This window comes from Oryzias latipes, chromosome 15, assembly GCF_002234675.1.
Source record: "Oryzias latipes chromosome 15, ASM223467v1".
In the NCBI taxonomy this organism is placed as follows: domain Eukaryota; kingdom Metazoa; phylum Chordata; class Actinopteri; order Beloniformes; family Adrianichthyidae; genus Oryzias; species Oryzias latipes.
In genome coordinates, this window is record NC_019873.2 from 14558539 (window position 1) to 14690644 (window position 132106).

The 132106-nt window shown below is 38.6% G+C and overlaps 3 protein-coding genes across 5 annotated transcripts; 1 reads left to right on the plus strand and 2 right to left on the minus strand.

Moving 5' to 3' along the window:
- Positions 1–38603: 38603 nt before the first annotated feature.
- kif20b (kinesin family member 20B) lies at positions 38604–74994 on the minus strand. 2 transcript variants are annotated; one of them, XM_011484255.3, is made up of 35 exons: positions 74897–74994; positions 74255–74366; positions 72054–72143; positions 71590–71715; positions 71323–71461; positions 69977–70161; positions 69481–69529; positions 69085–69291; positions 68578–68689; positions 68003–68074; positions 67730–67876; positions 67256–67418; positions 66615–66764; positions 66423–66527; positions 65944–66083; positions 65581–65701; positions 65278–65449; positions 64520–64686; positions 63874–64350; positions 62613–63727; positions 62292–62430; positions 61988–62110; positions 61808–61865; positions 61034–61159; positions 60616–60746; positions 60297–60452; positions 59916–60083; positions 57285–57398; positions 55969–56067; positions 53788–53997; positions 47584–47625; positions 43392–43466; positions 42873–42990; positions 40747–40892; positions 38604–39773 (listed from the first exon to the last, which is right to left on the minus strand). In XM_011484255.3, exons 2-35 carry the CDS (start codon positions 74357–74359, stop codon positions 39693–39695), a joined length of 5628 nt encoding a protein of 1875 aa, XP_011482557.1. In that variant the 5' UTR covers positions 74360–74366; positions 74897–74994; the 3' UTR covers positions 38604–39692. The 2 variants fall into 2 exon arrangements, with proteins under 2 accessions (XP_011482557.1, XP_020565070.1); XM_020709411.2 differs by lacking the exon at positions 47584–47625.
- A 530-nt stretch (positions 74995–75524) lies between these two features.
- On the minus strand, positions 75525–81844 carry ankrd1 (ankyrin repeat domain 1). Its single transcript, XM_004077274.4, has 9 exons — positions 81671–81844; positions 80450–80614; positions 79305–79433; positions 79064–79171; positions 78704–78802; positions 78536–78634; positions 78257–78355; positions 78074–78172; positions 75525–76692 (listed from the first exon to the last, which is right to left on the minus strand). The coding sequence occupies exons 1-9, from the start codon at positions 81695–81697 to the stop codon at positions 76594–76596; spliced, it is 924 nt and encodes a 307-aa protein (XP_004077322.1). The 5' UTR covers positions 81698–81844; the 3' UTR covers positions 75525–76593.
- Positions 81845–92878: 11034 nt separating this feature from the next.
- On the plus strand, positions 92879–107949 carry pcgf5 (polycomb group ring finger 5). Of its 2 annotated transcripts, XM_011484258.3 has the most exons (10): positions 92879–93082; positions 93155–93255; positions 95582–96310; positions 97259–97355; positions 97666–97721; positions 100306–100365; positions 101235–101413; positions 101615–101713; positions 103023–103112; positions 107548–107949. In XM_011484258.3, the coding sequence occupies exons 3-10, from the start codon at positions 96196–96198 to the stop codon at positions 107593–107595; spliced, it is 744 nt and encodes a 247-aa protein (XP_011482560.1). In that variant the 5' UTR covers positions 92879–93082; positions 93155–93255; positions 95582–96195; the 3' UTR covers positions 107596–107949. The 2 variants fall into 2 exon arrangements, with proteins under 2 accessions (XP_011482560.1, XP_004077323.1); XM_004077275.4 differs by lacking the exon at positions 93155–93255.
- The last annotated feature ends 24157 nt before the right edge of the window (positions 107950–132106 follow it).

The window sequence follows — 132106 nt, forward strand, 5'->3', positions numbered from 1 at the left end:
TGCATCACATGACTAATGTAAAGTGTTGAGGAACAGGGCCGAGATGCTTCTCTCTGCAACAGACCGATAGAATGACATATGTTTCGTACATGGTTGAAGACTTAATGTTGTTAAAAGAACGTCAAAATTTGGGGGTTAATGTAATTGATTTTTAATAATGTGCCATATTAAAAAAGACTGATTTAGAAACCTTAAACTGGCAAATGTGACTTTAATCTGTCTTTTTGGAAGAAACTAAAACCAAATCAAGATATATCCTTAGAATTTGACTGCTGGTTTTGACAATATTTTATTTGCAAATAGTTTTGGATTCTATTAAACTGCAAGCAGTTTGGTTTCAATATGACACCAAATGTAAAAAACACAGGACAGTGGAACTCCATTCAGGTTAAAAAAGGTCTTCCAATATTGTAAACAAAAAATCATATAAGAAAAAAAAAACAACTCCAAAATAATGTCAAAGGAATCTTCCTGTAGTCGTAAAGTAAAAAAAAAAAACTTTAAGTATTTTACTTAAAAGGATTGTAACCTCTGTAGTTTAAAAAGTTTAATATTACAGCTGTCAGCTCATTGAGCTGAAATGGATCAGAGCAAATGCATGCTAGATCTAGATTTTTACCCATAGACTTCAGATAGTTTTTCATTAATCCTTTTCCAAAAATAAGAACAAGTTGAAAAAAATACATTACAGTTTATCAAAATTCACTGAAGAAATATTTGCTTTACTATTCATACAATGAATCCCAGGGCTCAAGATAGTTCTAATTTGTCTCCTTAAATTAACTTTTATTTAATGTTAATTACGTTTTCCAGTGCCCAGCATTCCTCAGTTCATTCAGGGTTTTTTTTTCCTTTTTTCTACTGCCTTTTGCTTTTCCTTTGGTAAAAGACACATGTAGCCTATTCTACCTTTGCTGGTCGAAAGGGATGTAGTAAAGACCTCCTTTGCTGGAAATATGGTGTTTACATTCTTTTTGTCCAGTCAGAAAAACCTGTGAAGAGCAGCAAAGTGGTAATAAAAACCAACTTGTTCATCAATAGCAGTCAGTAATGTCATCAGGTGTCTAACTTAGACTTTTGTCTCCAGTATGATCACTCAATAAACTTTCACACAACCTTAATTCTTTACATATTTTTCATTTAGAGGAAATAAGATGTAAGTTTGGGGGGGGGGGGGACGTTTCATTTTTCAGAAAGAATTTATTACTGTCAAATATCAAAACTGTTGTGAACAGTCTGCAATCAAAAGAATATATGTTTTATTCTTTAGTTTAAAGAGGATTTTATATTTGAAAATTAAAATATGCAAAGAAACTGTCAGATGAATATAAAGTAAAACATAAACAAATACAGATTTCCATTACTTCTTGCTCTGAGTATAAAAAAAAGTTTCCAATCAGATCTTTGTTATTTTACATTATTAAACCAATGCAAGAAATTAAGTAAACTCTTTTTGACAAACTTCCTATTTAATGGATTCAATGTTTCATGAATTGTATGTACAAGTATAAAAAATGTTGGCATCATTTACATGTGTTTATGGAGACGTATCTTCTTCTACTATTAATAACTTATTTTTCCCATCAACTCATGATTAATTATCCAAAGTTGGATATATGTATGCATAGATATATAATTATTTGGTTTTCTTTAGTTCACTGCTTACCCTTTGAACAGAATCTTCCATGGTAGCAAACAGAATGACATACTGTCATCTCCATGTCTTTAAAATGGCCTTTGCTTTATTCATGTACTGCAGGTGGAATTGGTATATATGGGGAAAGTAAATATTAGTAAATAATAAAGTAATTTGGATGTACTTAAATATTTCCAAACATGCAACTTAGAGTTTGTGTAGACTCCCTGTGGACGACCCCACACATTTAAAACACCCAATGAAAGGTAACTCTAAAATAAAAGCACTTTCGTACAAACATAACTGAAACACATCACAGAATCAAAACATAAAAAGAACTTTCTGCAGCTGCTCACTTCAGGAATGAGCTGGCCTTTGGGTCACTGGGAATTTGTTCCTACAAAAAAACAATTTTATGCCTCCATCTGCCAGCTGGCAAGCTTCCCCAAAATACATAAAATACTCAGATTACCACTACAGAGGAAGCCCGTCCCACTGCACCAAAACAAAACACACGAAAACCTGCCAGCCCACTGAAGAAAAGAACTCACTTTGATCACCTAAATGTGTCCAGGTGATTAATCTAATCAGATCCCCACCAAAATAGATGTAACAGAACCTGTACAACAGAGGAAAAACACTGAAAGAATGTTGAAGCAAAACACCTTTCAATCACACATTTAAACATTAATTTTATTTATGGCAGATGCCCAAGTCCTCTTTCCAGACCATTAAGTTTATTAAAATAAAGGCATTTTGTTCATGCAACTTAAATCTTTGACAACTATGCGTAGTTAAATTAAATTGAGCATTTGTTCATGTAAATTGCAGGGACAGAAAGACGGATAGATAGATGTAGATTTATGGATAAAGAGAATTAGACAGCAAGGTTTTGTGTTTGTGCAATTTGTGTAAATCTGGGCAAAATAATAAAGTTCTCTGGACATCAAACTGTGATGAAGATTTTTGTTAAGCCTCCACAGTTTATGCTGTGGTTGCAGGAGTCTGTGGCACTGTTGCTGCTTTTCAAGAAAAGTAAGAACATAGCATGCTACAAGTGGAAGTTACCAAAAGCTCCCGTTAACAACAGAAAAAAAAGACAGGTTTTTCCCCAGATGCTTTTTTTTTGCAGGAAATCGGGCAACTCAGTAAAGCTGTAGAGCTTTAGCTCTAAAATCAAGTGTTGTTTGCTCCATATGATTGTCTTTATTCCTGATGGTGAAGGCCAAACTTGGACCATATGTGTGCATTGCTCCATTGAAATGCTTACAGTGCTCTATGGGCAAGAAAGTAACGTAGATTTATTCCAGATGGAGCTCACACTTGTTAGAAGTACTCCTAATGGTGAGGGGGCCATTTCTTCCCTGTTAATATGCTCAACGCTGCATTTGACAGCCATTAATTCACAAGAGCAGCCTGCACTTTTCATGGTCACAGAGAGAGAAAAGATAAAAACGAATCAGGACCAGAGATCAAATGAAATTGCAGTGATTGAGCGTTCTGAATTACATTAACATTTAGCTCTCCAAGCAAGGGGTTTTTGTTGATCGTCTTCAGAACCCTTAATTACTTTGATGGAGCTACTTAGAGCCCAAAGTACATATAACAAAAAGTAGAATATGTGCTACATCGAGTCATTTTTGGCTTTTTGAAGGATGAATGAAGCAAGAGCCCCGGAAATGAGCCTTGACCTTGTTTGGAGAAATTATGCTTACAGATTGTTCACGCCACATTGGATCATACAACATCAAGCAGAACGTGGAAAATGTGACCATTCAGCATGCCATAATCATGTTCAACAAATGATTACATGTTCTGCAGACCCATAGAGAGCCTAGATGGAAACTGAGACCTGTGCCAAAACCTTATACTCACCTGCCTCATTATAAATGTGCTTGTGCCACAGTCCTGACATAAATGAAAAGTACATCAAATATCAGAACAAAAGTTTTTTTTTTTTTTAATATACATTAAAAGGAGATTTTGTATCTCTGTATTTGATGTATTTGTATTTAACTTTTCATCAGGTCTTCTGAAATTCTCACCTGGCTTCACTGTTGTATTCTGCCAAATGGGGGGGCCGTGGTGCAGCGGTAGGGCGGTCGACCCATGATCGCAAGATTGCAGGTTAGATTCCCGCCTTGCACGCCCATGTGTCGAAGTGTCCTTGGGCAAGACACTGAACCCCACCTTGCCTCTGGTGGGAGGCTGGTGCCAGTGTTCGGCAGCGGAGCTGCCATCAGTGTGTGAATGTGTGTGTGAATGTGTGTGTGACTGGGTGAATGGGACTGTGACTGTAAAGTGCTTTGGGCCTTCGTAAGAAAGTAGAAAGCGCTGTATAAGTATACGCAATCGACCATTTACCAAATGTACAAAGAGCAGATATAGGAAATTACCTTGACACCAATTTGATGGAAAATCTGTCAGCAGAATTGAATAATTTCCCACTTCTTTGCCTGTTGGCTGCTTTCTTTGGGGGTCGCTACAGCAACTCATCCACATCCATCCTTTTGGTTGGTAGCTTCAACCTCAGCATCCTTTTACCAACATCATCACTGTTCCTCCTCTCAAAGTGTCCAATCCATTTACATCTGCTTCCCTGCGATTATTTCCATAACATCTTGCATCATCTGTAGCTGATGGGTCAGCACCACTATCCTCATCACTCCCAAAGGGAACCTCAACATTTTCAACTCTGCCTCCCGTTTCTTCCTCAGATGCACCGTCTCCAAACCAACAACATGCTCTCAATACAGTCTTCGACACTTTTTCTCTCATTCCTGCTGACACTCTTTTGTCACACATCATACATGAAACCTTCCTTCCCCAATCCCAAACCATTGACATTAAGTCCTCAACCTTCTTCGACTCTTTCCCACATGCTATGCTGACTTAGAGTGTCAACCCCTAAATCCTTGAGGTCCTCCACCTTCATCACGTCTGCTCCCTGTAACCTCGCCATTCTACTTGATCCCTCTCATTTACACAAAGAAACCCCACCTTGCTGCAGTTGACCTTCATTCCTCTCCTTTCCAAAACAAACCTCCACCTCTCTAGATGTTCCTCCTCCTGCTCCATACATTCACTATAGATCACAGTGTCATCTGCAAACATAATGGTCCACACAGAATAAATGAATCAGTTATATAAGTGTAAACACTTAGAAATAAAGTAAGCTGACCTTTTCTTTTCTTTTTGGTAAATGGTGTATACTTATATAGTGCTTTCTACCCTCTTTCAAAGGCCAAAAGCACTTTACAGTCACAGACCCATTCCCCCATGCACACACATTCACACACTGATGGCGGCTCCGCTGCCGAACACTGGTGCCAACCTCCCACCAGAAGCAAGTTGGGTTTCAGTGTCTTGCCCAAGGACACTTTGACACATGGGCGTGCAAGGTGGGAATTGAACCTGCAATATTATGATCATGGGTCGACCACCCTACCGCAGCCCGTTTTTATGTTTATGCTTATCCAAAAACATATAATCATGTCTGTCAGCTTAACAGAAATCAGGAGAGTAAACCGTAACTTCGGATCAAACAAGCTGTTTGGCTGTGTTATACCCAGACTCCGTTACTCTGGTTTTTCGATTCAGACCAACAGAACAGCCATTTCTACATTTTGATTGACTGAACGCACATGACCCAGGTAATCAGTAGCAAGCAGAGTAGGGAGAGCATTTCTGGAAGACCAGGGTTTGTATAGCATTGATGTTGAAAACTTTCCAAATGAACATGAATTATTACATTTCTGTAGGATTTAAAATTTACTTTGTCAAAAAAAAGGAAGAAAACTGGTTGTCACCCTCATGCCCCCCTGCATGTTCCTGCAAATACACCTGCATGAGTCATTTCCCAGACATGAAGGACCTTTTTATTATTCAGTCTGGCAAATGTGTCCAACCATAGGCTTCACTTTGAATCTACTGGGACTCACATCATTACATGACAATCTGCCAAACCTCACCAGCTGGAACACACCCTCTACACACTCACACAACTTCCACCCACCAGTGGAGCACTTCAGGGGAATATTGGATGGCATGATGAGAGCCTGTTTACAGAGCTTTGATCCAGAGGGAGAGATGAATGACACCTGGGGGAAATTTCTGAGGCGACAGAGGTTTTCTTACCAACTTCATTCCAGTAGAGCGGTAGCAGATTTAGTTGAGATAAATTCAAACACTTGTAGCTTAAATCAATGTACACGTCTCAGAAGGAATTTATTTAACCCAGTTTCAGCTGCTTATCTCTGACAGATTTGTGCCTAAGTCAGACAAATTCATAATTGAAGTTCTCCAAAGTTTAATTGCAAAAGGAGTATTGTTTACATAAAAAATCATGCAGCTGAAAATTATTTTTGAATTAATTTTTTGTTATACCAAGGCCTAATACAAAATCTTTATCCAGGATTTCTTCAAGAACAGCTGTGCCATACAGGAAGTTCTAGAGTCTAGTCTTTGTTATTGTGGATGACAGGTTTTACTATAAATATTTCAAAAAAAGTCCCATTTCATTCTGGCGACCTGCTTAGAGAGTACCATATCTTTACCCTTCAGTAGCTTGGATAGGCTACAGCAACCCCAGGGACGCTGCACAGGACAAAGCAGAACCTGAAAATGGATGAATGGCAAAAACCCATAATAAAAAAATAAATTGTTTACACTGTGATGAAATAATGAGTTCCATAGGTTTCATGTCTCACTGTCACAGTCTGACTGCACATTCACAGAAAGAAATAAATAAAAACAATGCTCACAATTTCTTCAAGGAGAAATTAGACTATTTTAATGAAATTTGACAGTGTCCATAAAACAGCTTAGCAAGCTCACACCATTGCACTACCACCACCATGTATGAGGGCTGCTTGATATTCATTTTTTTGATGAAATTCTGTTAGCTTTACCGTAACCCTTGTGCTATCCTAGGCACTTTAACATTGGGAGTTGGGTCATCGAGACCCACTAGACAGTGCTCTGAACCTTTTTTCTTCAATGATTTGTGAACCTCACTGGTGTCCATGGATTACATGAAATCTTTCCACCTTTATCCACTTTTGTCATGGTAGGAAGAACACATCAATGTAACGGTGGGGTCATCTAAGATGGCACAAGGGATAAATACACCTTCCGGAAAAATGAACTCTGTCTCATCAGTCCAATGGTTTGGGGGATTTTTTCAGATGTTTTTTTGTCAAATGTCTGACATACAATATTCTTTTTTGTGTTTTTCTCTTAGAACTTTTTCCTGGACCCTTTTTTTCTCTTCGTTTGTAGTGTTGATTTCTAATTTTAACTCAAGGTCTTTTCAGTTGTTAGTATTATAATTACTCTACCTTTCAGAAGTCAGCTTGAAAGAATGAGGATAGAGGAGTTCACTGGCTGTCATAAGAACAGAACAGCTGCTGCAGCTACTGAAGCAGGGCTGTTTATTGGTAAAATGGCTAAAATCAGCCCTCATTTCCCTTAGATAATTATTCACAGGATCGGGATTTGCACAATGGCTACCTTGTATCAATTCAAACCTCTGAATTTGCTTAGTCTAAAGCTCACATCCAAATATTTCACTAAAAGGTGTTTAGGTCAGAGAGAGAAGAGATGAGTTTGTGTCTTTCATGCATGTTCACCATTCTGCATGCAGATTATTATTGCTCCAAACAAGTTACGAGTTCGCACTCTGTTGTCCTTATCTTCTCTGATAAAATGGAAACCAACACTTTCTAACATAAAAAGAAAAATCGTTGTATTTTACTGGCTAGCATTGCTTCTCCCTCATTAATGCAGTTGGCTTTGTACTTTTATTTCACATAGCAGTAAAAAAAACAAAAGAATTTGCGTGTGAAAGTGCTACTTTGGATTCCTTTCAGACTATGCTCCTAAAAACACTCCCTAAAACACATGTTGTGAAACTGCTCATGAAGTGGCATTAATCATCCCTGTTTCAGCACACTTTTGCAGTGCAGATGTATCTTGGCAACAGAAACACTCAAATATATGCAGTAAAACATATAAGGGTGGATCTGAGCTTTTCCAATTCGGGGACATCCTGAACTTGCACGACTGTAGATCATTTATTTCGACTTTCTATAGGGTGCTGTGTTGATCAGCATGTGAAGTTTGTTAATGAGTGACTTCTAAGAAATAAGAAATAAAAAAAGGTGTTCATCAGCTCAATTAAAAAAGGATGAGAGAGACGCTGTAATGCTAATTAGAAGACATTTTTTGCACCTGTGTATTGATCATACTTTATTCTGCAACAATAAGTGCTAAAGACACGTATGTGTTTCAGATCAGCAATTTCTCTATCTAATGCTACAATCACACTGGTCTTGGCAAGGCGCATTCAAGCAACTGCTTTCAATGAAAAGGCGCACGCTTCCTACATCCTTGAACCTTCTCTGGTCTTCCTCTGGGCCTCCTTGTTTATGGCTCCAACCATCCCTCTACCAAAATAATCACTGTTCATCCTCTCAAAGTGTCCAAACCATCGTAACCCTTGTGCTATCTTAGATGACCCCACCCTTACTTTGACGTGTTCTCCCTACCATGACAAAGGTGGATAAAGGTGGAAAGATTTCATGTAATCCATGGACACCAGTGAAGATCACAAATCATTGAAGAAAAAAGGTTCAGAGCACTGTCTAGTGGGTTTAGATGAGCCAAATCCCAATGTTAAAGTGCCTAGGATAGCACAAGGGTTAATCTGGCTTCTCTGCATTCTCTCCAAAACATCTGATATTGATCTGTTCCTCTAATGCACTCATTCCTGATCCTATCTATCCTCGTCACTCCCAAAGAGAACCTAGTAGGAGTAGTAAGCTTTTTATTTTGGACAAGTGAAAACAAGTGTAAAATAACAAAAGACAAAACGAGACAAAATTATTTTTAAAAAAAACAAGAAAATTATATAAAACAAGACAAGACAAAATTATATAAACAGAGGTCCAAAAGGGAGTGAGAAGAAGACAAATCTTATAAACTCTCACACCCTTTACCTTAAGTCCTTACTTTCTTAACTAAACCCAGTACTCCCACCTAAATATCTTCAGCTCTGCTACCTCCAGCTCTGCCTCCTGTCTCTCTCACTGAGCAACTGTCTCTAAACCAACAACATGGCTGGTCTCACTGAAGATCCCATACATCTCTTTATTTGTTATCTGTAAATATGGCCCACTGAGATTGCTGAGATTGCTAATCTCATTATTCCATCACCACAGCAAACAAGAAGGAACTCAGCAAAGCCTCACTTCTGACTTCAGCCTAGCTTCCAAAACTCTTTCCCATAAATTTCATTGTTGGACTCATGAGCTCTATTTTTGTTGTTCTTACAAACAGGCACCAGGAAACGTTTCCTCCATTCCAGAGGATTCATCTGACTCTCCAAGGTCTTATTAAGCAGATCAGTCAGACATTCCACTGCCATCTTTCCTTAAAACCTCCACACAGATGGCTGTGTGATACCCAGACTACTTCATTCTGGTTTTTAGCTTTAAACCAACGGAGCAGCCATTTCTACATTCTTTTTGACTGAAAACACCTGACCCAGACAATCAGAGCAGGAAGAGCAGGAAGCCATGAGGCAGGGTGGTATTTCTCCAGGACCAGATTTGGTAGAGCCTGTCTGTTGAAAACTTTCCAAATAAACATCATAATTCATTAATTATCGCTTTTTTTTTTCAGGATTTACATTTTCGTTTTTCAAAAGAAGAAGAAAACTACCTTTCCAAACTGTTTCCTCTTAAGTGGCTTCCTCACTACATCCTAACAGATCTTTTTTACTTTCTGCTCCACCCTATAGATGTCCACCGATTGTGTTTAATATGATATTTTGCATAATTTCTCACAAGAACAGTTATTTTTAGGCAAGAAAGCTATAATTAAACATTATTGTTTTTGCTCCATTTTCTCATCCAACATGGAAACCATGGCTTTCAATCAGCACAATTCCCACAGCAGCCATTTGTTATTTTGACTTTGCAACTACATCTTTACATTATAAAATTATTTTCTGTGGGCTTGTATGTGACATACACACACTGGATACAAATTACATTCATAAATACAAAAAGCAATTCCAAAATGTGTGTGATCCAATGTGATTGAATCTATGGGGGCCTGGCTCGTGTTACAGCATTGAATGCTGACTAGTGAAAAAAAGCAATTCAAAAAAATAGGATAGCGTGGTTTTGTCAGGTTTTTACATCTCTTCAGTTTTTCTTTCGTCTTTGTTTTCCTCGTCTGAGCTGGTATCTGGCTTAAAATAGCTTCTATGTTGCTCTCCACCTTTGTTGCACTGGTAATGTTAGGTTGGGGTTGTGAAGGGCTGTAAGATAAAACTTACTCCTGCCACTTTGCAGAAACTATGTCCTTGAAAACGATAGTTATTTTTTATTTTAGGTAAAAGGCCATAATCATACTTAGAAGACCACTGAGAACACTTTTAACCCTTGTGCTATCATAGATGACCCCACTCTTACATTGACGTGTTATTCCTACCACGGCAAAGGTGGATAAAGGTGGAAAGATTTCATGTAATCCATGGACACCAGTGAAGATCACAAATCATTGAAGAAAAAAGGTTCAGAGCACTGTCTAATGGGTCTTGATGACCCTACTCCCAACGTTAAAGTGCCTAGGATTGCACAAGGGTTAAAATAGATCAAAGGTGCTTAGAGAGGGAATTTAAATACAACTCATTTAATCTCCTTATTTCAACACTTCTTTTAATTTGTTATTTGAGGTCAAATTAAAGAAAACTGCTTTCATGCTCCTTCGTACCCTGGCTGGGTGTGGTCCTTCATGTATCCTGGTTTAAAAAAAAGTGTTGTTTGCTTTCCTTTCGCAACTGTGAAATTAACATGCAAGCTTCTTCCGTAGAGAAACTTGGATTCCCAAAGCCTTCAACCTCGTAAGTAAATTAGGACAGGGATAAACAACACAGACATGTCGATATTTCCAGGTATTGCAGCTAAAGAAGATTTAGCAGGTTAATGAACTGAGTGTTTCTGCACATGGTTATCCTTGATTCTTTTTAAATAAAAAAATAAACTTTGCCATCTTTACTTATTTCGTTTAAAATCCCTCTTAGATTCGCTTGATTTATTTATTTTATGTGAAAACCAGAGGCCTGTAAAGAGGTTATCTTCCTTTCTAACAACTGTGGACCACATCTAATGAGCTCTAAATGAATGTTTGTGAATGGATGAATAACAGAAATGTTCTAAAGTTTTGCAAAACCTAATTAAAAGGTGTTACAGAAGTATTAAAAATGTACCATTTGTGCTGTTGGTTCATCAATACTACATTGCTCATTAGTGGTTCTGCAGCCTATCAGCTCGCATTGATCAGCTTTTTTAGAAATTGTGGACTCTCAGACCAACAACAGAGGATCCATGTCAGCTCCTGCTATTTAAACAGGATACTATATGCTGTCTAAATAGGTACAACCAAATTCCTTGGATCCCATGTGAAGTTTTCAGGAAATTATTTAGAAAAAAATCAATATTTTGCATCAATTTTTCCAGTATCAATAGATGTTGTGTCCATTTTTCTAAATTTCTTTGATGAATGGGAATAATTTTGAGATGTGTTCCACTGACTAATTTAACATATTTGAAATGCATTATTGTTCAACAGCTCCAAAGGAATCAAGCTTGATTTGTTTGATTAAAAGATTTCTGAGCATAGTTTAAAAATGTTTAAAAGGACCTTTTTTAACAACACAGCCTTACTTCATTATTATATGTTTAAGTCATGGAGAAAGTGAAAGGCTGCACAGTTTTTGTGTAAATGCAGATTGAGAATCTATTGCAACATGCAAACCAGGTATTTGAGGCACGTTGAAGAACACAATGAACACGGGTTCTTGGACTGTCGCTACTAGCGCATGTACTCAAGAGGCTGGGCGCAAAATGATGAAGCGCTGCAAATCTCGCAAATCTTGCTCCAGGTTTTTTCTTCCACAGCTCTATTCTGATATACAAAAGTCTTGGTGTTGTATAATTCTGGCCGGGCACAAAGCACAATTATTAATTTCTCCTCCGTGATCCGTTTACAAATGGTTATAACTCTGGTGAATTAAAAAGGACGCTACCCATAAGTCACTACAAAATCCGAGTCCCTGATTGAAACTTTCAATACTTGTCCACTTCCGCTATTTTGGGTGTGGAGCCCAAAAATGGACTTAAAAACATGCATAGTGATGCATGACCGCGGGAGTTTTAAATGAGGAAGCCCGAAATTCATGTTCGTCTATGTTTTACATAGACCTTTCATTGCTAGTGGTTGGTTAAAGACGTGTTTCCGAGCCCAGTTTGAACGGAGCATTAAGTCGCATTTACATCGGCCGTGTGTTGCGTGTTCATGAACGCACATTCAGCTGGTGGTGTTCACAGCGGACAAGCACGGAGCGGCAGGGAGGAGCTTCTTCTTTGTTTTTGTTTTATATTAAAATTCTGATAAAGTAGACTAACAGAAAAAAATACTGCGTGCTTGTGCAAATATACTTTTATGTGTCAAAGGAGAAGAGGATGCTTTAGGTAGGATTTTTTATTTTGTTGCCTCTTCCCTTTGTTGTCCGGCATGCGTGATTGATAGCATAATTTGTTTTTCAGTGTTGAGAGGTCCAGGATGTTGTCTCTTCTACTTAAATGACAGCTGATAATGCACTCAATCCAGAAAAAACAAACCACTGACAATCTTTTTTTTAAATGTCAAAACAGATTGGATTATGGTCTGATTTTCAAGCACCTGTCCCTGCATGTAAATGCACACAAACGGGAGGCTGCTCATTTGCAAGCGCAGCACATATACACCCGGTTGGTGCGCACTGGCGTTATGATGTGATCTAAGCAGTCAGCTCAAACTCTAAAAATCAAGATGGAGATAATTGGGTAACAAGCTGTAAAAGCTTCCTCAAATCCATTTAGAAACTGTATCAGTCTGGTTTGACCCCCCCATCGTCCTCTGTCTCCTCTCGGATTTATACACATTAGAAAGGATCACATTTGTTTTTAGGTCAATGCCAGCCATTTCAATTGGTTTGAGGACGTTTAGATCAAAGTTCAGATTTGTCTTTCCAGGTGGTAACCTTGTCAGACAACGTGGTTTCCTCTCATGATTTGATTACTGGAGAGACGGGCTGCATCCTTACCCCCCGACCCATCCATAAGCTGAGCTTTGATGAGACTTGCATTGCAAGCAGAAGTGGTGAAGCTGCAGGAGCACAGTTCAGAGCGGAGGAATGTCAGCGACAATTATCAACAGAGTATTGCAACACAAAAGACTGTCTGTTGTCGGACAAGGTGAAAGCCCAAAGTCTGCGATCCCCTAAAAGCAGAATCATGTTTAATCTGTCACAAAGAGGCTAAGAGTGTGTTTTTGGGGCGACACGTCATCCGTCTGAGGGTTTCAAGTGCTGCTCTGTCAGAGCTCCAGGTGCCTTTCAGGAATGAGCAAAGTGGACTTTGGTGCCTTGAAGCATCAACTCAGAAAATCTTCGGCTTCAAGGGCAGCATCATTGTGTAGCCTTTACTTGCTGTCAAGAGTGTGAACAGAGGACCAACAGAGCCTTCATATTCTCCAACTAAGCATAACCATCCGTAATGAATTAACTGTGGACCATTTCTCTGGAGCGCCACACGGTCTACGCATGACATGCAGTAATGACCCACAATCGGCATAAATCGTTTACATGCCCCACCATCAGATCAACAATCGGCATTACCCACCTATCTCGATCGGAAGCAAATTTTGATCCGAATGAGCCTGATCGGGCATTGTATTCCAAACGCTGTGTTTACATGACGCATTTGTAGTCTGATCAGGCATTTATCCTGATTACTTCTGTCCATGAACCGCAGCTAGTGTGCAGGTTTAACTCATTTGACTTAACAAAGATGAGAACTAAAGGCTGTTATATTTTTGTATGCAATCAAATTTCAGTTTACATTGAAAGCCTCAATTCGTTATAAATGTGGTGTTAGGGCATTTTAGAGAACAGGGACGTCTAAAAAATTGCTGTCCATTTTAAATGCTGTAAAGCCCACCACATCAAAAAAATGAAAATAATTTGAACTTCAGATTTTTTTTAAAATCTTAGAAGAAATCCACTAAAATAATCTTGCAATATCAAAATTTCAAAAAGATATAGATGATCAGTTATGATGCTGTGAAGAATATTTAGAAACTGCCATCCATCCATCCATCTTCCTCCGCTTATCCGGGACCGGGTCGCGGGGGCAGCAGACTGAGCAGAGATGCCCAGACTTCCCTCACCCCAGCCACTTCCTCCAGCTCCTCTGGGGGGACCCCGAGACGTTCCCAGGCCAGCCGAGAGACGTAGTCTCTCCAGCGTGTCCTGGGTCTTCCCCGGGGCCTCCGCCCAGTGGGACATGCCCATGAAATTACAATGAATAAATTCAAAGTTTAGGTTCTGGTTTTGACAGAAGACTGACGACTGAGCTCAAATGAAGTGAATTAGAACCTAGGATGAACTGAAATATAGCCCACTTGTATCCTGATGGCAGCTGCATTAAGATGCATTCCTTCACTACCCAGAAAAAAGGATGGATTAACCCTATAAAACCATTAGTATTATACTTTATTCACAGAATTCTGAGAGCCCTATCTTATTATCATGATCCAAACTTTCCTTAAAATGCTATTTTTTTAACTAGGTCCACGTTTTCTTCTCTGCAATGGATTTTCATTCCACTAGAGGCAGTAGGACTTTTTCTGCTCATTTCAAAATAACGTTTTTTAAGACTTTATAGTGAGAAAGACTGATCTCTCTCCATCTCCCTCTCTCCCTATATATATAGGCTACTTGCCATACTAATAGGGAATGCAACATCTGTAGACAATTGATTTTATATAACACAGTTACACCGTTTTTAAAATGTTTGGATCACATTTGAGGCAATAGTTAAATAAAATGCTTTTTTTTCTAAACACTCCTGTCAAAATCTTTGCTTCTTAAATTAACATTAGTGTAAAAAAATCACTCAATGCATCTGTGAAGAATATTTAGAAACTGCCATCCATCCATCCATCTTCCTCCGCTTATCCGGGACCGGGTCGCGGGGGCAGCAGACTGAGCAGAGATGCCCAGACTTCCCTCACCCCAGCCACTTCCTCCAGCTCCTCTGGGGGGACCCCGAGACGTTCCCAGGCCAGCCGAGAGACGTAGTCTCTCCAGCGTGTCCTGGGTCTTCCCCGGGGCCTCCGCCCAGTGGGACATGCCCATGAAATTACAATGAATAAATTCAAAGTTTAGGTTCTGGTTTTGACAGAAGACTGACGACTGAGCTCAAATGAAGTGAATTAGAACCTAGGATGAACTGAAATATAGCCCACTTGTATCCTGATGGCAGCTGCATTAAGATGCATTCCTTCACTACCCAGAAAAAAGGATGGATTAACCCTATAAAACCATTAGTATTATACTTTATTCACAGAATTCTGAGAGCCCTATCTTATTATCATGATCCAAACTTTCCTTAAAATGCTATTTTTTTAACTAGGTCCACGTTTTCTTCTCTGCAATGGATTTTCATTCCACTAGAGGCAGTAGGACTTTTTCTGCTCATTTCAAAATAACGTTTTTTAAGACTTTATAGTGAGAAAGACTGATCTCTCTCCATCTCCCTCTCTCCCTATATATATAGGCTACTTGCCATACTAATAGGGAATGCAACATCTGTAGACAATTGATTTTATATAACACAGTTACACCGTTTTTAAAATGTTTGGATCACATTTGAGGCAATAGTTAAATAAAATGCTTTTTTTTCTAAACACTCCTGTCAAAATCTTTGCTTCTTAAATTAACATTAGTGTAAAAAAATCACTCAATGCATCTGTGAAGAATATTTAGAAACTGCCATCCATCCATCCATCTTCCTCCGCTTATCCGGGACCGGGTCGCGGGGGCAGCAGACTGAGCAGAGATGCCCAGACTTCCCTCACCCCAGCCACTTCCTCCAGCTCCTCTGGGGGGACCCCGAGACGTTCCCAGGCCAGCCGAGAGACGTAGTCTCTCCAGCGTGTCCTGGGTCTTCCCCGGGGCCTCCGCCCAGTGGGACATGCCCGGAACACCTCTCCAGGGAGGCGTCCAGGAGGCATCCGAACTAGATGCCCGAGCCACCTCAACTGGCTCCTTTCGATGTGGAGGAGAAGCGGTTCTACTCCGAGCTCTCCGCGGGTGACCGAGCTTCTCACCCTATCTCTAAGGGAGCGCCCAGCCACCCTGCGGAGGAAGCTCATTTCAGCCGCTTGTATTCGGGACCTCGTTCTTTCGGTCATGACCCATAGCTCATGACCATAGGTGAGTACTGGAACGTAGATCGACCGGTAAATTGAGAGCTTTGCTTTTCGGCTCAGCTCTCTCTTCACCACGACGGACCGATAGAGCGACTGCATAACTACGGACGCTGCTCCGATCCGCCTGTCAATCTCACGCTCCGATCTTCCCTCACTCGTGAACAAGACCCCAAGGTATTTAAACTCCTCCACCTGGGGCAAGGACACTCCACCGACCGAGAGATGGCAAACTACCTTTCTCCGGTCAAGGACCATGGCCTCAGATTTAGCGGTGCTGACCCTCATCCCAGCCGCTTCACACTCGGCCGCAAACCGCCCCAATGCACGCTGGAGGTCCCGGTTCGATGAAGCCAACAGGACAACATCATCTGCAAAAAGCAGAGAGGAAATCCTGTGGTCCCCAAACCAGATCCCTTCCGGCCCCTGGCTGCGCCTAGAAATTCTGTCCATAAAAACTATGAACAGAACCGGTGATAGAGGGCAGCCCTGCCGGAGTCCAACGTGGACCGGGAACAGGTCTGACTTACTGCAGGCTATGCGGACCAAGCTCCTACTCCGGTCATACAGAGACCGGACAGCCCTCAGTAAGGCTCCCCGGACCCCATACTCCCAGAGCACCCCCCACAGGATGCCACGGGGGACGCGGTCGAACGCCTTCTCCAAATCCACAAAACACATATGGACTGGATGAGCGAACTCCCACAAACCCTCCAGCACCCTAGATAGGGTGTAGAGCTGGTCCACTGTTCCACGACCAGGACGGAAACCGCACTGTTGTTCCTGAATCCGAGGTTCGACTATCGGAAACTGCCTTTAACCTTTATTACACTAATGGTTTAAACTTAATTCACTGAGCATGTATTGTCATCTCAAAATTATATTACATTTGAAGAAAGCACAGCCAAGCTATTGTTCTAACAGTTTCTTCTCATCCTCCCTTTTTCTGTGCATGTTTTCTGCTGAGCAGGCCTCAGACCTATCTTCACTTTAGCCTTGGAGGTTCTCTCCAGCAGTAACCTGTGGGCGTGTTTTTCACACGAGGCCCATCGGACGATCTTCTGAATATGCAAATGCAGGGTTTTTATACCAAAGCCCATCCCTGAGCTCGTTGGTTCGACTTTGAATGTACCATGTTCATCTGTCTGTCCCCTTCGTGTTTGGGCGAAGTAAAACCTCCACAAAAGCTAAGTTTTGTCTCTGAGTCGTTATTCATTATTTCTGTGTGTAAGAAACTGACGGGGTTACGAACTAAAATTTAATACAGTCCTTTCTAGAAAATCCAGTTTCTTCACATTTGGTCCTTCGAGCTGACCGGCGCGCCTTGGACATCGCTGGAGCCCCTGGGGGGGGTTGCCTGAAAACCGAGCTCGGTCTGAGATCACAGCCTCAGCATTGAAACATCCGCCTTCAGGATCGGCGGCCCTCGCCCTTGGATCCAGTTGTGCCCTCGGCGTCGTCGGACCCTCATCAAATAACGGGGTTCATTGCTTGAAGTGAGTACGCCACACAGAAAGTCTGTCCTCTCTTTACTTGTTAGGGCTTTATGTTGATTGTGTCTGTGTCTTTGTGTGTGCGTGCATCAATGTTGGGGGAAGAATAGAGAAACGGCTGCAGTCCGCTGCGCGAGCACGCTGAACAGAGCACCGCTTGCAGGCTCCGCTTGCAGGCAAGGTGCTGCGCGTGCACGAGTCATCTTGCGCAGACGGGACAAGTGTGGTTCGGCACGCGAGGCCGTCATTGTAGCCGCCTTCCTTCCGCGGAGGAATGGCAGAATAGGGATGGAAGTGTAGGCATAAGTGCAGGGAAATATGTCCTCCAGGGAAGGAGAAGAAGTGTAGGGACGTCAGTGTAAGCTGGAAGTGTAGGCATAAGTGTAGGTGCAGCCGCGGCGAGTGAAGCCGAAGAAATAGAGCCTTGGGATGGCTGAGTATGATTTTTGAGACGAAACGGAGCTCCGGGGAAAATGTATGTGTGTAACGCTTTTATGTCTCTCTGTCTGTGTCTGAGTTTGCCCTTTTTTTTCGACAGCCCCTGTGGTGTGTGCTCGCTTTGATTAATGCCTCGTTCTAAAACAAACTAGTGACTCAGTTGACAAATAATTAGGTTTCTTTTCTGATTCTCCAAGCTTTTTCTGCTGATTAGATTCAGTGCTGGAGAATCCATAAAACGGGTTACTTGGGTGGGAACTCTGGTTTGTGATTGAAATTGAGAAGCTGGTTCTCAGGACAGCTACGTCCGCAAAGACTATCTTTGTAGAAGCCTGACGTAGTCTATGATTTCCTGAGAGCGTTTGTGGCTGATCGTCGATCAAAAACCTCAAAAAGATGGGTGGGACTCATTCACAAAATCTAACAAACACAGTAAGAAAGAACATTGATCAGGTCCAGAAAACTTTTCATAAAGTTTGGAAGTATGTGGAAAGTCAGGATCAGACATTAATAAAGTATAGTTTTTATGGACAGAATTTCTAGGCGCAGCCAGGGGCCGGAAGGGATCTGGTTTGGGGACCACAGGATTTCCTCTCTGCTTTTTGCAGATGATGTTGTCCTGTTGGCTTCATCGAACCGGGACCTCCAGCGTGCATTGGGGCGGTTTGCGGCCGAGTGTGAAGCGGCTGGGATGAGGGTCAGCACCGCTAAATCTGAGGCCATGGTCCTTGACCGGAGAAAGGTAGTTTGCCATCTCTCGGTCGGTGGAGTGTCCTTGCCCCAGGTGGAGGAGTTTAAATACCTTGGGGTCTTGTTCACGAGTGAGGGAAGATCGGAGCGTGAGATTGACAGGCGGATCGGAGCAGCGTCCGTAGTTATGCGGTCGCTCTATCGGTCCGTCGTGGTGAAGAGAGAGCTGAGCCGAAAAGCAAAGCTCTCAATTTACCGGTCGATCTACGTTCCAGTACTCACCTATGGTCATGAGCTATGGGTCATGACCGAAAGAACGAGGTCCCGAATACAAGCGGCTGAAATGAGCTTCCTCCGCAGGGTGGCTGGGCGCTCCCTTAGAGATAGGGTGAGAAGCTCGGTCACCCGCGGAGAGCTCGGAGTAGAACCGCTTCTCCTCCACATCGAAAGGAGCCAGTTGAGGTGGCTCGGGCATCTAGTTCGGATGCCTCCTGGACGCCTCCCTGGAGAGGTGTTCCGGGCATGTCCCACTGGGCGGAGGCCCCGGGGAAGACCCAGGACACGCTGGAGAGACTACGTCTCTCGGCTGGCCTGGGAACGTCTCGGGGTCCCCCCAGAGGAGCTGGAGGAAGTGGCTGGGGTGAGGGAAGTCTGGGCATCTCTGCTCAGTCTGCTGCCCCCGCGACCCGGTCCCGGATAAGCGGAGGAAGATGGATGGATGGATGGCAGTTTCTAAATATTCTTCACAGATGCATTGAGTGATTTTTTTACACTAATGTTAATTTAAGAAGCAAAGATTTTGACAGGAGTGTTTAGAAAAAAAAGCATTTTATTTAACTATTGCCTCAAATGTGATCCAAACATTTTTAAAACGGTGTAACTGTGTTATATAAAATCAATTGTCTACAGATGTTGCATTCCCTATTAGTATGGCAAGTAGCCTATATATATAGGGAGAGAGGGAGATGGAGAGAGATCAGTCTTTCTCACTATAAAGTCTTAAAAAACGTTATTTTGAAATGAGCAGAAAAAGTCCTACTGCCTCTAGTGGAATGAAAATCCATTGCAGAGAAGAAAACGTGGACCTAGTTAAAAAAATAGCATTTTAAGGAAAGTTTGGATCATGATAATAAGATAGGGCTCTCAGAATTCTGTGAATAAAGTATAATACTAATGGTTTTATAGGGTTAATCCATCCTTTTTTCTGGGTAGTGAAGGAATGCATCTTAATGCAGCTGCCATCAGGATACAAGTGGGCTATATTTCAGTTCATCCTAGGTTCTAATTCACTTCATTTGAGCTCAGTCGTCAGTCTTCTGTCAAAACCAGAACCTAAACTTTGAATTTATTCATTGTAATTTCATGAACTGAACGTCACTCCTGCCTTGTCATTCAATGTGGCACCTCATCCGTCTAGATCTTTCACCAACAGCTTTGACTGATTCATTCCTCATGTTTGCAATAAAATTTGGGACAGAAAATGTCAGTTTATTGCATGCAAACTGCTTGTTCTGTTTTCACAGCAATGCTTTGAATTGTGAATTATATTCCTTTCTTCAGCTTGACATGGTGATTAGGGGGTGGGAACATTTGTCACTGTTGATTGTCTAAGAGTCCAGCCATCACACTGGATAAAGAGAAGGAGGTGTCGGTCACTATAATGAAGTGAAAAACATTCCAGGTCATTAAAATTCCTGGCATGCAGCATTTCTTGGATTCATCTATTTTGGCATTGGGATGGTGGCAGAAGGCTCAACCCAGTTTGAGCTCATCGCAACAAAGACTAAATTTAAAGTGAAGCAATGAAATGGCTAAACGGCAGATAAATTATGCAGGAATGCAAGCTTTAGTCTGCAAATGACGCGACGTGATGCTACAAATGAGAAGAATGGGGAGCTGCAAGAGCCACAATGGAGAGAAAAGCTTCCTAAAGTATGTCTTTCCATTTTGTTGCTTTTTTTGACTTTCAGTATCCAGTTGCTGCTTTAGGAGTCTGAGCTCCCCCCCCCATAGGGTTCACTTCCCCTGTCTGAGGATGAAATATTTTTGCAGGACGTTGAGGCTTTGAGGCTGTTTGGGCCACATGAAAGTTTTTGGTCGCCCAAATCCAACCTCCATCCATCTATGCTGACATGTGTGTATTTTTTGCTTCATGTATTTCAGGTGTCAAAAACCTAAAAAACCAAAACCCCACTGGCAGGATCTGACAGTTTTATCAGACCGCTCTGATATGGATCTTTGAGGCTTAAAGTCACATTATTTTATCTAAAGAAAAAGACTAGGATTTAAAATTTCTGAGTTTTAAAAACAGGACAAATTGTATTTGTGTTTGCTCCTGAGTTAAGCAGACTGACAGTGTGCTGGTTCTCAAGACTATATTTAATAAACCAATCATACACAAAAGACAGGACTTGACACAGCTGGTCTAATGTGTGGGTTAGGTGTTTAAGAGTTTGAAAGCTGCCTGTAACATTTATGGAGGCAATTTTTATCAATACATGTTGTTTAATAAAGCCCCACTCTGATTAAAACAGCGTTTTTGGTGTTTTTAAGGTGTTATTGTGGCATTTTTCGGATGATGGACAAAAATTAATCTAATTTTGAGTTTAACTAATCCCATTATTGGATTTCTGTTTTTGTTAAACACCAAAATGTATCTGCTTTGTAACTATGAGACTGAATGTCTGAACTAAGGAAAACAAAAACGCCTCTTTTTGTTTTCATTTTTTTTAATTAATTGTACGAGTCACTGATGATCTGCTGAAAGCTGGATCGTACAGAACCTTAAAGAACATGTTTCCCTTATCTGAGAGAAAGTGAAACTTCACATTTTGAACAGCTGTTTCATGATAAAAGCTCATCTTTCAAGCATTTTCAACAGTGTGCAGGTCTAACTCATTTGACTTCACAAAGATGAGAACTATAGGCTATTATGTTTTTGTATGCAATTAAATTTCAGTTTACTTTGAAAGCATCAATTCATTATGAATGTTGCCTCTGGGTGTTGTAGAGAACAATGTCTAAATAATTGCGGTCCACCACAACCCCACTACATCAAAGAATTAAGAGAAAATTCAGAAAGATGCCTTACTAACAGTAAAAAGTTAAAGTTCCACTCCAGTCATATTTTGATCTATTTCAAAACCATTCCCAGTGGTCTTTCAATCATGAAAATGTTGTTTTAGGCAAAATTTAAAAAACTGTTGTTTTCTGGAACACAGTTTGTGCAGAGCTGCAGGAGTTCATCAGAAATTTTCCTCTGAGTTGTGGCCGACTGTTGGCATGGAAGTAAGACTCCACTGATATCCCATCATGCCTTTGTGTACACTCTTTCCCGCTGGCTTACAGCAAACTAGCATTAGCTGCACAATAAAAATGGCGAACAAAATCTGAGCAGTCCAGCAGTACAGTTTTAAGTCAGATGCTGGGTCAGATGAGGAAAATTGAGACATAGATGGATCTGTTTGTCTGCAAGTGGATGCATCAGAATGGAGTGGAGCAGCCTTTTCACTTGTTGCATCACAATTGAGAGGTTTTTCAAACTCAATTTTTTCATCTGCTCCTTAATCCTCCTAATTTGAATAAATAACTACTCTGAAATGCAGTTTCAATCTAAATTTCCACCATCATGAGAAAAATACTACATGAGCATGTGAAAAACACCAAAAACACCATTTTTTATTGAAGATGGTCTTAAACAGTTGTACAAGTATTGAGTCAAACCTAATTTAAAGCCTCAAAATATGAGGATCTTTGGACTGCTGAAGCAGAAACCGAAACAAAGTTCCTTCACACTCTTGTTTCAAAAGATCCATACTAACAAATGAGCCTGAACGTCACCTCATTTGCACTCTCTTTGGCGGGACTAATGAGACGACTGGAAACAGGTGAGAAAAAGCATTTCGAACCACAAAATGTATAGATGGATGCATTGTGTTTGTCATTACCCAGTACTGTTTCTCCCAGTGCCATGGGTATAAAGATCGGAACTGAAGCCAATTAACATGGAAGTAATATGGTAAAGCAACAGTGCAGTCAAAACTATTCTTGACTTTTTTCAACCTCAGAGGTCAGAGGGAGTCACTGCATATTCGTTCAAATGCCAGGCAGATCTGATACGTGAATGGAAAGAGTTTTTATGAGAAGTCATCTGAACTACGACTCTTGTGAACTAATAACAAAAACATTGTTCTTCGTAAGAAAGCCTATTTCTGTTTTGCAGGATATCTTCTGAACAATCTATTAGAGAAACGTAGACTCGCAGCTCTTCAAAAGCTTTGTTTTTAACAAAGTTTTGTCTGCTTTTTGTGTAGTCCATGTAACATGAAAGTAGCTGCAGGAGGAGCATCATTAAGATTCCGATTCCCTTGGTTTGGTTCTTTGGTTCAGACAAAAGTTACCTTCTTGACAAGGTCAAAATGAAAATGCTAAACTTCTGGAGTCAGATGTCTGTGGTGTCCGCATTTGCAGGAACCAGATAAGACGCAGGTTGCTTGGATGATGATGAGCCAGACATTCAGATCACAGCATTACAAATACAAAGATATTGTTGTACTTAAACTTTTAACACAGAGTCAACTGCAAATGTTTTCCTTTGAGACAAATTCCAAAAAATTTAGAATAAAAATAATTATCTGTACAATCAGATTTCCATTTTATCAAAGTGAGATGTCCTCTGTAGAGGACAAACTCGTGTGCAGCCAGCTGTTGGATGACTGCACAGGGAGCATCTACAAAGTGCATAGGCGGAAGGAGCAGCATCTCTGCCATATCTCATGTTTAATAAAGCAGGAATCACTGGAGTTAATTTTACATCAGATGTATATTGAATGAAGTCAAGTATCTGGTTTCTGTGGAAAGCTTTCATCAAAATACTTCATGATACATCTTAGAGAAATGTGTTAGTTCAATCTTTATGGCGATGATGTGAATTGAGAAGAGGAGCAGCTGCCTATGTCATGGTGCCTCTGTCAGTTCTCCTCCCCCTCCCCTCTCTGCTCTGCTCCTGACTCTACTAGCTGTGACTAGTCTGGTCTTTGGACTCATGTCTGGTTCCTATGTTTTGGTTCCTCACTGATTTTGTTCTCCTGCCTCAGGACTTCAAGCCACGAGTGTCACCTGAGTCAGATGTTCCCACGAGCAGCCGCTACGTTCCTGAAACTCCTGAGAAAACTAAATCCACGTCAAGATCTCCAGCCACGCCGTGCATCCTGAAAACAGCTGAACTCCAGTCACGCCACGAATCCTGAACTCGTCAAGATCTCCAGCTACGCCTAGAATCCAAACAACGCCAGAGCCTCCAGCCACGCCACGACTCCTTACCACGACAGGTCAAAATAAATCGTATTACTTACCCACTCACTTACCTGTGTCTTCCTTCCGGGTTCCAGCATCTGGGTCTGCCACGTCCACTAGTCATGACAGCCTACAAACATAACCGAGCACCAAATACATGAGAATCGGAGGTGCTTTAAGGAGTCGATCTTAGAGTCTTTTGAACATATTTTTGCAGCTCTCCACTACTTACAAATCAACAAGTTTTGCATCTTCTGAGCAATCCACTTACTTCAATGTATATTTTATTTTGCTCCATACCACAGAAGGGCAAATGAAGGTGCTTTCATATCCTCTCTTAAAGACCAACTCCCGAAAAAAAAATTTTTTTTTCATGTTTTTGTAGCATTTTTCTCGTTAAGGAAGACATGTATGAAGAAAATTAGTATTGAAACTGCATTTCTGGGTATTTCTTTATTCACTTTGTGAATCATGAGCTCACGAAAAAAATGCAGTTTCATGCAGTGACGCGGGTGCTATAGTCACCAGACCACAAGCTTCTTAGCTGCTCCGCATCATTCTGATGCATCCACTTTTAGAAAAATATATCCATCCATCCATCTTCATTTTCCTTATCTGAGCCGGCATCTGGTTAAAACTGTAGAGTTGGACAGCTCCAATATTGCTCGCCATTAATGTTGCACCGGCAATGCTAGATTGGAGTTGTCAGGGGCTGTAAATAGCAGAAGAAAGTGTAAACAAGGGAATTATGGAAGTGAAAAAAGGAGGACAGGTTTAGGCTGGGTGGGCCACAAGCTCCCTCCTTGAGGGTCTCAGCAAAGGGGGGTTGCACCACCCCAACAGTCCTCCCCACAACTCAGAGGTGAATTTCTGATGAACTACTGCTGCTCTGCAAAAACTATGTTCTAGAAAACAACACAGGCATTTTGATTTTTTTTTAAAACTGCATTATCATTATTAAAAGACAACTGGGAACAATTTTAAAATGGATCAAAAGAGGATTGGAGTGGGACTTTAAAGAGCAAATGCTCCAGCTGACTGGAGGAACAGCTCTTCCCCATCACAATTCAAGCTGCCCAAAGGATTCTGGGCCTCACCAAACGGCTGTATATGAAGACGAACAGTCTTATTACTGTCACAGAGTCCCAGCTCTGCCACAACTTGCCTACTGTTCTGAAGCAATGAAATCCATCTCCCCCTGAGGCAAAGCAAAACTATCAATCACCATCACCACTAAACACTTTGATCTGGCAGTTCCAAAACGGCTTTTGATTACACTGAAGATATTCCACTTTGGTGGGGACAGAAATAATGACTGTATGTCTGTGATTTCTGCTGTCATTGCAACTAATCCTGCTGTCAAACTCATATAAACTCACAAGCATGCACAATGTTCAAAGTGAAAAAGAAAGAAATTGTGTTTGACTGAAGTAAATAAAGCAGTAAGTCAGTTTAAGCAACTAAAACTGCCTCAGTTTTTTCTTTTACAGTTCACTGTAATTACTACAGTATAATTTAAAGTCCCACTCTGATCATGTGTTGATCTATTGTAAAAAACATTCCCAGTGGTCCTTTTATTATGATTAGGCCAGTTTTAGCCAAAATCTAAAAGTCTGTGTTGTTTTCTAGGACATAGTTTCTATAGGGCTGCAGTAGTTCATTATTAATTCACCTCTGAATTATGTGCTGGACCTTTGCGGTGGACCAACTCCACCCCCAATCTTGTTCCCCTCCCTGTTGCTGAGAGCTTGGAGCAGGGAGCTTGTGGCTCCACATCACAAATAAGCTCTTTTTTAAAAGGCTTTTTTTTTGCGTCTGCTTCTGATTCACTACAATTTGAATAAAGAAATACTCGGAAATTAAATTCTAAACTTAATATTCTACATATATCTTCTCCATCATCAGAAAAATGCCTCAAGAACAAGTTAAAAACATCAAAACACAATTATCACAGTAATAAAATAAAAACTAAATAAAATCTAACAATATGCAAAACTGGGAGAAAACAATGGAAGTCAGTGTTGCTATGGAAGAGGATTAGAGCCACGGAGAAAGAAAAATATATGGCATAGAAAATTCTGACTCTTCTTCTATATTTGGCAATTTGCTATCTGTTTTTTTTTTTTTGGCATCTTTTTTGCATTTTGGGCTCTTTATGACACACTATAAAATGTATCTTAAAGAAATTGAAAAATCTGTGTAAAATATGGAAAATTTAAACTATTAATTTAAATAAAAAATACAAATATTCAACATTATAGTGATGTTTTAAGGTGACAAATTAAACTTTGACATAAGGCACACTCAAAAACCTTGTTTGTTTTTTTTTAAATACCACAGTGCGCCTTATTATCCAGAGCATTTCTATTTTTACTTGTTGAACCGTTTTGAGAGGTAAACAACGCTCTGTCAAAATGTTTGGCTTGATGTTATTGTGAATCCTCTAACACGACTAACATGTAGCGGTCTCAGTCTGTGTTTTCTTTACGCATTACTGACAAGGTTGGGAGTTAGTGTAGTCACAGTAATATTCATTTTAGTGTTATCAGTTTTATCGTGTCGCCATCAAGGTTGGGAGTTACAGGTATTGTAAATATGCTAAGGCAGCAAACAAGGCTAACGTGCATAAAGTGTAACATGTTAAAAACAAATAAAATTAGTCTCAATTCAATTAATAAAGTCTGACTGACTGACAGACTTATCTCTGACTCTTTTGTCTCGCTAAATGCACCTTGTAGTTCAGTGCGCCTTATAACTTCAAAAATAGACCATTTATATTTGGTGCACTTTAAAATCTGCAAATGATATGGTAGGTTGGGGCTAAATACCAGGAAATGTTGATATTCATGCAATACTGTAAAAAAGGAATCAACCCAAACCTCAAATGTACATTTTTATATTATTAAGAGTAAACATTCCCTGCTAACTTTGAAAAAGGACACAACTTATCAAAAGCAAAGACTCAAGTTGTACTATTAGATAAAGTAGACTGCAATGCTCGCATTTTTTTGGAATAAAATAACGTTGAAAGCCACTTCCTCGTATTTATATGCACACACAGCGTGAGCAGGAAGGCAGAGCTGCTCAGACAGCACAAAAGGGCCAGCTGTGTGGGAAGAGACTGCTAAAATTGCATCATGGCAGCATTTCCATCATTCACAGAACACATGACTGCTCCTCTTTCCTCTCGTCTCCCTGAAAGACTTCCAGCACTGAACAAAAAAACTGCAGTTGCAAAAGAATATGCCCTTATCTGGGTTCTCACCTTTGATGCCACCCATGGTCACATGCTTTGAATGTGTAAATGTGATAACAGATAGCTCTGTAAGCTATCTGTCATCACATTTCTCCACCCTACTGCCTCCTTTTTTTTTAACCATTGTTCATATCAGCTGATTTCTCTCTCACATGGACAGCTTTGGTAGAAGTGGGTGGTCAAGGCTGCCCCCACCTATAGGAGAATTTTTCCTCCCTCTGGCATTTTGTAGTAAATCTGAGTTAGTTATTTTACAAAATGTCACCGCCTTTCAGAGTTCACACAATCACAACAAAAATGCATCATCACTGTATCAGCGTGCGCTCATGAGCTGCAGAGGGGTCCGGCCACAGCGTTCCGCCCTGTGGCTGTCGGCTCAAATCAACCTCTGCCCTGATGCCCAAACATTAAGGCAATACAAGGTCACACAAGGTGAGGCAAGCTGAGAAAAGCTAGTGTTTTCTCTACGTGCAGACCAAGCGTGGGCCGACAGCAGGGATACCTTGTGACTGTGACATACAGGAAAAGTCTAAGCTGTGATCAGAGTTGAATGGCCTTCACTCTCGCCAATGCTTGTAATCGCTCTTAGCCATGCCTCCTGGAGCAGGTGTTTGGCACCCCTGTAACAGAAGAAGCACTGAAAGGGTTGTGAAGCTGTCTATTTTTTCAAAATAATAAATAAAAAATTTCAACAAATGCAGCTTTTTCCATGCCAACATACATTTTCAGATTTTTTTTTAAAAGTAAAAAAGCCCTTTTAGTGTGTTGGCACAGATTTTCATCAGTATGTGGTTTTTGTCGCCAGCTTATGAAGTCCAAACCTTTTGAAGCTCAAGGGAGAGGATGGTTCATTGATTTATGCACCAAAGCTGTGGAGTCTTTCCCTCCATCTTCCCTCTCCATTAAAAACAAACATACAACATAAAACCCATTTTTACACTAAAGCCTTTGACCCATAAGATTGACCTGCTGTTGTTTATTGTTGGTTTTTAATTGTCCCTCTTGTAATTTTTTTCATGTTAATTTTTTAATACATGGCGTTGTGCTCAGTTGTGGTTGTGTTAATTGCATATTTGCTTAAATCTAACTAAAGACAACTAAAACTCTACTTTCAACACAGAGGCTGATGTGCCCATTTACGAAATTAATGTTTAAAAATGAGATTTCTATATAAGCTGCAATGGCCTGAGTGTAGCCTGCCTGGCATGCTTATTTTATCATCTTCTGTTTTTTTTAAACTATTCTTAAAGATATATTTTTTGTAAATTTTTAAAAACTAAGTTCATCATTTAAAAAAAAGAAGAAGAAAAGGTAAGATAGCCTATTTAACCCTGAAAGACTTGATCCTGAGGATTTGATTATGTTTATATTTGTTGTTTATTTGAGAGGGGACATTATCAGGCGTTCTAGAGAATCATTCATATATCGTGATAAAAATAAATCCGTTTTTTTTCCCCTGATCATTTTATGATTAGAAAATAAAATGAGCAGATGAGGTTTTAGGGATTCACCCTGAGGAACTTCCTTCACTTCCAACACTTAGCTTTTTGATGTTATCTTATTGCAACACACCTAAGATCTGCTGGAAAGCTCATTTTTACATACCAAACCTGATGTTCGCACATTTCAGGACATGATGATCGTCTGTTGGAGAATAGCCATCTAAAAAAATCTGTGTTTTCATGTGCATGATTAACCATTTCAAACATTTATTGTCTGTCACTACCCTTTATAAAATATTTTGAACTTCATGTTGTATCAAAGATTTTCATTTCAGCTCTTTACAAAGTAAAATGCGTTTCCTGACAGATTTGTTCAAATTTTGATGACATGTGTCTGAAAACAAATGAACTCGGATGACCTAAATTTGATTTTTTTGGGAAGTTGTCAGTGTTTGGGGTCCTCAGAGACAAAGTTCATTGTCAGGCTAACCTAACCAAACAAGCTCACACCCTGGCTCAGACTAGTTCGACCTGTTGCCCCCTGGGAGGCACTACAGAGGCATCAGAATTAAAACAAACAGACTCAAAAATAGCTTCTTTCCCAAGGCATTAACCATGTTCAACTCCAAAATGCTTAGATAAAATCTACCACGTCAAAGAAATGTTTCTATATGTGTATATGGATCTATGCATATGTATGTCTGCTTAGTAGTATTTATCCCGTGTAAACTCATCAACACTCCCCACCTCCATGCTGTTTTTGCACTTCTGACATGTTTATATCTGTACATATCCATCTTTATCCATCCATCCATCTGAGATTTGACTCACAGTAACCCTCCATGTACACATATTTTGACCAGAAACTAATACAATGAAACAAGTAAAATCTGCAAAATAACCAAACCTATTAAAAAGTAACCTCTAATTAATCATGAAGTGAAACCTTGCTTTCTTTAAGGTGAAGCTATTTTGTTTGCAACTTTATGTTCTACCTTTTAGATTGGGATGTCTCCCAGTCATTTGGACTATTTAGGTGTCAAATGGGGTAATATTAAAATGTTTTAAGCCAAGTACAAAAATATTATATTACTTTTCAGTCGTAGGTTGCATTACAAAAGCTTTAAAAAATGGTTATTATCATTCTATTTTTGTCCATTGTTTTTCTGTTATAACTGTGCTGAGCTACAAATGGAAACCTTTTAAAATAAATTAAAACTTAAACAGCAATAATCATTCATTTCTTTTTTAACAATGATTGGTTTTGAATACAAGATTGTGAAAATGTCAGGACTTTTTTATATTTTTCTTATGTGAATAGAATATGTTATTATGAATGTTATAATTCCACACAAAATTTCCTTAGGCTGATTTATTTACCATAAAACCAAAGTGACGTAATGAAAAAACAAACGAGTAAAAGCCCTACAGCGGACAAATTTTTGGTCCTCTGTGAATATTTCAATGTTCAATACATGACATTTTGTGCCACCCATTAACAGTACATGCAAACATCAATGTTGCTATAAGAGCTTAATTCTTCAAGTCCTGGAAAGACGTGTACTTTGAGCTGTGGAAGCGGTCCTTGTCTTGTCCTCAGCTATCTGGGGTTTTAATGAGGCCTCATTTGTTCTCTGGCTGCGTTTGACCTTCACAGAGCTATATTTAAATACCTTCTCCGCCGCCGCAGTTCAGGCGTCAGGTACATCAACAATAAAACAAGAGAAAGTAAATTGCTTAGTGTTTTTTTTCTTCTGTTTTGGAGATGATCAAATGTAGCTTTGCTCATGAAAAGAAACGCTTTTTCTTTTTTTACTTTTAGAAGAGGGTGAGGAATATCATCCAATGCAACACAATTACAGTTTCATGAATATTTATGAATCTTTGCAGTTCTACGTTAGCACGTGTGTGTGCATGTGGACCTTAAAAAAGGGATTCTTTTATAATCTCATTTAGCAGCACAGATTTGATATTCTAGGTGTGTGAGCTTGTTCCATAAGTGGAAATAGAGTTGATTTATGATCATCTTTATTGCAACCTTGTTTGGTTTGGTTACTCAGGGAGTTCCTGGAAAACTATCCAGCTCCTAATAAACAGGACATCTATACTTCTAATCGGTTGCCACAATCTTTTTTATCCTAATCCATCATGAACATCTGTCAGCTGTTGACCTCGTTTATTTTTAGGTAGGTGACTTTGCTTTCATGGACTTATGAAATATACATCAACACTATGATCGTCATCAGTGGATCTGTCAGTGTGCATTTGTATTGCCTGCTTGAAATTGATGTTCCCTTTAAAAGAAAAATCAGCAAATGACTTGAATCTTTCTTTTTTTTTTTGTGGAAAATTTCCTGCAATTCTCTAATAATGATCAACAATAAAGCGTTTACATCCTAATACATGGTTTAAGTTATTCTTGTAAAGGAATGTCATATTTCCCACCTTATAGACTTTCATGGTGATGCTCATCTTACTGCACTGTGGGAACGTAAAATATATCCAAGTATTTTTTTTTTTAAATTCCTTTATTTAACTATAATTGGAATGAGCAAATTTAAATAGAAGAAAAAAAAACAAACAGAAAAATTCCTGGAGTTTTCTGTAACCCTCTCACGTTTCTTCTATTTCTGTCTGTATGTAGACTTTGGTCCCACTTTTTGCACATCATCTTTTTTTTTTTTTGCATGTGTTAACATTGCTTTCCCCATTTTGATGAGCTAAACTTGTTTACTGACCTTTGACATGTTTCTTAAACTGGTCTAAAGTGTCTGCAAGCTTCCATCCTATCGAGGAAACTTAAGTGTCTGGATTTCTAAATTTGGATTGTGACTTTTGTTATCTCTTTGGCTCACTAAATACATTTTGAGCGTTATGAAGAAGAAGTTGCTAATTTAGAGATAAAAAAGTGTCTTTGGATTTTAATTTCAAGAAAGAATTTACTTTGGATCAGTACATTTTTACTGAAGATGTAATAATAAAAAAAAAAGATTGGAATCAAGGATTACTCTGAGTGACCAGCAGAATTTCTGGTGATGTTACAGACTTTTGGTGTCTGACTTAAAACTGGCATTGTTTTAAATCTTTTGGATGATCAGTAATGGGGTGCCATAGATGCTGTGCTGCACTCACAAGCGATAGTAAGGGATCAATATTGGACCCAACTTCACTGTTTCATCACACCAAAGCCTCCCAGCTGCAGTCTGAGCAAGAGATGTTCACCTTTCTGAGAGATTATATCAAAAGAATCCCGCATGCAGGGTGCTGTCAATGACTGATGCCAAGTCCAGCTAACTGTTAAGGTGCACCGTTTTTATTTTTAAAGTGAGTACTTAATTCCAAATTGTTATTATGAAATAAAAAGCTTATGGAAGATAGAGGAGAAGGTCTGTTCTGCCACAGTCTTGTTTCTCTTTGCAACAGTATTTTTGATCACAAGCACTCTATTTCTAAAGTTATCTCAGTCGTAGAAAACTCCACTGCACTTTTAAGCCATTTGTGTTCTACTGTACCTTGAATTAAAGAATCTTTGTAAACGCTGGCATTTACAGAAAATCTGTTCAAAAGTTTATCAGTGGATCACGTTATCCTAAAATCAGAATTCTAAGGATTCAGGGGAAAATTAAGGTATTTAATATTTTACCATTAAAGTCAAGTTTGTGCTAAAAACCATCTCTCTACTCAGGGAGACTTCAGTTAAAGTCTTTCAAGCCTTAGCTCAAGTCAAATTACCTTTATTTATGAGATTATTTCTATTTAAAAAGGTTTTACAGGAAAAAAAACAACTACGGTAACTAAAATATTTGACAAACTTAAAATATATATTTTTATTTAATTATTTGCAATTTTCTTCAAAGCCTGGGAGCCACATTGGAAGGATTAGAGTCTCATGTAGGTTTGGAGCACATGTGTCCAACTTCAAATTCAGTGTTAGTGCTGCTGCTTAGTTAAAAAATAGCCAACAAAGGCTCCAGGTGTTTTTTTTCTTCCTGTTCCTGTTTTGGAGTTGTCATTCTTTAGACTGGAAACAACCAACACATTTGTGGTGCCTTTCTCTGGCCTCTCAAAGGCTTGGAATCTGGTACCAATGAACCACACTCTTAAGTCTTAGTCACATGCACAAGTGTGGGAGTTGACCCGTACAGGTGATGCAGGGCTGCAGGTGCTGTTTTTGGGTTGTAGAGAGGAGTGGCTGCATCTTAAAGGGAGTGCAGGTGTGTCCCTTAAGGCTGGTGCAGCCCCCTTAAAGGACGTCATGAAAATGGTTAGCGCGGTAGGTGTAGTGTGAAGTGTTTGAAAGGATTATGACATACGAGTGATGCTGTGTCAGTCGTTAATAAGCTGTGCGTGCTTTACCTTTTACTGAGTGCGCGCAAATACTGCACGCATGAGGTGTGCCGGTAATTCATACGTCCCTGTAGAGGACTCCCTTAAGATGCCCACTCAAACTAGGCTTTGATTGCCTCATTTCTAATCGTCAGGTGCATCCAAAGAGGAAGCAAGAAGTGCTCACTTATTACATGAACAGTACTAACGGGCACCTTGCGAAGGATATGGCGGGATTCAAAAAAATTAAACATTCCTAAGATATTCCTGCAGCGGCCGTCTGGTGTTGAAAAATGGGTAAATCTGAGGAAATTTTAACAGCCCAGAAGGTGGAAATGTTCTTCAACCCCCCTGAACCTGGTGCACTGTGCAGGGAGCCCATCACTGCTGTTTAAGTTCAGGAACATTTTCGCTCTACAAGCTCACCGAGTGGTCTACAGCTTTGATATTTGCTGGGGGCCGCAATATCCACCCGTAAGAGCAGTTGTGACCTTGGCCTTAAATATCTCAAAAGAATGGCACAGAACACAACGGCATGTAGTGGAAATACAATAAACCAGAACAGTGTAGCACTTATTAGAATAGCTTTGCAGACTCACCAGTTACTAAGTAGACTAAATGAACTACAGCAAGTAAATAAACAATGGTTTTCGACAGGTAAAAAAATAAAAACAGTTTACAGATATCAAAATGGAGGAAGGATGAAGAAGAAGATGCCTTTGAAAGGTCTGTCTTTGATCAGTATGTCTATCTAATCGTAGCCCCTCTTCCTCCGTTGACAGAGCTCACCTCTCCTTTGCCATCACATTCACTGTACATCTCCATTTAGAAACTGGGATGTCAGCTGCTGCTGATCAAAGTCTCCTCTGCCTTGTCAGACCCTGACATCAGCTGTCTGCGGCCGCCGTGCCAAAACTATCAGTTTGCAGTTAAATTTGAAATGAGTGTACTTTAATGCGAGACTGTTGGCATAGAGCAGCTTGCTCTACAGTCCACGCATTAATTTCTGCTTGTATCTGCACACTTCTGATCTCCGACTTGGAATTTTGAAGAATTGCAGATTTTTTGTGTTGAAGGAAGCTTGAAGGAAAAAATTAGATTAAAATTAAAAGTTAATGCCACTTTTTTTTTCTTCCTTATTTATAACTCACAGAAACACAAATCTCAGCATTTCTATTGTTCTCTGTCCTCTAAGGAAGAGGGGAATAAAATGGCAAGAAAAAGGGAAGATAATTGTAAACCTGAGAGAGAGCAGAAGTAAGCACAATTTTTGACCCTGACCTAGTTGATGGATTTTGTGCTGCTTGTTTGTGAAACTGAATGAAAAAAAAAGAAGTCTCGTCTGGGAGCACACAACCACTTTTCCCACTGATAATCTGTTCCTCGCCATCTCACCGCCGCCTGGAAGTGTGTGAGTTTGCATCACTGTCTGTTTCTGGACAAACGGTCTGCACATCTCTGACGTCAGGCGGCCAACTTTTGGGGTGTTTGCGAGAGCAGCACCTCCTGTTGCTTTCAGCCTTTTCAGTTCCTACGCTCCAGCAGTTCGACTCCAAATGATTGATTCCGGCATCACTTTTCGCCGCCGTCGATCTAGAGCTGATCCTCTAAATCATTCCCAGAGCTGACAGGCACGAAGTCGAATGGTTGTCCAGTCTGCACACACTCAGTGGGAGTGAGAAGGGCAGCATCATTCAAGCAGTAATACATGTAATTAGCTAACTGTGAAGCTGCCCTCATTCTTTGAACTGTGTGAAAATTACAGCTCACTCTGAAAGCGGCTGCACAGCGAGGGGTGTTCAAAAGTGACCCCAGCCACCACACGCAGACAGGAGATGCTAATGTTCTGAGCCCATTCAAAGACCTGGAGCCTGAATAAAGCCTGAATATGACTGAACAAGCTCAGTGTCATTCTTAATTATTTCGGTTTGTGCCGAGGGCTTTTTTCCTGCATGTTGCTTTTCAGATTGAAGTTAAAGCTCCACTATGTGATAAAAAAAAAAAAAAAGTTTTTCTCACCACAAAATGGATGAAGAAGCAACATTATATCATTTTGGAAATCTACCTGTACTTTATTTTAAACAGAACTGCTAAATAAATGGTTGTTTTAAAAATAATTTATAATCGATATTTCAACAACAAAAAAAAGTGACTTGGATATAACTTCCTGAAATTCCAAATTAAAAAAAAAAGGTGTATATTCTGACTGAAAACAAATCTGGAACCTAAAAGTTCCCCTCCAATCATCTTTTGATATATAATTGAAGCATTTCTAGTAGTCTTTGAATTATGTTTATGCCGTTTTTAGTTGTTTTCCAGGACATCGTTTTTGCAGAGTGGCAGGAGTTCATTGGAAATTCACCTTTGAGTTGTGGATGAGACTGTTGGCGAGGGGTAAGGATACAGTCCCTGACAACCCCCACCTAACCTTACCGGTGCAACAAAAACGGCGAGCATTATTGGAGATATCCAACCGTCCAGTTTGGAGCCAGATTCCAGCTCAGACAAGGAAAACGAAGACGTAAATAAATCTGTTCTTCTACAAGTGGATGCATCAGCTTGGAGGGAGCTTGTGGCTTGCCATAGTAACTTATATACGCAGCAAGTTTTTCCAGTGGCATTGTCTCTTCTCCTCCCGATTCACAACTATATAAATACAATTTTAATCATAATTTTCTTTATATATATATATATATATATCCTTCATAATGAGAAAAATGCTACAGGAACATGTTACAAACACCAAAAACAAGATTTTCGTGAAAGATGGACTTTAAAGATGTTGTGAGAGCTCCAGTCTCCATGGTGACATTAATAATCCAGTACAGAATAAGATAGACTTTTTTTTAGGAAAAAAAATATTTTCAGTCACAGTGGCAGTTTGACCTGAAGTCTAAACATTAAGTCCGAATAGTAACAGAAAAAAGAAAAGAAAAAAAAAAACGATGTTAGCTTTGTTGTGGCTCATAGTGGTGTTGCAGTTTGTTTTCAAGGGCTTTGCCTTTAATCAAAGTGTCAGAGTGTGGAGGATTTAATGAATACAATTAAGATAAGTAAAGTAAAGAGTGGTCGTCTTTTGGCTGCTCTCTCTAGGGGTCTCCACAGCAGATTTCTGCCTACATCTAACCCTCTCCTCTGCATCCTCCTCACCCCACCCACCCTTGTGTCGTCCTCTCTCACATTCATGACCCTCCTCCGTGATCTTTCTCTGGGCTTCTTTAGCCAGCCCCACTATGGGATGCAGGTAGAATATAGTGCTTTAGGTTGTGTTTGGAGGTCATATCCCTCCAAGGCCTTAAAGAAACCATGCGACCAGATCAGTACCTCTAATGCTCTTCCTGACACTACAACGTGCATTTGGCAGAATTGGGAAAGATAACAGCAGGACATTGGTTTGTGCCCTGTCGAGGCTGCATTTGTTTTTTCTTTTTATGACTATTATTATCACTTTGTCTTTTTTTTGTTGTTTTTAAGAGGTTTTCTTTGTTTGTTAGTAATTTTAGTTCTTGATGATCTGTTCCTCTGATGTTTTCATTCCTGATTCAGCCATTCTGGTCACTCCCAAAGAGAACCTTGGCATCTTCAGCTCAGCCGCCCTTCTTTTTCTCAGAGCTGCCGCTCTCACCAGGCTGGTACATCTTTTTTACCTTCTTGTCACACTTGTGGAGTATGAGGGAGCTGCACCCGCGCTCCTCTCCTCTCCTTTTTTCAGCTCCGTCCTCTCACACAGGCATGTGCAGTTCCCAACACACACGCACACACAGGACGGAGCGGAAAAAAGGAGAGGAGAGGAGCGCGCGTGCAGCGACAGAGGGGGGTGTCAGAGCGGAGGGAGGAGTGTGTGTTCATATTGTGTGTGTTTAGAGGAAGGAGAACCGTAGTAAAGACAAAGTTTCTGGCAACACTGCTGCTAGCTTCTCTTGTAGCAATAACATGCTCCCTCCACAGCTCACTGTGACATTACTTTCTGTTAGGTAGTTAGCTGCTCAGCCCAGTAGAAATTTCAGAATAAAAGCACTTCAATTGCTGCTTTACTTCCGTTGTGAGTTAATGTGTTGTGAGGTAAGTTAATGTGTTGTGTTGTGACCCTTCTGGGCCATGAGTTAATGTGTTGTGTTGTGAGTTAATGTGTTGTGAGTTATTGTGTTGTGAGTTAATGTGTTGTGAGTTATTGTGTTGTGTTGAGTTATTGTGTTGTGAGTTATTGTGTTGTGAGCTATTGTGTTGTGTTGAGTTAATGTGTTGTGTGTAAAGTTAATGTGTTGTGTATAAAGTTAATGTGTTGTGTGTAAAGTTAATGTGTTGTGTATAAAGTTAATGTGTTGAGTGTAAAGTTAATGTGTTGTGTGTAAAGTTAGTGTGTTGTGTATAAAGTTAATGTGTTGTGACCCTTCTGGGCCACCGTAGAAACTTAGCGAATTAGTGAATACTTTCTGTCAGTACACCCAAAAAACAAAAAAGAAAACTCCAACAATATTTTTTTGTTGGCATTATCTATCAAAGACTGATACACAGACACACAAGTGCTGTGAAAAACATTTGAGATGGAGCAACTGCTTAAAAAAATAAAGGTATTTATTGTTATAGTTTTTATTTTTTTGCAGAAATGATTAAAATTGATATTTGAACACAATAAAAAGATTATAGTAGTATACTACTATAGTAGTACAGTAGATTATAGTAGAATAGTAGTATTTTTTTACAGGAAAACTACTTTTACATCCTTCCTTCACAGCAAGCTGAGTGTGTGTGCAGATCTTCAATTCACTCCATGGTTCATCTCTTTTTTTGATCTCCTTCCAAGTGCAGAAATATAAACCTTTCATCTGGCATACAAAATATTTAACATCTTACATAACACATAGACAGTCCAGCATCTGTCTATAAAAGGTGTACCGGTAGTTCTTTTATATGTCTTGCTGAAAATGTCAACATACAGACGTTTTAGGGAAAGTAAAAGATTTAAACAGAGTCGAAAGCAAAAATGTGATTTTTTTTATATTGAATATTTCTTTGAAGAGATGTAAAACAATGTATTTATTTATTTGCATAGCCCAAAATCACAACAACAAAATAAGGAAACGTCAGGACGCTAAAATTCTAAATGTAAAATTGACCCTAAACACAGATAGTTGAAGCAGTTTTACCCTCAGGGTTCAGAGGTGGTTTTCTTTTCCAAAATAAATGTTAAAAAAGCCTCACAAATGCTACTGTGATTCTGGAGCAAATAAAAGTACCATTAAATCTTTCTACATCTTTGAAAAACTAATTTCCAACACAATTTGCAAATCTGAATCAAAATTCAGAACATTTATTTCAACAATAAAAAAACATTGAAGGAAATGCAAACAGATTTTATCACCTTGCCTGCAATAAACACTCTTCCAATGTTTTCAGGCTCATTTCCCTCGCCTTTGTGCAGTCTTTTTATTCTGAAGTGTTTTAGCAGCAGAATCAAAATCCTGTTTTCATGCATTCACTGCATCCTGCAGTGGAGGCGTACACGCCTGGGGTCGTGTGATTGATGAACATCGTCCGTTTGTCACACAGAGAGCGAGGTGAAAGTAGAACAGAGGGTTTTGGAGACCTTACAGAAACAAAATGTTCCTGCTTTGAATAGAAGAATTCGAGGGAAAATTGGGAAAAGATAGAACTGCGGCAACTTCAAAGAATTTTGAAAAAAGAAATTTCAAATAAACACCAAGTGTCAGTATTTGCTATAAGGTGCATCTTTATTTGGCAATTGAACGTGCCAAAAAAAGTCAAAGAAATACAATAAGAAACATAAAAGAGCAAGAAATAAACCTTTTTTCTTACAAAAGGCTCAAAAGAACCATCCTTCATCTTGAACAGAACATGACATGAAAAGTACTGTGTTTGCTCAACATGTGCCAAAAAAAAAAAGAAAAGGAACCAAACGACTGAAACATAACAGAACTAGTAGAAATTCCATTCCGCTTCCTGTTTTTCTTAAATACATGGGGTTTCCCATCCCGCATCTGCGTTTAGGATGAGATAAAGTGCATGTGGAGTTGTGACATGCATGTTCAAGCAAAAAGCTTCATAAATTGCATCTGCGTCACTGGAAACATTTAGATTCTGATTTAAGAAACCTAGCAAACATATCAATAAAAGCTCCAATTATTAAACCGGAAAAAAAAAAACATCTGTGATAAGGAATCTGGGAATTTTTGCACTGTTCAGTCTTTGTGTCTTTCACAAACAAGTTTTAAATAGTTTGACACAAACACCAGGTTAAAAGGTGGAATGAAAGACACACAGAAGTGTTTACGACTTGCAGTCTGGAATGGAAATTATTTTTAAAGAACTTTGCAAAGTTTCTCAGAGGTTTGTTGAATTTACATTTAACGATGGGAATGTTTCCAGTAGGCCATAAGCAGCATGTTTAGGAAGTGTCAGTGAGAAGTATGTTGATCACATTATAAAGTATTTAATTATTTAGCAGTAGCAGTAATAAAAAAGACAAAAAAAAATGAGAGTAACTTTCATTAAATGTAAGAGACTGTTAAGTGAGTATGCTGATGACAAATGTAGGTTATATTAAGCAGGAGGAGGCGGCTTCTACGTGTTTATGAACCGTGACGATTCTCTCCATCACCACTTACAGTACAAATCAGCATAATACTCAAATATTACAAAAGTAATCTTTTTTTAACTAAATCAGATTTTACAGCAAAATATTACAATCTAAGATAAACTAGTGTTTTAAGTGAAGAACATTCTTAATACTTTATTTCTGTAGTAACTGAAATTAAAATTTGTGCAGAGTTTACTTATTTAGCCACTCTGGAGCGAAGGCGGCGCTTGATGATCTGATGGTCGCTCTCTTTGCTTTCCGGCTCTCTGCAGAGGATCTAAAACAGGAGAAGAAGAGGCTTTGAGCTCTGCAACAACTAAAGTGGTTGGGCAGAACTTTAACATACACTAACATTGTATATTTTTACAGTAATTAGATCCATTGTTTATTGAAAAAGAAATCTGCTGCACAGACAACTGTTGTGATTCATCTCCACTGATATAGAATGAGGCGTTTTCACTCCTCCAGAGAGCTGAGCGACTCTGTGGAGTCTGAACACAAAACCAATTTTCTTCTCAAGTCTCATATCGCCACTCCATAAGAGCTGATAAACTTACTGAACATCATGGGACTGAAACAGAAGACATGAATCTAAACAAATAAAACATCTCAAATTGTTTTTCTGAAGGATTTCTACTTGTTGGATCGGTTATAAGATGGATCAATTTAACAACACGAATGACACCAGATTAGAAAAGTGTTGTTTGATCAAACTGGGCTGCAGTAATACAGACTGAACAGAGTTGAATAAAGAGCCATCAGCAAGTGTGGAAATATCTATAAAAAAAGATCAAGTAGGCTTCTCACTACACCAATCCTCAGGTCAACTGTAAAGCACAGAGGTGGAGGATTAATAATTTGGGTTTTAGCCAAATGTCGGGTAGACACCGTAGACGAACTAAAAGACTGTTTTAATATTGCTCGTCTTTCCGGACATTAGAATAATTTTTTCTAAAGTTTTGGAATTGAACTTTTTCTGTCCTGATAGACTGTCAACGATAAATCAAAATTTGCCATCACAAAAAAAAAAAAAAAAAAATATATATATATATATATATATATCAATACAGCAAACTAGCTGAGTTTTGACTAGTCTTTTCAGTCAGAATTTGAGTCCTGAATATTTGCATTTTAAATCCAACTATCTAAACAAAAACATTTGCTCATTTTGTAATTTTTCTAATGGAATAAAAAAGTTTTGTCAACAGCACAGAAACTCTTCTTTTGAACAAAATGTGTGTGAAACTTACAGGGTGGGAAGGCATTTCCATGGGAGAGGAGATTTCAGGTCTGTAGAGTTTTTTTCGATTCTTTTTGGCTCTCAGAGCTAGTGAGGAAGAGGAGGCTGCTGAGTCTGCTTCAGTTCGACCGCTCACCAGACTCATCATTTTCTTGGCTGCAGAGAAAAGCAGGACTTCAGTGGAGGGTTGTAGATCACTTTAGAGATCCATAAAACACAAGTGCAGAGCTTTTCGGTACTTTTAGAACTCTTTTGATATATTTTGGTATAGTCACAACTGAAGAAAGCAGAATCCCACCAAAAGTTACTTTAGCCAGTTATTTACTGAAATGATCATTAAAACTCTTATGCAATGTAAAATTTAAAGCAGCAGTCATGCAGAAAATGTATTTTTGTATACAATGTAAGCAGTATGATAAAGTGAAAGAAACAAATGGTCATTGTTACAGAAACACAAGGTAAACTGCAACAGTCAGGTAGGCCGCACTCCTTACTGGAAACCCCGGACAAGCCCCCAACTTGTCCCCAAAGAATTTTTAAGCAAAACATCAAGTAATGTAGTTTCAGGGTGCGCCATGAATGAATGGAATATTTTCCAACGTGTATCATATATAAGACACACTAAATTTAAGACTCATTAAGCGAGACAAAGAGCAAGAGAGAAGTCCATAAGTTAGAATGTATTAACTGTGTTCACAGTAACTCTTGAACTTGTTTGTAACGCGCTACACTTTAGCCACATTAGAAGTGTTGTCTGCCTTAGTGTATTCCCAATACTTGGAACTCCCAACCTTGTCGGAAACACAGAACAAGTAAAAATAGGAAAGAAAAAAAACAACAGTCTGACACAGTGACACTTTAGCATATTCACAATAACACCCAACCCTATTTGCAGCCAAATTAATCATAAGGTGCTCTAGTTATAAGGTACGCCTTCATTGTTTGGAAGAAAAAAAATAGTTTTTAAGTGTGCCTTAGTTTACAAAATACTCTACTAGTTTTTGCAGTTCCTCAAAAGACCACTTGAGTTTGGGGTAATAATATCAATCAAATTAATAGTTGATGATGTCAGACTTAGGGCTGGCCCAGATTTTCTACAAGGCTGATCTGGGCACATGTCCACTGCAAAGGATGGAGCAGTAAAGGTAGGAAATAAAATGGGGGGGGGGGCACAACAAAGAACAAGAGACAGCCAGACAACAACATCTATGTTTGAGAACACTGACAAAATAATTACCTGAATAAATCAAACTGTTTTCAAGGATAAAACAGACTTTTTTAACTCTTGAAGGTCTGCAGTCCTAACTTTCCTCTCAGACATCATTAAATGCCCCACGCTTATTTCCTTTTCCCAATGATGTTGTTATGTTTACCTAACAGCTACAAATGAACTCTTTGGGTTGTCCTTGTATGTTCTAACTCTGTCACTGCAAGCTGCTCATCTGCTGTGAAATTTAAAGATCCCACAAGCCCATCAGGACTATTAGCCTCTTAGAGCTAAATGAGTGCAGCAGGGAGCTTTTAGTGTATTTACAACACTTCAAAGCGCTTGTAAATGTGTTTGTATGAAGCTTGAAAAGCTTCGCTTTTTCATTGATCTACAAAAACAAGAGTCAGATTCAGACATTTAAATGTGCTTTCATTTCCAACTAATCCACTATAAAAGAAGGACATTTAGCTGGGACTCGTGCTGCTGAGAGGCGGCTTTACAAGAGCACAACACATTTTGAGTAAAAATAAGGATTACGCCCACAAGAAGAGAAAAGTAGTAAAAATTTACAGATTGAGAATTGAAAAACCACCATTTAAATTCTAATAAACCTAATGTTTGTTGAGATGTGAAAGACTATGAAAAAAGTATTTTTTCATGATTATAATCCTTTAAACGTGTTTTATTCTCAGAGAAAGCTTTTGATGGCTCCAGAATCTTTTCTGCCAGCCCATCATTTTGGTGTAACCCACAAAGACCTGGAACATCTGGACACTGCTATTTGATTAAAATAGGTCAACTAGTTGTTCCTATTCTGAGGTAAAGGACCTACAGGACCCGGTCTTTACTTTTCTTATTGTTCAATTTCTCTTTAACAAACGGAGCAGATTTATCACTTTTATCTGTGTAAATTGTTCCACACTGACCTTTAGAGCCCAGCAGCGTTGGGGAGCTTTGCAAGAAGTCTCCAATCTTCTGCAGCGTGCCCTCCTTCCTGCTGCGGACGCTGCTCTGGGAGTCATGGCAACCTGCTGGGGAGGAGCTCTGACCACAGAGCAGTGAAGCATGGTCAGTCTTTAGGCGTTTGTTTTACACGCCAGCCAAACACAAGTTACCCAAAATCAGACTGGATTCAAACAATGGACAGAAGAAGCAGAACAAAGAAAAATGTGTTTTTGTTTGTTGCTTCTTGATCTTGAACTGTGTAAAACAAAATTAACTTTAAGCCTCGGGTGAGATGAACATAACTTTATTGGATGCCGATTGTTTTTGATTCTGATTTGGTTTATAACACCCAGAGTGGGACTTTAAGTTGTTTTGACTTGGGGTTAGTTTGAATGAAATATGGGTATCAGTCAAAATAGGCTAAAACCTAAAATGCATCTTTTGTTATTGTGTTAAGCATGTCTCTGAGAGGGTTGCCCCTGTGTGTTTTCGGTTGTTACCTCTTCTTTTTGTGGGGTCAGCTTTGGCGTCAGTTTGCTTCTTGTATTCCTCCTGTTCTCTGCCTCCACCTCTTCCTGTTAACAAGCACGCCGCCGAAGAAGACAAACACACACAGACATGACATGAGGGTTCACAAACACGGAGTCATCTCTACCAGAGGACTGGTGAAGGACCAACAAACAGGCAGTGACAACATCTACTAAATGTTTCATAACAGTCAGTGTTGGGATGGGATGGAGATGACGTTGTGTGGATTTCAGGTGAAAACACACATGTTGCACAGCAGCCAGAATACACAGTAACTAACACCCAGAAAGCTTAAATACCTTTTAGTGTAAGAACATAATTTCCAGTAAAGGGCTGTTTAGATTTAATCATGTTTGTTGACGAAAAAAAATGAAACAAGACAAGAAAATGATGGATGGATGGAAATTCACAAGACTTTTGTTAAAAAAAATACTAAACCCAAAAAGATAAATGCACATAAGTGTTTCTCAAGAGTAAAATGAAAACAAAATCACTAACCAAATCTGTGCATAGGTGAAATTAAAACCTTAAATATTGTTTTAAGTGAGACAAAAGGGAAATTACCCAAACATGGTTGACAAAAATATGGCAAAAAAGGCAGACCATGTGACAAATCATGTTCAATAATAAAAAGAAAAAAAATGTCAAGATGACACCTTTTAAATTCTAGCCTCTACATTCAATAATGCTTCACAGGTTATTTTTTTGATATGATTAAGAACCTTTCATGCAAAAATACTGCAGTTTCATATGTCTTCTTAACATAAATGATGAATACAAAAATAAAACCAAATGAATAATTTTCTTTTATTATCTAAAATTTTAAAGAATAAGAATGCCTCTTGAAATTTCTGAAAGAGTGTTTTGTAACACAGAAGATAAAATGTTTTTATTTTCTAAAGAAAATTAAAACAGTGTGAAACGTACATCAAGAATAAATAAAGTTCTTCCAACCTAAAGAAAATGTATCTAAAAAAAGTAGAACTATGGTTTACAATTATATTGCAAAATTTGAATACATTTAAAGAATGCTTAGGAGTTACTACAGATTGGAATATGGCTTTAATAACCGCCTTTTTTCCATTCAGAGAAAGATATTGAAAACAGCAAAGTGATTTTGCAAATTGGGTCAGTGTAGGGGGGGGGGGGCCATAACTGAGAAAAAAGCTCTGGTCAGGTCTTAAAATGGCAGAAAAAAGTGCAGCAGAACCATCAATATATATCATGCTCCTGTAACTTAGGCCCACAATAGCCATCCAGGATTAAGACTAAAAATGTTCTGCTTTTCCTAATAAAAGCTACAATAATCTGATGTGATTTGTAAGTGTATCCATGCACCAGTCTCAGTGCAACATACCCCTGAACATATTTTGGCACTTAAGCAAATGAACAGATTCTGACTCACAAAGAGTTTGACCTGAGAGGCAGCCTCTCCGGCAAGACAGAGGAGTGGGCGTGGCAGCGAAGTTGGAGTCATCAGTGACTCAGAGGACATTTTTAAAAATAAACAGGATGAGAAAAAAAAAAACAGGGAATAGAAATGTGAAGAAGCTGTGTGGGGAAGCAGGGAGCGTATTCATGCATTTATAGAGATGTATGGCAAAGATGGAACTTTTACATCACTAGATAGGACAAAATAAAAAAATAAAAAATAAAACAAGCGATGAAGGAATGGAATGCTAAAGGTTCAAGAAAGAACCAGGTTTAATGCACTTGCACGTCTTTGGGGATGCTGTGCAAATGTATAAATTTCAGGCTGCTGTATTATCTGTAATAAAAATTAAAAGCATGAAATTGAGCGTTTTATCTCTCACTTCATCATGCTCTGCTAACCTCACAGTTAGCTGATAAGATCTTGATTAAACACGAAGATACTACACAAAAAATCCACTTTATCCACAGAATTAATTCAGAGCAACCAGGTATACAATGTTCAGTTTTTTCTGTAAACAAACTGTGGAAACCAAGAAAACTGAATACATTGGTTACTAGGTGAGATTTTAAGAGACAATATGAACTTGGATTTCACTTTAACAGATATTGGAAACATTGCAAATATACAGTGCACTATATAGTGGGGTTTCCATTTTGTAGTAATGTGCAAATCTACAATTCCAAAATCAAGTGCTATAGAAATTTCCCAGAAGTCCCTGCGAAAAATCAGTGTACGTCGATTCTCACTATATTGGCAAATATAGACCACAATGCATTGATTTGGAACAATTTTTGCCCCCCAAAAAAATGTATCTAAATGTATTTTTTAAATACACCATCAACGTTTTATCTTCAGAAGACAGTGAACTCATAAATAATTATCGCAAAATGCTCAAATCAATTGGATTTTAACTTTTTAAAATCAATGTTATCATATCCTTAGTGTAAAAAAAAAAGTAGTGAGCATGGTGTCTGAATTGCTTTTAAAATTCAGAACACTACATAGTGCCGCACTATATGGTTTTTTTTAGTAGTTAGGGTGGGAATTGGGACAGACCCTAAAACTGCACATAATCAACTAATGATGGCACAAAATGTAAGGAACTGTGTGACTGTTTTCATTATTTGTTTTAAGATTAAGATAAACTTTATTAATCCCCATAAGGAAATTCAGTTGTTGTAGCAGCACCATAAAATAGGATGAATACGGAATATACAAAGAAAGGGAAGACAAACTTTTATTTACATGTACACATATGGCTACCAGATGAATTGTAGAGTCTGATGGCAGGAATGACTTCCTGTACAGTTCCTTAGCACAGCGGGGGTGAATGGGTCTAATGCTAAAACTGCTTCTAAGTTTGTCCACCACTTTGTAGAGGGGTCCATAGCAACAAATTGTGTAAAATATTTCCATTTTAAAAATGGTACCATATAAATATGAAAAAAGCAGAGCTCAGGCAAACTGCAATAAAAGCTGTTACTTTTCATTCTGGTACCACCTGGTGCTGTCAATCAGGCACTGATTAGCAGCACCTGTGTTTTCTCAAATAATCCTTTGAAATGTCTACCAAAAAAGGCGTACGATTGATCGGGATAGGGCAACTTCGAACCGTTTCCACAAGGTCAAGTAGGGGTTTGGTGGAAACCTTGCTTGGCTTGAGCTCAGGAACAATCTCCAAACTGAAGGCCAGGTCAAAAACGGGTCGCAAGCCTCTTTCACTCTTATTCATAACAAAAAGAAAAAGAAAAAATAAATGGTAGAATAGGCCGGCTTTTTTTTTTTTTTTTTTTAAAGGGCACAACCCAAATACTAAATACCAAAGCTCATTTCACAAGAAAATGTTCTTCATTAACGTGGCACCATTTGCAACGGTAATACCCAGGTGACAAAATAAAGTTCCATTAGGCTTTGATACAACAAAGAAATAATCTACAAAACACAAATGTCTTGCTTTTTGTTGTGTTTACTTAGTTATTTCAACCTGTAACTGTTTAAGAGCAGATCTGAAAAAATTGGTGTTTTTTTTGAGTGAATGTTTCCACCTACAGCTGTGGAGCAGAGTGGACCTGCAGTCATTCAAGAAACCTCATGAACAGGGGTTTATTCTCCAAACCAGTTATTTCTCCAAGTGTCCTTGAAAAAAAGATCTCAATCCTGAAAGTGAAAGCTTAACCTCAACTGTAACTTGACCTGTCTGTAGAAAGCAGAGATCTGCAGCAAAATTTCGCTCCTAAAAAAGATACCACTAGGAAGGAAAAACTTAACATGTAGAGAATTGCAAAGATATTTTTTCTGCTCTCATTTTTGCCGCTTATAACAAGAAAACTTTTGTATACGTTAATGATATCGCTTTAAAATGGATTGCAGCCCTCTTTCTGTTTGGGGGCATCAATGAGAATGGAGGTTCAGATCCAAACAAAGTCAGAATATGGCAATATGCCTAAATTTAACAATTTGATTTGATAACTTACCTTGACTATTTTTTTGACAAAACAACAACCTTGTTATAATGCAGACAGTTTAGCTGGGCTTAAGCCCTAAGTGTTCCACTTTAAAAGAATGGAAATTAGTCGTTTATAACTAAATGAAAAGTAATGCAAACATTTAGATGAGTTCTATGTTAATGATTTATGGCAATATGAGGAGTTTGATGGTGAATGTGGGTCTATGCTCCAATTAGAGCGGATGAAAAGATGGTTTTATTTAGTGAAAAAAGAAGAAGGTACCTCACGCGTTGCTTGTCGTTTACTCCTCCTAAAAATATAAGACTGACAAGAAAAATGTTGTCAAGAAAGCGCTTTAAATGTACAACTCACAGGGAAATGTAATTGGTATTCAAATGTCTGAGCAGTAAGTTATGTTCTGAACACATAACCCCCCAAATGGAACGACAGAAAAAGGAACACAAATTTGGTTTCCAAGAACAGCGTCTATTTAGAAAAAAACTATTTTTACATATACAAGTGTCATAATGTTAAATGGATGTTGTAAACTGCTTAAGTGTCTGCTGTGATAGTTTCCACAGTAGAGCAACAATGCGTTCAGCAACAAAAGTAGAGAGAAACAACAAATCAGTAACGGGGCCAAAATATGGAACTAAATACATGGAATGATTTCCCCAGGAAGACGACCAGCAAGCCCCATCTGCTGCACAACATGCAAGCTGTCACTGTAGTCAGAGATGGGACAAAACCAAACTAAAGTAAAAGTAAAGTTGGTTGAGGTGAACTGCTTTGCTTAACAACATAATACCAAGGGTTAGCCCAAAACTAAAGGCAAAGAAGTATAGGGTAATCTGATCAATTCCATTGTATGACTTATTGATAAAGCAAAACAGACCTCAGCCTTTTAACCCGACCAAGTCAGGATTGTTGCTATAGAAATGCTATGCTTTTTTTTTAGTTCAACTGTGAAGGATGCTCTTAAATATAACCTAAAACTAAAGACACATTTTTGTGATTTTTTTTTTAATGATAATTGGGGTGTAACAAATTCTTTTAGCAATTCAATTCTTATCATAACTTGTGGTTGCTGATCCGATTCAGAGTAAATGCTGGTTCATTTTGAAAAATTCCGATTCTCTGACCTTAAATCGATCCAGGACATCTTTAGCCAAAACATCAACCAGTGTGACTCTGAGATAGATGCCTGGGTACTCAACAGTACAGTGTAGTTTTCCAGATTCCTTGTGTTTCTTTCAAGATAATCAAGTGTAAATTAAATGTGTACAAAACAAGTTAACAAGAATTAATGGCAAATCCATTCACATTTTGTTATTTTATAGTTGAGACCACTGTTTTTGTTGTTCCACATCAAAATCACATTATTAGAACATTCTAGCACACTGTATGGTCACGTCTTTGCTAAATTCAAAGTGTTCCCATACATTGGTCTGGAATGATGGACTGATCAGTTTTTCCTGTCATGTGTATTTTACATCATAGTTTATTAAACCTACCATACCTCAACCCAAATGGTACTTTTCAATATTGACATAATACATTTTATTTTGAAATGATTTTTTTTAATGGTATAGGTCAAGCTGATGACCAATTTGCCCCAAATCAATCTGGTAGGAAGTATATAAGTCGCTTGTTATTCCCCTGATGGTAATCATCATCTCCAGAGCTGACTTTGTTTATATTGCCACTATATCCTATCATCCTATGGCTCCTTTTCTTTTGCTTTTCATGAAAATACAGGCTGAGACTTATTGCAGTATAAAATTGATTAAAAAATTATATAGTGCCAGAAAAATGTGACAATATACCTCATGAGACTGGTAATTTAACTATTTTACAGTTTCATTTTATGTTGAGCAAAAGCTGAAGGGTCCTTGAGCATTACAATTGCTCTTACAAGTAACTTTAAAAGCTAAGTGATATTCACCTATATGTTTTTAGTGTTTTCTCTCTATGGGCAACTCTTTCTTCTGAGGAGAAACTTTAATAATGACAGTTTTTACACTGGATAATAAAAGCCAGTAAAGAGTTGAAGTGCTCTGGAACAAAGAAAGATGGATTGTAGTTATTTACCTACTTTAAAAGACACAAAGCTCTCATTTAAATGTCTGCAGACCTTTGCAGTATTTCCATTTGTCTAGTCCCTCACTTTGATTCTCTCCATGACCTCAGAGTGGACCCGGTTTTGTCCCATTAATCAGTGGAGGACATGCTTTGTCTGCACTCCGGCTGATTCTCAACTGGATCAAGGATAGGCCAAGATCCTGCTGACTTTTTGATCATTTCTAGGCTGATTTTTAAACAAATGTTGCTCTTTGCACCTGACACACCGTTATCCTGTCAACAGCAGACTATTAGCCCATCAAATGCACAGTTGCAGCTCTACTTCCAGCTCCATCTGGTACCATTTGGGAAGCACTTTTCCATCATTACATGTACGTACATGAAAGGATGCTGACATCAGTGCAACGCCAAACTGTTTTCTACCCAATATTCTTTTCAAATGACTTCAGGGAATGCCTCATGGTACCATTTGAGAATTTGAGACATGCAAAGACTGTTTCAGTTAGACACCAGCAGACTCTAACCTCAATCACTGCAATACCTGCTGCTGGTCATTTCTACAAGTGTTCCGCATGTTCATTTTTACAAATGATTTTTAAACCTCAAGATTAACTTCAAAGTTGGGATGCTCTTATTTACTTGCTAGCATTTAAATAAAAGGCATCCATCAATCCATCTGTCTACACCAAATACAACTGGGGTAGTTGATAACACAATCTAGGACACAGTCCAAGTTACTTTACAACGAACTCTGCCATTTATTTTATGATTCAAATCCCCCCTTTTTTTTTTTACATTGATTTGAAGGTAAGCTGGAATTTATTGGCATCAGAGTTGTAACCAACCCTGGGGTTGGGGTTATAAAAATCTGTAGTGATATTGATTTTTTTTGTCAGACAAAAGCTGACTTCATGTAAGAAACTGCAATTTTATAAACAAGTTTCCTATTTGTTCACTTATACCACTTTAAATAAAATAAAAAAGAATCCACTTTTTCCCCAAATAAAATTGGTTTTGATGAGATTTGTAAACACTTATAAATTTGCAAGCGTGTAAATTAAAATTCAGTGTTTTTGGCAGTGATGCCAAACACAAACATGTACCGGTAGATAATTATATGGAAATTTAAATAGCTTTTGAATGGGCTTTCTGCCTCCCTACTTTAAACCAGACAATTATCAAAAATGACAATTTATCTCAAATGTCCACCCCCCACATGGATACCACTGCTGCTGACAAAAAGAAAAATGTGACATCAAAAGCAGAGTAACAAGAGCAACAAAACTTTTTAAAACATGTGACTCCACTTTTGAATCACTCCGTATCTTTTTAACTAAACCATCATTCTTAGTGTTCTAAAAGCACAGTAGTGATGACCATTTTTAGCTGGTCTTGTGCATTAGGTCATCTGACTATAGGAACAAGCAGGTGCTCCCATCGAAAGCCTTTCCCCCCCCTGATTGCCTGGGCATATTCCAAATTCTTAGATTCACTTGGCTCGGAGTGTATAGCAGCGATTCAGTGAGCGCGACATCCCATTTTCACACATGGATTTTTCATAAATCAATCCTGGAAGATGCAATAGAACACTTGCTCTGGCAGAACAAAAATATCTGATGAATGCTGAGTAAATGACAAATACTACAAAGTTTTATTAAGCTTTTTGTAGAAAATATATATCCATATGCTTTTCTTAATTAAGAAATTAAGAAAAACATATGGATATATATATTTTAATGTTACATAAATATTTCTGCTCAATCTTTACTCTTGTTTTTGCAACAGAAACCTTTGTTTTTGCTTTATGCAAAATCTGAAAAAAGACATTATTTAAAGAATTAAAGTCCAACAGAAAAGATTAAATCCTAATGACAACAAAGATGTTTTGTGTTTTTATTGTCACAATATTAAGAAAATAAATCCGTGACAAGGAGACTAACAAAAAACACTAAATGGAGGTAAAATGGAAAGAATAGACTATAAACCATCAATAACCTTAGCAGACAATGACAGAAAATAACCGGCGAGCAGTCTTTGACCTTGTGTAATACTGGAGAGCCTGTTTAATGTGCTCTCTGGGGGCATAATGTATGATTATGATGTGTGAACATGTGCACGTATTCAGAAACATAAGCAGGAGGTCTTGCTTGTGTTTTTGATTATTTGCAATTCAGATGGATTTTTTTTCCATTTAATTAAAAACATTGAGACGAAGCAAAAACCAGCTTCTAGCAGCATCAGATCTCAATATTTCAGCTTTAATGCAACGGCTCAGTTATTCAGAATCAAACCAACCAGGGAGCAATCATTTAAGGTGATGTTCGGCCAATAGTAGCCCGCTGTGTCTTTCAAAGCAACGGTCAAACAGCTGTAAATTCATTCTTGTTAAAGAACACGCTAAAACATTTAAAAATAAAATTCAATGTATTATTAGAATATTGCCAAATCTCTGCCATAAATAAATACAATTTAACCCACAATAAAGTAAAACAGAAATAAATGGAGCTAAATGCCCAATCGTTTCATTTGTTTGAAAGAAGTTAAAGTTGGAAAAAACTAATGCTTTGGGTGTAAATGTCATAGATGATCAAAATAGATTAGAATATAAAAATATGAAATGGGATAAAATGACTGTCGGTGAGGACAGCAAAGAACAATACACAGAAGAAAGAATGCATGCCAGTTCTTCAAAACACTTGAGCTCGTCTGTTTCACATTTGAGCTTTTGTTTTTTTGCTTTTAAAGAGAATTATGCTCCATAATAGCAGAATGCTGTCGTGTTGCAGCTGTGCAAGGATTTCTGTTTTATCTGATAAAGGTTCATTTATATGAGAAAAATATCCTTGAAAATTCCTTTTAACAAAAGGAACATGGATCATTTTTATGCCTAAATTCTCTTGATTTGCAAATCTGCCTTAAGCTTACCGGTAAGTTAAAGTGATAGTATGAGCTTGTATGAAAAAAAGAAAACGGTACATAGTAAAGGAATCCATGTATTTTCAAACTGGAAGTTTTGTTGATATGTAATCACATGAAAAATAGGAGGCATATTGCATGATTTTCCCTGTTTCTGCTGTCTGGAAATACACATCTGACACGAACAGATTCCTGTGTGTTTCAGTGGTCTTGGTATGTGTAGTTAACACATATGCTCCTAGCAGCACTCACGTGTCATATGCTTTTGGGAACCCAGAGTGCTGAGGGCATTAACCTCCTTTCCAAGCAAACAAATTACCATAAATGCAGCTCCTCAGTGGCATTAAATCACTTCCAGTGAGACGGTGACCTGAAAAAAAACAAAAACAATCCTGTCCCCTCGTCACCCTCCAGTGCCGCGTCACTTTCCTCTGCACGTCTCAAAGTCACGCGTGTTCCTTAAAAGCCCCTGCGGTCTGTTCCCGACTCGATTTCCAAGATAGTATTAGACGCTCTAGTGGAATCAAAGAACATCTGGCCCGTTTGAGGCCAAATGTTCTTCATTTCCAGATGTCTTTGGTGGGATTTGCTAGATGACCTGGTTAATTGTAAAAATAAAACGAAGGCTGCATTTTTGGAGCTTCTAAATATGCCATGAAAAAGAAGTTGGAATAAAAGAAATGCTCAAATCTGTTTTGACCCTGGACACACCTTGTCATACATTTGAATGAGAAGGTGTGTCCAAACATTTGGTCTGTAATGTATATTTTTGTCAAATGGTGTTTAACCTACACGTTTTTTGTTTTTTTTAATTTAAAACAAAAATACAAATGTTACTATTTAAGAAAATACTAAAAAAAAAAAAAAAAAAAAAAAAAAAAAAACACGACATCTTGCATAACATTTTAACCAAGGCTACAATATCCTGCTGTTTATTGATACTTTATTGATCCCTCACTGGGTGATGTTAATTGCTCACCATTAATTTGGTAATTGCCCCCAGTACCATTCTTCATTCCCCTCCGGGAATCGAACCCTGGATTCCTGCATGGTAGCCTCTCACCTTACCAAAAGAGCTACCCAGCCGCCCAGTTATAGGTTATCATCAACTAAAATCTAGCTAAAGATGCTGAGGTTAGATTTTTGCCGTTTCTTTTCTTCAATTATTTACACCACAGCACAATTTATTATCATTGAAATCAAACTGAATATTACGCTTATACATTTATTCTAATGATCATTTCTTTCATTTTTGAATGATGTCAGCGGAGGGAAAAGCCTCAAAGATAAAGAAGAAAGTGAACCATCTTCCCTTGGAATCTCCTCCACTGCTCATCAGGGCATGGAGGTGATGTTCTGATGCAGGGGAAGCGTTTTAAAGGGCACCAAGTATTTGTTCCTTTTTTTTTATTACTTATGTAAGTTTTAGAGTTGCTTCCACACATGACAGAAGCGGGAAGAGGTTGCAGTCTCATCGACAGCTCTTACCTTTTCCATTTCTCCACTCTTCCTCTTACGTGCTGTACGGGTGATTTTGACAGTGACGGCGCTCTCCTCTCCCTGCCGCCGCAGAGCCATGCGGTTTGGCTGCAGGGGGCTGAAGGAGATCTCCAGCTCTGGCCGCGGGAAGCGGCTCGATCTCCCGTTTTCTGTGGAGATTTCAGAAGAGTCCAGGACTGATGGAAAGCCAGTGGAGCCCTGTGGGACCACACATGAAACCAAGGGTCAGCGGGTCACGTCAGTCATTCCCAGTCCATCTGTCACAGAAATGTGTCTGGGTCAGAGGTTACGGTCTAGCCTGTCCGTTGCTATAAAAGGATTCGCCTCAATTGCCAAAGCAGCTGCCTTGTTCACACCTGTGAGACGGTTGCTCAACAAGAAGATATCTGAAAATGTTCAAGCTGCCAAATGTCAGACGCACGTCTGGAACTAGCAGCAGACTTAAGATCTGCTTTTCAGTGCTTATGTGATGGTCAGCAAGTCAGTAAAAGCAAGTAAAAACGTGGTCCAAAAAGAAAAAAACTCTTAGAAATGTTCAAGTCTTTATCAAAATAAAAAAATTATCAAATGTGAAATAAGAAAAAGGCGAATATATGTACTTTCTTTGAGAAGGTTTATGGACTGTAAGGGGCGAACATGTCAAAACCTGATGTGGTAAAGGTGTCAGTGGCAAAGACCACACACCCTGTGTTTTCGGTGTATGAACGTGTATGAATGGGACTGAAAAGCTCTTTGGAGCTTAAAGAAGGTAAAAAAAAAAAAGGTGCTTTAAACATAATTTAACATTTAAACCCGCATAAAAGAGCAGGGCAAAAAAAGTAACGACGACAGGTTGCTGCAGCAAATGATAACAGTTGTTCTGCTTTACCAGAACATGACTAAAGAACTGATGGAGGAGAAATCCTACATCTTTAGTAGAAGACTCACTCCAGCCATCTTTGAGCAATGCTAAAAGCTCCTGGTGATCTTTTAATCCTGGTCTTTTTTATATTTTTTCCCTAAAAAAAAGCATTAGCTGCATTTCCATTCCACATATGCACAAAACTACTGTATATAGAAAATCTAGAAATGTATAAAAAAAAATTGCAATTACACCGTTTCCTTTAAATCGTAATTATGTGAATAAACACAAACCAAGGCGACGGATGTGAGCAATACTTTGATTTCTAGCAGATACATTTAAATTTCTGCCACAGCACTAGCGCTGATCATTTATCAAAGGAGACGTTGGCGTCTTAATAAGGTTACGGAGGGCGAGCTCCTTAAACATGGGAGCGGATACAGATGAAGCCATTTTGGAAAATGGTAGTTGGTGATTTTACAGAGGGGCTGTGGATCTAACAATTCTGCATGACACGCCAACTTTTGATGAGCTGTGAGATGCTGTGGGACCTCTTGTGGCGCCCACTGTGCCGTGCCCAAGGCAGCCAGGTCCTATCAAGAAGCGCATTGCCATCGCCATCTTAGTTATGCAACTTAAAAAGTGTTTCCATTGCAGATTTGCGAAATATGTCAGTTTCGATACTCACAACCAAAATCACCTCTTTCAAGTGCAAAACCTTTTTTTTTTTTTTCAAAATTGTTGTGTTGTCCCGTAGGCAAATTTGTTACCACAAATCCAATTTGGGTAATTTCATAGTCAATGGTAACACAGCTTGTGTTGTTTTCTAAGACAGTTTCTGGAGAGCAGCAGTAGTTCATAAGACATTTGCCTCTGAGTTGCGGGTAGGTCTGTCGGTGCGGAGTAACCCCGCCCCCCTTCCCCTTCCTGTCGCTAAGAGCTCAGAGCAGAGAGCTTGGAGCCTGTCCAGCGTATTTTCTGCATCACAAAAAAGCTCTTTTTCATACTGCTTTCTTGTCTGCTCTTGATTAACGACAATTTGAATCAAGAAATACTCAGAAATGCAATTTTTAACTTAATTGTCTTAATATGCCATCCATCATTAAAACAAAAATGTCCCCAAGAACTTGTTAAAAACACCACAAACACGAGTTTTGTCCGAGCTGGTCTTTAAAAAGTGACTTCAGCCAACAAAACAATCAGGAGTAAGATGTAAAACCTGTAGTTTGAGGTTTACCTGTCCAATCCCAAGCAACTACTAAAGCTCGGTAGATAGTCTGTTAGCACAGCTCGTTTATTTCACCATTAACTTTGTCTCACATACAAACCTGACTGCTGCCTGAAGCTCTGACATCCTCCTTTCCAGACATCGTGGTTTCACACTTGGGTTCCCTCGTCAGTGTGGCAGGGCCTTCATTGCTCTTGGACTGTTTGAGGGAAACATTGGGTAGAAAAAAGAAGCCATTTCTGAAAATATATCCAAGGAATTAAAAACAAAAAAAAACCAGCAGACACTGTACATATGGTTTAGTATATTTTAAAGCCACAGATTTGTTCATTATTATTTCATAACACTTGATGTTGAAAAAGTCTGTTCGTCAACTCTGATGGCAGAGCAAACTACAGAAAACATTTGATGTTTTTTTTTCCTGTCCCATTTTCGATACTGCTTGGTTAAAACAGTATTTTCTTCTTAAGCTGGCCTCTTTTTTCACATGGATAAATCCACGGTCATCAATGATAACAGTGGAAAGAGTAAGTTATTACAGTTCGACAGCTGCAATTTACTGATGTTAGGCAGTGCTGTTTTTCTCCATAATTGTTGCTCCCCTAGACCCAGCTTTCTTCAAAAACAGAAAAGGTTATGATTCCAAAACTGAATGTAATGCCATCTATACTAACATACATCAGACGAGAAAATGAGAACGTGTCATGCTGTGAGCAGAATACAAACTTTTTGTAGCGTTTTTTAAACTTTTTAACTATGTCACCGCAGTAAATGAATGCACTTGTTATTCTGGTTAAGTCACTTCTTTAGGGTGAATGAATGAAGGTCGGCTACGTTATTCAGAGGCAAAAAGACAAAATCCAGTCACATAGAGGGATCAAAAACAGTGTCTCCAGCACTGTGTTGCTTTGTCTGATCAATGTGGATTTGTTTAAGAAACACATAAATGAGACATGATGATCAAAATATGATTTCATCATCAGAAGTGTTTTTCTGTTGTAATAATGACCTTTAAAGTTAAGCGTGCTAGCATTGAGCAGTGAGGTGGGTCATGCTGCATTAAAAAATATTTTTATGAGACTCTTTTAAGACATTTTTGTGCCTTTTAGACAAGTGGGCCCCAACCCCAGGGATGTGGACCGCTTCCAATTCGTCAGTTATGGGTTAATGAACAATCTATTTCACATTTTAATGGTGCCTACACAAGATCTAGTGAACAAATAGAGTTTAAACCAGTTGCAGATATTTTACAGAAGATGATGATAAACTTTACCCAAAATGGTAATGGAAGCGAAGAATTTAAGAAAAACAAATGGGACACCTACTTCAGCCTCGTACAAACCACTGTGTGAAGATATTGTCTGACAGTATTTTAGACTGATTTAGACCACAGAAAGTGACTTTCTCAACACAGACCTGTGTGGCTCTGATCTCCTCCAGGTCTCTCCTCAGCTGCAGGACCTCAGCCTCTTTTTCAGTCACACATGCTTGCAGATTTGCCGTGTTGGAGCTGCTTTCAACACCTTGAACCTGAAAAAAAACACATTACACAAATACTGATTAAGGGAGCAGATCTACATCAAACAAATGCAGGAAAACTTGTATTTAGACGGGAAAACGGATGAACCTTGTAAAGAGACTTTAAATATTTGCACATAAAAAATCTGCTTTGCATGTTTTAAACCTGATTGTAGCAGACCCAAATCTTCTCATCTCTAACCGCCTAGAGTGCAAAAGGTTGATGCATGAAAAGATGCAACACTGACAGAGAGTGATGGACGGATGGATATTATAGCTGCTTAGATTGCACAGAAAATTAATCTGCATAATTGAATTTCAACATAATAATATTTCTTATAAGTATCTAACTGATTAGGTGAGGAGGAGAAGAAAAATCTGAATTATTAAAATACACAAAAAAATATATTTCTGATGATACCATGGGTTTAAAAAAAAGCTCAAATCATCTGCATAAATAACATAAAAATAAACATGTACAATTCTCTACTGGTAACCACATATTGCTTTCAACTCTGCCCAAGTCTTAGGGGTCCTATGTGTCAAAATCAGCATCAAATAGAAAATGAACTGCATTACATCCTAGTTTAGGTGACAGCACTTTTGCAGTAAGTTTTCAGTTTGATTTATAAAGTTGGTGAAGACTAACAAATCAAGAATTTATTTGTCGTTAAAAATTAAATTAAAAAAAAGATCAGTGCTGCATTCAGTTATCTTCACATAATTTGTCCTACAGCCTGGAGATTTCTCCTGAAGAGGAAGGTTTTACACGCCACCTGCATTATTCAGGGTTTTTCACACCACTCTGTGGCTTTCCCATACAAATTGCAGGATGTTTATGTAAGATCCCATGATTAAAGTTTTAAGTCAATACACCCAGAGAATAATTTGATTTAACGACTTAACTGATCTTGTTACAATGATAAATAATAAAGAAATTCAAGAAAAGATTTGCTAATCTTATTTTGACCCACTTCAATGAAAAGTGTGTTTCTGGTGCTTTTAACGTGTTCTTGTGGCATTTTTCTGATGATGGCAGCCATTTATAAATAATATTATGATTTAAGTTTGTATTTCAAAATATTTTTTTTATTTAAATCATTGTGAATCAGAAGTGGACAAAAAACTCTTGTTTGAAAAAAAAAAAAAAAGAAAAAGAAAAAAAGAGCGTATTAGCCAAATAGAAAATGCAGCGGGCGGGCCACAAGATCCCTGCTCCGCCTCTTTCTGATGCATCCACTTGTAGACGACTAGATTCATGTCCATCTTCCTCTGTCAAGCTGGCATCTGGCGCAAAATTGAAAGTCTGGATAGCTCCAATGAGAAAAAATGTCACACGTTTTTCTGCATGTTTTTCTCAACAAAAGGTTTCAGATGAAAATGTACATTCGTGAATAATCTGGATCTGATTTGTCACTCTCAGATAAGTGCTGTTATCGAATAAGTGGACCACGCATTATCCCGTCTGTCTGAGAGAGACACCAGAAGTATTAAAAACTCCCCAAAAAATCCATAATGACAGAATATTTGGCATCTATTGAAATTGACTCACCGCTTCAGAGGAACAAAAGCTGCATATCTGACATAAAACTTTCACAATGTACAGTTACATTGACGGAGTGTCACTTTTCTGCATCAAATACATAAGATAGATTTAGCATTTATTCAACAATAACTAAGCTAAAGTTCAAAAGCAGCGTGAGAGACTCGCACCTCCTTACTGCTTCAAAAGAAGTTAAGAGGCCATTTTATTTGATTCTGTGTTGAATGAAATGCACTCGAGTTGAAAATAAAATCTTTCTTGCTCTTGACTTAGCAGAAGTGAGCCGACACTGAGCTCTGCTACTCCACTTATCATAATCCTCCATTCAATCTCCCAGATACTTATTGATCCCACAAGGGAACCTTCTTCATCAGACTTCAGTGATGGAACTGAGCCCGTTGAAGTATTTGCACAAAAACATGAGAAGAAAGTTCAAAAGTGATGGATGAAAATATGTTAATGTCTAAATAATGACTTTGGTTCATGTCACTCAAATATGAATGCTTTTTGTGATTGCACAGAAAAGCTCCAGGTGTTTTGCTTGTTGCTCAGCTGACAGATGACTGTGTGGCGTGGGCTGCATGTTTATTTGCATACAGAAAGGATAACTAGGATCTGATGCATGTGTGGGCACATGTGAACACCAGGTGAGAACACACTTAATTCCAGCTGACTGCCTCTACTGGCAAAAAAAAACCCAAATCTAGAAGCCTTAAAAAGGTCATAATCAGAACAAAATATTTGTCTCTTTTCAGTGTTAGTAAATAATTAAAAACGGGTTTAGGGTGTTTGGTTATAGAAAATGTTTTCAGAGATACTTTAAAAACCCAACTCTGGAACTTAATCGACACATTTCTGAAATAATATATATAATTTTTTTGTGAAACGTTCATTTTCTATCATAATAAATTATTAATATGCCATTATATCAGTGGTCAGCCATTTTTGTGCGATTTATGCAGCGGGTTATGTTGTGTTACACTGACCTCTTGTGGTGGCTGTGTGTTTTGCTGGCGTAGCTGCTCAATCAGTCTGTCTTTTTCTGCTTGGCTGGAAAGAAGTTTCTGCAGCTGAACTTCCAAAGCTGCAACCAGAGTGTCCCTCTCCTTCCTCCAGTTCTCCATCGTCTTCTCCTTTTCCAGAAGCTGGGACTCCTGGACATGAACAGGCAGAGCATTGTGGGTAAAATGTTGATGTCTTAGTACTTTTTGCTCTTGGGGAGCATCAGGTTCAACATAAAACAAATGACAATACAAACAAATACAAATAGAGAAACTGTTTGTGAGTTAACTAACTTAATATGTCTGACTTCTTTGTGCTTTTAGATCCCAGCTGACGGCATTCTTTGTCTTAAAACCTCCTCTTACCAGCTGGCCTTGCTGTCGAGTGTAGCGTTCTCGGTCTTCTGCAAACTTCCTCATTTCTCGATTCCTCTTGTCCTCAGCCTCTTTGGCTTGGCCAATCAGAGACAGTTTTTCTTCCAGCCACTTCTTTCGTTCAGTCTGCTGTTTTTCTGTCATCATCTGCACACAAAATGAGTGCAATTGAGGAAAAAGATTTGAAAAATACCACAGATGGAAATTAAACGCTGCTTTAATGTCCTCTACTTGAAAGCCATACAAGCATAAGATTAGGTGTAAGTTCTGGTTTCAAAACCTGAATTAACTTTGTAAAGTCCAGACAGACCTTTAAGCTTTCTTGAACTTGAGAAGTTTCCTCCTTTGCCTGCCTGAGCTCCTCTGATGGTTTGTTGCCTTCTTTCTGTGCGATGCCGTCACTGCTTTGCTGCAGCAGCACGCTCTTCAACATGTCCACCTCTGCGTTTCCGTTCCAGAAACACACGTTAGTATCAAAATACAAAGAACAGCTGCTTTCCTTACAGAAAGTTCATTACAACACACAGGATACAGCTTATAACCTAATCCTGACTGTTTTTTTTAGTTTATAATAGAATCTTTGGAAAAGGATGCTTTAAATAGTTAAAGTTGAGCCCCAGAGCTAATCATTAAACACAAAAGTGTTTTAAAAACATAGTTTGTCAGGTGCCAGCATGTCATTTTCTCATTTTCTGTTCTTTGTTGTTGTTCTTCATCATGTTCTTCACCGTTGCAGAGTTCCTGGATGTGGGTAAGCTTCTCCTCTAGGACTTTTTCCATCTTCTCCTGCGTGTCGTCCTGCTCCACTAGAGCCAATCGCATTTCCTCCAACACACGCTCCTTTGCCTCCAGGTCTACAAATAAACAAAACCCAAACTGTTCAAAACAAGCAAGAGTACAGGTTTACAAGAGTCATTAAGACCACAATAAAAGGTACCGGCACATGTTTGTCCCTTAGGGAGGCATTTTCTGTTTCCATTCACCATTTAATCAAGTTCAGCTGCAGAGGAAAATCAGTGGTACTACTTGTCTAAAACATTTTTATTACATTTTGTTCACTGATTGTATTATACTTGTTTGCCAAATTGTAAAATAATAATTCAAGGACCAAGAACTGATAACCAACAGAGGTTTTCAATAAATACAGATCAGTCTACTTTATTTTTATGTGGATTAGCAAAGGAACAACTGAAGCATTTTTAAGGGCAAATACAAACTTAAAAGTTCAAGACTACAAAAAAAAATGTGAAAGTGGCCAGTGATGAGTGCAGAGGTTTGACACAAACTCTTTGCAGAAGTTCAGATATTAGAATTTTGAAACATTGCCACCCCAAACGTGATGCTGCCAGGCCGTCGCAGCTGATGCTCAGATAACGCCACAGAGCCTCTGTAGGTGTCTGTTCCTTGACTAACCCCTGCTGTGCAACTGACGTTTGGTGTGAACGCAGTTTATCCGTTTATTGTAAAACAGTTCTATTTAACACCAAAATCTAATGTTTTACCTTTACAGGCCTTACTGTAGAGCTGGTGGGTTTCATCACATTTTGTGTTGGATTGGTCCTGAAGACATGAGAGGGTAGGAGGATGACAATGGCACATAAATACACTTAATGACAGGAGCTGGATTTGAACCAACACACAACCAAAAACATGTGTTTTTGTGATCCAAAAACAAGCAGTACCAGTCTGAGCTGTTGGATGGTTCTGTCTCTGGTACTGAGGTCGCACTGAAGCTGCTTCTTGCTTTTCTCTATGTCAGCCAGCTTCTGCCTCAGGACCTTTTCCTCTTCTCTCATAGCAGCAATCTAAAACGAATAGAGAATAATTTTTAAAATTTGGAAAAAAATGGAGCCTGTGATGACTAGATCACAATAAAAATTACTAATAGATGGGCGCTTTTTCTCTGACATGTATTGATTAAGTTTTTCAAAAACCAAAATACTGCCTTTACAGTTTGTAAGTACGAGTGTGGGGCTAGTGTTTCACCTCCTTCTGGACCTGCTGCATTTGCTTCTTGTAGTCCGTCAGTTTTTCCTGGAGGTCTGAAGAGTCCTCTTCTTTCCTCTGAAGATCAAGACTGAGATTCTTCATTTTCTCTGAGTCCTGTTTTGCGATTTCCTTCAGTCTGTGAGTTACACATAGAAATTGTTAGCTGAATGTAACATAAAAGATTTACTTTGAATTGAGTCTTAGGGAGAATGACAAAATTCACAGAACACTTCTTTCCATTCTCTAGACAGAGACAGGTGTGCCCATCTGCGACATAACAGAGTCAGAAAGAAGGCTGTTTTGGATCACCACAGTTACCTGCTGATCTCCTCAGCTCTCTTCTCCAGCTCTGCATCCTTCTGCGCGATGGCCTCGTGTGCCACAGCTAGCAGCTCCTTGCGCCTCTCTACCTCCTTGCGTCTGGCCTCCCGCACTGCCTGACACTCCTCGTCCTCACGCTTTTCCTGTGCTGCCTGCAAACCCTTCTGCAAGGACGCGACTTCTGCCTCAGCTTCCAGCATTTTCTTCAGAAGCTCAGCCTCTCTGTCCTCGGATGATTTCTTCAGCTCTGCCAGCTTCTCCTCCATCTGCTTGTCCTTCTCTTTTAGCATTTGTTCTACATCAACAGAGGTCTCTTTTGCTTCCATGCTGGAAAGTTTTACTTTAAGAAATGCAACTTTGCTCTGGAGGTCTGAGTTCAATCTCCTCAGATCTTCTTCAGTCTTCAAGTTAGACACTTTCTGTTTGAGGTTGGCCTCCAGCAGCTCCAGGGCTTGATCCTTCTGGCTGAGCTTTTCTGTGAGATCATTCAGCTGTTTGCTGGAGGTTTCCCTTTCTTGGCTCAGTTTCTGTGTCCAGTCCTCATGCTGCTGTTTACATAACAGGTCTTGTTCTTGAAGCTTTTCATTCAGATGCCTTATTTGATTCTCCGAGGCCTCCGTCTGCTCCTGAAGTTTAGCTCTGAGCTGATCCACTTCCTCTTTAGAGACCTGTTGCTGACATTCAAACTGAGCTCGGAGCTCATCTGTTAGTTTGTGCAACATGCGTTCTTGTTCCTCTTTTGAGGATGCTTCTGTCTGATTCAGTTGATCTGAAATCTGCTCTGAAACCAGCTGGTTTTGGGCCAACTGCTCCCTACCTTGTGTTAGCTCACGCTCCAGCTCCTGCATGTGACTTTGGGCCTTCTCCTTTTGCTCCTTCTCCTCGGCCAGTTTTGTCTTAAGTTCCAACAGTTCCTCCTTAAGCTCTTCTCTGTCACCTTCTGATGAAAGGTGAGTGGCCTGGAGTTGCTCTTTTAGTGTCTGAAGCTTTTGGGTTAAGGTTTTTAACTGACAGCTTTTCTCCTGGACTTCACTGGATTCAGTTTCCAGTTGTGTTTGAAGACCTCCTAGCTGGCTAAGAGCTTGCTCTGCAACTTCAGTCTTGTTGGCCACCTGCAGCAATAATCACGTATAAATAAATCAATAGACACTTGCTTCAGTGTTCGAAACATCTTGAGTTTTATGAGAAAACATACAACTCAAGATGTTTTTGAGAAAATTCAAAGTTATAAAAAGATTAACATCAATCTGTGACCCACCTGCTGCTCTGCCGCCTCCAGTTTCTCAGTCAGCTGTTGAAGTTCAAGCTGCAAAGCATCAATCTTCTGCTGCATCTTTTCTCTCTCTTCAGCCAGCTCACCATTTTTCTTCCACTCAGACTCTAGAGCAGACTGGACCTCCTGTGTCTGCCTCCTCTCTGCACAAAGAGCAGCGTGAGCATCCTCCCTGCTTTGCTTCTCTTGTGAAAGTGCTAAAACCAAATCCTCGTTTGCTCTCTTCTCGGCTTCAAGATCAGCCGCAGCCTTTTCTCTGCTTCTTTTCTCTTGTTCAAGCAATTCCTGCATTTCATCTTTGAGTTTCCTGAGGTCCTTGAGAGAGGCAACAGCCTCCTCCCTTGCTTTCCTCTCCTCCTCTAAGAAAGTCAAAGCCTCTTCTTTTCCTAGAGTCTGGTACTCCAGAGCAGCAAAGGCATCTTCCTTTTCAGTTTTCGCCTTCTCAAGGGCAGCCAAGGCCTCCTGTGAGATTGAATTATTGATTAATTGCTCATCTAAAGCTGGAAAAATGACTGAAAGTTCATTAAATTCAGCTTGCACCTCTATGATTTCTAGTCTCATGACAGTGCAATTATCTGCTCTTCTAAACATTTCTTCTCCCCATCAGCTGGATTTCATATCAAATTCTCACCTCCAGCCGATTTGTCTTGTGGGGACTTCTCTGGTCAGGCTCCTCAGAGGGGGTGGCTGAGGCCTGATCCAGCAATTTCTGCAGGCCTTCAAGTCGTTCTGTTAGTTGAGCAACTTCTGCTGATTTCTCCTGGAGCTGAAGCACAAGCAGCCTCTTCTCCTCAACCGCTGATTTAAGCAGAAAAAAAATAACAGAATTTAGGGCTGTGATGGAATTCTTAGCTGTACATTCTGTATTTCAAATGATTATGTCATGGATAAAAATCAAATGAAAATTGTGTTTTTAACATATTTTGTAGCATTTTTCTCAACTTGACGACAAACTTGAGACAAATTTCTAAAGACCTCCTGCCGCTCTGCAGAAACTATGCCCATAAAAATGATGCAGGTTTGTTGATTTTAGCTAAAAACAGCATAATAATTAAAAGATCACTGGGAACTTCCCAGTACTGAGAGCAAATGATACACATTTGGTTTGTTAATTGTAATTACCGGTAAATACATTTCAGGGTACAGCGGGAAGTGCAGGTCTGTGAGAATGTTTTAGTTTGAAATCAGATTACAGTTTTTGTGGGGGATCCACAGACCACTCAGTAACCAGCCATCACTAAGGACAGGGTTGTGCTCAGACCAAACATTTAACAAGACCTTTAACTCAAGCTTCCAGATCCTGAATTCTCCTCTGAACCATAACAAAAAGAGGACCAGCTAAGTTGTTTAATCAATTCTTTGTCTGCCGTGTTGCTGTTTTTTTTTTACCATCAGGCTCGTCAGCCAGTTGCTTCTGGTTTTTCTGCAGATCGCTGGACTCCAGCTTCATTCCAGCATCAGTTCTGCGTGTCTGAGGACCAGCTTGGCTTGAGCCTCGGCGGAGATGCGATACCTCTGCAGAATCTCTGTCTGGCAGTTCAGCAGAGTCTACAGATGTGTCCTGCCAAAAGGAAAGACAAGAAAAATTACAAACTAAGCAAACTCATGCCGTCAGCAAATCAAGTCCCCACGCATGAAAGATGAGACTGAAGAAGTGAACTGTGCAACGCCAGATCCACAGATCCAAGTTACCATGTCCTGTGCATCTTGACTAGAGCCAGAAGTGTACATTTTGTTGATGAGGTTCCTGCAAATCTGCATCCTTTTTTCAGCTCGCTCTTCCAAGATCTCCTTTTCCCGTGCCAGACGTTCACTAACAAACAAAATGATTCATCAATCATTAAATATGATTTTGTCAAATTTTTATGTTTTCCTTACTAGGAAGGAGTGTGTTCTTTAAGCTAAGATTTGGACGTTTTCTGATCAGATAACTTCCATTTCTGCTCCTATGGGAATTCATGTACATTTTCAGAAAAAAGGGGGAGAAAATAGACATAATGATAGTAAGAACAACCTCCCTAAAAAAGGCGCGTGGGACAATAAAAAGTGTCTCACGTGAAGTCATTCTGCATCTCGTGGAAGAGCTGGGAGAACTCTTGACTGGTTTCTTCCCTGATCCGAGCCTCCAGGAGCATGCTCTCTGCTCGTTCCTTCTTCAGCTGAACCTGCAGCTGCTTCAACTCGGCCGTCATCCTCTGAGGAACAAGACAACACAACGTGAACAGTGGAGGAAAAAAAACTTAACTGTGATTAAAATCATTTTTTAAATATTGACTTCTATCAGTCACCAGCAGTTTACATGGAAGAGTTTTCACTATAAGCATATGGAGCTAGCAATGAGCAACGATGGAGACATAAACTGTGCTTTAATTACATCCCAGCAAAAGGAAACAGCATTAAAACATGGAAGAGTCTGCAGACAAATGGCACAATTGGATCCTTTCTCTTGGAGATCAAAGAACCTGACAGAATTTCTTTTTTTTTCGATAAATCTGTGTTAAGTAAAAAATTATAATAAAAAAAACACAACTCACCTGCAGCTTTCCTTTACTGATGAGCATTTTCTCATCACAGTCATCGACAGAGTAATCTGCAGTGTCGTCCATGACGCTCAAGTCTTCTTCGTAGTTTTCATCTTCCTGAGCAAAGACCGCAGGAGCAGATTCGGTCAACAGACGTATGGAAGAAGGTGGAGGCAGAGAAAACGGAGGTTTCATTCATCCCACCTGCACATCATCAAGGCTACTTTCCCATCCAATCAGGGAGCTTCTGTCAGTGCTGTAAAGAGCCTTTCTCTCAGCACTCTGGGTTAAGGCCACGTCACTAGTGGATGTCGGTGGCATGACGACAAGGGGTCTTGAAAACAAAACTACAACCTAAAAGCAAAAAAGGGTTTTTATTATAAACCTGCAGAACTTCAGCTTTTTTTTTTTTAAATGCTGGATGATAATTTAGACCAGAGCTTTTCAACCGGTGTGCCGAGGCACACTAGTGTGCCGTGGGAAATTACCCATTAACTGATCTAAAAACATTTTCCATCTCCAGGATATCAGCCCTGTGTTCATCCAAACAGGCCCCGATAAAACACTGAGTAGTTAGGAATATGAAAGATCATAAAATACTTTTATCTTTGTCTTAATTTGATTCTATTAACGACATTTTGATAAGAATGACGGTGCCGCGATTTTGCCGCAGCTTCAGCTCTATTTTCGGAAAAGTGTGCCTTGGCTCAAAAAAGGTTGAAAAACACTGGGTTAGACCACAATAGCTTATTGTTCATAGCTTATGATAAGATGACATTTGAGTAATAAATTCAAAACAAAAAGGGGTGCTCAGTCAAAAATAAAGAAAGAAACTGCTTGTAAACCTTCTGTGCCACAGCAGAGAATTTGAGGACACTCAGAGTCTCGTCGAACATGGAGGCACACTGGTTGATGTTGACGATCATGCAGGTTTTACCGCGACCACAGAAAAAACCCTGCAGGTAGTGCGTCAGCTTGCTTTCCCTGAAGGGAACGTGCTGCAACAGCCTGAGGGAATGGAGACACACAAGCACAGCTGGAACACTTGCAGCAGGAATAGGGAAAAACAGACTTTGGATTTTGTTACTTCCTCCTCCTCATTTTGGTAGTAAAGTCTTTTTTTAGACATTTTTTTCAAAAGATTTTATCTTGAAACTCTTTAACCTGTAAATTTCTGACATGCAACCGAGAACTTTCTCAAACCAATAGAAAGAAGTTGACAAAATTAAACTGTGTTAACTTGCTGTAAATGTTGAGTAATACCGTAAAGAGTCCACAAAAAGAAATAATCAATAAAAGAGATTGAAGCATAAACTCACTTTGTCTGTTGTTTGTGGCGCAGCGCATTGATGCATTTCCCCAGGATAAGAAGTGACGTGTTGATGTTGCCAGCTTCCTTCAGTCTCTCTCCTTTATTCTGCGTCTTCGCACAGCGCTCAGAGCCGGCGAGGTCACACAGACACAGCCTAGTGGACGGTTAACAGTACATTTAACATTTAACTCTATTTTTAACAGACAATATTGTACATTTTCCTGCTGTAACAATTGCACAGCTCTACAGTTACAGGCATAAAAAGCCGATCTTTACTCACTCGCTGACTGTGCTGACTCGGGGCATTTCAGCATCTTCAATCCTCAAAATTCGAATGGAGAAAATACTGTGGCTAAATAAAGAAAACGAGAATTTATAATACTATTATAACTAATTTAAGTAATTAAACAACAAAATAAAAAGTATTTATGTAAATATAATAATAACATTAAAGTTCCATGGGAATTTTTCAGCAGGTGTGTTACATTAAAGGCTTAATTAGTGCCACAGTGATGATTTTGAGCCATAAACAGATTTATTTGAACACTTCATGGTCCAGCTTCCTTCTTCAGGTCATTTATTTAAATGACTTAATTAAATGAACTTCATTAAATCACTCATTTTAACTGTTAGAAATAAAAATCTAGTCATGTGAAATGGCGTTATGGCAACCATTCACTCAAAACATGTATGCCAGAGTGACATAGATCAGTTTAGATTGTTAGGTAACATGACTGAAAATCAATTAACAAAAAGTGTTTTTATTTCCCAATCTGTTTCTTTTCCACCAATAATGTTTAAGTAAAAAACACTGAAAGTAACTTGATCTTTCTCAGTGTTTACTGGACTCCTCACCTCCTGCTGGAGAGATTATTCAGCCGAGTGGAGCAGAAACTCTGATTCTTCTTTCCCAGCTTTACTACTTTGTAGGCCTCCTCTGCAGTGTCCACCTGAACCCAACGGAGATCTGAGTAGAAATGACAAAAACATTCTTTTTCTTCTTTAAAATTCAATATTTGGTAAAGACGGAAAAGCAAATGTGTTTCAAGATCCCATGTAAAAAAAACAAATCTATCTATCTATCTATCTATCTATCTATCTATCTATCTGTGTGTGTGTGTGTGTGTGTGTGTGTGTGTGTGTGTGTGTGTGTGTGTGTATATATATATATATATATATATATATATATATATATATATATATATATATATATATATATATATATATATATATATATATATATATATATATATATATATATATATATACATACACACACACACATATATACACACACACACACACACATTTAACCATTTTAAATTTCAGGCACTAAGACACTGAAAGGTTTCACTGCTAAACCTTTGATGAAGGCGTTCCCCTTGATGTCCTGCGACAGGCGCAGCGCTGTCCTCCTCGGCGCCCCGCTGGGCGTCACCTCCAGGAGGTCGTGGATGTTCTCATTGTAGATTTCACAGAAAGAAACCCAAACGGAGAATTTCGTGTTTGCTTCAACCTTCAGCTTGAAACCGTCTTCGGCTGCTGCAGCTGTCTTCTCAATGAAGGAGTCTACAAAACATTTACATTTGAACAAGATCAATGTTGTTAATATTCTAATGAAATCTGTCAACGGGGTGATTTCAAATAGAGGTTAATGAAAAAGTGTGACAATAGATTTGCCGAAAACAAGAAATAAAAAGATATGAAGTAAGTAATGAAAATAAAGATGAGAACTAAGGAGACAAATGTAAGTCTTACCTGCTGTTTCGCTGCTCAAATTGGATAAGCTGCTTTTGCTCTTGTCGTTCTAAAAGGGACGAAAATAAAAACCAACAGTTAACTTAACTTGAGAAAATGTAATACAAAGGCATAAAAAACTAAATGTTAAAAGTGCTACATCAACTTCAAGCAGGTTGAAGATCTGAACCTGTTGAAAATACTATTAGAAGCTGAATTTTCTTTTTTGTTGTTTCAAAACCACGAAATTCTCCTTTGCAGCGTCACCGTTGGAAAGTTTGAATCTTTAAAAAAAAATTCATTTCTAAGTCTTCAACATAAAAATGTTGTCGTGTTTCATGCAGACAATACACAAAATATTAACTTTATATGCTTTTCTTTGTGCACCATTTAAACAACTATTTTTTGTTGCATATTTCAGTTATTTTTAGCATAAAACATACTTCCCTCAAGTCCAGGACAAAGAAACCCATGATTTGTTTTAAAGTGCCAACTGAGGCTGCATTGAAGACATTACCTCAACATTTTGTCTGAAGAGGTTCCTCTTGAACAATTCTTCCTCTGCCTGCTGCTCCCTGCTGAGTCTTGTGAACTCCCTGCAGCGATGAGGCTTAATGCTCATACCGCAGAGGACCTGCCCCTCCATACTGTTGAAGATGACATCTAGAGACCGAGGCAGGATGCCAGCATGAGCATCTGGACCTGAAGTGGCAGAAAAAGAGGGAAATCACATAAGAGACATCTAGAACAACAAGCCTTTTTGTAAACATAATGCAAACAAATAAAAAATAAAAAGACAAGAGAAACTACAAATAAACTCATGTGTATAATCTACCTTAAATCCTTTTCAAACTCATCTTCTTCCCTAATGCAGATTGTATAAACTCAGACACAACCTTTGTGTCTGAATTCCTTTTCTACTCACTATAAAGTGCTTTCTACAATTCCAAAATCAAGTGGTCTGGAAATTTCCCAGAAGCATCTGCGAAAAACCAGAGTGCATCGATGTTCACTAGATCAGTGGATATAGACCACAATGCATTGCGTTGGAACCATTTTTGCCCAAAAATGTATTTAAATGCATTTTTTGAACAAACCATCAAAATAAAAACCAACGTTTTTATCTTCAGAAGACAGTAGACTCATAAATAATCGTCGCAAAACGCTCAAATCACTTAGATTTTAACTTTGTGAAATCTATGACATCAGATCCGCTGTTAAAAACAAAAAAAAGCAGTGAGCATGGTTTCCGAATGTCTTTTAGAATTCAGGGCACTACATAGTGCCGCACTATTTCGTTTTTTAGTAGTTAGGGTGGAAATTCGGACATAGCCAGAGACGTGTTTCTACAGGATCTGCAGAAACTATTTTCTACATCAGACATACAATAATAATAATAATAATAATAATAGTGAAGGTCAAATAAATTTGATGAGCCTGAGGAAATACTCATTTTGTCAGGCTTAATGGATACATAAAGGGGATTTGAGGGCAGTTCCTGACACACAACACAAACACTTTTTCTCCCCCTATAGCGAATTTATTCCAAAATCCCTTTTGTTTGCTTTAACTTAGAACCAGCTTTTATCAAGTGAGTCTCTTTCAACTGTTTTCACTATCAAAAGGATAAAACTGATGGAAATATTTCCTCAGAATGAACAGTTTGTTCAAATGTAGAGGTTTTACATACTTTACATGGAAGGGATTTAGTTAGACAAAAAAAAGGTGTTTTTCAACTGAACCCAAAATTCTGCGATGGTGCGCTTTTATCAATAAAAGAATAGATTCAGTAATACCAAAGAATACTGATCTAGTAAAAGTCACAGTTCCAGTTTTGCTAGTCTGTGAGAAAGTGCGCTGTACCTAAGAAGGTGAAGGTCTTCCCAGCGTTTGTGACTCCATATGTAAAAACCAGAGTGCTCGTCCCTTCAAGGGCATCTTTCACCAGGTCTTTCACTGTGCCGTCAAACAGTTCTCTCTGCGTCGTCTCCGGACCATACACCTGGGAAGAGAAAGACGTATTCACACAAAAAAGAATATTGTTTTAGAAATAATAAAACTTTTCAATCCTCCTGAAAGAAAGTCCTCTTCAGAAATGTAATGCATCCAGTTCCACCCGAAAACACCAACCTTGGAGAAGCGGAAGCGCTGTCCAGCCTGTGGAAGAGCTCTGTCTGTGCTGAATCTGGCTGAGACGGCGGGGCTGCTGGGAGGCCTCAGCAGGACTGTGTCTAAACCCTCAATAGTGACGCAATCCTGAAACCCCAAAACAGGAAGAACTGATGCATATTTCTCCCTTTCATATAGTCTGCCATGTACCATTAAGGATTCACGGTTCCAATAAATATGTTAACATTATGAAAATGTGTCCTTTTATCAACTCGATCAAGACATGGTGTATCAGAATCCAGGCCTCAAGGGCCGGTGTCCTGCATGTTTTCCAGCCATCCTGCCATTGATTCTTCTTATTGGCTAAACACACCTGATCCAGGTAATCAGAAGCAGATCAGACAGCATTTCTGGAAAACTAACAGGGGGCCGACTCTCGAGGCCTGGATTGGACACATTTGGACTAGAGTATAGATTCTTTGTACCTGCGATTCTCCACTCTTGATCTCCTCTGAGGTGAAAGGTCGGATTCTGAGGTACACCTGAAGGTGCTGCTTTTCCCCCAAGCAGGAATGCTGCAAAGAAAAATGCACTTTATTTTAGTAAAGACAGAAATCAAAACAATTCTTAATCAGTAAACTCACTTTGTGATTAAAAAAAATCTGCTCCTGTCCAATTATGCGCATTCCAGGATTCAAAATCATTGTGACATCATTTTTATTTTTGGCATAAAAAGTGCTTCTGAAAAAAAGTATACATTCTTTACTTGTTGCAGAATCCTTACAGTTTCTTCTTGAATCTTATCTTTCTATCTGAATATCAAACATGTTCCTGACCTTTTCATTTTTAAGAATGATTCAGTTTATCTCCACCATCATAGCGGGTAGACCAAACAGACCAGTAAGAACTGGGGCGGAAAAAAAAGTGTTTCTGATTGTAGTTTTTAACTAGGCCTGCACAATAACTCGCAAATTTATCATCATCGCAAAATCAAGCTGTGCAATATGCATATTGCAAAAATTGCAATAAATGGTTACCTTAAATGCGCTTAAACAATCTTATGGCAGCTTGAATTATTTAACGAATCAAATAAATCCATTTATGCATTTGACCAATTGGAAGGAGCCATTTTATTTTACATGCTTGACTCCTATGATTTGGAGTATAGTTTAGTTATGTTGACTCTTTTTTTTTTTTTTAAATTAAACTGTTAGAGTGAAATGGTAATAATGCTTATGGTTGTTTTGCTATTTGTTCATGTATCGCAAGTTATATCGTCATCACAATGTTGATCACTAATAAAGCAAATTGCAAGTTTTACTCATATCATACGGCCACATTTTTAATACAAAGTAATTGCAATCATTTCCCTACTTTGTGCACAGCCATAATCGAGCAGCACAGTTGCCAAAAGTGCCAGATCACCCAAAATACATAAACAACCAGTAGCAGTCTGATATTATTACTTTTTCGTAGCTTTTGTCACATGCAAAAATCAGTATGTCCACTTGACTATTTTTAAAACTTTTTCTGCTATGAATGGATGATAAAAAAGGCCAAAATGCAGCTGCTAGCATTCAAACACAGCTGACACAGTAGCACCACTGCCTGTCTAGAGCTTTGAAGTGCTTCGTAGTCTGTCAGTTGCATCTTTATGTATGCAGTTTATTTCTGATGTTTAAGCAATGGATTTGCTGCTGAAAATTGCCATAGTAGAGAAAAATAGTTAGAAAGAAGCCTAATTGAGATGTCAGTGAAGGCATCGTGCACACAAACCATTAAGTTGAACAAAGTGAGTTAAATTTGCAGCTAAATAAAAGTTTCCATTTGCTTTTCTGCAAAAATTCTCATTCATTTCATTCACCACTCCAGGGACTCCGTTTCAAACCAACGTGTCAGTAATAATGATTCACAGCTAATCCAACCTCTGTAGTTCTGTTTGCCTCATTTGTCTTGAACTCTTACAAAATCACAGCAGAAACATCTGACTTTTTGCTTTACTTCTGGCAATAAGGATGACTTTCTGACAACAAAGCTTGCTGTGTTGTGACTTATATCCAGCTGTCAGAATGCTCCATTGTTCTCAGTGAATGTGTTTGCATCAGCCAGGAGTATGCACTTATGAGTCACAAAAATTCTATAAATATATGTTTTATTATCCAAGAATAACTCAAAGGAAACCTGGAAAAATCTGACAGAAAAAAAAATAGTTTAGGGATATTTTTTAAAATACTAAATAAGTTATCCTAAAACCACAAACTCAGGAGATGATAGAGTAAAATAGTCATAAAATGTGTTACAAAAAAACAACTGAACAATAAATCCCACCATTAAAACAAACAAACAAAAAGAACTATTTCATGGTCAGTTACCAATAGAGATGTAGGGTGATGAGATGACAGTTCAACTGTCAAAATACAATTAAAAACAACAGAAAAAAGTGAAAACCCATATGACCAGGAAGAATCCTGCGCTTGCTTGCCTTAAAATTGAATAATTATTATTATGAAGTTTACTTTAACCTGCTTTGTTTTAGCATGACGAGTTTCTGAAATGGCCTGCTGGTCTAAATGTGAATCCTACAGGATTTTTGGATTGAGTAGTCAGTGGCATTGAATCTGGTAAACATTGTTCAAATTCCGCAAACGTCTCAGTCAGTCAGTGAAGATTAACCCCCCGGGTTTACCTGAGAGTCCGGTAGAAAGCTACATTCCGAAGTGAATTCACTTTTCAAATCTTCCACTTGTGTTTGTTCCAATCGGTCAGTCTTGTTGCTCAGGCTCGAGTCCATGATTCTCCTGCGGCGAGTACAAAAAATTATAACTAATAAATTATATTCTACAAGAAGAAGAACACGCAGTCGCAAGACAAAGTGTTTAAAAGTAAAATAGCATTGTGTAGTAACGTCTCTAGGCCCTGCGAATAATTGCACGTATTTTTTTTTCTTCTTTACCACAATGAATCTGATTACAGCCTTTTTTTTATTTATTTAGTGTTTTCCGTTTATAAAACCTTCCCAAAACGACTAAACTTCGCTTAAATCAAACAAAACTTTTGGAAATAAATATCAAACTCTCCCTCGGTTTTTTTCTTTGTGTACTGCCAAAAATAAACTAAAGAATCGAGTCTCTGCACTTAACCTGTAACAGGTCAGAATGACAAACAAGCTAGCTGCAGGTTAGCCCACCTGTTAAATACGAAAGGGACAGGTTTTACACGCCTACACTGTTGCACTAAATACATGCAAATCAATTATTTCAACTGTAGTCTACGAGAAAATATTTATATCAAATGTAAATATTGGTCAATTAGGTTAAACAACACAAACCTTTCCCTTTATGCGCTGATGTGCGTTGAGCTTAGCATAACAACGCAGACGCGGTCTTAGTTTGAAACCAGCCAATTAGATTGAAGCAGAAACTGCGCTTGCGTCTTAGCTGTGCTGCGTTCAAGACACCTCTCTCTGTTCGGAATTAAACGTTTCCTGAAGGAAGTGAGTAATTATGCCTGCATAATATTCGACACAAAGTGGAGCCAAGAGGCGTTGGTTGGATTCCTCATACATAAAACCCTTGTATATCAATACTGTATTTTATAGCTTGATTTTTTTGTTTTATTTTTTAAAAGTCCAGCCTTATGTTAATCATTTTCCTCCTTTGTCATCTCAGTTTCTGCTCGTGGGGTTGCCAAATCTTCAAGAAAAAAGTAAAGCAAGTGTTTTTAATTTTAAAGGCATTCTTTATTTTGTGGCAGTGGGTTGGTTGCATTACATTGAAACGAAAGTGGACTTTTAATTGGAATTTCAGTAACCTTATATTAATCGTAAAATTGAATTTGCATTTTTTTTCTCCAAATTTATCAATATGTTCCAGCATGATTTTTTTTCAGATTCTGTTTGATTCACTGCCTGTTCCGCAAAAAAAGATTACTTCGTTGCTTGTAATACAACAAAAAAAAACACTGCAAAAAGGTTTTATTTCAAAACTCTTACCATGACTTTTTGTTGTCATCAATACATACAAATAAAAGTTAATAAATATTTTAAAAACGTTTGCAACAAGTGCTTGTCAGACTTCCTCTGAACCATCATCAATACATAAACAAACTTTTCTCTTTACTTGTATTGCATGTTTTTCCCCCTTTTAAATTGAGAACTGAGCATCGCTTCCTAAAAGAAGAATAAATGATCACCCAGCATAGTTTAATTTATAATAGCCTATTTGATCATTCTAAAATTTACAACAAATTTGCTCTTTAAAAATATAACAGAAGAGCTTCTTCTCAAAACAACACAAAACATACTTTTTCCCATCTCATTTCACAATCCAACAAACTATTGAATGCAACAATATGCAAAACGCTTGAAACAAGACCAAGTTTGTCCTTAAGTCCTTAGAGTCCATTTTATACTTCATTCAAATGATTTCCAAAACTGTATCATATCAATACAATGTTTTTCTTCTGTCATAGCGATTCATAAAGCAGTCCAGGTTCTATTAAAATTAACTAAAATGACTGATATAAAAAAAAAAGTCTAAAAGTTTCAGTCAAACCTCATAAATCTGATAGTGATGTCATTAATCAATAAATAACTCATCTTTACGATGCATTCTTGCTGATTTGAACTCAGCTTCTTATAAAAAAAAAAGAAACTACAAAACATTCCCACAGTGTCTGCCGAGACATTGTCCAGCAATATAAGGCGATCAGTGACTCCACCAGAGAAAATTATCAGCATCCGGGTTTGATTTCACATTATTGATCAAACGTCCTTAACTAAAGTGTCGTAACCCCACACAAGGCTGAGCTGGATTCAATACATCACAATAATGCAAGTGCATCAGGTCAAAGCATCAGCCTGAGAGGTTGGCAGTTGAAATCCCTGAATCAACAAGAGTGTTTACAACAAATAGACTGTTGGTTCTTATTTAGGGTGTACTTGATAAAAGATGTATTCTTTAAACCAGCAATCCTTCTCTTTAATACATTCAACACTGATTTCTAAAGAAACTAAGTAACGGGGGTTTATTTTGATTGAGGGGACTTCTCCTCTCTGAAGTTGCACAAGAGGCTTTTTGCTCCACTCTGCCAAGAATACAAGGTTTCCAGAGGCGTTTTCCCGTCCTGAATGAGAGAAACAGACACACAAATACAAAACAAATAAAAGTGAAGCTTTTAAATATCTCTAAATTCTTTATGTTGTTACTTCATGTTCCATGCATCCCTCCCTGTACTGCTTTCTTTCAGGTCTTTGGTTCTGTAAAATAAGATGACCTTGCTACAGTTAAAGCAAAAACATGGGGATAAATGTGTGTTATCTGTCTATACTATTAAAGTATTAAAAAACACACATCAACTACTTTCACTTATTTCTAGATAATGTTTTTGTCACCTCTACATGTCTCAGAGGGATGACTTTTGGTGCACAATCATCTATCAGGCTCCATTACAGCAATGTCATCTTGTCGACCTACACTAGTGCTTCCAGACATTACATTACATCCGTATAATTACTGCCGACTGCTGCCACGAACTTGGCATTGAAAAGAGGCATTACCAAAATCATCAAAATAACTAAAAACCTAAACCAAAAAACCTATGTCAAGTTTAAAAACCACTTCGATAATCGTTTTATCTATTATAAAACCCAGTGGTCTTTTAACCCTAGAGCACTATCGCCAGGTGATTTTCACCCACGCAAAACTATTTACATGAATTTTAATATGCTTCTTGTCAAGGAAGGTGAGACTCTCCAGGGAAGTCTCACATGTCCCGGGAATGAGACCTAAGGGCAAATTTCTAGTATTATTTTATTATTTGTTAGGAATAATACATTTCTACCAAAGTAGAAAATAAAAGAAAACCAATCTAATTTTTTATGTATTGTCATGTTTTGGTCTATTTTTTATGAAAAGTATTGGGTATATAGCGATTACCCAGCAAAAGTGATGGTGTAACTTTTTATAGCGAAAGTGTTATAGAGTTAATTAAGATTATGCTGATTTTAGCCAAAGCAATCCCCCACTTCCCATCATCCATCTCTTTACAAGTTCCCCAGCTTACAGACCCTCATACCCCCATATTTACCCCCTCATACCAACCAATTTTAAGCTTATTTCTACATAATATTTGTCCTCCATCATCAGAAAAATGCCCAAGAAAAGGTTAAAACCACAATTTTCATCAGAGTGGGTCTTTAAATTTTTTAAGATATTCTAATTTTTATAAGATGTACCTGAAATCATTTTTGAAAATGTCCAAAAGTTCTTTACCTTTTAAAAGAGCATATGAGGGAAGAAAACTGAATTTTTTCTATAAACATGAAAATCTAACCTATCCCTAACTGTATATTAAAATAATCCCCTTCTAGCTGTTTCAATTAACCAATCAAAGCACATCACGTGTTTTATGTAAAATACAAATTGAGCTTCCCAAATAAAACTAAAACAGAACATATTTTTCTGACAAATAATTATGAAAATACGTACACTATTGCTGTACTTACAGAGTTTTTTGTATGAAGGCTGGCCCCGTACATCATCAACAGTTTAATCATCTTGAATCTGTTTATTCTCACTGCATCGTGCATTGGCGTGTCTCCATCCTGCAGTCAGACGTTAAACATTTTCATTTTATCCCAGAGGAAGGCTTGCTGTGGAGCTAGACTTAATTCTGATTGAGCTCTTACTCTATCTTTGGCATTGACATCTGCGCCACAGTGAATGAGATGTTCGGCACACTCACAATGCCCTGTCCTCACGGCCACATGAAGAGGAGTGCTATTCAGCTGAGCAGAAAGAAAGAGATTTCACATTTTAATTATGTTTTTGAAAAAGAAATTTATGAAAAAAAGGAAAAAAAAATGCTTTGCTCAAGAGTAATTCTGTCTACCATCTTCTCCTGCCACAAGATGGTGCAACACACACAAATTTTGGGAGAAGGAGTGTTGACTCTGGTGTGGACCCACCTTGTCTCTGGACATGAACTTGCCTCCGCGGTCAAGGAGCAGCTCTAAAGCGGGTAGGCTGCCACCCCTGCAGGCCCAGTGGACCGCCGTGGCCTCCAACTGCAACATGAGCACTGACCGTTGGACTCTGTTCACGCACACACATTGTGCTGGACATTAACCTTTTACCTTGTCTCTTTCCTCGATGGCAGCTCCGGCCTCCAGGAGCTTTGTCATTACTTCCAGGTTTCCTTTGAAAGAGGCTTTGTGCAGAGCCGTTCTCTGGAACTGGAAAGCAAAGTGTCCAACTAAATTTATTTAAATGTTCATTCAAATTTCAATAGACAAACTGTGGTTCTATTGTATTTTAAAAAATGTAATTTGGTTAAAAGATTATTAGTATTTGAGTTTAACCGTGTGTCAGTCTCTGTTTAATATAACACGTTTGTTTGTATAGTTATGAGAAAAACGGGCAAATTTGACCTCAAATCTGAAAATGGACATCCCACCTCTTCTTTAAATGATTATTTCTGATAATAATGCTCTTACATTATCGGCTACATTTGGATTGCCTCCATCTGACAGGTACTTCTCCACCACAGCCACTTTGTTCTCCATGGAAGCTGCTAGAAACAGCTGCTCATCCACAGACTCAGGCTAGACAGAGAATGGAGAACCATGTTTACTTTCCCTTTTTTTGTAATTAGCTTTTTCAGGATCAATGTCATCTATAAAATAGAAAAATGCTCATACTTTGCATGCACACACGTCACTAAATTAAACTCCTTACCACAATCTCAGGCTCCGGCTGTAGTTTTTTATGACTTGGAGTTTTCCTCTCCCTCCTCCTCTTCTTCAGTTGCAGGATGTTGAACAGGTCATCCACTGTTTCTAGCTTTAGTCTGCCGCTTTTATCAGTCTGATGGGGCACAAACACAACAGAGGTGTCAGCAGAATGACAACAACAATGAAGATATTTAGCAAAAAGCACAGCAGAGTTATGTTTTTTATTGTTTTAAAAATTAAAGTTTGTTTAAAATTTGTAAAAATGTTTTCATTTGAACATTTCTGAATGTGTACTGTTTTAAATGTGTTTATACGTTTTTTTAATTTTTTTAATTTTGTACTAAGGTATTTAGGTTTTGTTTTAGGAGAAAAAACATGTAACACTCCAAATAAAATTAAAAAAAATCAACTAAAACTTAGAATTCAAAGCAGGATGGAACATATAAAGTTTATTCCAAGTATTAATGTTGTCTAGATTTCAAAATACATAGATGTGAAAAAGAAAACAAAGAAATCAAATCCGAAAAACATCTTACTCCTAAAATATGATCATAAAATGTTCTAAAATTGTGTCAGTGCAGACAAATGTTCACTTATTATGCTGTTATTGTTAAATTATACTAATACCTTTAAAGTGATGGGGAAATATTTTTCCTTAAATTACAAAGTTTTAGGATTTTGCCCAACTCTTGTCAAAGTCTAAATATTTATGAAAACATGTCGAATATTCCAAGATAAAATGAGTTAATTGCCATAACCCCATTTCTGACTAATGTTTTCCTGCAGCAGCAATTATGAGGCTGTCCTTCATAAATAATATATTTTTTCTCACTTCTGTTATCTTTTGGATCTTTCCATAAGCACTAAACATGTTTTTGCAATAATGATTACTTATGTGTCAGATTATTATGCTTCCAGAAGATCGTCAATCTCCAGATGTTTTGATAAAGCATCCAAACAGGAAAAAAACAATAAAGGAACACTAAAGAATACATTTCTTTTTTAACAATTTGTGTTTGAAACTTGAGATGTACTGTTATTATCAATTGGAATATGAACATTTTACTGGTCTTCATGCAAATTGTTGTTGCTGTCTTAAAGGGTGTGCTGCTGCAGTGCAGTTCCCATCACTCTTTCTTTGGTTCTTACATTGAGAGCTGCCACGCTGACTTCCTCCTGCTCGCTGCCACTGTTGGCCTCCTCTGGCTCTCTGGGTGACCTGCGGTCGTCCTGCTTCTCTTGATTGACAGCTGCCTCGTACATTCCCCCTTGGAAGTCATCTGCCTCTACGCCCTCCGACCTCTTACCGGTCACCTAAAGGGCAGAAGCAGAGGGCTTGAGAGCACCCTGAATGCATCATACCACTGATGCAAACAAGGAAAGCTTTTCTGAGATTCAAATTTAATCCAGCCTACACCCATTTAAAAATGTAGATTACAAACTAGCACTGTTGGCAGTAAAATACATGCACAAAGTTGCTTTACATTGCTGTATTATTGTTGTGTGTACTGGAAATGAATAAAACAATGACATGCTGTAACAACCATTTATAAAAGTTGCATTGAAAAATCTTCTTTCTCTTTTGGCTTTTCCCATCAGGGGTCGCCACAGCGAACAAGTCGCATGGTAAACTTGGCAATGTTTTACGCCGGATGCCCTTCCTGACGCAACCCTCTCAAACCAGGCTTGGGACCGGCACAGAAGTAGAGAAGGGAACAGGGAGCAGCACGGATTCGAACCCTGGTTTCACGGACGGAAGGCGCCGCAAACCAGCACGAGCTAAACTGGCTCCTTGCATTGAAAAATAATAATGGTTAAAAACATCTGCCTGGATTGAGAAGTAACTTATAATTAAACACATTATCATCCTTTTTAACACCTCATTGAGTAGAAATTAGGTAAAGTCATGGCAACAGCTGTTGAATTAGTTTCACTTTAGGCTGCACTATTTAAACAGCTTCATTCATGCGTTTTCTGAGTATTCTCCAGTGCAACACAAAATTAGGTCTTTTTAATTATTTTCTAAAGAAACTATTTCCACTTGAAGCACATTTGAAGTACTTTCCTTTCCTTATTGTTAATGCTGCAATCCAGCACGTTTTTTTTAGAAAACCTGTTTCATACTGCTTATCCATGCAACTGGTCTGTAAATTTGAATAAAATCTTAATTGTATTATCACCATTTAAACAAAATAGTTTTCTATGATAATAAACCATCTTTCTTAGAAACGAAAAAAAATAATCTATCGTCTTAATATTTCTACAAAAAAGTGAAACAGAAATTATCTTTTTGGTAAACAGTTTCACATTTCCAGTGCAACTAAATCTCCCACATCCAATCATCAGTGACATTCTAGTGATAGAACTTACCAGTTCTTCAACACTGTGCAGCCCCATCCCTCTCCTAGTTTTTATTGGTGGCTGAAAGCAGATTTAGGTCTACCAGTCTCTTGCGGTGATGGTGGATGTCTGGTGTCTGTCCGTCTTCTGTCTGCCTCCTCAGCCTCAGACTTCTTATATATAGCTTTGGCACACCTCTACAGAAAAAAATATGGCTTTTGTCACTGAATTCAGATCACATTACAACGCTCATGTGCTCAAGTGGCATGCTCAGTGTCATCAGACTCACTCCCTCTTATTTCAGTCGCCAACCCCTCCCAACAACAGCCCTGCCCAGTTTGGGCTTCTGTGCGTGAGAAACAGACAAGGCAAAAGAGGTGCCACTCTGCTGGGATTCAAAATCAGTGTTTTTCTTTTTTGAAATAGCAAAAAGAAAAAATAGACCAGGCAGCATTGCTTAAAGACACGATGCAAGGGGCAAAAAAATCCATTGTTAAGCTGTCTCACTTTGAACAGGATGTCTTTTTTGGACAAATTCTCAATTATCCAGTTGCATGTTGAGTGTGAGGAATTACTCCAGGTTCAGTTAGAATCTGTTGGGTACTTATGTGGAGTATTATTAGAAAAGATCAAGAAAAGTGCCTTAAAACATTTTTAAAGTGAACTAACATTAGTGGGGTTCATTATACATAACATTAATTTGCTTTAGGTTGACATTTCCTTACATGAAAAGACTGTAAGACATCTTTGGTTTACATTTGGTTGCATTGAATACTATACGTTCTTATGTATAGTAATACAGTTAAAAGTTCATACTTATGTATGACGAAATAAAGATTCAGAGTTTAAGATCTAAATTTCTTCCTTTTTTATTTTTATAATCCAACTGATAAAAACGTTGGTAATATCACATGGCAATTTAACCCTGACTGAGATCAGAAAATGAAATAATTTTATTATTTAAATTAAAATTTTATATTAGGAAGAAAAATATACCCTTTTCACAGTTGTGTTTTAATACTTAGATAGATAAAAACATATATACTCTGTTTCAGTGTACATCTTGTAGATATATTTTTGCTAAATGCCTTTAAATTATATTATTATACATTATTTATATAAATCATACATTAAACTTTTCACTATATGTAGGTTTACTGGGAAAAAGTGATAAAGAATGATCTCTTTTTTTACATACTTATTCAAACGCAGAGTGATGCCTCTTCCAGAAACAAGCAATCTTTGTCAGAATAGGCTTGTAGTCAATCGGTGATGCCAGTCTAAGGAGACAGTTTCTGTGGGTTGAGGAATTAATAGCTGCACTTGGAATCAGCCTCTGAATGCATATGGACGTCATTCAATGTCTTTGGCTTGCTGACAGACTGACTGTCAGTCAGCAAGCCAAAGACATTGAATGATGAACCCCTTTTGGGCTGCTGGTATATCTGGTCAGTGTGCACATTACACATCACACAGCAATGTCAAGAAGGGTCTTCAATCTGATGTTGTTGACACATGCCACATGACATCACCATTAACCAATCACAAGGCAGGGTGGGAAGGATATTAGAATAGACAAAAATACGTGAATCAGTGGTAGTCTGTCATTGCATCATAAAAACAAAATAAAAAAAATATTTAGTATATATTGTTGACCCTTGAGTCTAGAGATCTTTTAACAGTCTTTTGTATAACATTTACAGATGTAATCTTAAATTATATGTATGTTTTTCACAGTTTTTTGCTCGTTTTTTTAATTTATTTTATTTATTTGCTTTATTAGCAGCTCTGTTTTTATGCCATCATTGCTTAAGTGGGATCTTGTAAAAAAATAGTTTTAAAAACGTGCCATTAGATTAAGTTGATTTGAATAGAAAAAAAGGATCAAAAATGGAACAAAAAAGTTTAACAGTTTGTCGACAAGACAACAGCTTTCTAGTAATGTTTGAGCTACTTTGAGAAGTAGATCACATTTTGTTGTCAAACTGAGCCATGATCCATGTATTTACACCACGCTACTGCCTTTCAATCCTCCTGTTCATCTGAAACTGGAATCCAAAGCTGGAGGTTATTTTTGTACTTGACCTTGCTATTGACATAGTGTCAATGGTAAAAGCGGTCCACAGTTTAGAAGACCTTCATGGCCATTGTACAACACTTATAGGCCACACAGGATAGCGGATAGGTATGTCTCCATTCGGTTTCCAGGGTGCACTACAGCTGGGATAGGCTCCAGCCAGCTAGCAATCTTAGACGGGAAAATGGGGACATTTCATTGGTAGATTAACTTGAAGATCAATCTCAGCTGATATACATAAATCTATAGAAATATAGGAGTTTTCTTATTATCAAATCTCAAATTCAACTTCCAATCTGGCTTCCAAGCTCATGGCAATGAAGACAACTGGAAATACAAGCAAAAATCAGTCTTAACCGTCTAAAACACTTCAAATTTGTGAAAAAGATACAGAACACAAAGTTTACTATGTGAACATCAAACTTTAAAAGGGGTATTTTTATTTGATGTGGCAATTAATTCATACTCAGAGTTGTGTTTTTCTAAAAACTAACATTTCATGAAAAGTCAAAGAAAGTGGCAACAGGTATAGAAATCAGTGAAAACAAAGAAACTAAACAACAAACATCTCCAACATTTTAGTCCAGTTCTGACACTTGGCCTTTTAAAATATTCACAATCTTCAAGTATTTTTTTATTTTTAATAACCTTTTTATTAGAAATTGGGCCATCCTATTTAATGTAAACCCTGGGTTCTCCATTACGTTAGTTTATTTTTTCATCAGTAGCAGCAGGAAGCAGCAGCAAGAGCGATGAAAACAACAGCCTTTCATAAACTTTTTTTTATTCTGTGATGATGTGTGCGATTACGGAGCTGACAGCTTCACAGCGCGGTCAAGATCCCAAATAACTTTGCTATCAACAAAACAAAAAAGAAAGGAGTCCCGTGAGCCTTTTTCTGCTGCTGCTGCTCCTCTCAGAGGCTCAATTCATTGCTTTGTCCTGTATTGATCACCATTCTGAAAGAGAATGTGAGGATACATCTTTGTACTTTTTGCAGCTTGGTCAGTAATTTGCCAGTAGCAAGATTTGGCATTAAACCCTGGAGGATTTATCGCTGGATTTTATAAATAGCCCCCAGTGAAATTCCTTCCCTGTAAATATATATACTTCGCTCATTATTACTTATATAAATTCTCGCCTGTATCCTCCTTCTGGGGTGGACTTTAGAGATTGAGCGCAGTGCCTTGCAACTGTTTATGAGTGTGTCATCATACAAACATAATCCTTCACGGACATAACACTGCCCCAAATCAAAAGTCCAAAGAGTCCAGACCTCCTGGTTGTTCTCTGGAAATAAAATAAAAAAAAGTAAGTAAATCATTCTGGTGCCAAGAAAAGCAATGCTGGGAGATTAATTTGACAGCAAAATCATGTTGGATGTTAATTTCATTTTTTGGAGATGCTTTTGCAGGCAGAAACAGCCCAGCAGGATGAAAAAGGTTGTTTCTGAAATGGAAGTCCTAGGAGCAGCATACACTATTTAATCAACATATTTTCAGGTTTGGTGTCAATCTGCTAAAGAGAAGTTGAGTTTCAATATCATATTTCAGAAGCAATTAAAGAGAAGACCTTTAGTATAAATAATGTAGTTTATAAATAAAAAAAAGGCACGTATCCTCCTTGAGCTATCTTGATTACCGGTATATGATTTTCTTCCGTCTTGTCTTGGTATACAATACTAATGTCTGAGTTTCATGTTTTGCAGAGCAGGAACCTTCCAAAAAACGTTTTAAACTGAGATTTTTAAATCTTTTTCCTGTTCAATAAGTTAAATTGCAGTTAAATTGAAATTGATCTGAAGTTTGGCTGTGGTGACCTCCATATCAGCTCACTGAAAAACAAACATTTAAAGACACACAGACGAGTCACATAGCAACAGTTTATCTACTTACTGTCATAAAATAAAAAGATGACAGGACAGAATCATAGAGCATCATGGACTGAAATTTACATGAAAACAATTTGAGCAACAAATTCCTCCTTTGAAATTTTTCAAACTTTCATGAAAACAGAATTTTTCTAGAACTATGTGCAAGCAATGATCCGCTGACTGAACTGTGGGCTGCAAGTAACTAATTCCATGGAAAATCATCCTGTTTATTCCATTCATTTAGTTTGAACCCCTTTCATTTGAGAAGCAAGTTCCATTTGAAAAACTGTAAATATGTACCTCTGGAAAAATTATAAACATAGAAATCAAATCTCCCTTGCTGTGTTAAAGTAAAGAAGAGAGACGTGAGAAGAAGCCATCGCTGTTTGAAAGCAAGCTCTTGCTGGGCCACCACAAAGAACTGCTGATCCATATGCTTTGGACACGCAGTGAAGCTCACCCAGACACAAAGGCTGCCCTCCAGGAGCATGTGTTTTCATTTGTTGCGTGTGCTTCCACTGTGTAATGCGTTTTCAGTGACATGTGTCCGCAGGAACGCCAGCCACTGACCGAGAACAGGTGCAGGAACAAGTGGCCACGAGCTGGGTGCGGCTTACCGGCAGCAAACAGGAGCTGCGAGGGAATCAGAGCAGAGCCTCTGGTTCAAGTTTAAAGGCAGGAAGGAGGCGACAGCTGATAATGATCACAGGACTGCGGGAGTGCACTAATAGGGCAAAAGTTCCTTCTCATCTGACCGCAACAAGAGTTGATTTTACAAAAAGGAATTCACAGAAGCTATCAGGAACATGTTTGCTTACTTCAGCCACAGCTTTTTAAATAACTTCTCTCATCCTAAAAATACATTTAGGGGATGTTTTGCATGTTTGGCTCATTAGTTACATCTAGAAGTAGTAAATTTCAAGTTTTATGATAGTTCTCAATGATTCAGGCTTGGTGAGACTAATTTTTTATTTTTTGCAGACATTACAAACTGTTTTTTTTAACTTTCTGACTTAAGCAAAAAAGATGTATGAAAATAACATTTATTGTAACGTGTAGGTTAGCTTCACAAAGTAACAGATTAAAGTCTTTAGTTTACTAGGCTTCTTGTATAAATAGTTGGAGAACAAGAACCCTTTTTCTAAGACATGGTTTCTTCTGATTGGCAGTAGTTCATCGGAAATTTGCTTTTGAGTTGTGGGCGGGACTGTTGGTGCAGTGTAAGCCTGTGCTGATATCCCATCAACCCTTTGTTTACAAGCTCTCCTGCTATCTTACAGCCCCTCACACCCCCAACCTAACATTAACAGTGCAACAGAAATGGCGAGCAACATTGGAGCTATCCAGGCGCCTCTGCCAAAAACCAGCTCTGAAAAGGAAAACAAAGACATACACAGATCTATTTTTCTGCAAGTGGGTACATCGGAATGGAGCAGAGCAGGGAGCTTGTGGCCCGCCAGTTGTAGTAACTATGGCACAACTATAAGTTTTTCCTAAACTGCATTTTTTCTTCTCCTCCTAATTCACAACGATTTAATAAAAGTAAATAAGAAACATAGTTTTATTCATAATTTTCTTTTTATACGTCCTCCATCATCAGAAAAGAACATGTTAGATATACAGTTTTCATTGGAGTGAGTAAGAACAATAAATTACAGGTAGTCATCAAAATGTTTAAAAAGTTCAAAAGCAATATATTGTTCCTGTGACTTAATTATGGGAAAAGTTCATCTCACCTTTTTTTTTTTTATAAAAAACAAACATCCTCATTCTGCCTACTGTGTCAACAGTCTTCAACTTTTTTGTAACGTGGTATTTGCCCACATTTAGCTAAGATTGTCACACCTGATTATGTCAGCCCACACACCAGCAAAACAGTTTTGCATATGAAAAGAGTAAGAAAGTATTGCATTCAACTTAGGGAGGATATTTTAAATGTCTGCTGGCATTTCTTTAAAAATGTTTTGGATGATCAATGATTTCAACTGTTGACTTGGGTTTAATATCTGGCCTGTAGTGTTTGCAGCCTCTCTGTTAACACCTACTGTATTCACTCTCCAGGCTGCTTAAGATCATATCTGCTTTCAGAGCTGAGGTGTTGAGCAAGCGCCATAGACCGGTGTCGTCACTCCCTGAAAATACTCCCCGTTTGGTATTTTCTGACTCAGCTGTCATTCAGCTGCTGGATGCTTTTTTCAAAGGGATGATCTCTCTGTTGAAATATTTAACACATAAAAGGAATAAATTAACTTACAGAGATGACAGAACTTTTTTGCCTACTTTTCTTAGAAGTATAATTAGAAGATACAAAATCATTTATATATACATTGTAAGTGACTTCTCTGTGATCTAAGTAGAAATTTGGAGCTAAAAAAAGACTTAAATGTTATGTTCTCACTCCAATAGAGCTGTTTAACAAAATGTACACGTGGTTAAAGCATTTATAGACAAGCAACCATAATGCTGCTATCAACTGTGGAGGTGTTTCTTTCTGTGTGACGGGTGTAAATCGCACACACAGAAAAATGAGTCCATCAAAGTGAAATGATAAACGAGGATGAGTCAGTCAGTTGGTCTCTTAGGAACATGCTGAAACATCCATTTGAGCTGGTAAATTATGATGGGAGGACGAACGATGGGAAGTAAAGACAGGGAAAAATACACAAGTAATAATGGGGACCAAAGAGCAAAATAAGGGGGGAATTGTTTGAGGGATGACAAATAATCAGAACACTTGGACAGTGTGATCCTTCATTAATGGAGTTATGTGGGTTTTAACAAGTGGAAAATAATTAAAAGGATTTATGCCAGAGTGACAAGCTAACATATGTTTTCTGTGCAACTGTAATTGTTACTTTAAAAAGTAAAAATGAATAAATAATGAGTTATTTCACATTAAGGAGTAGTTACATTTATTTTTCATTACATTTAGTTACTTGTACAAGTTATATCTGGCGTTTTGAGGACAGCCGCTGTGCTGATGTGGCCCTCTGTGAAAATGAGTTTGACACCCCTGCTTTAAAGGAACAACATAAAAACAAATCAAAACAACTGACATCCATAGAGGCTCACTATCAATTTGCAGAGCAATGATAATAATAAATGACTTGCATACACCTGTTTAAATATAGCTTGTGTATCCATGTAGACTGGCGAGAGGTGACTGTTAAGCAATAGATTTAGCCTAATGTCCTGCGATTAACCGGTAAAAATATAAACTGATGAAACTGTTGCCATCCTCAATCAGTGACTGTTTTTCTTTCATGCTCACATACACACACTTACTGTAGATGTTTATATAGACTGGCTCTTTTTGGAATAATCCCCGACAACAAAAGACTGCAAGGTCAAAGCCTGAAATAACTTCAGGTTTTCCTCATTTTAGATTTCTTCACCTAAGACAGATGAAAAAAAGACGTTTCTTAAAATAATTTGTTTTGCAAAAGTAGTTAGCATCCATGCCCTTTTTTTCTCAACAGTTTGTATTTCATTGCATTTACTACATCATTTAATTGCTTTGGCTTAATTCATACAAAGAATATGTGGCTTTATTAAAATTAATTTACAAATAAAAAGTCAAATGAGACAATAGGGAAAAGAAGAAGTTAGGTGTGTACATAAAAATAAATAACTTTTTATTAAATTAGTAATATACAACCCAAATATATATATTTTCTGTAAGGATGCAGTAGATTTTATGGGCTAGATAAAAGATAACACTAAACACAAACTCAGATTTCTTGTCTTTATGTGGATCTACTGCAGTTTTCCATTTTCTTCACCGCTTTCCATCTTTTTTCCATAAGTGTGTCTTGTCACTCCCTATTTCTCTGTGTGCATTTTTTTCCTGTCCTCATATCAGCTCTGCCCTCTTTTTCTTCATTCCTCCTCCTTGCTCCCATTCTTTCTCTCATAATTTAAAGAATATTTTGCTCTATCACATCACTTCCATCATTTCCCCCATGTCCCATTTAACTCTCCTCTGTTGTCTTGCAGCTTTTCTTCAACACTTCCTCTCCATCTGAATGTTTTGTACTCTGTTGTTTTTCTCCAACAACTTATAACCTCCAAGCTGCCTGCTGCACCCCGCCCTCCTCTGTCTTCTTCTTCCAGTTGTACCCATGAGCCTCGGTTGTTCTCTTGGTTTTATGCTCCACATTTTACTCTAATCCATGCTGACATAAACCTCAAAACACATATTCACAGAGTTGGCACTAATTGGTTTGAAGACAAGATTTTAGAAAAAAAAAACATTATTTGCTAAAGCTGCTAAACTCTCAGGCTTCAGCAGAAACATGCAGATAAAAGAAAGTATAGATCAAGAAATAATTAATAAAAATGTTCTTGGTCTTTTAGTCTCAAGACTGTGCACTTAAAGTTCTTCTTAATGTTCAAACTAATTGTCATTACTTTGAAGAGATTTATCGTGCTTCTAGATAATTTCATAACATCTTATGTTCATCTAAAACATGATCCAAAGTTAAAAATCCTCCTTCAAGTGATTTAGAGTCTCTTCAAGAGCTTAGATAACAGCTTTTTATTTTGAAAATCCTGCAGCAGTTTGTTATTTGTAAAATGAAATATGTATAGACATCTAGTTAGAAGACCTTCCGTTAATCTAAGTCAATAGATTTAAGACAAAAATAAATATAACCTTTACATGACAGGTTTTTTTGTGATATCAAGCTAAATAGTAGTGGAATGCAACTGAAAACTTACCCAAACCAATTCAATAAGTGATGATAAAATAATTATGAGAAGAAACGCAGAAGCAGAATGCCATTTGTTGCAACTAACAAGGTTGAGTATCAGGTGAAGTTGCTGGTAATCAAAGGCACTTTTGAATAAAACAGTAACTTTCACCGGTAAATGTAACACTTTAACACCGGAGATGTCGCACAATGTTAATTGTGTAAACAGTTGAAGAGTTTTGGTGATTAAAAGAATGTCAACACTGGAGCTAAAAGTCCAGCATTAAAGAGCTCAGTTTATCTATAAAATTTGAGGACAGGTCTGAAGCTTTCAAATGTATACAAACACACTAAAGTGATCCTGCATGCAAGAATGATGGTTATAAATTTGAATGTATTTGACAATAATTCCAGGTTTGGACATCCCAGAAAATGTTATTGCTTACAAAGGAATAAGAGCTTAACACAGAAGCCTCAGTCAACGTATTCAATGCTGTGCTCATTATAATGCAATTGGAACAATAACAGAAAAGTACAGCCAAAATAGATAGAATCCCAGCTAATTCTAATATCTTCCAGCATTGTCCTCAGCAGGACCTGCCTGTTTGTTTCTCCTTTCCATGTGTTGCAGGTCCTGGTTGGGAATGGAAACTAAGGGCCCACAAAGAGGACATAGCTGACTACCTCTGACACAAAAGAAAAACTACATACTGTACCTCAGTGAGGCTACGTCTGGAAAACCAAATGAATGACAGACCTAAAAGTACAGGCTAATTTATGATAATTCAGGTAAAAGTAGGAGAGCAGAGTTAAGCTACTTCTGCAAAAGGAAAGTTTGTTAAAGTCCCAGTCCGATCATCTTTCTTCATTTATCTACACTTTTTAAAATATATTTAGTCAGAAATTACATCTTTTATATTGTTCACATTTCTGGTGATTTCTTCTTTTTAGTCAAACTGAAATGTTTCTCTTTAGGTGAAATGATATTGTTTCTTTTTAAAGCAGTAATGTCTAAATAGTAAATTGCATACTTCTATACTTTCTTAAAGGCTGTCAGCCTGACCATTTTTATTTTGGTTTTAAAGGCAGATTGAGAAACAAGAAAAGTAATCCTCAGTTTAAAGAACTGTATTCTAAATGCTATTTAAAAAGCAAATAACAGTATAATGCTACTAGTATTTTACTCCAGATATTCAGTACAACACAAATGTTTTCTCTACAACTAAATTGTTTGTTTTTAAAAAATGTGGTAGTATTTTTTGAATATATTCGACTTATTTTGTTTATGTTTTTGTAAGTTTAGGCTTAACAGGGAAGGTATACCAGCAGCCAAACGTGGGTCAGAGGCATCTTGCCAATTCTCTTCAGGGACGGGCAGTGGAGAAAGGATGCAAGTGACTCAACTCAAGGGCAGGCGGGTGGAAAAAACAAACATTAAAAAAAAAGAACTTTTATTTTTGTTTTGTTTCCGCATTAAGTATTTGGGAGACAGGATTTCTTCAATCCAAGGATCATGTTTTTGGAACAATCCTCATAGTTGTCTCCCCAGGGATAAAATGACACGTTTTTATGGAAATTCTCAATGGGCTCCCATGCATTTCTGGACATTTCACACCCTCAAACACTGTTCCATGATGACAAGGATTTGGCTGTCATGGAGATTATATTCCACTTCCAAGAGCAAGGGATTATGTCCCGCTGAGTAATGTTACAGTGAACTTATATTTCCCTAATTGGTCTCAGTCTCTTCAGCATTTGCAAATAACAAACTCACATGTGTCTAAATAAGTTTAATTAATAAAAAAAAACTTTTTTTAATGAATGATCAAAGATTTTGGGGGACCTGGGGGGTATTTTAAAAATTTCTCCCCATAAAGGAGTGTGGTTTTTATTTATTTATTGGTGAACTTTCTATTCAGAACAAAGATGGAGGTGGGTAGATCAAATTAGAACTAGTTAGATAACTCTTTAACATTTTGAAAACAACTTCATCTTAAACCTTAATGAACTGGTATCAGAATCAAAACGGAGGGGGCATGTTTAAGTTTCAATTGAAATAAGTAAATCATAGTCCAAAGAGGCTGCAGAACAGTGAACCAAGACTTCCAGTAGGGATATATTGGGAACAGTTGCACTTGACATTTAGCTATAACATCTACATTAAGAAGGTGAAACCCATGTGACACCACATGTGATGTGTGGAGGTATCAAAAATAGCAGATGAAGAGACAGAACCTACCTCATAACCAACAAGACAAGAGATAGTTTACATTGTGGTTTAAAAAATACATTCTTCTTTCAAAAGTATGGATTTTTTTTAATTTGAAAGATTTTAAAATATTGCTTTTAAGAACTTTTATTCACTGCAAAGGCAAAGCGATTTTGCTGGCTTGTCCCTGCCATCACGTGGTGCATCCGTGTCGTTGATCGTGATGGTTACTGTCGTTAGAAATTGCATCTTATGCTCAAAACAAGGGGAGGACAAACAGACATGCAGAGGCTGTTCATCTCTCCCCAGCTCCGCGTGTGTCCCTGTGCGCGTGTGCGCGTCGTGGGCCATTCTGTTACACAATCGCTTTCAGTTTCCGAGCCCTGCCTTCCTGGTGGCTCCCCGCCCACCGCTGCTCTCTGCTGCCTGCTTCGCTGACTGACTGCTGGGCGGACTGGGGCAGATCCGTGCCGACCAGTTCCATGTTCTCTCTTTAATACTCATGGCAGACTGATCGGGAGGACCGGGCGGTGTCATGGTGGACATTCCTGCCCTGCCGCGGCATCCGTAACTCCGCGAAGTGTGGACGGAGGTGAGGAACGTGTCAGAATTTCGGATTATTTCTGAGCGGATGGAGGATTCATCAGCGTCTCCTGCGTTTCAGCTAAACTTTGACGCTACTGGCTGGACCTCATCCCCCCTCCCCTCTATACCCAACCGTTTGGGCAAAGTGCGTCGTCATGTGCGCGCACATGCGGGATTAAGGTGCGTTAACGCAAAAGAAGCGTGCTTTTGTTTCCTTTACAGAGAACGGGACCGTCACGTAACGCTTTACAACTTTTACCTTCGATGCGCGTGCGCACCTGGGCTCGTATGTTTATAGGGGCTAAAATAAGCGACGGCGAGTGCGCGCGAGCCACCGAACACACATCGCTGCGTCACCGCAAAGAAAGTGTCGTCCCTAAAATGTTGTTTGGACACAGGTGACGTAGAACGTGACGCGCATTCGTAATGAGACGAGCCGAAAGGTTCCGCTCCGAGTGAAGAAATGGCTCATTGACGGACGTGGGGGGGATTTGGCGGGGCTGCGCACGTGAGCGTTTAGCGCGAACCGCGCTGAACCGGGCCGGTCCGGAATGTTTGTCCGGGTGTAGTTTAAGCCTGCAGTGAGTAAGCTGCCGGAATCCAGCCCTGCGTGACGCCAGCACTACTCGCACACCTGACCCCCCCCCCCCCCCCCCCACACACACACCAAAGCACGCACGCGCAAAAATGACGCCAGCTGTCAGTGAAGAGAAACACCTGAGGAAATCTATTTTTCTTAACAGTTCATTTTAAAAAAGAATTATTTATTAAATGTATGTTTCTTTCAAGATCATCTGACAGTATTAAATAGTTTTGTATCATTAAATAGAAATATTTCCTCAGGTCATGTTGAAATAAATGTACCTTTAAGATGTAGTTCATCAAGAGGAAGTGTTTGTGTGCATTTGTGCACACTTCCCCTTTTAATTCATGCACTCTAGCCTTAGACATTACATAATGTGTACATTTGTTAGCTGTACTGGTTCTGTCCTGCAGAGGCTCATGCAGACAGCCACCTTGTCTTTGCAGAGTCACCAGGCAGCTTGACAAGCACGTGCTTTTGTGAACGGCTGCAGTGTAAGCTGGAGAAAACAGTGGGAACAGGCAAGGAGCTCCTGCCTACCTGCAGGAAGTAGACAATGACAGGAATATTTGCTTGCAAAGGAAGTTCACAGTTTTGCAGGAAATACTGAGCTGACTACATGTCTCTCTGATAGATTGCAATTATAATTGTTGTATGCTGGAAAAGCATGTTTGATGGCATTTATTTGGGTGTTTAAAGTGACAACATGCCTGATGTTCCAAAATGTCTCTTTCAACGAGCTGTTCAAATTTAAGGCAGCTTCCCCCAAATTTAGCCCTGATCAGGTCTCACACCAGTGTTATACTTGGATGGGGGAAAGGGGAAGTACTATAGAGGAACCAGCAGGCTGCTTCAGCTGTTGCTGTTGATGGGATCACTGATTGCAAAGTAAAACTATAAAGGCATGCTGGGAAAGTAATCAACTCGTGTCACAGACATTTCATTAGGGCATCACATAGTTGCATTAACATTTTTAGAAAAAAAAATAGATAATTTATTTAGGAGAAGAGAGTTAAAAGAATTTAGTGTTTTTTTAAATTCCTGTTTGAAAATTGAAAATAAAATGAATATATATATATATATATATATATATATATATATATATATATTTAAGGAAAAGAAATACTCATTAAGACGTCTTTTGGTCTTTTAGGTGGGAAGACCTCACCTCACAATATTGCAAACTTCCAAAAACCCATACTTCTATAACTGATCGAAGTTTTGCATTTGCATCCTCTCCAGTCCTCTGAAGTGCCCCCTTGAAACACAGTTCTTCTGCTTCCCTTTCTTGGCCACATCTGGCTCCATCATTTATTGTTGTGTTTCCAATGTTTCATCACCTGAGAAAATTGGAATAATAAAATGAAGCGGTGACAGGTCACTCTACCTCGCTCATGGTGCCTTCATGAAGCATCAGATAAATCAACCCCAAGCATCGCTGTCGAAAATGTTCAGGTTTTGGTGACAGCAGTCATCTGTTTGATGATGACCATCAAACTGTCTTCTCCCATCAATTAATGACAGACCATTGAAAATGTGTGAGATGGAATAGACATAGCTGTTTACTCTGAAGGCTATGGCCTCCAGGTGTTTACTGTAGATCCCACTCTGTGTGTCAGAGCAGAAAATTCAACCACCTTGATGACAATTGAAGCTGCATCTCTGCTTATCCGGGTGTTCATGATGTTAGCACTTTTTCTTGTATCCATATTTGAAGCAAAAGAGCTGAAACTCATTCAAATTCATCAAAATGGGGAGGGAATGGGGACAAGTCAGAGAGGTTAGCTATTCATAGTAAGAGTAGTCTTAGAGAGGATGTATTTAGGTCAGAGTTGCAGCAGTATTGTTGGTTGAATGGTCATGTAATTGTATATTAATGATGTGTTAACTCGATTACTAACTTTTATATTTTCTTCTTTTTAGGTTGAATTTTTATGTCAAACGGAAGTTCAAATAATTGTTGTCCTTCCAGAAGATTAGAAACAAGAGATGAATCAGCATTGTGACAATAATCTGACTGGGATAAAGGCCTCTTTATAATTCACCTTTGACCTCTCTTGGATTTAAAATGGCACTTTGGCTGGGACACACAAGGAATCAGAGCTGTCTATCTATGCTCCAAGATTCCTGAAAACATCTTTGTCTAAACAGACATTCCAAAAACTGAAGATAGTTTCCTGTTTTTTTTTTTGTTTTTTGTTTTTGCCCAATGGCACTAAAGTGGTTCATCGAAGATGGAATAGCACATTTCCTGAAGAACGGATTATAAATTCTATCCAAGAATGGAGCAGGACTTCACACAGTAGGATCTAGCATTGCACAAGTCCTCTACCCTGGACTCGCTAGACAGTGCTGGTGAATACTCATCAGAATAGCTCAGCAGAACTAAATAAATAAGAAGTCTCTAAAGCATAAATTTACCATTCCTCATTGCTTTAAATGGACGTCTGATTCTCCTTAAGCTCAGGGGAGTCGCTTCCCTTCAGCTTTGTCTCCTGAACCGCAGCATCAAACAGACTTGTTGAAAAACTCCAAATATGGCTGCAACAGGAAGGAAACACCTGGTGAGGGATTTCAACCATTTCATCACCTGTTACCTTTGTCGAGGTTACCTGATCAAACCAACGACAGTCACCGAGTGCCTGCACACATGTGAGTGAAACACACAAACCATAACCCTGTGTACTGTGTCGTATAACATCCACCCTATGTTGGAGCAAACCAACCCCCCCAGTTTGAGTCTGAATGCTGAGTGGATACAGAGCGACACTGCTTAAAATCAAACAGAAACCACTGCAATCAGTCAGAGTGGTTTTCCTGGCGGCTATACGGGTCTTCCCAGTGGCAACACTGAATGAACTGCCCTGACCCTAAATATTTAGCTGCCGCCGAGATTCTTCAGTCCAAAAAAAACGAAAACTTCCCAGACGATATCTATATAACATTCAAGCATATTTAAAAATGTCATTTCGCAAAACAATAAAGCATGTTTAAACACTTTTTTGTACACAACTTCCATCAAAGTAGTTGGTTTTTAATTTACTTCTTTGATGGAATTATGCCTAAATGAATGAGAGTTCACGGATTAAGTGACTATTTGTATAGATGTTGTTATTGCTAGATTCTTGCTGATTTTATCAGCTATCAGTCCTCCCTACTGACAATCCCAGTGGGGTCATGTAGTGGGAAAAATGACTGAAACTCCACAAAAAGCATTCCTTATTCTAGTTTTGGATTAATCATTGTCAAAATTGGTGATGCAACTTGTTTTTAAAAGGTTTAATTTAAATGTTTTTGTAATTTGAATGTGATGAAATGATAATAAGCCATTTCTTTGATGAACTGGTTGTTTTTTTGTTTTTACTAATACCGGTAGTCTTTATTTGAACTTAGATATAACTACAGTGCAAATCAGAAGATGAATCCAAATAGAACAGTATTAAGTATTGGAATTTTGCTTAAAAAGTTGTTTTTTTGGGGTGCTTTTACAAAGTCTGTTCTGCTTTTTTTTTTACATTAGCAATTTGTTTCGTTGTCAAAGTTTTGGCAAGGATCAATGTTGTTTGAATCCGTAAAATATGTTTCTGTTGTTTCTTCCAGTCTGTAAAAGCTGTATTGTGCAGCACTTTGAGGAGAGCAATGACTGTCCTAAGTGTGGCATTCAGGTCCATGAGACCAACCCATTGGAGATGCTCAGGTAAATCCGTCTATTCCTTTTGTTCATACAATCTCTTTCTAATGCTGTCCTTTTCAGCCTTTCTGAACTGGTGTTTTTCTTTCTTTAAAAGGGGGTCTTACTTTTATTTGTTATATAACTTTCTTTTCCATTATGAAAGAGTTATGCAGTTTTAAAGATGTCGCTTTGCAATGCAGTAGGAATGTTTTCTGGGGAGGAGCCCCCCCCCCCCTATGAGTCACCCATTGCTGCTTTTGCATTTTTGTTCTTTAATCGAGCCTACTTTATTAAAAATGAAATATTTGTACTCTCTTCTCTCTAACATTCACAGGTTGGACAACACTCTGGAGGAGATCATCTTCAAGCTAGTTCCTGGACTCAGAGAAAGTGAGTCAAATGATGAAACTGTGAGAGACTTGAGAACTGTTGAGAGTCTGTGTTACTTGCTGTTTAACTATAAAAGGACAGTGACAGAAAACCAAAGTAGCTCATGAGATCTTTCCTGAGAGAAGATGCCAGCTGTTTCTCCGCGGAGCCCACATGGTTGTCCACAATGAATTATTAGTGCCTTTGCTTTTGCAAAGAAAAAGACCTGATAAACACAGTTAGTGGGTTATGAACCTTTGGGAGGTTCGGAAACGCTTTGTCATGACATTACACAAACAAAATTAAAAACACCAAAAACACAATTTTCATGGGAGTGGGTACTTAACAGTGGAGACATCGCTGGTGACACCTAAATAACACACTGTCCTTGACACACCGTAAAACTTTGACCTTTTGTGTGTTCACCATAAACTTCATTTATCGTTCGTAAAGTGTTTCATAATGGCACAAAGACGCTTTTCTCTAAATGCAATCAGAGGTTGGCCCCTGTACCTCTGCGCCACACACGCCATAATAAGGATTTTACTTCCTAAAAATACTTTATGGGCCCAGCAACTTCAACAATTGTTATTAAAACTTAAATGTACTAGTGCTTAAATGTACAAATGCGTTCATAAAGTTTAAATGAAAGACACATTTTTGTTGTCTGTGCTTGACAGTGAAGTAGGGGATACCTGGATCCCTATACTGTTAAAGGTCAGATTATTACTTTATCCATTATATTTATCCATCTCTGACACACAAAAACAGGTTTTCTTTCTTTTTTTCTAGAGTTTGAGCCAAATTTTACAAGCAAATGTCCAAAGAGGGATTTAAAATGACATCCAGAGAGGTTCAACACAGTCAAAACAGTTACCCATAAATGGCTAAAACTGTACATTAGAAGGATTTCAAGGTTAATCCAGTAAAGGGGAAACTATGAAAACCTGCTTGCATCTAAGAGTGTTTCAGTTGATAAATGAATATATCCAGACCTGACTAACAAAATCCTAAATATGGAAACAATTTTTTCTGAGACGTTTGAATATTTGTTGTTTTTTTTGCCAGTCGGGTGTTTGAGTTCAAGTTGAAGCTATAAAAACACATTTACAGTGTCTGCTCTGCTACGCATTTACTACAAGTTAGAGAGACAACGAGAAACACTTCCTTTTAGCCAGACTTCAGTAACAGTTAAAAGTTCAAATGTGGGTCAAAATGTTAAGTAATCGCTGGAGACTTAAATGCAAGGATCACCTTTTTAACCGTTTGGTTAAAGGGTTCAAATCAATGAATAGAGTGTTTTATGCAGATTGAGAAACAAGTAGAGCAGGTAACCAACATGTGGCAACAGGTATTAATCTTCAAACTCAGCTTGCTTTCAAGTTATTCTCAAAAATGAAGAAAAAGAAACCTCACTCAGGCAAACTGTACTTGTAGTGTTTAATCAACACTTCAATATGTCTATAAAAGCCTTAAGTTTGTGCTCTTTGCTGCAGCAAACCTTTGATGTCACAGATCTATTAGATACGACTTGCTCTTGGCAGAATTTAAGTACTTCTTTATCAGTTTTAGATTATTTTGAGTGGCAGAAGCTCAATAGGAGGAGCTAAGGTGAAGATGTAACACCTCTATGAAGTGGGGTCAAGCCTTCACGTTTAACTGTGTGAATGTTGGATTCCACAAATCTACACCGAAGAAGAGAGAAAAATCATTTATTTTTTAGTGCATGTGCTACCCAACCTGTTAATCTTACCGACTTGGATTAATCTGGCCGCATTCATTTTCAAGACTGTCTCTTCATTTTGCATATCATAGTATTTCTTGCAGACCTTACTCATCTGTGTAAATGGGACATTGGGAATTAAATACATTCATGCAAGGGGCCACATTTTATTCACAGCCAGTAATGTGAACATAATGCAGCATAATGTCTGTGTGGTAAACTTGTGTGAGCTGTTTATGTGTAGAGATTGCAAAAGTTCTCAATATTCAGAGAGTTTCTGGAGTTTGCTCCAAGAGTCAGAACTGAGCGGAAGTGATAGGTTTGTTTGTATAGTGGTGCTGGTTAGATACTGGTACATTGTTTTTTTACCTTTAAACTTTTGCAATCTCATAGCAACAGCCACCTTATAGATGTTTCTCCTCGCATTAGTGAGGACCCTTTGACAGATGTTCCCAGATGGTTCCATGGCGACTATCTGTGGAACATTTTAGAGCGTAAACCAGTTCATGTAAACTCCTACTGTAAAGTTTGACGCGTAAAGTTCTCAAAGAACTAGTTCCGTGCTCAACAACATCGTCCATGAAGACATCTGAAAACATTGTTTTACTGTGTATAGCAAGAACCATTGTATTTTCCACTGAAAATCGCAGTTCTGTTGAATGCAGTTTTGACTTTTAACATTTAAATCAACTTTTGATCCAGCTTTCTTGAACAAAATTTGGTTTTGAGTTGCACTAAACTCATATCTTTTGTGAACTTATACACCTTTGGATGAGCAGACTAACACATGTTGATTAACAGAGTTTGAAGTTAGGTTTGTGTACATTTCCCAAATCTGATAATGCTTTCCTTACATCTTTCTGTGTTTTTCATTTTAACTAGATGAAGAAAAGCAGGAAGTGGAATTCTGGAAGAAGAACCAGCCCAAAGAAAATGGCCAAGGTGAACTGTCTGTCAAAGAAACCTGACAAATATAGAATATGTCTGAATCATTTCCACCACGATGTGTCTAAAAGCTACATTCACATCACCCTCGGCAACATGAGCTCATGTAGCCACTTCCAATGAAAAGTCTTTGTAAACGCACGTAAATGGGATGGAAGGATGCTATGACTGTCTAAGTACAAAATATGCGGCCATTAAACGCACATTGAAAGTTAAACCCGGTCGAGTTTTGACCTGTCAGGGACTCATTGAATTGCCAACTGTTTGAAAATTTATCATGAAGGAGAAATGAATGATTGCCGATTGTGCCCGGCAAGAACTATATGAAGGCAAGTCTTTGGTATTTTAGAATAGAGCTGAGAAAGAAAAAGCCTGGAGCAAGATTCGTGAGATTTGTAAGTGCTAGTAAACAGTAGAAAAAGAAGAAACCCCTCCCTGCTTGTCCAAAGTGAACACCATGGGGTAAATGTGCATTGAAGAACTAGTGTTTAGTACATTCTTGAATGTGCGTCACATGTCCGGTGTGTCCGTAACTTCATATGTAGGCCCAGAAGAGATGCAACAACTCTTTCTTTAAGTCTATTTCTGCAAGATGAACTGTCTTAATTATTACTAGCCAAAAAACATTTTTTTGCCTTTTGAATTCAAGTTCCATTCATTTGCTCACCATCCACGGTCTGCAGTTAAGATAACGGCTAGGAGATTCACCTAAAAATCTACTACTTTAAAATGACAGCTGAACAATGACAATATGATTTTTTTTGTATTAAAGTTTGATTTACTACATTAAAACAGATCCTGAAGGTTACTGCCATCATTATCATGTTAACCATCATGTTTGCCTTGATAAATGATGGTTTTCACAGAAAACCCCAGGCGTCAGCGACTTGGTCTACCCGATGGAGGTGGTGTCGATGGTGGTGCCGGCGGCGGTGATGATGGTGACGGCGGGGGAGATGATGACTATCACAGAAGTGACCCTCAGATAGCCATTTGTCTGGACTGCCTCCGCAACACAGGACAGTCTGGAGAAAACACTGTCACGGTCTGTGTTTTCCTCTTCTATTTTAATTAGGAGCTCTGAATTTTTTTATTTAGTGATACATTAAACCAATATTTTTTTAACCCATTTTACTCAGAGAAAGAAAAAAAGACGAATCTGGATATATTGAGGATCTTATTTCTGTTTATTTTTTACAAGCTTGTCTCCTCAGGCTGTAATTTACTTTGTGTGTCTTCTCAATAGGATCTGATGAAGAGGTTCATCCGCTGCTCCAGTAGAGTCACAGTGGGAACTATTAAGAAGTTTCTCAGTCTTAAACTGAAGCTGCCGAGCTCTTATGAGGTAATCAACACATTTTCAAATTCTTAATACAGGAAAAAAAAAATCTGTCAATCTTTTTTCAGTTTTTGTTATTTTTTGGAACGATGTTCCCTTTTGTTTATCCTTCAAGCTAATTATCTTTGGAAGAGTGCGTTGACATTCTTCAAAAGCTTGACATGAAATATTCATAAATCTGTGATGAAAACATAATTGACCTCAAACTTCGTACTGTAATCTGCATATCTGATTTACTATTGTGGAATATTGTTTTTCTGAGGATGTGGTTTTACTAGCTGTAGCTCGTGCATTTCCTGTTCTCAATATGAGATGTTTTTCAAATACTATAAGTATGACAGATATTTAGAACTATTGATTTTTTTTAAAATCTCATTTAATTTGAGCCTTTATGAACATTGACGTTAATGCTTTGTTTACTTCTCTGACATTTTTAATAGATTTACGTATAGATTTACCTCGAAAAAGGACTTGAAAGTCCCGGTAACAGCAATTTAAAATGCCACCAAAACAGGTGTTGAGTGAGTGGACTTTCTAATACTGAAACCTATGATTTTTTTTCTTTTAGAAACATACAAGTTTTAATACATTCACAGATTGAAAAGTTACATTTTAAGATGACTAATCTATGAAACAAACTGGAAAGCTAATAAAAGAGTCTATACAGTCACAGGTCATATAAAGGGTCTTTCTGTGGTCACATAATTTAAAATCCTAATACCTTTATATCTTAAAAATAATAAATAAGGAAAAAATGATTGAAAAAAGGAAGAGTAGCATACTTAAAATATTTGTCAGAATATAGTGATTTAAGTGAATGGGAAAATAATATATATTTTATTAATACACTAATGCATAAACATGCATTATAAGTTCAATCATACATGAATGAAAAGGAGCATAACAAGACGTATCGTAGTTTTCTGCACATCAAAACAAATTATTTTATAATATTCTCTTCAAATTTAAAGTACATTGAATAAAAAAGAAAAGCTTTCAGATCACCTGATGAAAAACAAATAGGAAATGGCATACTATAAAATATTAGCAACATAGACAAATGTGTACAGATAAACATGAATTACAAAAACATAAAAGAAGAATACAATTTTCATCAAAAATTATCATTTTTGGCATCATGCAAAGCTAAAAACGTTCTAATTGGTGCAGCCTTACGTGTATGACCACAGAAAACATCCCCTCTTTTTTCACATTAGATATGAGAAGTTACATTATCTTTACTTTGAGCAGATGGAATTTTATTTAGAAATATTTCTCGCCTTACTTTAAAACACCTTTTTTTCCATCCATCCAGCTGGATGTACTTTGCAATGGAGAAATTATGGGCAGAGATCACACCCTGGAGTTCATCTACATGACACGATGGAGGCTACGTGGAGAGAACGTAAGGCAATGTGTGTGTGTGCTTCCTGAAAGCTTAATGTTCTGGCCGAAATCTAAAGCTACAGTAATGTAGCAGTTGTGCTATGACTAGGCAGGTGAAAGTATGACCAAGGTTTAAATCAATACAAAATAACCTGGATATTGGTGTTGTTAGACTCATTTCCCTGTCTAGTTTTATTACAGGAACTGTTCCATCACAAGGTTCTTTACAAACTCAGATTGTGGTGGTTTACAAAAACTGTTTTAAATGTAATGGGCCCTCATTGTTAGTGGTGTAAAAATGGAATTTTTCAATAAAAAAAACTGAATAATATAACCCTATTTTAGGATATAAAAATATATCTTTTAAAGTGTCTAAAGATATTATTGTATTGTCTGCACAATTCCTGAGCTACACTATTTTAAACAGTAAAAGGGGACATTTATGTGGTTGTGTTGCAAATGAACATTAAAAAATAACTTTGCAATTTAAAAAAAAACAATCCTTTGGTTTTTCAGATGGGAGTTGGGGCATCCTTAATATGAGCAAAAGTTGATTTAATACATTTTTAGTGCTATAAGTCCATATCAGACAAAATACCGTATATATTTTTTACTTTAAAGTGATCACATTTCTGTAACCAGAGACAAGCACAATGGCGTGTCAGGAGGCTTTCAGACTCAAAATATTCTCGCCTCATATGTAATTCATAACCTTTTCATTTGAGCAACGCTTCTGCGTTTCAGCAAAGTATAGAAAAAAATGAATAGAAAAAAAAACACAAGACCTAATGGGTTTATAAAGCTGGCTTCAAATAATGTTGTTTTTGCATGGTGCAACGCACATTTTAGCCTCAATTCCTTATTAGTTTAGTTTAAAATCTTTTTTATTCTTCTGTCGCACCAGGATTCAGTGATGGCTTCTAGTTGTAGGTTTCACTCCTTTTTTAAAAATATATTACTTAGGATAAAATCTGTACATTTTAGCACAAGCTGATGTTTTCCTGTTTCAACTAAAAGCCAATGCTTTGTCTTGTTCTTTTAATCATTTCTTCCTCTTTTTCGCTGTCCATGTTACATATTTGCATCAAACCTTCCCAGCATGAAGCTAGTAGATGGGGAACTGCAAGAAAAACAGTCCTCAGTTTGGGTTTTTATTTGTTTTTTGATCACAAGAACATCGCAAATGAGTTTTTTCTGATTATAATGTAAGTTTTATTTTGTAAGCTAGATGATAGAAGCTCTCCAATGACTTTTCAGAACAGGTTCTGTTGAGTTTCTGAAATGTTTCACAAATTAACTGCTTACAGGGAATGATGTAACAAGCTATCCTTGTTTTTGATCTTTATTTCCCAGAACCCTGGTTAATTCCTTACATTGAATACTCATGTGAGAAGTATTATTTCTATATTTAGTTTAAATATTCGAAAATATTTTGTGACACTTTGAGAAGTCTTCACATACATTGCCAGTCAAAAGTTTGGACACAGTTGTTAAAGTTCCACTTAGATAGCTTTTTGATCTGTTTTAAGTTTTCCCAGTGGTCCTTTTTTAAGGAAAATGAAGATGTACATGAATCTAATTGTCTCCAAGTGGATGCATCAGAATGGAGAGAAGCAGGGAGCTTGTGGCCTGCCGTTGTTGCTTCTACTTCACACCTTCAAGCTTTTTAACCCTTGTGCTATCCTATGACCCCACCCTTACATTGACGGGTTCTCCCTACCATGACAAAGGTGGATAAAGGTGAAGAGGATTTCATGTAATCCATGGACACCAGTGAAGATCACAAATCATTGAAGAAAAAATGGTTCAGCACACTGTCTAGTAGGTCTAAATGACCCAACTTCCAATGTTGAAGTGCCTAGGATAGTGCAAGGGTTACAACTGCATTTGTTTGTCTGCAATGATCTGAATCAAGAAATACTCAGAAATGCTATTTTAAGTTTAATTTACCTTATATATGTGTCCTCCATCGGGAGAAAAATGCCAAATCAACATAATGAATACACCAAAAAGACAATTTTTAATGAATGGATATAAACGTCCACTGTTGTATGTTAAAATTAGTGATCTTCCTTGTTACCTTCTTAAAGTTGTGCTCCTCAGACAGATAGAGGAATAAAACCTCTATTTTCAATAGAAAAGGTAAAATTTAAGTCAGAAACATACCAACATTGTTTTTGATAAATAACAATTAATGTTACAGAAGCCAAAAAAAAAGGCTAAATATCCTTAAAGTTTTCGGTTTTGTGCCTGACACTACTGATCTGACCAATCATTGACCTTGTGATTGTAAAAATTTCTGATTTTTTACGATCATCATGAAACATGCTGGGATGTCAGATAGCACCTTTGTGTTATTATCTGGGTTTAACCAACTTCTATCCGCTCAGAGAGACTTTTTATAGCATTTTATTAAAATTTGTTTCTGCCATCAGTTTCCACCATACTGTCATCATCTGAGTAATATTTTGTTACAAGAACTGAGCTCTTGAGTATTTTACCATCTGTTTTATCTCCAAAAGCTTCTCACACCCTAAGTTTCCTGACAGCTGCTTAGTAATTCTGAATATTTAATGTTTTTTTTTGTTTTATTTCTGTTTTTGAGTCATGATGCAGCAGAATGCTGAAAGCCAGAAGAAAATGACAGCCAGTAACGGGTCAGAGCTGCAGGAAATCACAGAGTTTAAATACCTGAGACGCATTCTTCACTCTGCCAGGTTTACTTACAGGAGCACTCGTGTTTTCCCTTTCAGATGTAGTTTTTCTTTTTTTTTTGCCATTTTGGGACAGAATTGAAACAACCAAACCTTCCACTTTTATTACCCCAGTGAAGGATGATTTTATGACGGAGCATATAAGCTTAAAGCTTTGGTACATTACCTTACAAGGCATCAGCTACAAAATCAAATAAAAAAACAAACAAATATATATATATATACATATATATATATATATATATATATATATATATATATATATATATATATATATATATATATATATATATATATATATATATATATATATATATATATAAACAGCAGACTGTGCAGGTTGCCGGTGAAGATGTAAGCTTTTTGCTTTGGAAAAGCGTGTCGATTGCACACTATCAGTACTAGAACAAAACAATTGACTTTTAGGCTGGACATATTGCAGTTTTTGGATTTTTCCTTGCCTGTGAATACTTTTTGCCTTGAGAGTACATTACTAGTCTGTTACTTCTTACCACTCGCTTTTTTTTGTGGAATAATTTTAAAAAATAATCTAAGTCTATATTTATGTTCTAAGTCTGAGCGGATTCACTTTAGCCACCAAAAATGCAAAGGTTTATGCTAATGAATGAGTTCCGATTCTTTACATTTCATGGGGAGCGCCAAATGATGAGACCCAAAGCCAAAACATTTTTGGGAGGAGCTGAGAAGATGGTTTGACAGTGGGCATTAAAAGAAAAGAAAAAAGAGGCTTTGAAAAGTCCAAAAGATTAAGCTTATCTCTTGGTACAGGGAATACAAGATATTCAAAACCAACTTAAAAAAAGTGTAAAAGGTAAGATTGTTTTAATATAATTCTGCCCACATTCTTACAATAAAGCAAATCATGATATTTGTAAATTAATGATAACTTGAGTAGAACATTGAATCATTTTATTTTTGCAAGTAAAGACAGGAAGTGTGTAAAATACAGCTGCATCCAAAAGAGAAAGTGGTGAGCTGAGGGTAAAGTGGGTTACAGAAAAGAAACTCCTCACTATAAGGATGCCAAATAGATAGAATAAGGAGAACAGGAAGCAGTGAATGTACACATCTCTCGTATTTGTACTGCAATATGTACAATGTTGCTCAATTAATTATAAAATGTTTCTTCTCTTCTTTTCTTTCATTATTAGTTAAATATTTATTTTTAGATTATTTATTTTAGAAAAATATTTTACAAATCCTGCTGCGTACTTTCATAAATTCAAGTTCACAAACCAACCTACCCGCTAAAAAGACTGTAATACACGAAGGGGGCTAAATTATGCATAGGAGCTATTTTGTTACTGAAGGTTTAAAAGGCAAAGAAAGCATCAGTGAGGTACAACAACTTTAAAAAAAAACATGAATTTACCTCAAACGTTCAATGCCGACTGATTTTTCAACTGCACCTCAAAAATACGTATGAATTTGCTATAAAAGTCAATAGGGGACTAAAGTTGTAATAAAAACAAAACACTTCACTGAAAAAATCTGCAGAAAGCATTTTAAAGGGATAGGCTAAAAAAATCTAACAAATATTTTTATTCATGTATTGCTTATGGAACTGGTAAAAAAAAGTTTGTTTTTTATTTTTTTTTGCTTTTAGTTTGCTGGTTTAGCATATTCTAAGAGACCCCCTTGTGTTTCCCCTCATTTTAGCTAATAATCTCTAAATCTTTTCCGCTCTTTTAATTTTTTTTTTAAACTTGTCTTCCTCAGACGTATCCCATGGTTCTTGAGTACCGACCCCGGATCGACTTTGGCTGAACTACAGCTGCAAGAAATGGAACTCCAGACCCAAATTTATGCACTTGTGCATTCATCCAAAACCTCGAGAACTTCATACCTGCATCATGAACACACACAAACATGCGCAGCAACACGCACACTCAGAATGTGCAGAGAAAGATTTAGATGTATTTTTGTACAGCCAATGATGAAGTGCATTTGTTATGTTCAAAATCTTTTATGCTACATAGAATAATATATGCTACAAGATATGATATTTTTAAATGTATGTTCCTGTGCCTAAAAACCTGTTGAGATCAAAAATGAAGTACGACTATTTCTCCAGTTTGCCTGTCCAACTAACTGTAGATTAAATGTTGATTTTCTACTGTGGACTGTGGTTCTTGTGTTTGTTTTTAGCTCTCCTTTATTTATGTTACACACATTTTAATTTTGAGTGTCACGGTATAAAGACCCACTCCAATGACCCCAATTATCTTGTTTGGACATAAAAACAGAAACTTGGGGTTTCTGCATTCTAAATACAAAACCATTATAAGGAGAGCATCCATTTTTATTTTTTTATTTTTAGAACTGTCAGGGATGTCCTGGAGCTAAATAATTAGATCAGATGAATACTATTCACAAGTACCAAACCTCAAGCCAGCTCTTAAGTCCTCAAGGTTGAGTCTCAAGTCTCTGCATGTGAGACTCAAGTCTGTGTCCCCATCTCTGGTATCAGTCAGGTATTTTGGTCTATCTGGGGGGGGGGGTAAACAAAAGCCTGTTCAGTTTGTACCCTTTTAACAGATGATATAAATCTTATGTACTTTACCAGACTCTAATGAACTAATACAGGTGGTAAACCGGTTTAAAGTCCAGAAGGTTGAGTGAATCAGATGGAGTAACTGGCATTAATGCTGTGCATTACCAGCAAAGAGCAAAACAATCATTTCAATCAGTAGAATCTGAAATCATAAAGTTTGAACATTTGGATAAACATGCTATAAGGACAATATGAAAGTGCTTAATGATACTCAGAGGGCTAATGAGATTTCCTGGGTTTAGGAATATTTTTGAACAAAAATAACAAGTAGTCTGTAATGTGATTGTTTATATACTGGAGATTTAAAAAAAATGATGTAATATAACCTTGAATATAATTGTTTCAAGATCAATGCTGCTATGCTGCAGTTTTTTTAGGTTTGTCAACAGCTATATAAAACTAATTGAGGTATTTCCCTCAATTAGGCAAACACCTCAATTGTTCCAACTTATGTTGTTATTTTTTCCAATTGGGCATTTACCAAAGATGCAGCAGCAGGAGAAACATAAAAAAAATGAGAACGCAAGGAAATTCAGAGCATAAGCTTTTGGTTAAAAGGGAGAAATGTAGTGCAAATCAGCCAGGAAGTCAGGAGATGGTGCGTCCTTATAGCATGTACACTCATCTCGTGACAATCTATAAATATCCTGTCACAGGGAAGCAACATCAGAAGGCTTTGGACCTATAATAGTCTGAATGCAAAGATGTGTTTGCTCACAAGTGTGAATCCAGTGTGTATGTCTGCATCACAGCCTCTAATGTCCTTCCAGCTGTTTCGTCTTGCTCTTGCTGTTTGGTCTTTTTCTGTTATGTAGGCCAGAGGTCCCAATGTTTTTCTACTGACTCACTGCTCACTCTCCTACACTAAAATGGACTCACCCTATGTACAATGAGAAGAAAAGACCATTACTTGTATAAGAAGGAGAAAAAAATTTCTATACCAACACAAGATACAGAAACATGCTGTGTCCTCTTTTGAGTATAGATTTTATTTTTGTAACAATTTAAAAACATTTTAATTTTAACTGAACAGAACAAAATTATTTATTTATTTATTCATTCATTCTTGCAACAAATGTAATCTTCAATTAAAATAAAATATCTATCATAGAGAAACACAAAAAAACTGTTTTGCATGAAAATGTTGAAAATGTTGTCCTCAAAGGGCCAGATGTAACTTATACACGTAACTAAATGTAATGTAAAATAAATGTAACTACTCCTTAATGTTAAATAACTCATTTATTTATTTATTATAACTTTTTAAAGTGACAATTCCAGTTCCATAGAAAACATATGTTTGCTTGTTACTCTAGCATAAATCCTTTTAAATTTGATTCAGTCAGGTTAGGTTATATTTACAGTGTTTGTGTCCTAATGTGTGTTTCCCAATCCGATATTTCAAGTCCAATTCCCACTAGATATGAATAAATACACACTAATTTTTGTTTTTTATTTTAAGGAATTTAATCTTTTATGCTCTCGCAGGCCACATAAAATCACATGGTGGGCCACATTTGGCCATGGGCCTTGAGTTTGACACATGTGCCTTAAACCCTCCTTCTCAGTAAGGAAAAATTCCACCAAAAAAAAAACAGATTGCGGAAAAAAAAGAAGAAACCTCAGGGATGTCCACATGAAGGGTGGATCCTCTCCCTGGACGGATAGGTGATGTACACAAACTCTAAGAGAAGAATTCGCTTCTACATTAGCAATTCCATGTTTGGTTGTCTGACTTCTTGGTTCTTTTGTTATCAGACATGGGTTGGGTTTTAAAATACCTGACGTGTTTCGACGGCTGCCTTCCGTCTTTGTGAGAATGATTATCAGGTGGTTGTGTGTGACGTATATAAAAACTGTTGATTGTGACTGAGGTGGTGTCACCAGTCAAACTTGGACAGGCGACTCCGCCCCTTGATGTCCATTAGCTGCTGGGTGATTTTGCTCCAGGTATTAGACAGCAGTAAGGCCCCCCCATCCCGGTTCATGGAAGTGTGGGCTTGCTTTCGCATCTCCACCGCCTCCATAATCCATCTGCGGTTCTGCTCTTGTTCTTACAAGAGCAAGACAACAACAGGCATCTCAAGAAAATATGAAATCTGCAATAACAGACCACTGCGAGCAAAAAACCATGTCATGGCCAAAGTCCTCCACACTGAAGAAAACAGACACAGCAGATGGATCATGGAGGCACTTACAGTCATATCTAATGTGACAGTGTTTTGTTAAGTTTGAGCCAGGGAATAATGTATAGGTTTTTTACAAAATACTGCTTAAAAACGTAAGAGTTTGCTAAGATTGCAACCGCCGCAAACTCACCACACGCACGCCGTTCAAAATCTTCAATTACTAACTCCAACATTTTTTCCAAAGTAGTTTCCCAATGATGCTCGAGAAATTAGGAGACGATCGATAAAATCCCTTTGATGAGTTTTTGTTTGTAGTTGATAATAAAGGTGCTTTTTTTAGTTCAACATGGCGGCCTCTTACTAAGGTCAAATGTCAATGAAACTTCTGTGGTGGTTGTGGACTTAAGCTGGTGGCTTGTCTGTGAAATTTCGTGATAATCGCACGAACAAAAGTGTTGTCTTCCTATAATGTATAAAAACTTGAAAATAGACAAAACCCACTATTTGACACAAAATGGCCACCATAGGTTGTGTGGCCATCCCATAATATTATCAAAACTTCCTTTGGATATCCCCGACACTTGCATTTTGGTTTCATTTTTTTATTTCAAAATATTTTTTTCACAAGCGATTTTTGGCCCATTCATTTTTTTTAATGGTTTCGCTCACAATGCCTAAAATTCATTTTCACAGGGTGACTTTTTGCGCGTGTGCAGAGGGTCAAATCTTTGTTCAAAGGCACAAAACTTTTTCCAACTGCAAAAACAATTTGGTGACTGCTGCTGCGGGCCTTAATTATTCTTTAAAGGCAACAAAAATCTATATGAAATCAGTTACTTAAACAATACACATTTGGAAATTTTAATATCTTTTCGTCTGTGTTTATTGATCAAAGGTATAATGATTAATTGCCTTTATCAGTTAATTGATTTATATTCCTTGATCTAACCAAATCGATCTGTCTGACCCAAGTTTTTTATCAAATCCACCTATACCATTTAAAATCTTTTTAAAATTAAACACATTGATTATAATCAATCTTAAAAAAATACCACTTGGATTAAGATACAGTTTGGTTGTTTTACTTTAAAGTAAAAATGACCAAGTGCACCACAGCAAACAACACACATGTGATTGCATTAAAAAACGGATCCAGCCATCATAATAGTCCAATGTGTGGAAACACTTTGATTTTAGCAAAGACATGTGATCATACAGTATAGTAGAATGTTCTAATAATGTTCCCTTTGGATCATATTGATATGGAAAACAACAGTGGTCTGAACTTTAGGAAAATTAAAGTGTGAACTGATTTGCCATTAATTCCTGTTTACTTGCTTTTTGTACACATACCAAAGCAGCAATAAAAAGTGTTGTACCTGACGTTGATACAGGCGTTAAAAAAATGTTAAAAATTGTTCAGCGAAATATAAAGTTTGAATGAACTAGGATTTTAAGGCCCAAGACTTCCATAATTTTTGTCTCTTGGTTCTTTACTCCACCTTTGTAAATTCCTTTTTTTTTTATTTATTTATTTATTTATTTTTTAAACTTGTCCTGTCCAACAGCTGGGCAGACAGATGAGAGCTGAGGGCCTCTTGTGTTGGACATATTTTACTTTAACAAGAGGGGTTATTAATCTTCAGACAAACCAAAGGTATGTCTGAATAAACCCCTTTTGTAATTGAGGCCAAACTTTATTAATTTCAATCATGTCTGAAAATCTTTGGTGTTGGACCGGACGGAAAAGGAAAGAGGGGAAGAAGAGAGAGGGACGTTAGAGAGAGGGAGGGTAGGGGGTGATAATAGGAGGGGAAGGGGGATAAGACCATGAAGCACCATAAAGCAACAAGTTTACTGGTTGTTAATCATTATGGTAGGGTTCAAATGTAGTAAAAAACAAAAAAACAAAAAAAAAAAGGGGCGGAGCCTTTCCACACACACACTGAAATGTATTAAACACACCTGCTAGCTGCAAAAATGTCCACCTGTCGACATGTACACAAAACAGATAGTGTTCACACGCATACTTATGCCTTAAAACCAACTAGTGTGAAATATTTCAGTCATTCAGTCATGCAAACTGTTAGTGCAAAGGTGAGCTAACACCAGTGCTCAGGTGAGTGTTTATGTTCTTCTAAAATGGGTGGTGGAACGTGAAAAGAAGGAGGGAGAGTGCCCAGCCATCCCCACCCCAAGACCCCCACCGCAGCAGCAGCGGCAGCCGGAATTCCCCCAACGCCACACGGGAACCGGCAGGGAACAACCGCCGCCCGGGCGACCAAGCCCGCCACCCAGGCCAGGGCCAGCAGGGCCGCCGCAAGGCCCCCAGAGCCAGAGGCCAGGGAGGCACGGAGGGAAAGAGAGCGCCGCCCCAGCCCAACCAGGAGAGCAGCCCCCCCGCCGCGCCGGGAGAACCCAACGCAGGGCCCCACTGGAGAAGGACGCCCACAGCCGCAAACGAGCACCCCACCACCACCCAGGAGTTCCGGGCATCCCCCCGCCCCAACCCCAGATACGAGCCAAACGAGGCAGGGGCCCGCCGCCCCCGCCCAGGAGGGGGGAACCCCGGGGAAAAAAGAGGGGCCCACAAGGGGTGTTGTAAATATGGCCCGACCAGGCTCGGCCACAGTTGGAAATTTGGTGGGGCCCAGCACTCAGGAGCGAGGACCAGAACCCACCCCCCAGGGACCAGACACCCCCGGCTCAGTTGTAATGTGAACCCCCCCACCGTGCGGAGAGAGCACCGCCGGGCCCAGGAAGCCGGCACCCCGGGGACACGGCCGCCGTTGCAAAGGGGCCCGTACCCCCCACCAGGTAAGAGGCAGGGGACAGATGGACCCAGGTCCCACCTTCCTTGCAAAATGTGTGTGCGTGTATGTGTGTTTGAGAGGGTGTGTGTGTGCATGTGTGTGTGTTTATGTTGGGATGTATATATTGAGGGGGGAGGGGTGTGTGTACTAAGGGGGATGCAGTTAAAATTGGCGGGTAGGGCACTAAGGGGACATCTCCTGATTACTCACAGTGACGTCCCCTCACCCTCCCCACCAAGGGGCCCTAAATGTCTAAGGTGCGGTTAATATTGGCGGGTAGGGTGCTAGGAGGACATCCGCTGCTTGCTGGTAGTGATGTCCAAGCACCCCCCCTACCAAGGGCCCTACATGTCTAAGGTGCAAATAAAACCGAAAGAGGGGGGGCCCACTCCATACGGCAACCATAGGAGGGGGCCACTGCCTAGTAAACCCCCCCCCCCAAGGCTCATCGCAGGCTAAGCCCCCCACCCCCTCACCATATTATGAGGTTATATGAGGAAGGGGGTAAGTTGGGGACAGCTGATAGACTGTCCCCCGGTGGTCAAACAGCTGTCCCCCGCCCCCCCCCCCCCCCCCCCCCCCCCAGCAAGGGGGCCAGGCCCACCCAGCCCAGGGGCCCCACCCCCGGAGGCGCCGACACCCCAGGCCCAGCACCACCCCCCCCACACAGAGAGAGAGGAGCCAGAAAGCGCCGCCCCCCCCCGGAGCAAGCCCAGGCCCCGACCCCCAAACGCTGGCACTAAAAGAGCTCTGGTCAGGCCTCGACGGGACCGAGGCAGCCAACCGGCCGGGGAAACCGCCGATGGCCTCAGCGGAGTCCCCGACCCGTCAACCCCCCCTGCCCCGTACCAATAGCGGCCCCCCCCTCCCCCAGAATGCCCCCCCACAGGACAAGGCCGACAAGACCCCCACCCCACCCCCCCCCAGACCCCGCAGCCGAAGCGGATGACACCCAGAGTGACCGGGGGCCCAAAGAGGGTTGTCCCATCCCGCCCCAGAGCCAGGGAAGGGCCGATCCCAGCCCCAGGCGCAGATGGGAAGCCCATCCAGCGCCGCTGGCCCCCCCCCCGAGCAGCGCCCCCCGCCAACCCCCCCCAGCACAGGCAAAGGGACCACCCCCCCAAGCCAAGCCAGACCACCACCCCACCCACCCACCACGCACCCCCACACCCAAGCCCAGAGGACCACGCAGCGCCCCAGCCCGCCCCAACCAGGCGCCGGACCCGACCCCCCGACCAACGGAGCCCCCACCACCCCCCGCCAGGCACCGGAGGCCCCGACCCCCACCCCAGCCCACGGCAGAAGGGCAAGGAGCAGCGACGACCAGGCCCCCCCCACCCCCTAAGTCATGGAGTTAGCTATGGGAGACCAGAGAGACCGAATTCTTTCAAAGTTACTTGAACTTTGGGCTGACATTTTTTCCAAGCTGATATGATCAAGCAGCAGATTTCTGTGTTGACTTATATTTATATTTTTTTTGCTTTTCCAATTTATTAAAATAGTTTTTTTAGCAATGCAAAGAGTTATGAAAATGATAGAGCCTAATCCTCCTTCTACATCGATGGCACTCATGTCACCAAGCACACAAAGTGACGGTGAAGCTGTGATTGAAACCTTAAGCCAGACTGATAGATCGGCACATACCTGCTGCCAGAGAGCCTGGACAGGCGTGCAGAACCATAGTGCATGCATGTAATTGTCGGGTAGATTACTGTCACAGTGCTGACAAATGTCTGAGTTACTGAGACCCATCTTGAACATCCTCTGTCCAAGAGTTTTGAAATGGATTAGCTGCAGATTTGGACTTTTTGTCATTTTAAAGGTGTTTAGACAAAGTTCTGACCAAAAACTTTCATCTGTGCTGATGCTCAAATCCGCATCCCATTTTGTTGTCGGAAGTGAAATATTATCTAAATTACATAAAAGTTTGTATATTTTGGAGAGAGTTTTATTCATTGAGAAATTGATCAGAGTGGTAACTACATCTGGTAGCTTTAAATCGTTGTCTCTGTATTTAAACTTTTTAGTAATAATTGATTTAAGTTGCTGATATTCCAAGAAGTTATATATTCCATGTTTGTCTTGAAGTTCCTGGGGAGTTATGAATCCTCTATTAATAATTACGTGCTCTAGTTGTTTTATGCCCCCTGCTTGCCAAGCTGGGAAGTGGATAATTTTTTTGTTTATGAGGATGTCTGGGTTGTTCCAGATGGGTGTCATTTTGCACGGTTGAATTGATGATTTTGATATTTTGAGAAATTCCCACCAGGCTGTTAAAGTGGCATTTATATTAATACTTTTGAAACAATCCTGTTTTTTAACTATTTGGCTAATAAATGGAAGATCTGACAGGTTGATCTTCCCACATAACGCCTGTTCCAAGTCTAACCATGAGTTAGTTTCTGGATTATTTTTTAACCATTTTTAAAATGTATTGTAATCTATTTGCAAGAAAGTAATTGTGGAAGTTAGGTAATTCTAATCCTCCACAGCTTTTTGCAGATTTTAAAGTTTTTAGACTAATTCTTGCAGGTTTATTGTTCCATAGAAAGCTTGATATGGATGAGTCTAATGTTTTGAACCATTTTAATGGCGGTTGTGTGGGAATCATTGAGAAGAGATAATTAACTTTGGGTAATATTTTCATTTTTACCGTGGCTACCTTGCCCATAAGGGACAAAGGCAGGTTGGTCCAGCGTGTTAGATCGTCCTGTATGTTTTTCAGTAATGGGGTGTAGTTTAGCAGCACCAGTTCTGATATTTTGGGGGAAAAATAAATACCTAGATATTTTATATTGCCTGATTTAACTGGTATTGTGAGTCTTTGCTCCGCATTACTGTTCAGTGGTAATAAAACAGATTTATTCCAATTAATGGAATAGTCTGATATAGAAGAGAATTCATTAATGATTGTTGCCGTTTCATTTACAGAATGTATATTACTTAAAAACAGTAATATGTCATCTGCATAGAGACTGATTTTATGATGGCTGTGTTTGGTTTTGATTCCTTTAATACTCTCATTCTGTCTTATTGCTGCAGCTGGAGGCTCGATAAATATTGCAAAAAGAGAGGGGGAGAGTGGGCAACCCTGTCTAGTTCCTCTTCCAAGAAAAAACCTGTTGGAAGTCTGTTTATTAGTTCTAACTGATGCATTGGGGTTGTGATATAATATTTTGATCCAATTGATGAATGATTCTCCAAACCCAAACTTATGGAGGGCAGCAATGAGGAACTTCCAATTTACTCTATCAAAGGCTTTTTCAGCATCCAGTGATAGTATAGTCATTTCCTGGTTTTTGATGGTGGCAAAGTCTATTATGTTAACGAGTCTGCGGACATTGTCATCCGAGTGTCTGCCTTTGATGAATCCAGTTTGATCAAAGTCAATTATGTGAGGAGTGACTTTTTCTATTCTCTGTGCTAGTGCTTTGCAGATAATTTTTACATCTGCATTAATTAAAGAAATGGGGCGATAGCTTGAAGGACTCGTGGGGTCTTTGTCTGGTTTTAGAAGAAGGATAATGTTGGCAGAGTTCATGTTAGGTGGTAGAGATTGGCTTTCATTGATAAATTTTACCGTTTTATAAAACGTTGGTGCCAGTTGTTCCCAGAATTCCTTATAAAACTCTGCAGGAAAGCCTTCAGGCCCTGGTGCTTTACCATTAGGCATAAGTAACAGAGCTTCATGAAGCTCAGACAACGAGAGCGGAGAGTCTAAATTTGTGATTTGATCTTCGTTTAACTTGGGCAGGTTTATATTGTTGAGAAATGAGTTGATGCTTTGTTCTGATGGATTGATCTGTGGAGTGTATAAGTTTTGATAAAAGTCTTTAAACGCATTATTAATTTTTACCGGGTCATGGGTGACATTCCCTGTTTGGTCCATAATAGAAGTGATTGTTGATTTTTCTTTATTAATTTTAAGCTGATTAGCTAGAAATTTGCCAGATTTATTTGAGTTTTCATATCTTTCCAGTCGAAGCCTTTGTATCTGGAATTGTGTTTGTTTATTGATGATGTCATTTAACTGCAGCTTTAAATTTTTCAGGTCGCCCAGTATGTGTTCCTGTGCAGAGGCAGCATAAGCAGTCTCCAGAGTTTTTATTTTATTTTCTAATTCTAATAAATCTGCTTTCTCTTTGCGTTTTTTATGCGTTGAATAAGAGATGATTTTCCCTCTCATGACTGCTTTTGCTGCTTCCCAAAGAACACTTGGTGATATTTCAGAAGTATTGTTGAATTCTAAGAAGGTTTCCCACTCTTTTTTAAAGAATTCAATAAATTCCTGGTCTTTTAACAGAGATGTATTAAACCTCCAGGTTGAACCCGAGGGTCTGGGTACTTCCCTTGAAATAGTAACAGAAACTGGTGCATGGTCACTGATAATAATTGGATGAATGTTGGAACTTTTAATTTCTTTCAAAAGGGAGTTACTGATTAATAAATAGTCTAAACGGGAGTGTGAATGGTGAACTGGAGAAAAAAAGGTGAACCCCTTAGTGCTTGAATGACATGAGCGCCACGCGTCGCAGAGACCCAGATCATTCATGTACTGCTTTAGAATACTTGCAGACCGCCATGTACGCTGATTTGCTGCTGTGCTGAGTCTGTCAAGTTCAGGGTCCAAAACAAGGTTGACGTCTCCTCCTATAATGATTGTGGAGTCAGAGTGAGCTGAGAGTGAGGTGAAGAATCTGTGAAAGAAGGAAGAGTCGTCAGCATTCGGGCCATAGATACTGGCTATGCAAAAGTCCTTATTCTGAATGGATATATCAATGATTACAAATCTGCCTTCTGGGTCAGTAACTGTATCCTTATGATTAAATGAAACATTTTTATTAATCAGAACTGCAACCCCTCTTTGTTTGGAGTTGAAACTGGCAGAATACATAACTGGATACTGGGAACAGCACAGGAGATGACCAGCTGATAAAGATAAATGGGTTTCCTGCAGTAAAGCTATATCTGCTTTAAGATCATCCAGGTGATTTAACACTTTCAATCTCTTTGGCCCAGAACCAAGTCCACGCACATTCCAGCTAACGATGTTAAGACTGTTCATAGCTGTTCTAACCGGGAGAGTGCAAGGCTAAATAGTGCGTGTGCCCGTCCGTGTGCGCGTGCACGCTGTGCGTTTCTGCTACACTGACAAGCGCTGTGCGTTGTGGGTGAATGTGTCTTGGCTGTGAGTTGCATGTTGCGTGCGTCCTGTGTGAGCCTAAGTGAGGTTTTTGCAGTTTATCAACGTGTGTGTGCGGGATCGCGTGTGCATGCTCTTATGCGCGCTAGTATGCGCGCGCGCCCGTTCCGTGCATAAATAAATACTCACCGTGGTTGCGTTGACTTTACCTGATTCACATATGAGGACATGGGAAGGGGGGGGGGGGGGGGGACAAGAGAAAAGAGAGAGGAAAAGAGAAAGAACAAAAAACAAAAACAACGAAACAACAACAGAAACACGAATGTGAGAGAAAGAAAAAACACTTTTCCTGAGAGGTGTGGATTATTGATGATCCGATTATTTCCTATTCAATTAAATAAGTTTGCGGGTTTCTTCTGGGCGGCGCAGATGTCAGTGCGCCTCTGAAAGCCTTCAGCACAGCCAGGGTGTTACCTCTGGGTCCCGGAACAGCTTGCCGTTCACAAAAAGTTTATCAACGGCAACCACCGCACGGGCTCCAGCAGACAGGTGCTTCCTCCTCAGCGGGAAGAGAATTTTCCGCCGGCGGAGGATCTCGCCTGGAAACTGATCATTCACGCTGTAATGTGTGCCTTTTAGCTCTCGCCCTCTGCTTTTTACCTGCACCTTTTGTTTATAATGTTCAAATTTAGCAACAATAGGACGGGGACGCTGATTGTCCGGCCTCTTTCCTCCGAGCCGGTGAACCCTGTGAAAGGAGATCTTCTGGACCTCTTCCTTGGGGAGCTTCAGGTGGACCTCTATGAAGGACTTAACAATGTTCTCCGGGACTTCTCCTGCCTCTTCTGGAATCCCTGCGAACACTAGATTGTCCCTTATGCTCCTCGCCTGAAGATCCAGGAGGGTTTCCTTGATGGATCGGTTTTCCTCAGAGAGACGGGCGGTGTCGTTGCTCAGGGTCTTCACGGTCTCTCTGAGGGCCTGGTTCTCCGCTGCGAGCTCCTGCACCTGCTGTTGGCTGAACTCCAGAGACTCTCGCAGACCTTGGAATTCCTTATGGAGGATCTCCAGCAGATTTAAACGGCAATCAAGGCTGGAGAGCTTTTTATCAATTGAATCCAGGATATCACTCATGTTGCTGCCTGGGGAGGAGGCAGCCCCCGGGGAGTCTTCGGGACGGTTGCGTTTGGTGGACGGAGTGGCGGAGTTTGATTTCCTCATGAGGCAGGTATTGAAACACTCGTCGATGTAATTCTCCAGATCCTCCAGGTCCTCCAGGTCATCCAGGCTGGCAAATGCTTGACAAACTTTTTCAGATTTTTATTTTTTAACTTTCTGGATTATTTAAATATGGCGGTGTAATAAAATAAATCAAAAAATGTTTGTTCACAACTTACGCGCCGCCAAGTAAACTCACCACACTCCTCTCGTCGGCTCTCGCGATACTACAGCATCACGTGTCCTCCACCTATGCACCTTTGTAAATTCCTGACCAATGAGTAAAGAGATTGCAGTCACGCTTTGGTTTGAATCAGGAAAGTCCGCTTGAAAGCAATGTGAACACAGACCAAACGCAAGGTTCAGGACTTGATCCATAACAAATTAAGCAGACTCATTCCGATCCAAACGGTTTTTCCAGTATGAATACACCCTAAGTCACACTGGTGGAATTTTTGGCTAGAGATTTCCTGGATCAATTTTAGGTCAGTGAATTGGATCGAATTGGATCATTCAAAATGACTCGATATTGACCATAAATTGTATTGGCAAACCACAAATTATGATATAAATTGAACCATTGTAAAAATGAATCAATACACCCCTACTATTTATGCATCTCTAAACAATACAATTCACTAATTGACATATTTGAACTTCTTTAATGTGAACAAAAATCAGACACTTTTTATTTGTACTATGTCTGTTTGAAACTCAGTTTTTTTTTTTCAAAGGTCTCACATGTGTAAGAACCAGTGTTGGTTTCATCTGTGAGTTTATTGATTTTCCTACCTGTACCATTCATGTTTTTTTAAAATAATTTTTTTTATTGATCCTGGTTGTGCAACCTAAAACTCCAAGGGCCCTTGAATAGCTCATGGCAAATCTGCTGATGAGTTGCAGGTGTGTGTGATCAAGGTGAGTTGGAGTTTTGATCCTTTAACCCTTGTGCTATCCTAGGCACTTTACCATTGGGAGTTGGGTCATTTAGACCCACTAGACAGTGCGCTAAACATTTTTTCTTCAATGATTTGTGATCTTCCTGGTGTACATGGATTACATGAAATCTTTCCACCTTTATCCACCTTTGTCATGGTAGGAATAATACGTCAAAGTAAGGGTGGGGTCATCTAAGATAGCACAAGGGTTAAAAAGGACAAACAGCTGGAATTGGACTGAAAAAAAAAGAGGCGGAGCACCAGAGACGGAGGTGCGACGGACAACAGCAGAGGGGTGAGGTTGCGACCCAACCCTCTTCCAGATAAATAATTTACCCTCTCAGTGCAAATCAAAGTCAGCCCAAAACGAGACGTTTTCTGAACCCCTTCTAATGGATTTTATTGCATGAATTTTTATCATTTTTTGCTGTTTTTATACTGGGTTTCATTTGGTTCTGTGTGTTTTTTTTCTTCTTTTTATTAGACAGGGTTTGGACTGAATGCTCCTCTAATCATCCTGGAGCATTTGGACTGCCGGAGGCTGGACACTTTTGGACACTTGGACAATAAACCTTTTGAAAACTTGTATCTGGTTGTTCTGCTCCTTGCACAGAATATGATCTACTAGAATCCACCTGTGTCACATTATCTACCGGTAGTCTTCTCTGCTTGTGTCAGAAATGGCCATTTTTGTTTGTTCTTTCTCCTGACTCTTGCTTGAACATTCTTAATTCTGAACATGGGCCCTGCAGGTTCAGCTTCTGCCCATGACAGTTGGCCAATTTCTGTCTAAATTGCTGCCTTCAAGGAAAATGACCTCTTTTTCATTGGAGGCAATCTCATTGTAGAGATGTTAAGATGAGACTGTGCAACCAAATGCAATTCTGTCCAACGCTGACAGTTCCTCAAACCAAGATGGGATTCTTTGGAAATTGGAAAGGTAGAATTATCTGCAGCAATCTGGACTTCATCTATATCAGGAGTATGCAAACTAAGGCTTCTATAGCATCTGGGGTGGCGGCGGTGCGTAGGTACAGTAGTTGACCTCTGATTGGAAAATCTGAGCTTTGGTTCCTGCACTGTGTTGAAGTGTCCTTGGGCAAGACACTGAACCTTACATTGCTCCTGGTGGTTATAGGTTATTAGGCAGCAGAGCTGCCGTCAGTGTTTGTGTGTGTGTGTGTGTGTGTGTGTGTGTGTGTGTGTGTGTGTGTGTGTGTGTGTGTGTGTGTGTGGGTGAATGGGAATGTAATGTGCTTTGGGTCTTCTAAGAAGTGCTTTAAGTTCACACCATTCACACCATCTACATTTACAGATTTTTAAATTGGATTATTTCCAACGTGGTCTTGTTTATTTTTGATAGTATAAGAAGAAGAGGAGTCATAGAAAATGCCCAATTTTCTTCCACTTTTACTTACAGTACATGTGCTGTTGTCAGAAAAAAATAATTCATAAATGTTATAGGAAGATTTGAAAGAAGACTTGAAAGCTACATTTTATAAATGAATGGTTAACTGGTAACAAAAACAAAGTATATTTTTCTAAAAGTTGATGTGTAAATTCACTTGTCTCGCTGGGTTTTGGCCAGTAAGAAACGGACCCAAATGGATCTTTTAGTTTTGCAGGTTGCAAAACCCTGATCTAGATCTTAGTCAAAGATTTTAAAAAAATATTATGTTAAATAAGTTCTAATAGCATGGAGTTAGATACTCTCTAAAGGAAAGTTTCTGTGAACCTGAGTGAAATTTCAGATCGGTATGAGTAATGGAAGTAATGGTAAGTGTTAGTGAAACTCGAACACAAAATGTTTCCTGCTAAGAAAACAGCCCAATCATAGTGTCTAAAGAAAAACAACCTGCTAACTTGCAACACTTAGATCGACAACTAGTCAAAGTGAAACTGAAACCAGGTTGGAGATAGAAGTGCTACTTTTAATGACACAGACCTGGAATGTGGTTTCCAGCCCACAGACACAATGCTCCGCTTCTGCTTTCTCAGAGATAAAGATTCTCTGCATCATTTCCCTCCACTGTGGCCCTGCCTTCACTCTGATCGCCCAAACCTCATCCACGACACCTAATGCATTACGAAATCTGTCAAGCCTCGCTTCTCTGATCTGTTCTGGTAATAAATACATCACAGTCTTGCCTCTTTAGTCCTTCCGGTGTGGACTGATGCCATGAATGCTGAGTATACACACACACATACAAGGTGCAGAGACTTCAGTGACATTGAAGTAAGACGGGTCTCACTGACAGCGAGACAGGTTGTGTGTGATCCTCTGCTGGACAAAGAAAACTTTGTCCTTTTGATGTCTGCTGACAGAGTCTGACGGGTCAGATTTTTCCACCATCTTGAAGTTTGAAGACTCACAATAACAGAGTGTTTGCATTTAAATAACATAAATAAACCTCTTAAGGAGAATAAATGGATTTCTCTGCAATAATCACACATTTTGACATGATGAATCAAATAAATCAGAGAACAACAAACATGTCTATAGTGTGTATATGTTAGAGATATTTTTCACAGCAATGCACTGGTGAACTATGATTAATGCTCCTTAGAAGGTTAAAATATGCATAATCACTTTAGTGACTGCACACCTGACTGAAAACTGAAGTACCTACAGGAAAATGAAGCATTAAAGTACCACTCCGATCCTCTGTCGATCTTTTTTCAAAGCCTTCCCAGTGGTCTTTTAATTATGATTATGCCGTTTTAGCTGAAATAAAAAAAACTGTTTTGTTTTCTAGAACACAGTTTCTGCTGAGCACGGGCGGCCGTGGTGCGGCGGTAGGGCAGTCGTCCCATGATCGTAAGGTTGCAGGTTCGATTCTCGCCTTGCATGCCCATGAGTCGAAGTGTCCTTGGGCAAGACACTGAACCCCACCTTGCCTCTGGTGGTAGGCGGGCGCCTGTGTTTGGCAGCGGTGCGACCACCAGTGTGTGAATGTGTGTGTGACTGGGTGAATGGGTCTGTGACTGTAAAGCGCTTTGTCCTTGTAGGAAGAAAGGCGCTATATAAGTATACGCCATTTACCAGTAGTTCATTCGATATTCGCCTCTGTGTTGTCACGGTTTTAGGTTTTTCTGCTTTTGGGTTCCAGTTGGTTTTTGTTCTGTGATGTTTTGAGTATAACTTCCTGTTTTATTTTGTAGTGTTTCCTGGTTTGTAGTTTTGAGTTTTACTTTGGTCCCCATCCTTCCTGAGTGTTTCCACCTGTGTCTCGTTGTCTGCATGTATTTAATTCTTGTCATTCCCTTCCTCCTGTGCTGGTCCATATTGTGCTGTTCCCTGGTTTTGAGCGTTCTGTATTTTCAAGTTTCGAGTATCCTAGCCTGCTTAAGCAGTGGTTTTGGTTTTGTAGTTTTGTGTTATTAAACCCTCCATTCCCTGCATCCTCCTGCCTCCTCTCCTCTCTGCGCCTGGGTACTTCCCTTCTCCCCCGTAACATGTGTTGTGAGTGTGACCCTACTTCGTGACATCCATCTGTTTACATGTTCTCCTGCTAGCTTACAGCTTCTGACAACATTACAGTTTTAAACCAGATTCCAACTCCGATGAGAAAAACAAAGACATACATGGATCTAATCCTCTGCAAGTGGATGTATCAGAATGGAGTGGAGCAGGAAGCGGATGTCCTGCAGACTGTGTCACCTACTTCACAACTACAGCCTTTTTCCAACTGCATTTTTTCATCTGCTCCTGATTCACCATGATTTGAATAAAGTAATACTCAGAAATGCAATTTTAAGCTTAATTTTCTTAATATATATGTCATCCATCATGGGAAAAATGGCACAAGAACATGTTAAAAACACCAAAAACACAATTTTCATTGAAGTTGGTTTTTAACATCAATGCTTGTCATGTAAGTCCTTTGCATGAAAGTGCAATGATCTGAGGTGAAAAGGCCCTTTTGATCAGAAATGAATACATTAGCAGAAATATATGGTATTAACAACCAAATACAGAATAGATTTAAATCATGTTGTCTCCACATGACTGCAGTCCCCCTCAGGAACAGCTGCTTGCTCATCCAGAGCGTTCTACAGTTGCCCTGAAATGTGATTTGTCTCGATACCTGCTGTGGGATTTTCCCTTTATGCAGTACAGTGATATGACCTCACCGTGATACCATCCCAGCATGAGTATCAATGCTCAGCACAGATATCAGCAAGTCGAAGGTTGTGCCAAGTTAAACAGCAGATGGCATGGGAGGTCTTGCAGCCAGAGAGGGAAGAAGCAGAGAATCCACAGATTCTCAAAACGCAAAAGAAATCACATTTTAAATCCTTACCCAGACACAACCTACAGATGAACTAAAATTAATTTAATTTAAAATGTTACATTGCAAATTATTAAAGTCCCAAAATAAAGTTATTTTCTAAAAGAAAGTAAAAACATTAAAGCCTATATGACAGCATGAGCTTTCTCCAAATGGAACTGGTCTATAATTGATCCTCTCTTTTTTTCTTTTGTAAACACAGATCTCAGTACAAAGAAACATTAAAACTGAGTCTCATTTCATCACATCAGATCTCCTAACCCCCCCCCCCCCCCCCCCCCCCCCATAACACCTCCCCGTAGTAAAAATGCTAACAAGATCATTGCTTTTGTATATTTTATGAAAGAAACATCCGCTACAGATTAATTGGATGTGTGCAGTGTTTTCCTGCCACTTTGCACATTGTTACAGTGAGAAAAAGATTGCTTAAGCAGCAGGCTGAAAACTGTTGGCACTAATCCATAAATCTGCTGTGCTGAAATTGGCTTTTTTTTTGCCTTTTCTAAAAGAAAAAAAAACCTTTCTTTATCTAAAGGCAGCTCCATCTAAAAATTGATAGAAATGCATCATTCTACTGTTCTCCCTCTTTGATTCTGAAATGCCCAAACTCATGGATGAAAAACGGGACATTTGGATTTTGACTGTAAGTGACAGAGTGCATCGAGACTTCATTCTTTTTCCTAAGATGAAAGGTTTATTAATTATGGGAAACATAAAGAGTGCAGACATCCAAATATCAAAATCCTCCAATGCATCAGCATGTAAGCCTTCCACTGCTTCTGACGGCCAAAGATGGGTCCTGACTGTGATGCATGATGCTATTAAGTTGGTGCTGGGGTCTGAGCTGCAATTTCTGTTAAATCAAGCTATGCTTGTAGTCTCTGTAATTTCATTTATATTATGAGCTTTTTAAATACATTACTGTTTTTGAAATGAAAATCAAAAGACTACTCAATATACTGTAATTGAAAATGATATTTACAAATGTTTTATTTACATCTGTTGAATTGAAACGAGAGTGCCTTTTTGTAATCCTGAAGTACACCTTAAAGCTACTAAAGGATGTAAATTTAAAATATATAGATGTATATAGTTAAAAAATAATAAGAAAAGTGTATTGCCTTTGTCCTGCCTGAGTTTTCAACAGATGTATGTTAATAATTTCAAAGATATGGAGTGGCATTCACACAACCCTGTCTCAAAATGACTGAACTTTTATGGTGACAAATACTGTTTTTTTTTTAATCAGGGTTACTGTAGAAACCACTGGAAGTGTTTCAAAAAGTTTTCTTCCCCCCATTTGTCATTAAATCAAGTGTTAAGTTTCTTTAACCTCTAATATTCCCTTTTTTCATGGTTTTATTTAATATAATCTATTTATTTTTTAGTGCACTGTGACACCTTAAAATGCTATTGCTTTCTAATTTTTTGTCTTTTAGCTAATCTTTTTAGGGCTCGCCACAGTGTTTTTGATTTGCTTGTTTGATTTGCATTTAGCCACACTTGTTGCCTCTTAGTTGTTTCTCTGCACTTTATAAATAGTATAGAGTGAAAATCGTGGCACTGTGACAGAATATGTTTTGACAAACTTAATATTTATTAGTCTCATGTCATATCCAGTATGCATAAAAGTTAATACAATCTATTTATGCTTAAGAGTTACAACTGGATATAATGTAAATTTTGGAAATCATCGCAGTCACTGCTAAAGTTCAATCTGTACAACTTTCAGATTACATCATTTTATGTGATTTTTTGTTTTTTTTCCTATCTGTATTTGGAGCCGTGGCGCATTTTTGTTTTTTTGGCTGGCTATTACTTTGCAGGTAAAAAAGACACACATTTTCATTTCCTGGTCATTTTAATTGCAGTACACATCACTCTGGGATGATGCGCTGAGATGATTGCTGCTCCATTTCTAAGTATATTTTGCAAAGCAATTGTTCCTCCTTAAATTATTTAACTCAAATAATAAAAAAGTAAAAACTGCCATCGTGACAGAGCTAAAGTTTTGTTTTCTGTTGATTTTTTTGGGGGTGGTGGTGGTGAGGTTATAAAAAGAAGTGTGTCACTGAGGCTGCTCTTTACTAATATCACAATAGCTGCTCAGTTCTGATTTTGGTTATGTGACAGATTGATATTTTTGTGTGGGTGTCGAGCTCATGTGTCTGGATGAGGGGAACAGGGAAGGTGTGACTCTGTTTTATGGCAGCAGGTGTGTGACAGCATGTCACAAACATGTGAAACATGTAAATGCTTAGAAACTCATGTAACGTGTGTGTGCTTGGGTTTCTTTGAACTCATCTGTTAAAAAGCAAAGGAAGCTTTTTTGTGTGGATTGATGACTACCTGAAACTAAATTTTAAAAGTTTCAAAAATGTGAATTTATACTTTCAATTACTAGAAAAGAAAAAAGTCGGTTTGGAATGTCTCTGGCTTTTTGTGCATGTTCTCGGTTTCTCTTCCAGGCTTGTCCAGAGATCAAACTGTTTGCCCTCACAAGTCTCCGTCTTATCAGGTTACAGCGGCAGAACTCTGTGCTTCATGATCAAGCCTGACTGGGTCACTCTGAAGCGTCTGAACCTCCTGGCTGAATATGACAAAGGTCCTCTTATGGCACTACGTCAGTGCATTACAGTCATAGTGAGCATTCATGGTAAAACAGGCTTGGGACTCCAAGCTATCTTCAGACTTTGTGGAAAAACTTGCTGCAACCTGCAAAAGAAGCTCACTTACCATATGGTACCCAAAAGCTAAGCTCACGTTATTAAAAAAAACAAAAAAAACAATAATGTGGAAGTAACATGTTTCTCTGATTTAGAGACTAGACTTCTGTCGTTTTGTAGATTTAACCCATAAAAGAACCCAGCCCAATTTTTCTAAAAAAAGAAAATTATGTGGGATATACCACAGATCAAGTGGCCCACAGAACACATTTCTGATGTTCTTCTGTTACACTTGTGTCAACCATAGGTTCTTACGGGGCAAATGTGAAGATGTAAACATCAGTGAAGCAAATAGCGGTAGGTTTCACACAAATGGCTGTTTTGAATATTTTATTCTAAAGAGCAATAAATTGTGTTTACAGTTTATGTTTAAGCTGAAATCCTCCAGGCAGAGAGATTTATCATGATTAATTTCATGGCTCATCATAATTCTCAGTCGGGGAACGGTTTGCTATGTAAAGGCTACAAATTCATTCATTAAGGGGCTGTTTTGCAACCAACACAGTTCATATTTGAGACAATGTGATGCTGCAAAGTTACCTAACAACAGCTTTAATCTTAAACATATGGGCTTAAGGAGGTTTTGTTTGTACATTATTTTTTCAGCTTCCTTTTCCAGCTATTGTAGGATTTTCCTCCTACTAGCTTTCAGCACATACTCCCTCCCCCCGACCCTGCACAGGACAAAGAGGGTATAGAGGATGGATGATGCCTTTCCCCTTAAGTGTTGCAGGTCATCAAAATTCAGCTAACACTAGCTCTGATGACTCTGGTGAAAACAGTTGACTAGGTAACTCGAAGAAGTGGAAAAAAAGGTCAAGTTTGCACCAATCTACAGCCTCATTTTATTCTTGGTGAACCTTGGCTTGTTTCATTATTTTATTTATTGATTTCCTACCTGTTGTTTTTCTATATTGGACATCGATGTAGCATGACATTTTATCTTAAAAAGTGTTTAATGAGAGGACATTCTTTTAGACTTAAAAAGATTCACAGCACCTGTATCTCAAAGAATTTGTTAGCTTCAAAGAACCATTGGTGAAACGTTATCTTTTTTTTTGTCAGAATCCAGTTAGACCTGTATTTTCTTGTAGTATTTAGAAGAAAAATAGTCTGTTTCAACAGAGGAAATGCTTGAAAGTTTGTTGAGATGCTGCAGTCTATAAGAAGTACAGTGCTGAAAACAGTAGTGAGTCCCAGATACAGAGTTCAACAAAAAGACATCTACTAGGAAGCGCAGAGAACAAATGCTCACCTAGAATTTGGCAGGAACACCAAGAAAGGTTGGTTTGACCTGTTTGAGTTGCCTCCGTTGAGTTTCAAGATATTCCAGCCCCAAAAACAATGTGATTATATCACAGGCCTTGTTCCACACTGGGGTGTGTGCAACATCACACCTTCTCATTTGGTGTATTTCACCTTTCGATATATCCCTTCAGGAGTTGTCACAGGGAATCAGCTTTCACTGATTTGCACGAGGCAGAGATGCCTTTCAGACACAACCCTATCCGGGCTGGAGACCGGGTCAGGGGGACCCAGACTTGGCCCTTCTTTGTGGCTACACATTCAGGCAATAACATGAAAGTTTTGTCCAAGAACCCACACTGGATGAAGCTCATCGCGCCCCTGGGAAAAGAAACTCACGTGCCAGTCCTACTGACCCATCCCGCTGCTATCTCACCTTCTCATTTGACTTTTTTATAAAGGCATTTCAGCTGTACTGGATGGAGCAGGAAGTGGTGATAGGAGCATGAGAGCAACGAGGAGCATTTTTTTACTGAGTTCAAGATTGGAAACTTGATATTTTTGCCAAAAAACACCTATCTGTAAAAATATAAAACCAAGACTTATGTGATAACTAACAAAAGAAACTCTATTTTAAGTTGATTTGTAATTTCATGAATAACTGTGTTTTTTTTCTCCATTTTTACTTTAGAGCCTTTTCAACTAAAAATGTGCAAAAAGCAGACGTGATTTCTTTCTGATTTATCTGTATGGTGTGTCAAGTTATTTTTTCATTTAAATTAATATTGTTGCCCTTAATTCTGCATAGTTAAGTTCAATAGCTTTTGTGAGAAATCTATTCTTTACCCTCTGTTGGGGTGACTTCCCATTAAATGAAACAGAAAATAAATGTTTTGAATCATCAAAAGTGAAAAAGTGTTCGGAAGGTTAATGAGAAGCAAAGAGGTAGTGTGCACTGACTTACTGTGATTGTTCAGAGACAAACCATAAGATTTACAACATGATATCAATAATAAAACACACACACACAAATCAGATACTTGGTTACTGCGTTTTTCTTTGTTACCCAGTGGTTTCAACTGAGCCAGATGTATTTTTTTGTTTATGTTCTTTTTTTTTTTTATCAGGCAATGTGTACTTTTTATGATTTTAACCCTTGAGTAATTTCATGTCACTTGTAATAAAGTTTGTAAGTAATCAGATTAGTTAAACAAACAAGCAATAAATAAATAAATAAATGCTATGATTTGTTGTCAGCAGTGCCTCATCACTACATTTATGTTTGTCAAAGAGAGAAAATTTAGTTGAAGACCTCCTTTTGAAATGCTGTTCAATATAATACACTATTGATATTCTTCGAAAACAGTAATTTCTTCTGATATACTCGTGAGGAGACTTTTTTTTAGTACTTATTGAACATCTGAAGCTATTGAAACAAAAAATAAAGTTTGGAGTTTTAAACAGTCAAATGTGTTAAGTTATCAGGGAGATTTCACATCCTAGTAGAAAAGGATGTAAGTGATCTCGACACTGTCTAAACCTTAACAAAAACTTTTACTTTGTGATTTGATGAGGAAAAAAAGGCATTTTTGTGAAAACTAGAACAATTGTGGAACACAAACTGGTAAACATCACCCTCCTGTGGTGAGAGTTGGTGTGGACCTCATTCATGCTTGATCCAGGCACACAGCGGCATCCAGTGCAGGAAATGTGTGCACCATTCACCCTCCTCCTCTTTTTCCTCTCTCTGGATGAACTGTAGTAACCTTCCTGTGCTTTAAGGGAAAGTGTGTGTGTGTTCACCCTAAAGCATTGCTGCTGCCAAATCGTGAAAAGGAGGATCCTGCTTCTCCAGCTCTTCCTTCTCCCCTCCCTGTGTCCTGCAGTTTGAGGCGTTGCTATGAATCAGAGCAAATATTCCTCCTGACGACTGCTGCCTCTCCTCCCGCTCAGCTCCTCTAAGCTCATCAGTGGGAGCCATAGGAAAGAAGAGAAAGCCAATCACACACACACATGCACACACACACACACGCACGCACACACACACAAACACACACGCACAGGTTGACAGAAAATGACTTAATCAGTGCCCCTGTTTATTAAAAAAAAAACAAAAAAAACAGTGATATCATTTTCTAAATAGAGTTAGATGTTAGATGGATCCTCTGTTTGAAAGTCCAATATTGCAGAGATTGATATCCCCCAAGAAAGAAGCATTTGCTGTCATGCAAGAAACTAATTTACTACTATAAAGATTTCTATGAATTTCAAGTAAAAACAAAGCTTTAGTCTAAAAACTGATTAAACAACCAAATCAATTTTGTATTAATCTCCAGCAAATTTAATTCTATGCTCTAAAAAACTCCAACTTTTAGATTGATCTGAATATTTTGACCTAACTTTTCAAGTCAACCAGAATCCTTACATTATAATTTCAATTTTTGGGAATTCAATTTTCTTGTAAAAGGTATTTCAAAGGATCAAAATGGAAACATTTCTTTTCCCCATCCTGAATAAACCAGGCTTTGAGAAGCTGCCTTAGTCAGCAGCTTTGATGCCTATGTGGGTTAAAAATACTGCTCTGTTTCCTCTTTGCCACTCTGTCTTAGTCTGTAGTTACAAATCCACACCCAGACATCTGTAAAGAGCCCTCAATTTATCAATGCCACTGTTAAAGTTGATAGTCGGCCTGTGTTTTTCACTTGTCAATAAAAAAATAGCAAAAAGAAAGAGTTTTTTAAAATTCTACCTGTTATTTAAGAGCGTCAACCACACTTGCAAGAACTACTGGCTTTAATTGTGTTCAATAAAGAATAGTTTCACTCAAACATCCAAGACCATTTTTAGTTTTTTTGCCCTTGTTCTTAAATCATCCCAGTCTTGTCTGCGTGTAGAGGTTGCAGTCTGACTGTTTAAGGATGTGGACGACTGTCTTTTGTACAGATAAGCAGTGGAGATGGAAGCTCTTCTGAAAGAAGAACATTCAAAAAACTCAGTTTTAACACCATTACACACACAAAATCATTAAAAATAAAACATGTGATGTCCTAGAATATTTTTTCTACATTTTGTCTCACAATTGAAATAGGGTTTCATGATCATAACAGACCTCTCTCATCTTTTTAGGTGGGACAACTTGCAGAATTGGTGACTGCCAAATACGTTTTTGCCCTGCTGTAAATTCAAAAAAGATAAAAGAAAATGTGAAGAAAGTGTAAAG

Bases quoted from the DNA above. Each gene is read 5' to 3' on its own strand.
- pcgf5 (XM_011484258.3), top strand. From the start codon at position 96,196: ATGGCTGCAACAGGAAGGAAACACCTGGTGAGGGATTTCAACCATTTC. The intron at 96,311-97,258 runs GTGAGTGAAACA...TGTTTCTTCCAG, and splicing joins CACCGAGTGCCTGCACACAT to TCTGTAAAAGCTGTATTGTG. The intron at 97,722-100,305 runs GTGAGTCAAATG...CATTTTAACTAG, and splicing joins AGTTCCTGGACTCAGAGAAA to ATGAAGAAAAGCAGGAAGTG.
- ankrd1 (XM_004077274.4), bottom strand. From the start codon at position 81,697: ATGGGGCTGCACAGTGTTGAAGAACTG. The intron at 78,803-79,063 runs GTAAGAGCATTA...TTTGCTTTCCAG, and splicing joins ATCCAAATGTAGCCGATAAT to TTCCAGAGAACGGCTCTGCA. The intron at 78,635-78,703 runs GTAAAAGGTTAA...CTCATGTTGCAG, and splicing joins CCATCGAGGAAAGAGACAAG to TTGGAGGCCACGGCGGTCCA.
- kif20b (XM_011484255.3), bottom strand. From the start codon at position 74,359: ATGGACTCGAGCCTGAGCAACAAGACTGACCGATTGGAACAAACACAA. The intron at 60,453-60,615 runs GTCTGTCTGGAC...TTTTGTGTGCAG, and splicing joins AAGTTCAAGAAAGCTTAAAG to ATGATGACAGAAAAACAGCA. The intron at 39,774-40,746 runs GTAAGTTTCACA...CTCCTGTTTTAG, and splicing joins TGGAAATGCCTTCCCACCCT to ATCCTCTGCAGAGAGCCGGA.